The sequence below is a fragment of the Callorhinchus milii genome, unplaced genomic scaffold (genome assembly GCF_018977255.1).
Source record: "Callorhinchus milii isolate IMCB2004 unplaced genomic scaffold, IMCB_Cmil_1.0 Scaffold6, whole genome shotgun sequence".
In the NCBI taxonomy this organism is placed as follows: Eukaryota; Metazoa; Chordata; class Chondrichthyes; order Chimaeriformes; family Callorhinchidae; genus Callorhinchus; species Callorhinchus milii.
Genome location: NW_024704747.1, coordinates 18,570,106 through 18,714,284, shown reverse-complemented (window position 1 = coordinate 18,714,284; position 144,179 = coordinate 18,570,106). Strand labels below are relative to the sequence as shown.

At 41.2% G+C, this 144,179-nt stretch overlaps 4 protein-coding genes and 1 long non-coding RNA gene across 15 annotated transcripts in view; 3 read left to right on the top strand and 2 right to left on the bottom strand.

Moving 5' to 3' along the window:
• Nucleotides 1-11,528, top strand: part of tyw5 (tRNA-yW synthesizing protein 5) — a 16,301-nt gene extending 4,773 nt beyond the window's left edge. The window contains exons 2-8 of one of the 2 annotated variants that reach the window (XM_042336338.1): nucleotides 936-1,090; nucleotides 1,447-1,516; nucleotides 2,597-2,641; nucleotides 5,610-5,747; nucleotides 7,947-8,034; nucleotides 9,662-9,778; nucleotides 10,719-11,528. In XM_042336338.1, coding sequence (XP_042192272.1) covers nucleotides 936-1,090; nucleotides 1,447-1,516; nucleotides 2,597-2,641; nucleotides 5,610-5,747; nucleotides 7,947-8,034; nucleotides 9,662-9,778; nucleotides 10,719-10,975 — 870 coding nt within the window. In that variant the 3' untranslated portion in view covers nucleotides 10,976-11,528. Of the gene's footprint in view, nucleotides 1-935; nucleotides 1,091-1,433; nucleotides 1,517-2,596; nucleotides 2,642-5,609; nucleotides 5,748-7,946; nucleotides 8,035-9,661; nucleotides 9,779-10,718 lie in introns of those variants that run through there. The other variant, XM_042336339.1, reaches the window with a different exon arrangement.
• Nucleotides 11,529-26,486: 14,958 nt separating this feature from the next.
• On the bottom strand, nucleotides 26,487-29,035 carry cunh2orf69 (chromosome unknown C2orf69 homolog). Of its 2 annotated transcripts, none has more exons than XM_007900148.2 (2): nucleotides 28,852-29,035; nucleotides 26,487-27,554 (listed from the first exon to the last, which is right to left on the bottom strand). In XM_007900148.2, the coding sequence occupies exon 2, from the start codon at nucleotides 27,537-27,539 to the stop codon at nucleotides 26,748-26,750; it is 792 nt and encodes a 263-aa protein (XP_007898339.2). In that variant the 5' UTR covers nucleotides 27,540-27,554; nucleotides 28,852-29,035; the 3' UTR covers nucleotides 26,487-26,747. The 2 variants fall into 2 exon arrangements, with proteins under 2 accessions (XP_007898339.2, XP_042192292.1); XM_042336358.1 differs by lacking the exon at nucleotides 28,852-29,035 and adding an exon at nucleotides 27,843-27,867.
• A 3,072-nt stretch (nucleotides 29,036-32,107) lies between these two features.
• Nucleotides 32,108-42,106, top strand: ftcdnl1 (formiminotransferase cyclodeaminase N-terminal like 1). Of its 6 annotated transcripts, none has more exons than XM_042336568.1 (6): nucleotides 32,108-32,124; nucleotides 36,759-36,881; nucleotides 36,964-37,059; nucleotides 37,442-37,597; nucleotides 39,655-39,846; nucleotides 40,344-42,106. In XM_042336568.1, the coding sequence occupies exons 2-6, from the start codon at nucleotides 36,767-36,769 to the stop codon at nucleotides 40,790-40,792; spliced, it is 1,008 nt and encodes a 335-aa protein (XP_042192502.1). In that variant the 5' UTR covers nucleotides 32,108-32,124; nucleotides 36,759-36,766; the 3' UTR covers nucleotides 40,793-42,106. The 6 variants fall into 6 exon arrangements, with proteins under 6 accessions (XP_042192502.1, XP_007898264.1, XP_007898263.1 ...); XM_007900073.2 differs by lacking the exon at nucleotides 32,108-32,124 and adding an exon at nucleotides 33,895-33,965; XM_007900072.2 differs by lacking the exon at nucleotides 32,108-32,124 and adding an exon at nucleotides 33,895-33,990.
• Nucleotides 42,107-65,646: 23,540 nt separating this feature from the next.
• On the bottom strand, nucleotides 65,647-73,964 carry LOC103182894. The gene is made up of 3 exons (XR_006085218.1): nucleotides 73,903-73,964; nucleotides 70,790-71,226; nucleotides 65,647-66,114 (listed from the first exon to the last, which is right to left on the bottom strand). It is a non-coding gene; the product is annotated as an uncharacterized LOC103182894 (long non-coding RNA).
• satb2 (SATB homeobox 2) lies at nucleotides 70,879-140,333 on the top strand. 4 transcript variants are annotated; one of them, XM_007900071.2, is made up of 12 exons: nucleotides 70,879-70,938; nucleotides 75,604-75,834; nucleotides 80,176-80,352; nucleotides 96,062-96,188; nucleotides 96,781-96,904; nucleotides 99,494-99,596; nucleotides 102,291-102,757; nucleotides 107,442-107,654; nucleotides 108,445-108,600; nucleotides 119,951-120,148; nucleotides 132,380-132,487; nucleotides 137,804-140,333. In XM_007900071.2, the coding sequence occupies exons 2-12, from the start codon at nucleotides 75,663-75,665 to the stop codon at nucleotides 138,260-138,262; spliced, it is 2,304 nt and encodes a 767-aa protein (XP_007898262.1). In that variant the 5' UTR covers nucleotides 70,879-70,938; nucleotides 75,604-75,662; the 3' UTR covers nucleotides 138,263-140,333. The 4 variants fall into 4 exon arrangements, with proteins under 4 accessions (XP_007898262.1, XP_042192392.1, XP_042192394.1 ...); XM_042336458.1 differs by lacking the exon at nucleotides 70,879-70,938 and adding an exon at nucleotides 73,927-74,001; XM_042336460.1 differs by lacking the exon at nucleotides 70,879-70,938 and adding an exon at nucleotides 74,659-74,672.
• Nucleotides 140,334-144,179: the final 3,846 nt, after the last annotated feature.

The window sequence follows — 144,179 nt, the reverse complement described above, 5'->3', positions numbered from 1 at the left end:
CTCTAGGTACTTGTAAAATTTAAATCATGGCTGAAAACAAAAATTTTCACTAATTGAATTTTGTTAGCAACGAGGAGGGAAATAACCACTTGCAATATCCTGGGCAAAATTCCACCCCACACCTAAACCAAGTTACAGCAGGGATAATGTATTTAAAATTATAAAATAATGCTTTAGCTATCAAGCACATACATATAATAAGTCTTTAATTTGAACTGTAAACACCAAAAACATTGTGGATATCTGTTAATTTCTCTATTGTTTTGCTATTAATCTGCTATGGATTGACAATCTTCATTCACCTAGTTAAAGAAAGATTTTCTTCTTGACATCTTTAATCGCTGGGGAACAATATTGTTCAAGCTATTGATGTCATAGGTCATGTTGAAATGTGCACCTAGGAACAGAATAGTGGATGGAACAGTCACTTTTGATGAAGCATTTGTTGATTTTTCTTACTCCCTTTCATCCTGGGTGTTCCTACTGATCTAAACAGTAAGAGTGATGCAGGAAATTAGACTTATACTGATTTATTTTATTAATGGCCATCGATAATCTGAAATCTGGGATTCTTCCTTATTGTTGCAGAATTTCACAATTAACATCCTTGTACTTTTATACCATTACAGTGTTAGGCTGGATGTATCAATGGTTACTTCTACCTTTAACTGTTATATTGTTAGAATGCTTAAGGTATTTAGAAGCATAAAGAAAAGCATAATCCAAGGTTCGCTATATGTTACAATGGGAGCAATCCATAGTCCTATAATTTTGAGCTATCCTGGACAAACGAGGTACAGTACACATTTACTTACATATGGCACTTTTCGCATCAGGAGGATGTCCCAAGGCACAGGGCATTACTATATGCAGAGAAACTAGAGCATGGCAGGTTTGTTAGTATAGTATTTAAGCTTTTGTTTTGTAAACCACAGAGAAAACCAGCAGTTCTTAAAGACATTCCCCTCGGCACATGCATCTCAAAATGGACAGCGGATTACCTCAGCACACATGGAGGAAGTCAAGAGGTCAAGATCCATGCATCACCAGTGGCACAATTGGATTTTATCAATAAAAACTTTATTTACAGGTACTTACTTACAACTTTTTTTGTTTTACCTGAACTTACTGTACTTTTTGTTTTAGGTGTTCCAACTAGTTTGATGGAATTCAAACTAAACTATTAAACCTGGCAATTTTAAAATTAATTGTGTTTTCTGGGAGTTCAAACAAATTGCTATATTCTCAAATGAGGATGTCAGTTCCTTGGCTAGTTCTCATCTGCCTTACTGGAATTTTTCAAAAATAAGCAGTGAATATAAGTATTGTTAATAAATGCCATTAATATATTTGGGACATTTAGCCATTGCATTGATTTGCTGCAGTTGTTTATAGTTTTTAATTTTATACTTTATCTTGTTTCATTGAACAAGTTCTTGTTTCCAGAACTTTGCCATTTGATACGTTTGTCAAGCGTGCTGCTGAGACACAGCATACTGAGTACTTCATATCCCAGGTAATTCTGTAACTTTTTTAAGCTGTGTCCTTGAAGTGTTAGTTCACTACAATAACTCATCAGCTGCATTTATAGGTTAAATGATGTTTTACTATGGATAGATATTTGGGGAGAAAGAAGATTAAGGGATATGAAGAACCGCAGGAAAATGTGATTGAAAGATCTGCCATGATCTTGTAAAATGGAAGAACAGGCACAGTGGACTGATGGATCTGAGTTTTTTTTTGATCCCAATCACTCTGCCTCGCCCCCTCCTTAGCCTCCTTCAAGTTCCACCTCAAAACCCTCCTCTTTGACCAAGCCATCGGTCACCCCCCCCACTTCCCCTCCCCTCCCTTCTCCCTCCCTGACCCCAGCTACTTAAATTAATTAAATTAAATAAATTAATTTAATTGGGACAACCTCCCAATGTGAAAGGATCTATACAAATCCATTCATTCCCTGGCACTTCCCTACCTCTCCAACCTCCTCACTCCCCAATCCACCACCCGTGTCTCTGCTTGACTGGCACCGGCCTCCTGCTTGTCCCTCCCATCCTCTGCCTCACCATCGGAGGTCGTGTTTTAGGCCACTATGCTCCCAAACTCTGGAACACTTTCCCTCAATCCCTCCACCTTACCCCCCTCCCCTTTTTCCTCTTCGACTGTGCTTACGGCCACCTTACACACCCGGCTCAGAGTCAGTCTCTGACACTGTTAAGCGTTCTGAGATGCTTCCCTGCATGGAAGGCGCTATATAAGTGCAAGTTGTTGTTGATGTAAAATCCATTTAAACACACATTAAATGTAACAGTTATTTCGTGCTCTATTATTCTTGGAATCAAAATAAACCTGTGACTCCACTGGTTCCATATCAGTGCAAATTTATTTGACACCTATTTGTTCTGTCCATGACCACTTTTTCTAATGTTGCTTTGATAATTCAGCAGGGAGGTGCAATGGAAAGTGCAAGACTGTAAAGCAGCTTCTGCCTGAACTTTGAGATAACTTTAACTGCATGAAACTTTAATGACTCCTGTAACTCGCACAGATGCAAGCGTTGAGCACCCTTATGACTGATGTGATGATGTTGTGTACTTAGGATGAGAAATATTACCTACGGTCGCTAGGAGAAGACCCACGGAGGGTGAGTGACTGAGCAATCACACGTAAGGCACATAAGCTTTTGTATCACAATCCACATGCATAGGTTTAGCAAGGGAATTTAAGCAGAACAACTGATCAATGCTCATGTGTTGTTGACCTACATAATTTTGATTAAATCTCATTAAATGGGCTCATACTGCAGTTAGTTAAGATGCTTGCAATGATTCATATGTATTGTGCAGATCACTCACATTTCTTTGAATCGAGATTAAATGCAGCAATTAGACTGTACAATCAGGGAGGTGTTCAAAAGTCAGCAGTAATTCATCTGTAGCTCAGTGGTTAGAGCACTCGCTTTGCAAGCGAGAGACCTGAGTTCAATTCCAGGCAGGGCGAAACCTTGGGCAAGTTTCCTTACTCCACACGCCTAATAATAATCCCTCCAAAAACCCAAAACAATAATAAATTGGTCATTTTCAATCTACGACTGTTTGTGGGACATTGCTGTGCGCAATTGGCTGCCGCGTTTGCCCACAAATATACAGTCAATTCACTTTACAGTGTGTTCTGTGAAGCGCTTTGGGACGTCCTCCCGACGTGAAAAGCGCTATATCAAATGCAAGGATTATTATTATTATCTGCTTTTATTAAAAGATGCATGCTTCAAATACAGTGTAAAGAAATATAGAGTTTAGGTCTTTTATTTGTTGTTTTAAGGATAGTGTCTAAATACAAAATATTTACAGGGGCATTCATCTTTATACTCCAGTCCACTTTCCTTCATTACACAACATTTAGTCTAAAAACAATTGAAATGTATTTCAAAGACTGAATGTAATTGCTGACTTTTGAAGTAAAATGAACCTTAAGAAGAGCAAAGGTTCTAAAATATACTTAGGGAGATTGGAAAGCAGAGAATCCAAAAGCTTTAGAAGTGACTTTGTAAGTGGAGATAGTAGGTTATGGTTTTACATAACATAACATAACATAACATAACATGAAATGTGAGTACCTTTTAGAAAAATCTTTTGACCTAAAGTATCAAACACATGTCTGTTTCCATTTTCTTTTCTCAACCTGAAACAGACTAGTGTTTGAAACAGCAATTAGTTTGGCCTGCTTTAATGTTTTACAGAATGCAATAGCTAGATTTACTCCTTTTTAGGTTGGGAAGATTAGAAATGTTTCAGCTGATTTAAGGGCTGATTTTATGGTAATCTTGAGAAAGAGGAAGTAATTGTCACTGGAGAAGAGTAGCACTTTTATATGTTTCTTTTCCACCTGCCAAATAAAGTCCTTCACAAGTCCCTCATGCTTAAGATAAATGTTTTGATTGCAAGATTGTTCTTGTCAGTATAATATTATATTGGAAGCTTAACTGTTACTGTTTGACTACTTTCTTTAAATTTTATTGTGAAGCATCTCTTGTATATATCATGTACAGAGTGACTCACAGACACAAGATCTTATTGATCACCATAAAATAAAACCGCACCGTGTCATATGTGGAGAGATTTACGCTGCCCACGGGAGCATTTTGTTAACAAATAAATGCTGGTTTGTGCCACTGAAAGGATTAAAGGAGCAGTTTTTCACTGAGAACGTTTTTATGATCAACATTAAAAAGATTAAAGGAAAATTAAGTTATAACAGTTAAGGTTTATTTGGAACGGAGTGTTTCAGTAAAGACAATGCATTGGCCCTTTTATTCTGAATTTCTTTGCAAAATATAATACAACCATGCTTTTTGTTGCATAATATCTGATGAAAATTTCAGTTTTTCCTGAAAGTGTAGAAGATAAAGGGGCAATTTGTCTATCAATCCAAGTCCTCCATGAAGAATAACGACTTGCATTATGCAGCAGCATTGTATCAAAGAACACCCAAAAGTGCTCAACAAAGGGAGCAGCAAAGAGTGAGCAAGAAGTGGGAGTCCACATACAATGCACTTCCATGGACCTACCCAACCCAAACTATTTAGTCTCCAGCAAAAGGTTCTGCTAATCTTTTCACTTTCCACACCCAAAATCACAGATTATCTGTCTAAATTTATATTCTGTGTTATGATGTATCCTTCATAGTCAGGAGATTTCTCTGTTTCAGCAGATCATATTCCACACAATGCTGCATTATCTCTAAATTTCCTTATCCTTAGTTATATTCCTGATAAATCCATCTCTTCGTTTGAGTGTGAATCTGCACACAATTGACTGCTTTAATTGTTCCAAATTTCCACTGTGCAAGGGAAAAGAACATACTTCCCCATTTCATGAATTCCAGTAGATCAACAAAGTTGTTGTGACTGGAACATAGTTTTCAGAGAGAAATCAGCAATTTAGCAAAGTAATTTTATTTAATATATTTTCTCCTGTTGTTGTTATCCTTAGAGACATGTAAATGATTGACTTGGAAATTGTTTTTTATGAATGTGTCTATTTATATCTAAAATGACAACATTTCAGGTTTTCAATTCAGTCCCAGACAGATCAAATCATGTCATGAACAGAATTGAACTGTGATACAAGTTGATAATGATTTTATTAGATTTGTCAGGCTGTCACATCATCCTCAGTCACATGTATGGTTCTGTTTGTTATTTAAGACCTGCTTTGACAATCACTGGTTCAATTTTAATACACTGAAGAGCTTAGTAAAATGACGATTTTTAAATTAATTGCAGTTTGTAAAAGTGAAGAACTCTTTAAGTTCAGTATAACTCATTAAGGGCTGGATTAAACTTAGTGCACTTTAATAGTATGTACATTAATGGAACTTGTCACATTCCCTAATTGTGCTAAATGTACAGCCTCCTAAGCATCTAGTTCTATACCTACAGAATAGAAACAGCAGGAGGGGGAACACATGATGGGAAATAGCACGACTTTAACGATCACATCTTATTGTGACATTGCATTGAAAGTTGTTTTATATTAGCTGTGTTTGGTAATGTTTTATTATGAATCACAGAGAAAAAGCTGATGACCTCTTTCTTTACTAATTTAAAACAGGATATTGCTGACATCAAAAAGCAATTCCCATCTCTGGCCGAAGATATTGAAATCCCGGAATTCTTTGAGGAGAATCAGTTTTTCTCCAGTGTTTTTCGAATCACCTCACCGGGTTTGCAGCTGTGGACACATTATGATGTATGTAACATGACTACATCAGATGCCTCAATTTGCTTGAAAGTTTGAAAAGCACTCCTCCAGAACTCTATTAAAAAAAACACATATAAAAGTTGATTCTCACTGCATCAAGTTCTTAGTACAGTTAACAAATGAGTATATGAATGCAATTCTGTCAATCATTTGCTCCATAGAAAATTTCCAGAGTTTTCTCAAACTTAAGGTGAAGCTTTAGAGGTAAAATAAGCTAAAACTTCTTAGGCTTGGGCGCTGGTATGAATATGATTCCCACTCGGTCAACAGCAATGAATGACAGCACTGATAGAACAGGGTGGCATTTACTTGCTTACTTTAAGTGATGATCGGGAATAGATTTTAATTGCAGGGTGTCTGTGACTGTTGATTAAAGGAAGTATATCCAATCTAGATCAGCATTAAGTCATCACCAATGTTTAATGGCTTCTGGCTGATTGTTGGTCATGCCAACCCTACATTCATCTGGCTTGCTACACAGCCCAAAACATTCTAACAGGCAGGATATCTTTTCATAAAAAACATCATATGGTAGGGGTGGAATGGAGAAGTGTTTTGCTTTAAAAAATATCTCCTTCTTTCCTGCTCCAATTTAATGATGTGTTGCTTATGTCCAGGTGAGTTTTGGAAATTCAATTTAAATATAATTTTGGGGGATACTTATTAGATTTTGTCTTCAATGTTTTTGTAATCATAGAAACTCAATAATGCTGTTAAGATTAGGAAACCACAAATGAGAGATGAATGAATCATCATGCCCTTTGCTGCATCTATCACGTTCAGCTGATTATGTCACATAGCCACACATCTCCCTAGGGAGTTTTGTGAGTTAACACTCATCTTCCCTTATATTATTAATGAATGGTACAAGAGGTGGACTAAATTCAGTAAAAAGCAAATAAATGCCCTTTACTACATCATAAAAACAGTGACATTATTGAAGCTTTGATGTTTCAAGCAAGAGAGCAAGATGAAGGTATTGGGTATGGTTTTATCAATTGTACTGTGAGAAAAGGAAAAGCATTCATCCCATCAAATTAAATTTGAATTTTCCAGAAATTATTGCAAAACCTAGTCCTCCTCATTAATATTCCTTCTTGGTAGCTCAGGAGAAGATTATTTTTGCATTGTTTTAAAATTGTGCACAAATAAAAACGTCAACTCTTCATGTAAGCTCCAGACGTGATGGTGAAAACACAATATAATTCAATATGACTAGCTTTGATTTGCAGAGACCTTCTGATAATTTTAGCTGCAATGTCTCTGAACAAAAAAATTGATGAATCAATTATATTTAGAATTTAAAAAATTGTAATTAGCGGTTGACATATTTTCACCCATGAAATCGGATTTAAGCAAGTCTACTTAAAAGACATTAGCAATTCTAAATTTTAAGACAACGTAAAGAACTTTGATTTATATTAATTGTGTCAACCAGGCAACAACATTTGTTAACTTGTGTAGGACCATTCCTTTTCTTTGTCTATGAGCTATAACGTTTCATGGGAGCTTCTGAACATTTTTGAGTGGCAGATCTTTCACCACTCATGACCAACAAGAGAACACAACAGCAGCAATTTACATTTAAACAGCATCTTTCTTTGGGGGAGAACTGTCAAAGCACAGCTGACTGGGAGCCTGAGCTCAGGAAGAAACTGGGTTGGGGGAAGATTGCCGACAGCTTGTGATTCAAAGCATCTTTATGAAGGTCAAACATTGTTTTTGTGGTTATCACTCTTCCCCCAGCATGTCCAACTTGTTTTCAGAAAATTTGTTTTTTTTCCCATTTTTTGGGGATGTTCTCTGTGATGCTCTGTGATGTGTGGGTGCTATATAAATGCAAGTTGTTGTTGATTGCACCAGATTGCTAATTTCTGTGAAATTGCACCATTAACTTATCGATTTGACTTCATACGATGTCAATGATGTGCAATTGAAGTTTTAATAAGCAACAGTTTTCGCAGTGTTTTATTTATAAACTTCCGAGATAATTGTGCTGTTTTTAAAAAAAAGGTCATTCATCTCATAACTGTTGGTGAGGCATTTCTGTGCAAAACTTGACATCCAAGTTCACCTATAAATCCAAATAGATACTCACTATACTTCACAGAAATCTCTGAAGCGCCTTGAGATGTTTCAATATGATAAGGCTATATCAAACAATTATTTTATTATTTGTCTCCACAGGTTATGGATAACCTACTGATCCAGGTAACTGGAAGAAAACGGGTGGTGCTTTTCAGCCCTCGGGATGCACCTTACTTGTATCTAACAGGTAAAGATGATAGCAGGAGATGATGGAAGATGATGGTTGTGAAAATGGGGTATTTCCAAAAATTAGTAAGAGGGTGCGTGTCAGGCTGACACACTTCCTGATTCCTGTTCCAATACAATTTCCTTCTGTGGTGGGCTGGGGATCTGAACTGAATTCCTGTAGATTGGTGCAGTGCACCTCCGCTTGTCTGCCTAAAGACTCCTTGTGGGGAATACATTTTCAATTACACTGTAACTTACCAAATCCTATTAGAGACTGTTCTACATCTTATTCAAGTAAAAATTATTAAGCATAATTTAAATAACTTTTTGTAAAGCCACAAAGATTACTAATTGTGGAGGCATAGTGTGAGATAATTAGCTGTGTCTGTTAAGTGATCGGTGAATATTAATACAGAAGCAGGAGTTAAATTAAATCCAAGTGTTTAATGTTACTGTTGACCCATTTGCTTTCTAGGCACATGTTTTCTCAAGATTTAATTGATTTAATTATCTCTTACCTTTAAGTGACCAAAAGGGCTGAAGTAATAATAATAATAATAATAATAATAATAATAATAATCCTTGCATTTGATATAGCGCTTTTCACGTCGGGAGGACGTCCCAAAGCGCTTCACAGAACACACTGTAAAGTGAATTGACTGTATATTTGTGGGCGAACGCGGCAGCCAATTGCGCACAGCAATGTCCCACAAACAGTCGTAGATTGAAAATGACCAATTTAATTATTGTTTTTGGTTTTGGAGGGATTATTATTAGGCGTGTGGAGTAAGGAAACTTGCCCAAGGTTTCGCCCTCTGCCTGGAATTGAACTCAGGTCTCTCACTTGCAAAGCGAGTGCTCTAACCACTGAGCTACAGGACTCCACGAATCAGTCCTATATGTGCATATGATATACTAGCCATACCCGTTGCAGCTATGCTTGCAGCCAAACGATCCATATGGAATGTAGATTTCAGTATTAATATAGTTTATATTAGATTATTATACTTTATATAAGACTTTTCCGATGAAGTATAAATCATATATAATAATAATATAATATATATATAAATCATGTCTCTATGTCAATTGGTTATTACAGTATTGACTGGCAAATGCACAGACAGGCATAGATGTATCTCTCCAGAAGAGATTTCCTCTGTCGCTACTTTGTTGCAGAATATCATGCATACCTCATATTTTGGGGCTTAATTAAAACATTTTTTAAATATAGCTCATAGGAACAGGAGGAGGCCATTCAGCCTTTTGAGCCTGTTCTGCCATTTAATTAGATCATGGCTGATATTCACCTCAATTAATCCTTTCAATTCCAATTTCCCACTTTCTCCCCATATCCCTTAATACCCTGACCTACCAAACTTCAACGATAGGAGATCCCCGAAAAAATATGCCCATACACTCCCCCATGCAAGAGCTTTCCGATGAGGTATAAATCATGTCTCTACTTTAATCGATTATTGTGTTCTTGGCAGACACACAAACATTTTGTCTTTATTAGTATAGATATATACGTGAATTTGTATGTAAACACAATGTGATATGAACAGCTCATCGCTCTTGCTTTGATGGATTGTTGTAATTTATTTTTGTCTTGCATTCTGATTATTTTCTTCAACTTTGTATAGGTGATAAATCTCAAGTTCTGGACATAGACAATCCTGACCTGAGCAAGTACCCAGAATTTGCAAAAGCCCAAAGTTATGAATGTCATCTGGAACCAGGCGATGTGCTTTTCATTCCAGGTAATTGCTGGAATTTGAGGGCAACAGTAGCATTTCTTTACCAAAGTAATTTTAAGTTTTTACTTATTTGGTGAACACTAAATTCTCCACTGTGGTTCCATGCATTGATCAAATTGTACCGCACATCTTCAGCATTGAAAGGTTACAAAATTGTTTGCATCAACATAAGGCATTCAATATCTGGTAGTGAAATATTCTTTACACAATACAACAGGGGTGTGTGTGTTTTAAGGTTACAACAGCACATTGTAATGGAAGTACAAGCCGATCTATTTATTCAGTGCTTAGTGTAGTTCTCAGCACTGTGGTGCAAACATTTGTCCTTTTTTGTCAGTTCTAATCACGACTGGCATCACAGGATTTCTGGAGGGAATCTTCATCTCGAAGATTACCATGAAAGTACATTTCCAGTAACATTTTAAGCTCATAAAAGCAGCTGTAAAGGCTCAGTAGCTGCGAGATGCTCCATTGCTTTTAATAAAGCAGCAGGGGCTGCTGGGGGGTGAGATTGATTGAAAGTCACATCACATTACAGCACTGAACCTCAACCAAGAAATATCATGAATACTGCACTCCCCACCCCCACAAAAAAACAGCCTTCGCTTATCCTTCCCCCTACTTCCTGAAAAAAAAATTTGCTTTGAATTTTCTGCGTCCCAGCAAAAAGTTTTTCTATCTGCAGGCTTCCATGTTGGACACTGAATATCATTTGGGAGCCAGGTTTAATGCACAATATTGTGGTCATGTAACCAAATCAAGATTTATCAATTTATTGGTCTACCCTGGTGGACGATCAACAACTACTTGTGAAATAAATGTCTCAATTTATATTGGCTCATTCGTTTGCAATATGCAAATTGTCCTCCAAAAACACTTTGTAAAAATCATCCCAACCTATTGAAATGTGTCTTAATTGTTGTGAATGTTCTTTTCCTCGCAGCACTGTGGTTTCACAACACTGTCGCTGAAGAATTCAGTGTGGGAGTCAATGTATTTTGGAAACATCTTCCAGCAGATTGCTATGATAAAACAGACATGTATGGAAATAAGGATCCCACAGCAGCCTCAAGAGCCATACAGATTTTAGACCGAGCCCTGAAAACATTGGAAGAACTTCCTGAAGAATACAGAGACTTTTATGCACGTCGAATGGTTCTACGAATTCAGAGCAAGTCATATAGCAATAATTATGAGTAGTAACTGTATCCTTCTGTTGATCAATTCATAAATAATGATACATGTATGGTATATTTATTCAGTTTCAGAAGTAAAATGATCAATTGCATCCATTAAAATAATTTGTGATTTTCTACAAATTGACATTTTAAATGATCGTATTAACCTAGTGGCACATTAACAATAAGTTAGTATTTCAAACGCAGGAGAATGTTTAGATTTTTCTTTATAATGCTCCTTTAGCGAATTATTCCACTAATGTTGCTTTTAATCAAAGCACCATTAAAACAATTGAAGTTGGTCTTGCAGTAATCTCATATAGTGTCTTAATACTATGTCATGCACAGTCATTAGTGAAGTCTCGTGGTACACATTTCAAATGATGTATAAAATTGCCCAATTTTGTTCTGGATGTAAATGGCAGTTTTACAAATTTTATAAATGGAAAGTAATACCTAATTAAGAGAATTTTGGAATGATGAAATCTATTTGGTGCCTGTAGCTTAATAGAGGGATTTGACAATGCTGTAAAGTTCTATAAATAAGTGTTCTATAAAGAATAAAATAAAACATTGCTCGTGACCTTGATCCAGCTTTTTAATTCATTGACACACACATAACAGCGAGCATTTTATCCAAAAGACAAAAATAGTTTGAAGTGCCATTCAGCTCCGCTTATGATTTAATAAGGTTCTTACTGTTTTATTACTTTTGTTTGTAAGTTATGAGGACTGTCATGATTACATCCAGTGTATGGAATACAAGATGCAGCTTACGTGCTGTAGACTGAACCACAGGAAGAGGCTTGTGCATGATCTTGGGAATTAGTTCTGAGGACTGAATTGTGCTGGGCTGTTCTGCTGAGTTTCCCCACCATGTTGGGGTCGATGAGTTTTTGATTCAAGGTGTTTGGAGAACCACAATCTTGGCAGGGTGAGAGTGTCCCAATCACACGTGATGAAATACTACATAGAACGTGTTTCTCATATTTCCATCACCCTTTGAATGGGGCCAGATGTCCAAGTTTGTTACTCACGCATCAAGAAGCACATGACGTTTTCAGACTGGACTATTTTTCACTGTAGCTCAAACACATTGACGTGGTTGGGGTAGGGCCCTAGTTCTAGTTTCTATTTCAGTAAGTCCAAGAGCTATGAATGACTCAAAAAGCAGTGTGCTTGGTCAGGTTCAGTTGTGTATTTCCTGACCATTGTTGCCAGTACAGCTGGATCTAAGGGCTTTCCAGAAGGTGTATAGGACTGTGCCCTCTTCAGCTCTATGCTGCATCATCTCCTCCTAGGACTTGACCCCATGTGATTTCATGGTTACGTTCAATAAATGAATGGCCACCCCCGCTCCCATTATAATAGAATCATAGAATATTTTAGGACACAAAGAGGCCATTCCGCCCATCATGCCTGTACCAACTCTTTAGAAGAGCTACGTAATCAGTCCCATTCCCCCGCTCTTTCTCATATCCTTGCAATTTTTTCCTTTTCAAGTACCTATCTAATTCCCTTTGGAAAGTTGTTATTGAATCTGTTTCCACCAACCTTTCAGGCAGTGCATTGCAGATCATAAAAAAACATTGTGTAAAAAAAATGTCTCCTCATCTCCCCTCTAGTTCTTTTGCCAATTATTTTAAATTATGTCTCCTAGTTACTGACCCACCTGCCAATGAAAACAGTTTCTCCCTTTCTATTCTATCAAAACCTCTCCTAATTTTGATCAGCTCTCCCCTTAACCTTCTCTCAAAGGAAACAATTCCAGCTTCTCTTGTCTCTTCAAATAACTAAAGTCCTTCATCCCTGGTACCATTCTGTAAATCTCCTCTGCACCTTCTACAAGGCCTTGATATCCTTTCTAAGATATGGTGCCCAGAACTGGGCACAATAATCCAGCTGAGACCTAATCAGTGATTTATAAAGGTTTAGCAGAACTTCCTTGCATTTGTACGTTATGCCTCTATTTATAAAGCCAAGGATCCCACATGTTTTTTTAACAGCTCTGCCAAACTGTCCTGCCACCTTCAAAAAGGCCTGTATATGTGAAGCCCCAGGAATCTTTGCTTCTGAACCCCCTTTAAAACCATAGTATTTAGCTTATATTGCCTCTCCTCATGCATCATCTCACACTGCTCTGCATTAAATTTCATCTGCCACGTGTCTGCCCATTTCACCAGTGTGTCTAAAAAAAAGTTCATAGCTCCCCACAGCAGGCTATGAAGTGAGAGTTTTCTGACGGGGTGGGGCCAGGCAATCTGAGCCTGTGTCGCCCAATATTAGTGAGCGTGAGAGGGTGAGTTCTTGGTTATTGAGTAGCTGTAGCTTTTTGGCACCCGAGTGTTAAGTTTAAATGGTAATATATAAAGTACTGTAACGGAATAGTTCATTTGGACTGCGTGCGCTGATGATTTACAGTCAAAATCTCTTACTAGTACCACTATCTAAGTAATAATACTTGCATTTGGTATGGCACTAGTTATTGTTGGGAGGATGTCTCAAAGTGCTTCACAGGATTTACTGTGGAGTGTCTTGTGTATTTGTGGGCTCAAGTGGCAGCCAATTTGCGCACAGCAATGTGCCACAAACATCCATGAAGTGAATGACCAATTTTATTTGGAGGATTGTTGGCCAGGACACTGGGAGAAACTAGCTTCTCTTTTCAAATATTGCCATGGGATTTTTAACGACCACCTGAACAGGCAGACGGTACCTTGGTTTAACATCGCCACCGAAGGATGGTACCTCCAACATGGCAGCACACCTCCAGCAATGCATTGGAGTGTCAGCTGAGACTTGTGAGCTAAAGTCCCAATGAGGGGCTTGAACCCACAACCATCTGATCCCAAGAGGAGGAGTGCTACCACTGTGCGTTGCTGACACCTGAGTGCATTCGTGATTCATTGAGACAGTTGCTGCAATATAATTAAAAATAAATGAAGAAATTAACAGGAAATATGCAGAGCAGATGGACGAATATGGATTATGGGACAAGTAAAATATTAACGTGATTTATAGAACCAAAATAAAGGTCATAAGCGACACTTTACAGACAAAGAAATATAAAGGAGTTCACCCTAGGTATTTAAAGTGTTATTGACAAATCTGAATAAAAATCTATAGAATGGGATGGCCAAAAAAAAATAACTGTCTAAGTGATACATTCTTTACTAGCGGGCTTGACATCAATGTAGGCAATCTCCTAATAATGCAGAAACCATATGCCTGTGAACCTCTATTATATATTCCTCCTCTCTGGACATCATTGTGTTTCGATTCCCTGTATTGAGAGGTTTTCTATCACCCCGTTAATACTTGTTACGAACTGATACACCAAAATGGTTCTCGCTTGCCACTTTAAATGAGGATCTGGACTCTGAATGTCTAACGTCTGATATTCTGTACCAATATTTTTACAACATTGCAGATATCATACGCCAACGCTAGTTATCTGATGGGTTAACGTTAAGTTCACCGTCCTAACAGCACTGTGTATTTGCAGCCGGTTCCCGCCAGAATGTGCTTACGGCGCGTTTCATCCACCCTTGCGTCCATCAAACGTACACTTTTTACATTTTTTTATTTTAAAAAAAAAGGAAAGCACATCGCCACTGATCAACTGACATTTATTCCATCTAATACTTGCTGGTGGCTTCAGCCATCCGAGCACCGAAAAATGAAAGCCGATGTACAGAAGAGTTACAGAGACAAATGTAAGTTCTTAGTAAGATGTGTATTGCCATAATAACTGGATTAATATTATAATAATAATAATCCTTGCATTTGAGATAGCGCCTTATCACGTCGCTGTCAGTGGATTTACACGAGCACTGCATTAAAATAGGAACATAATACAAAGTTTTTTGTTGGGACACAACACACAACAGACACCCACAACACACAACACACACACACAACACACAGACAACACACAGCACACACACAACACATAACACACCCACAACACACACTGCACACAACACCCCCACACCCACAACACACACACACACCCACAACACACACACCCCCACAACACACACACCCCCACAACACACACACCCCCACAACACACACAGCACACAACACACCCACACCCACAACACACCCACAACACACACACACCCACAACACACACACAACACACACAGCACACAACACACCCACCCCCACAACACACACACCCCCACACAACACACAGCCCACACAACACACAGCCCACACAACACACACACCCCCACACAACACACACACCCCCACAACACACACAGCACACAACACACCCACACCCACAACACACCCACAACACACACACACCCACAACACACACACAACACACACAGCACACAACACACCCACCCCCACAACACACACACCCCCACAACACACACAGCACACAACACACCCACACCCACAACACACACAGCACACAACACACCCACACCCACAACACACCCACAACACACACACACCCCCACAACACACACCCACAAAACACACACCACACAGCACACACCCACAACACACTCACCCCCACAACACACTCACACCCACAACACACCCACAACACACTCACCCCCACAACACACTCACACCCACAACACACCCACAACACACCCACACCCACAACACACACAGCACACAACACACCCACAACACACACACACCCCCACAACACACACCCACAAAACACACACCACACAGCACACACCCACAACACACTCACACCCACAACACACCCACAACACACTCACACCCACAACACCCAACACACTCACACCCACAACAGACATAACACACCCACGACACACACTCACACGACACACAGCGACCACATCCAAGTTCTTGTGGCCGACGGGGAAGTCACTGCCCGCGAGTGGCCGCGGGCACAGCGCTGGTCGCCAAAGCGGCTATTTCACGCGCTGCCACTCGTCGGGACGGGGGGTGCGACGCAGCGTCGGGAGTTCGCGCCGCCGTCGCTCTGCGGGAGAGGCCGTCCGCGGGGTCCTCCGCCCCCCGACACCGACACTCCGCCGAGAGGCCGGAACAGCCGCCGCCGCCGCCCGAGAGGAGGGCCCGGGGACGGGGGACGGGGGGACCCCCGAATAGCAGCGGCCGAGAGGCGGCGTTCCTGCCGGAGGGCGGGGCCCGGGAGGCGGGGCCCGGGGGGGGCGCTGACCGGCACCTCCCGGCTCTTGGCGCCGACCAGAAGCGACAGGCCCGGGCCCCCCGCCCCCCCCGGGCCCCGCTTGCCCAGGGTCGGGATCCCGGCCGCGTGGTTACCGGAGCCGTACAGGAGTTCGTAAAGTTTACAGCGGCACTTTCTCTGGCGACAGCACCGCGGGAATCCCCGGGACTCCGGCACAGCGATCAGCAGCATTGCCACCACCAGCAGCAGCTTCCTGTGGGCCTGAGGGGGGGACACACACTCACTGTGACTGGGACCGCACAGGACAGCACAGGACAGCGCCCACACACACACACACACAGTACAGCGCCCACACACACACACACAGTACAGCCCCACACACACACACACAGTACAGCGTCCACACACACACACACACACACAGTACAGCGCACACACACACACACACAGTACAGCGCCCACACACACACACACAGTACAGCGTCCACACACACACACACACACACAGCGCCCACACACACACACAGTACAGCGCCCACACACACACACACAGTACAGCCCCACACACACACACACACAGTACAGCCCCACACACACACACACACACACAGTACAGCCCCACACACACACACACACACACACAGTACAGCGCCCACACCCCCCCACACACACAGTACAGCGCCCACACACACACACGCACACAGCACCCCCCCACACACATCCCCCACACACATCCCCCCCCACACACAAACACCCACACACAGCACACCCCCCCCCCCCACACACACACACCCCCACACCCCCCCCGCCCACACACACACAGCCCCCGCCCACACACACACCCCCCCCCACACACCCCCACACACACACCCCCACACACACAGCACCACACAGTACAGCGCCCACACACACAGCACCACACAGTACAGCGTCCACCCCCCCCCCCCCACCCCCACGCACACACACACCCACACAGTATAGCGCCCACACAGCACAACGCCCACACCACACCCCCCCCCCCCACACACACAGCACCCCAACCCCCCCCCCACACACACAGCACCCCAACCCCCCCCACACACACACAGCACCACACAGTACAGCGCCCACACACACACAGCACCACAGTACAGCACCCCCACACATACACCCCCCCACACACACGCAGCTACATCTGGTTTAAATTAACTACTCGTCCGGGTTGAAAGCCTCCACAAACTTCTCTGTTGAAAAGCAAACACTATATATATCTATATATATATATATATCTATATATATATACCGTGTGAATAAAAAATGTGTGTGTGAGGGCTGCACTTGTTGCAATGTTGTGCTGTTACGCTTTATACAGTGGCATTTGCAATCGAACCCGAAACTTAACTTCTGTTTGTATTTCACTAACGTTAACGTTAACGCATTTCATGTCACAGTTCGAGTGAATTGGAACAGATTGGAAATAGCAATTTCTTCCAAGAAAACAACAAACACACACACACACACACACACACACACACACACACACACACACACACACATGTGCCCAGAGAAGACACGGGCTTCCAAAAACACAGTGATGCTGAAGGTAACGGGAGATACTGCGCTCACCATCCTCTTGGCTGTCAGTGCAGATGCACAGCCGGACATCCTTCAGGTCGATTCCGGGCACTGATCTGAGCTTTTGAGACTTTGAGGTCGGAGCCTTTAACGTGCAATTAAATTAACAAGTGAGCAAAACAGTGCTGGGGGTGTGTGGGGGGGGGGGGGGGGGGGGGGGGAGAGAAAGGGGGCATCATGTGGGAGGGAGAGAGAGAGAGAGAGACGTCAAACTGATTTAATGTTTCCCTGATGTGAATCACACGTTTGGAATAAGGTTTGAATTAACCACACGCAACAAAAATCGTGTCTGTCCAACAGTTAGTTCCCCGATTCACAAACGTGAAGTTTGCACACACACGTCTGTCCTGGATCTCTTACAGAGAGTTTGCATTTGGGTGCGATTACCACTGATCTTTCCCAAAGGGATTTTGGTTTTGGTTTTGCATCTGTTTGCAAAAGCCCTTTTGTTAAAAGATAAAAGCAAACGTGTTAAGTTCACAACTAAGTTCATAAATAATACACCCTCCAAAGCAAAACAATAATAAATTGGTCATTTTCAATCCACGACTGTTTGCGGGACATTGCTGTGCTCAATCGGCTGCCGCGTTCGACCACAAATATACAGTCAATTCACTTTACAGTGTGTTCTGTGAAGCGCTTTGGGACGTCCTCCAGACGTGAAAAGCGCTGTATCAAATGCAAGGATTATTAATATTATAACTGTTCACAATAAAGCCAGTTGTTCGCTTCCTATAGACTGTATTCGCTTTAGGTGATTCATTAACATTACAAAAGGGACAATACACTTTCCAGGGGAGAAACGTAAAATAGGTCAAATGTAGCATCTTTTGAGAGCTGCGAGTGTATCATTGTCCGAAACAATGCGGTGATTATTAATGCAGTTGTGGTCTAACGATAATTTGGCAAATCTAAACTGGACAGAACCGAAATGTAACATTTAACAAGTTGACAGGTGTATTTCAATGCCATGTTGATTTTTGTAGTTCACTGTGGTATAATTCGATTTTATTGTTATTATGCAGATAATAGCATGCTGAAAGGGGGGTTATTGCTAGTCATAGACATGTTGATCACTTTCATCGATCGAATATGCATTATTAGGACGTTAGGAGTGAAATTTATCATCGATAAAGGATGAAACTCGAAAATTGTGCAATTTCGCTGTGGGTTTATCTTTCAAAACGAGGTGGATGAGTGAGATTTGCAGGTACGTCCAATATACTGTGTGTTCATCCTCTTTATAACAGTTGTTAAACACACATAAGGATTAGTTTCCATAAATATGCACAAAGGTGAGTAAATTAACGTTGCCTTGGAACTGCACTCACCCTGAGACTTGAAATGCAACAAGAGAGAATGAGCAAGCGGTCCAAAAGTGCAATGCTAATCCCAGTCAGTTCAAGAGTGTTGAATTATATGCAATTATAATTGTAAGAAACTCTGAATAGATGCAAGTTAATGATCTTTACTTGATTTGGCCAGAGGGAAGGATCATCAGTGCTCCAAAGAGACTCTGCTCTAAACCCACAGATTCCACCAGGTGGTTAGCACAGGGATAGCAGAGACAATTTTTCATTACACGATTTGCAATGAAGTTTTACTGCAACGCTTTTGCATTTAAACATGAGATGTTTTTAATACTGGTGCGAATCCGGTTTGTTTCTGCCATAATTTATGGCTTGAAAATTTTAATCTCCAATTTCCTCTTCTTTGATTCATGCTAGGATATCCTTCCACCAACTATAATAATAATAATAATAATAATAATGCTTGTATTTGATATAACATCTCATCACATTGTCCAAACATCTCAAAGCACTTCACAAGATACACTGTAAAGTGGATTGACTGTATCTTTTGGGGGTAAAATGTGGCAGCCAGTTGCACACAGCTATGTTCAACAAACAGCCATGGAGTGAGTGGCCTATTTTATTATGGAGATTGTTGGCCAGGACATAATAATAATCCTTCCATTTTGATATAGAGCTTTTCACGTCTTCTCGATGTCTCAAAGTGCTTCACAGAATAGACTGTAAAGTGAATTGACCGTATATTTGTGGGTGACATGGGAGAAATCCCTCCTCTTTTTAATAGCGCCATAGGATCTTTAACATCCACCTGAATAGGCATACAGGAGCTCAGTTTAATGTTTTATCAGAAGGGCAGAATCCAAAAATGCACCCCTCCCCCCCCCCCAGCATTGGGTTCAAGTGTCAGTTTAGGCAATGTGATTCCAAGGCCCAACATGGGGCTTGAACCCACAACCTTCTGACTCAGAGATGCTACTGAGCCAGGCTGACACACATTTGATCTATGTCTCATTTATTATACTTGCGCAGATAGAAGGCCAGTCACTACACACTACAATTGAAAAGATAATCAACATTAATTTGTGATCATTCCTTTTGTCGATACAAATAATTCTTGCACATTATCATGTCATCAAAATGACTCAAAGCACTTTACAAGTTTTTAGTTCGAGTATAATGATGGTGTATTTGTGGGCAAATGCAGCAAGGTATTTGGTGCACAGCAATGTCCCACAAACAGTCATGAAGTGAATTGATTTTGTCTAGGGGGATTGTTGGGCAGGACACAAAACAGCAACTCCCTTGTTGAAATAAGTAATAGGATAATAACAGCCACACCAGCTGCTGGATAATAATAATAATCCTTGCACACACTATTAATATTCCTCTACCCTTTCATCGCTACCCCACATCCCCAGTAAATTTAAGTGTGAAATAACTGGAGAGAAATAGTTGAGGATAAAGATCCAAAACTTGCAGTAACAAACTGCCAGCTTAGCAAAGCTCAGGAGAATCATGGAATCATACAACACAGAAGGAGGCCATTCAGCCCATCATGCCTGTGCCGTCTCTTTGAAAGAGCTACCAACCAGTCCCTCTCCCCCTCTCTTACCCCATAGCCCTGCAAATTTGCAAATCTAAGTAACCTGCTGGAAATTAACTTTTCAAAGGGTTGAGAAGGTTGTTTGTATCATCGCTCTCCAGTGCTCATCTCATCTTCACCCAACTCTACAGACAGGTAAGATTGACCCAGGGAACTTGAAACAAGCCTATTCTCTCACTGTTGTCAATTAGTTTTCTGACCCTCTAGCTGATTGAGTCCATTCTCAAAGAAACAGTGAAAATGCTGGAAATCCGCAGCAGTTAAAACAGATAATTCACATCCCATCTTTCTCTCTCAACTGCTCATTGACCTGCTGTCCACTTCCAGTGTTTTCATTTTTATTTCTTGCTCCCAGCATGAAGCAGTTTTTATTATTCCTGGCCCATTTTATCCTTGCACTGCATTAGGATGAATCGACTGCTAAAACTGGATTTGAGCAATACTGGTCTATCGGCCATTAACTAATAAGTCGACATTTCTAGAGTTCGCTTTGATCTCAGTTAGGATGAAGACTGCCTCTTTTGGACAATTGCTGGTGTGGCTGACATAGGTATGTAGGCCCCATTTGGGGACGTTCCTCCCATTCTGAATTAGTCCATTTATATGAATTTGTCTATTTATATAAAAAGGCCAATTATATAGCTAGGCTATAGAGAACTGAAGAAATTACCATAATTCAGCCCCGCAAACCATCCTGTGTCATTCTAAGTCAATAACCCTGCTACAATCAACTCAATATGATCCCTTGTGCTGATCGACTGCCATAACCAAGCTCAGTTTGAAACTTCACTTGATCTTAACGCAAAGCCAAGAAGCAATCTGATACAATAGCAGATGTTATTTCCTTTGTGAGATAATTCTCTCTGTCAGTCTCTATCTTCTCCGCCTTATTCTCGCTCTTACTCTCATAGGTTATAGGATCAGACTTAGAAATCTCTAGGAAATGGTAATAAAAAGGAGCCACATATGGCATCAATATTCCTATGCAGCAGTGCTGCATGTTATCCTCCACAGCATCAGACACAGGTAGGAGACACCAGGGTGACATGCTCTCTTGAACAAAGGCTTAGCAGATGGCATTTATTATGACCACAAGAGAAACGACAGACATTCATACAGATTCAATATATACCAAATTGGACAGAAAACAAGTTGAATGCATTAGTTGACATGTTTTATAAGTTAGAGCATCCATAATATTTATCTCTGCCATTCAGGTAACAAACTTGTTCTCCTTGTTTGAGGGGGAAGGACGGAGGTGAAGAAAGAGAAGAGAATCATCCTCTGGAGCACTCTGGGAATGCATAAGCCTGTCACTCCTCAATGTCACATGAGTTTTCCATCCCAACCACATTACCCACTTCCTCTGGCAAGCAACTCTATTTACTTTGTGGCCAAACTCCTACGTACTGTATTCCTTTTGGCATTACTCATGACTTCACTGCCAAAACCATCTGCCATGTATTCATATTACCATTTGCCAAAAATTACAATGAAAATCTATTTGATATAGAGCGTTATGATGTTGTCACAACACCTCAGAGCGCTTCACAGGATTTACTTTGAAGAGTATTGACTGCATAGTTTGTAGGTTAATGCAGCAGCCAATTTGCACACAGCAATATCTCACAAACAGCCATGAAGGGAATGAACAATTTTATTTGGGGATTGCTGGCCAGGACACCAGGAGAAAATCCTTTCTTTTTTCAAATACTGCACCTGGGATCTTTAACATCCACCAGATCGGGCAGACGAGACCTTGGTTTAATGTCTCACCCAAAAGGCGGGTCTACAGTGTGCTGCTGTAGAAGTGTGTTCATCTTACATTCTGGAAAAAACCTTCATGTATTTGAAAGGCAGTGAGCACAACACGAGTTCTTACAAGTTCCTTAGCATGGAGATGAAAATTAACTTTTACCTCCCAAGTTTTCTAAACAGAAAGTCAAAAATAAACCAAGTGTGCCGAAAGTAAGGATAATATTTTTTATAAGTAATGCCAATGAAAACATTCACTTTGTAATACTTACAAATATTTTTCCTACATGGGAGATGATTCTTCAAATAATGTTTAATTATTGTTAACACAGTAGCTGATTAAATAATACATCAATTGCACAGTAGTGAGTAATGCTGTTGTTATACTACAACATACATTTATTTGAAATAGTGTGTGGTCTCAGTTTACCATCACATTGTCAATGGAACTTCAGTTTAAGATTTAATGAAAGCTTTAACTCTAATTGTTAGACTGATTACAATAAATAATGTAATTATATGGATTTGACTGAAGAAAACTGCTCAATATTAAAGATTGAAGGTAACTGATCCAGGAGTGAAGACTAGGCGAGGAAATAAGATTGAAAAGATTAAGAGCCTCCATAAATTGATAGATAGGTGAACCAGGATGGACAGACGAATTGTTCCACGTATCATTAACCTTTCTTATTTAACGGTGACAAAGCAGCGATGTGTAGAAATTCCTGCAGAAGCTCCAGGAAGGGGAGGAGAAATCAGATTTTTATGCTTCCATTTCATGTGAATATTTTTCATGCATTTTATTTATGCTTCCAACAAAACTTCATCTGCTTTAATCTATTATTAGTCATATATTCAGGGCAGGCAAGGTCGCTTGTGGTTTATATGTAATAATGCAGGAAAATGGAATGCCAGAATGCACATCATCTCAGAATACAACCTAATAACATTTCCCATCATTCAAAGCTGGAATAAGATGTCTCTGGCTTACACTGTGAACAAATCATTTTTTATATACACATATATTTTTCTTGTTTACCTACAAAAACACAAAGTTACCACAATTTACAGTAAATCCTGAGATGTGCTTCGAGACGTATTCTTGATGTGAAAGGCACTATATCAAAAGGCAAAATTATTATTATTATATGTATGATGTAGTGGTGAGCAATCTTGCACCAAATTATATTTATAATATCCATGATTAAAACTGAGAATTGCCTTTTGTATACACGGACTTATGATTGGAGAGAGCAGAAAAGCCAGCTGAAGCCTTCAGGTTCCCTGATGGAGTGGCACATTTATCGGATCATCTCTATAAAGCAAAAAGAACGAGTGCTGCTTTAGACAACTTGTAAACCAAGTTGTGCGATGAAAATATCCTGTGTCAAAAAATGTACCATTTACCGCAATGCATTTAACCAGCATCGACTGCACACAGTACAGGCTTGAGGACCTGACGTTTCCATGGTTTTTAAAATGAAACATTAATGTGCTTTATGTCCCCAGTAATGGTTAGTGTTAAACAAACAATATTTTCACCATAAACCGCAGTTCAAGATTCCTTCAAAAAGCCCAGCAATTTCTCATTGTAAACAAGGAGATTTGATTGCAGACCCGGTCTGGTGTCATTGATCGGGATCTCTACAGCCAGCATTCGGCTTAGTCCAGTAATCCAGAACTGTACTTTTATTTTAATCCTGTTCCTATGAAGTTTCACTGTGGAAGAACAGAGTAGTTTCCCTTTACACTCCTGATCCTTCTAACTCTTCAAGAATGTAGTATTCTCAGAAAGTAATTCCACCAGTTTGCATGAACAGATGTTCCTATCTTTAATAAAAATAACAAAAATAACCATTAAAATGAATGGAAACCATGAATGAGTGTTTAGAGTATGAGCCCTGTTTCAAATGGTTGGCTGTGATAAAACTGCCTAAGAACATTAAACTGTAATAACATAACAATATTAATAATCTTTGCGTTTTATATAGTGCTTTATCACATCGTCAAGACGTCTCAAAGCACTTCTCAGAATATACTGCAAAGTGAATTGACTGTATATTTTTGTGGGCGATCGCCCAATCTTTAAGATAACATTGACAAGTGATTCAAGTAGGAGTCCGTTTGGAATGTCGACCACTTTCAGATCAAAGTTTCCTACTGGCAATGAGGTATAAACTTTGGTATTAGAACAGGATTCTTCTGTTTGCAAAGTTCAGTGACATGGTAAACCGTGCGGTTACTGCAATCGTTCAGTTAGTGTGATCATTTTCAGAATTAACAAATGTTTCCAAGTTTAAAACCGCCAGATTGCATGATTAACTCCGTACGTGAAAGCAGTTTGTGTAATCAATTCCAGACCAATTAAACAGCAAAGCCACAAAGCGGCTTTTGTTCACCGTAATGCAATTGGAACGCTGTTACCACCCAAAAAGGGCAGGCGTGATAGTAAGAAACAAATGTATAGATTTTTCCAGTAATTTAACTTACTTGCTACTACACTGCATGATATCAAGCTCGGAGTCTCGAGAAATGGCTCATTTAGTCAATGTTATTGGATAGTATCAAAACCAGTCATTTGAAACAGGGCTCATACTTTAAAGCACTCACAAATGTTACTTAACCCTCTGTTGAGTTTTTAGCAGTGGATTTCCTTGGTACTGTGTCTTTAGAAATCCACAATTATTAAGATATTGTACCTGAGAAAGCAAAAATGATTATGAAGGAGGGAATTAAAAATTATCGTCAACGCTATTGGTCCATGTATCATTGAAAGTGCATTTCAATTTACCTACTAATAAAAACAGAAGTTGCTGGGAACACTCTGCAGGTCAGGCAGCATCTCCGGAGAGATGCCACTTTCCTCTCTCCATAGATGCTGCCTGATCCGCTGAGTGTTCTTAGCGACTTCTTTTTTTATTTTGGATTTCCAGCATTTGCAGTTATTTTGCTTTTTGTAGAATTTACTCACCTGTAATCCTGTAATTGAAATACTTTTTTATTTCTACTGTGTGACCATCAGAAACCATTAGGCACTGAATTGCTTTTGTACCTCTGCACATTTATACAATCCTAAAAGAATCAGCAGATCATTCAACCCATTGTGTGCAGTGGAGTTATGTGCTCTCACCCCATTCAAAGCTCTCTCCTCATAACTTTTTACATCTGCAACAGAATCATAAACTTTTAGCACAAGGGACTTTATAATTTATTATTTTAGGATGAGTTGATGAGACGTGACCTCTTTCCCGATTAGGGATTTCAAAGGAAATGAACTGGAAGGGATAGGGAGCACATTGGCAGAGCCACTAAGTCAACCCATTTCTTTTGATACTTGAATACAATCTCCCATCAGACTTGGACCTTGGATAAGTCAAGTCTTTCAAAGATTTGTCCACCACTGAAGTGCCCAAGAATTGGCTAACAGCAGTTTTGCTCTACTAATGAGATGTTATTACCTGCAGTTTTTTTTCAAAAAAATCACTTTAAAATTCATTGTACAAACACTAAAAGTGGTTGTACCACTCAAAGTGCCATTTATAGTCATTGGATAGAGTGATAGTCAAGTGCTTCAAGATGCCGCCCAGTGTGAAGGGCGCTATATAAAGGTAAATTGTTGTTGGTTGATAGTGGTTTTCTGGTAAAATTAGTACTAGTCCCAATAGGGTATTGGATAGAGCATTTGCCTCGCAAGCGAGAGGACCTGGGTTCGATTCCCAGGTTGGCAAAACATTAGGCAAATTTCCTTACTTCACACACCTCCGCTTACCTAGAGGTAAGTAGGAACCCAGTTGTTAGTCGATTGGCGAATTGCTTTTCTGGGGATCATAATCCCTTCAAAAAAAATAATAATTTGGTCACTCAATCCACGATTGTTTGTGGGACACTGCTGTGTGCAGTTGGCTGCCGTGTTTCACCCACAAAATATACAGTCAATTCAATTTACAGTATATTCTATAAAGCACTTTGAGATGTCTCGAAGACGTGATAAGGCACTATATCGAATGCAAGGATTATTATTATCGAGATCCTCCCCTTTGCTTTTGCAGGAATTTACAGGCTGCTGCTCGATCCTATTAAGACACCCAATTCACACGACTGTATCTATTCTTGTTTTTATTACAGCAAGTGTAGCACATCACACAACGGAATGCAAAGTAACGAAGCTGCAATAACAGTACTTCAACGTACAAACAAGTTAGACTCTGGCAAAGGTGTGTTGTCAGAATGAACAGGTTCTAAAGGGGAAATCTACACAGATTCACCCAAGTCTATTTATCCACCAACTTCATGGATGTCAGGAAACTGTTTTCAGGAGTAATTCTGCCATTCCAATTGGGAAGGAACACTTAGATTCCACTCAGAACATTTTGAGGACCTGAAAGTGGTTTTTCAGAGAGGGAGGCTGATTCTCAAAGTGAAGTTGGTCTGTTACGTTTGCACCGAGCTCTCTAAGGAGCCGGACGAATTTCTCGTGTTCCTTCCCAATCCAAGCCCTCATGCTGTCCCTCACTTGGTAAGGAGTAACGTGAGTTTGCACAGGGATCCCAGTCCGAGCCAACTCCTGCAGGACCTCAGGGCTGGTAACCCACGTGTTGCTTCCCCCGGCATGGCCTCCGTCCAACCAGTACACTTGGCTGATGGTCTGAATGAAGGCTGCCAGCTCCTCGTCCTTCTGGGCTTCACTCAGCTCGTGCAGGAGCTGGTTGAGAACCACGCAGCCCTTACTGAACCCGATCAGGATTGTCCTGAGTGGTGCATCACCGCCTTTCTCACGCGCTCTCCCGGTATCCGTCCCGCTCGGTGCTGCTATCCCGTTTGGGGTCTGAGCGGAGGTGTTGGCTCCAGGCTGGGCTGGGGCTGTGGACACTCTCCGGTCGGTCCGCCCAGTACACAGGAGGCTGCGGCTCTGCTTGGAAGCATTGCTCAGCAGTGCGCGGAGGTGTCCCAAGGCACCGTAGTCCGGGCTGTGCTTGGGCGCCCCGAACAGATCGCTCTCCACAAAGTTGTCGTAGCAGCTGAACTTGTGCAGGTGCATCCGGGAAGCCTTCACAATCCAGACGTGGCTGCTGGGGAATCTCCGCAGGAGCAGGGCAGCCGTGTCCTCCAGGCTCCATTGCTGCCAGCGGGCATTCTCTGCGTGGCGGGCCATCAGCTCCCGGTAATTCTACACTCAACAGGAAATCAATAAGCAGAATGGCCAGAAATTAAAACATATTTGTAGCCCAAAGTCCATCAAATATTAGTAATAATAATAACACTTGCACTTGATAAAACTTCCACCACTATTAAGCACTCCCAAGATGCTGGCCTGCGTGAGGGATGCTATGTAAATGCAAGCTGTTGTTCTCTGAAACCCCCATATTCCTCGACAAGACACATCTGACCAAGTGGATACTCCTAACAATTCTCTCTGTGCGGAAAAAAAAAGTTTGTCTAATCCCATAGCCCCTACCTCTCTCCACCTCTCTCCCTCGCTCTCCGTCAGAAACTTGAAGATGTGATAAGGTGCTATATCAAATGCAAGGATAATTATTATTATTATTATTACTATCATCATCACAACCTTTCCTCCCCTTCCTCCCTACAGAAACCTAGCATGGTTATGGGCCTGGTGTTGGCGGTGGGGGAGGGGGTGATAATCAAAATAATCTACAATATTTTGTGAGCTTTCCTCTACCATCACTGAATCATATCATTACAACAACAACAACAAGATTGCATTTATAGAGCGCCTTTCACGTCGGGAGGACGTCCCAAGGCGCTGGATTGTTGGGTCGGGACCCGAGCAGTGGGGAACGCAATTAAGAACGCAATTAAATAATATTGTAGTGCATCGCAAACTACACATAATCCATTCGCAATTGCACACGTGGTAACATCTGGAGATTGTAAAAGTCAAAAACCTGGAGACTGCACTGCTGTCACTTAGATCCTGTGTAAAATATAACAATAACGACAACAGTACTAATAATACTAACAATAACCATAATAATACTACTACTAATAATAATAGCCACAACAATACTATTACTAACAATAAGCATAATAATACTACTACTAATAATAACCACAATAATACTATTAATAACAATAACCATAATAATACTACTAATAATAACCACAATAATACTAATAACAATAATAATAACAATAATATTACTACTAATAGTAACCATAATAATAATACTAATGATAACCATAATAACAATAATACTACTAATAACAATAATAATGAAAATAATACTAATAACAGTACTAATAACAATACTAATAACAATAATAATGAAAATAATACTAATAACAATACTAATAACAATAACAATGAAAATAGTACTAATAACAATACTAATAACAAGAGCGATAATGAAAACAATACTACCGATAATAACAGTAACAACAACAGTAATAACCACAGTAACAGAGTAACAAAGCCACACGAGGCTGATCTGCAGCGCGCGGACCTGCACATCTCCCGGGAAGTAGATGACCCGCTGTGGGCTCTCGGGCCGCCGCCGCCCTCCCCCTCCCCCTCCGCCGCCGCTCACTCCCAGCACCAGGTCGTTCTTCCTCCCGGGCTCGGAGCCCGTCACCGCGCTCAGCCCGAACACCTCAAACCCGGGCTCTCGCCACAAGCAAACGGGCGGCGCCCAACCGGGCCTGGTCATGGCGGCGGCGGCGGGCGGGCGGCGGGCGGGCGGGCGGGTTGGCGGGGCGGCTTCGCGGGTTTTTCGGGCGGTTGTCGCCAACGAGGAGCAAACGCCGCACCGACTCAAGACGTGACCCGTCCGCAAACCCAACCCGGCGCTGAGGTGGAGGGGGGGGGGGGGGGGGGCGACAGCGCCTCCCGGCGGCCGCACTGGCGCACCTCAGGCAGAAAAAATGCTCAGAGAAATGCTCCCACTGGTGTGATGTGAAAAAAAATACTGCAACACGTTCCAGATGTTGGGAAATCCGAAACAATAATAATAATAATAATAATAATAATAATAATAACAACACTCAGCAGGTCTTCCCAGCCACTGCTGTTCTGGTTGAATGCTCCCAACACCTTTGTGTTGCCACCGAAGTCCATCCAACACTAATAATAATAATAATAATAATCCTTCCATTTGCCTCCTCCAGACGTCTCAAAGCGCTTCGCGGGACGGGCCGCGAAGTGGATCGATGGATAAGAGCGCACATTGCGTCCGCGAGACGCGGCAGCCGGCCGGCGGGCAGCCGGGAAGTGAGCCGTCGAGTTTACTCCGGATTGTTCGGAACCCCCCCCCCCCCACGCTCCCTTCGCCTCACCCCCTCACCTCCTTGGAGGCATGTCTCAAGACTCTCCTCTTCGACCGTGCCTTCGGCCGCCCTTCTGCCCTCCACTCTTCTTGATCCCAACCCCAACCCACACCCCCCCCCCCACCCCCGTCCTCCCAACGTGAAAGGCGCTCTATAAATGAAATCTTGTTGTTGTTGTTGTTGTTGTTGTTGTCTAGCGCCTTGGGACGTCCTCCTGATGTGAAAGACGCTATACAAGTGTAATTTTGTATTGCATTGTTGTCCGGAAATCCGGGAGAAACTCACTTCTCTTTCAAATAGTGCCATAGGATCTTTAACATCCACGTGAACAAAGCCCACCTCCTGGTCTGATAGCCTCCTCCGAATATTGCAGAACGTTTACACGCAGCCCAATCAGTCCTCCCAATAATTATAAGAGTAAACTAAAGTGGATCGTCCCCTCTGCTAGCTGATGTGAGCAAGGAAGGCAATTGGAGTGTTGCAATCCAAGCCATTTCGCCCACAAAAATGCAGTCAATTCACTTTACAGTATATTCTGTGAAGCGCTTTGAGACGTCTAGAAGGCGTGAAAAGCACAATATCGAATGCAAGGGTTATTATTATTAAGCTGACATTCTAACGACAGCACTGAGTGAGTGCTGCATTGCTTGAGTTGTATTCCTTCGGATGAGACGTTAAGCCAAGGCTCGGGCTACCTGTTCAAGTGTGTAACACTCCAATGGCCCTTTTGCTGGTTTCCTGACTGATCTTCTGTCACCCAAATTGTGCAAAGATTAGATGAATTGGTCGTTTATCGTGTTGTTTGTGGAACATTTCTGGTGCAAATTTGGGGTCTATTATAACAGTCACTACATTCGAAAGGATATATATTCAAAATACTCATTTGTACAAAGCATTTGAAAGTTACAACATGCTGTCAATTGGAAAGTACTATTTATTATAATTAGTCTCAGTGACTCCAGCTAGAGGGAAATAAAGTGATAATAATATCATAATATTTTTGTCTCAGGTGAGGACAGGATCATGTTCAACTACAATTACCCCCATGGCTGATTAGTCAAATCGTCTGCCATTAGTCAAAAATGTAAACTCCAATGACATGAGATAGGAACTAGTGTCCACAGAACCATAACTTAGTAACATTAGACACTTCTAAAGAGGAGGAGGAAAACCGTAATGCACAGTGCAATCAGTTTTAAAATATACCTTAGTCTGAAAAAAACCCAAATTAAAGACAGAAGCTTACCATCAGGACTCTTTTGTCAAACATCAGACAAGTTCAAAGAGCTATCATTATCATTAATATTCCTTTGCTTCGCTCTGACTATTTTGGGTTCAAACCACAATGGGGTTAAAGAAGCACTTGAGAGGAGGAGCCATGTAAATGTGACAGTGTTGAAGCTATAGAATTTAAATCTTTGAAGGTTATAATTTTAATGAGGGGTACAGAATTTGTCAGAATTTAAAGAAAGCCCGCTGCTAGTAATTTAACTCACGGATTTATTTTACAGCAACCTAGTAATGTTCAAAATATTTCTGTAGCAAATGTTGCTACCGATCGAAATTACTGGAACTATGAATTTCACATCTGGAATTAAATATAGTGTCTTCTTCTCAAATGGTAAGGTATGATTGAGCAGCAATAATAAACGTTCCCGTACTGTACCATAGCATTAAACACAGACTTCTTCATTTAAGGTCTTCAGCTTGCTCCTGGGCTTTAATCCACCAGACCTAAGCATGGTCGCCATAACATTGCAAGTTGCTTCACTAACCAGACAAGGTAATTTTTACTAGACAAACTGTATCTGGCACCAGATGAATGGCAAAAAATCATCCCAATGCGCACAAATGTGAAAAGAGAAATGAATGTCCTCTCTTTAGTTCTGTGTAAGTCGAAGCCCATAAACTCCCTTTAGTCATGTTATCGTGGTTGGTTGGAATCAGCAGGGTGCGCCAATCTCCAGTTATTTGTGCAGAGCTCATTTCATGTTGCTCTGATTGATTGACCCACAGCGAGGCACTGTTGAGTCTGTGGCTGGAGGGACTGCTCTCACCAGCATTTTCTTCCTCTCACAGATCGGCCAAGACTGGAGAGACTCTCTAACCATAGGATGTCCAAATGCAAATATAAATCAGGATTGGGATTTGAGTTTGGTTCTCACAGCTAAAGAGTTCAATCCTCTACTATTGCAATTACCAAAATAACCCTAAAAACATTTTGTGTAAATTATAATTTTTTAAAAAAACACATAAATTTATTAACTGCAATGATCCTTGCTTCCCACAATAAAATGATGTTTATTCCTTAAATAAATGTGTTTCCTTCTTATCCTATGTTTTTTTTCTCCGCTTTCCATTATCTTTTACTTTCTCTCTCCACAGGCCCCCTTGAACCGAGAGACTGAGCTAGTCAGGCCTGTAGGAAATTCTATGGCAGTGAACAATGCCAGGTAATCAGGGTAATCAGATGTGAATCTGAACTGTGATCTTTTATATGTCTTCACAATGCAGTGTTATTTCATAGTGAGACTGACTGCCTAGCCAAGAACTGAGAAACCTCACTCTCAAAGCAGCAAGCAACTCACTCAGAACGACAAACAACCTCCGCACTCAAACTCTGACAATCTGGGTAAACGGAAAAGCTCTACTCCTTTGATGACAGCTCACTGAACATACCTTATACTGTAGTAATACATTACAGTAGTCAATGCAACCATTACATCTTTAAATGTACAGTAATCTATTTGTAATAATAATCTTTATGTTTGGTGTAACGCCTTTTAAGAGAATGCCCAAAGCACTTCATAGGATTTACTGTAAAGAACAGTGACTATTTTTTTGATGTGTGGGCAAACGGTTATACATATGCAACCAAGCACATTCATTGAGAAAATTGGATCATAGGCAGTCTTGAGTTAGTGTTTTAGTAATAGCTCAATCGCCATTGTAGAACTGCACATATTTCTCGTCACCACGACAATAAGTCCTAGAGGAGAGCAATGTAACTGATCCCCAATTTTAGAGGTATGAGCTATGAGAAACAACTAGACAGGCTCAACATTTTTCAACGTCTCTGAGGGAACTTTATAGAGATATATATATAGGATACTTAATGGGCCAAAGAAAATAAATTCCAAACTTTCAGTTACAACAAGGCAACAGGACAAGACGGCACAGGTTCAGGGTTATGATGGACAAGTTTATGACAAACACCCAGAAGAATTTCTTCAACAGAGTTTTAATCAACAGCTGGAATAGTTTACCAGGAAGCATCGTAGAGGCCAGGACACTGGATATTTAAGAAACGGCAGGTTGGCACAGTGGAAAGAGGGTTGGATGGGTATTCTGCAAGGATCAGCTGAAATGAGTCAAAAGGCCTTCTTCAACTGAACATTTGGTGATCCTGAGCTACTGGTGAATGTGCTAATGGTTATAACACGATCACCAGTAATAACATAATAATGATGTTTGGTCTGATTACAGCAAGAGAGATGATATGTGGTTTTATGATACGCTGTAGAACCATAGCAAACTATTTAGGATAATGTTTAAATTCCATATTTCACTAATCACAATGACAAGTTCATTTTCTTTGTTCCTGCCGCTAGTTACTTTTTTTGCAGGATAAAACAAAACAGCATTTGAACTGTACAGCTGCTGAAAATAAAAATAAATGCTTTGATTTAAATGAAATTGGTTTGTTTGATGGCTTTTCCTAACTGTGGGTTTCAGTTGGTAGCCAAAGAAAATTAGCTTGAAAAAGAGACACAGTACAACATTTACATCTGCACCTCATGGGTATTTTAAAAGAATAATTTATTTATTTATGTATGTATTTAATTATCTTGCAGTGAAACTGTAAAATTTAAAGGTTTTAACTCCTGCTTCATGTAGCTTACTTACCTAGAGGTAAGTAGGAACCCAGTTGTTAGTCGATTGGCGGATTGCTTTTCTGGGGGTCATAATCCCTTCAAAAAAAATAATAATTTGGTCACTCAATCCATGACTGTTTGTGGGACACTGCTGTGTGCAGTTGGCTGCCGTGTTTCACCCACAAAATATACAGTCAATTCACTTTACAGTATATTCTGTGAAGCGCTTTGAGACGTCTTGAAGATGTGATAAGGCACTATATCAAATGCAAGGATTATTATTATTATTATTATGAAGTGTTCATTTGTTTTACCAGATGGGGGAGCACTTTGGTACATTTTGTCCTGTTCTGTTTGCCATATCGAGCCCTGTGTTCTGTGTGATCCAAGGTCCAGAGATCATAAACATTTGAGCTCCAGTAAGTGATCGACCTCCCTGAATGTGTAGGTAACAACAACAACGTATATTTGTATAGCGCCTTTCACGTCGGGAAGGCGTCCCAAGGCGCTGGACAGACAGAATTACGGACCCGAGCTGGGGGTCGGGGTTGGGGAGGGTAGAGGGCAGGGGGGGAAGCAGGGAGATTGAAAGCACGGTCAAAAGGGGAGGGTCTTGAGATGGGTCTTGAAGGTGGCGAGGGAGGGGGTGAGACGGAGGGACTGCGAAATGGAGTTCCAGAGGGTGGGGGCAGAGTGGCGGAAGGACTGCCCGCCGATAGTAGGTCGAGCGAGGCGGGGGAGGTGAAGCAGGCCAGAGCCCGCTGAGCGGAGGGAACAAACAGGGTGGTTGGGGGTTAGGAGATCTCAGTGGTAGGGGGGAGCAAGACCATGGAGAGCTTTGAAGGTGAGGACCAAGATCTTGAACGGTATCCTCTGTGTGAGGGGAAGCCAGTGGAGTTGGGCGAGGATGGGGGTGATAGGGTCACAGATCCTGGTGTGGGAGAGGACACGGGCTGCAGAGTTCTGGATGATCTGCAGCCAATAGAGGGAGGAGTTGGGGAGGCCGACAAGCAGGGAGTTTGCATAGTCGAGCCTCGATGTAATGAAGGCATATATGAAGGTTTTGGTGGCCTGTGGTGTGAGACGGTGTCGGAGCCGGGTGACGTTGTGGAGGTGGGGGAAGGCAGAGAGGGTCATGGCGCAGATGTGGGGTAGGAAGGATAGTTGAGGGTTGAACAAGACCCCAAGGTTCCGGATTGGCTTAGCATGGTGGAGTGTGCAACCGTGGATGGTGATACTGGGGTTTTTAATCTAGCAACAACAATAACAACAAAAAACACTACCTTCAAATTAAACAAAAATGTATGTAAAGTCACTGTGTGAAGGCAGGAGTTAGAGATCAACCAGGTGTCAAGAGACACACACGAGCGCTCAGAGGTTCTGCTTTCTTTACCGTACTTTAGGAGCTGGGCTGGGCTGTGCTGGGCAATGCTGGGCTGTGCTGGGCAATGTTGGGCTGTGCTGGGCAATGCTGGGCTGTGCTGAGCAATGCTGGGCTGTGCTTGGCAATGCTGGGCTGTGCTGAGCAATGCTGGGCTGTGCTTGGCAATGCCGGGCTGTGCTGAGCAATGCTGGGCTGTGCTGGGCAATGCTGGGCTGTGCTGGGCAATGCCGGGCTTGTGCTGAGCAATGCTGGGCTGTGCTGGGCAATGCTGGGCTGTGCTGAGCAATGCTGGCTGTGCTTGGCAATGCTGGGCTGTGCTGAGCAATGCTGGGCTGTGCTTGGCAATGCTGGGTTGTGCTGAGCAATGCCGGGCTGTGCTGAGCAATGCTGGGCTGTGCTGGGCAATGCTGGGCTGTGCTGGGCAATGCCGGGCTGTGCTGGGCAATGCTGGGCTGTGCTTGGCAATGCTGGGTTGTGCTGGGCAATGCCGGGCTGTGCTGAGCAATGTGGGCTGTGCTGGGCAATGCTGGGCTGTGCTGAGCAATGCTGGGCTGTGCTGAGCAATGCTGGGCTGTGCGGGTATTGCTGTGCTGTGCTGGGCAATGCTGGGCTGTGCTGGGCTGTGCTGGGCTGTGCTGGGCAATGCTGGGCTGTGCTGGGCTGTGCTGGGCAATGAAAGACTACACTGTCTTGTGCTGCAGAATGATATATTTCTGCCTTCCGTGCACTATCTTGCTTATCTCCCCAAATCAGCAAAGAAGTTTAAATTAGTGTTTAAGCAACAGATTGTTAAAAAACAGTTGATTGTATAAGCAAGATTCTCATGTGACGGGCTATGGCAAATAGATGTGCCTGCCATGAAGCCGACCAACTCAGATTGAGCCGTTTATCAATCTCACAAGTCTTCCCTGAATCCAGACTTTCCTTTTGGCTTCAATTGAATCCAAGGAAAACTGCACCAAGCTGCCATGATGCTGGGTACTTCTTAATGACATCATCGAATTCCAGAGTTTATTAACTTGATTAACTTTTCAAGCAGGAAACCAAGAACAAAGAGTTTCACAGTCTCCTCTGATGATAATATTAAAGATGGACTGTTTCTTTCCAAAGGTCAATTGTAAATTAATCTGGAGATCCTTGTGTACTCATAACAGTAACCATCCCAAATAATAGGGCTCACATGTCATCATTTAATTCATTGTTGTGACAAAAATAGAACCTTAAAGGGACTTTGTTACCTTTTATACATTTGTAAGCAGAGTAGGGCACCCTGACTATAAAAGTGATTTCTGTATGGCTACAGTAAAACTTTTAATATGGCACAGAATGTCTACAAATAATTAAATAATTTAAAATAGAGAGCATTTACGTGCAGTTCTCTGCTTCTCTTAAATGGAGACAGATGTTTGGAGCACAGGCAGGTTCAATATGGTATAAATTCCATAAGACAAAGAAGTTGAATATAACGTGAAATGCCGGTGTTTAATGTTGTGTGAAGAGAATGTACTCACAAGATCACAGGATTAGTACAGAATGAAGAAGGTCCTTCAGCCTATCTGATCTCATCCCTCCAGAACACCCAGCCTGTATTTTTCAAAATGGGACCAGTATCCTGGCTTCAACCACCCTTCCCTACAACTTGTTGCAGTCATTAATTACCCTCTGTGGAAAGAAAAACTTCCTGATGTTTGTCTACAAATTGACCCATGCAACTGCGAGCAGATTCTCTCTTGATTAACGTTATTGCATTGGAGAGGAGGGCAGAGGTAATTAAGCATTCGAACAGGAAGCAATGTTTTTGATTTTACAAATGTGCTTTTCTCCGCAGAATAAAAGATGGCGTCCTCAAGACTGGCTCTCCGTTTGGCTGCGTGTTTGCTGAATATTTCTGAAGCCAGGAACCAATGCATTGTAGAAAAGGTGGCACAGGCAGCCGTTGGTAATAAGCAAGGTACATTTCAAACAACAAAAAAATTCTTGCATTTTTGAATTATTGAAATCATTCATGAGGTATTTTTATGTTTTGATTGCAGGTCAGATGGAAACTCAAGCAACTGTGCTTAACATTTTTTCAGATTATGATTATAACAGATCAGTCCTGACAATCGTGGCTCCCATTGAGACATTAGGTACGATTTCACTCTCAATATCTTTTGGTATTAAACTCAGCATAAGTTACAAGCCCAGGACAAGAGGCAATCAATTCATTCAGTTTGCAGGTATCAGCCTGGCTCAGTTGCTAGCGCTCTCACCTCTGAATCAGAATGCTGTGAGTTCAAGACCCTCATCGGGGCTTTAGGCTGACTCTCCAGAGCAGTGCTGGGGGTGTATTGCATTATCTGAGGTGCTGTCTTCAGATGAAACTGCGTATGAGTGTCCGCCTAGACTATATGAGTTCCAAGTCTTGACGTGGGACGTTATCAATATTTCTTTAGATTGTGCATCAGCATTTTCTGGTTTTGAATCGTGCACAATAGGATTGGCCAAGTTAAGGCTACTTTCATTTTTCAGGGTGTGCCATTGTTGCAGCGTGTACTGAAGCCTACAAGCTCATTGACATGGAAAAGCACAGTGGCATTCACCCGTGCCTTGGGGCTGTGGATCTGGTCCCCATCTACCCTCTCTCTGAATCTGTTGGCTTGGGGGAGTGCGCCAAGGTGGCTCACGGTAGGTTTCACCTTTAAGAGGTTTTCAGTAGCACTGTGAGTGAAACCTGAACTCACCTCTTGCCTAGTTCTGTCTAAGCACAAACTCTTGAAGTCGTGCTCCTGATGCAAAGCTGTGACCCTATCCTATCCTATGTATCGAGGAGCCATGCTTCTTCTAAGGTCCACACGTCCCTGGGAGAGGCAGCCAGCAGACTCGACCATTCCTCACCAGTTTACCAGTTGTACATCAGCCAATGACTATGCAGTTGAAGTGAAAATTAGCCCCTCATATGGCCTAACTCATGGGAATCCCGTAGTATAGTGGGCAGCATGCTCGCCTTGCAGGCAAGAGGACCCGGGTTCCATTCCCCGGCAGGGCGAAATCTTAGGCAAGTTTCCTTAGTCCAGTATTAAAATAATTTGCTGAATTTTCACATGTTATAGTTTTGGACAGTGTAGAGCAGGATTGGCCAAGTTAAGGCTATTTTTCTGTAGGAACCCAGTTGTTAGTCGATTGGTGGATCGCTTTCCAGAGGTAATAATACCTCGCCCTCCCAGAAAAAGTGTGGTCACTCAATCCATGACTGTTTGTGGGACACTGCAGTGCCCCCAAAATACAGTCAATCCACTTTACAATATGTTCTGTGAAGTGCTTTGAGATGTCCCAACGAAGTGATAAGGTGCTATATCAAATACAAGGATTATTGTTGTATTACATTAATATTATTCCTCACCGGCTTACCAGTTATCCATCAGCCAATGGATATACAGTAGAAGTGAAAGCAAAGCTCTCTTGTTAGCCAGCTGACTGTGCTTTGTACGTCTCTGTACAGGACCTGCTCAGGCCACTATCAGAGTGAGTGAGGAATTGTCAGCACACAGCACACATGGTCGAGCCTGCTGGCCGACTCTCTCAGGAACATTCTTTAGAAGATGTTTGGCCCCTTAATACAGTCAAAGTAAAAACAAATCCAAATAAAAATAATTAATTGGTCACTCAATCCACGACTGTCTGTGGGACACTGCTTTGCGCAACTGGCTGCCGCATTTCACCCATAAAAAATATGCAGTCAATTCACTTTACAGTATGGAGTCCTGCAGCTCAGTGGTTAGAGCACTCGCCTTGCAAGCGAGACACCTGGGTTCAATTCCAGGCAGGACGAAACCTTGGGCAAGTTTCCTTACTCCACCACCTGATAGTAATCCCCCCCAAAACAAAAACAGTAATAAATTGGTCATTTCAATCCATGACTGTTTGTGGGACACTGCTGTGCGCAATTGGCTGCCGCGTTTCGTCCACAAATATATGGTCAATTCACTTTACAGTCTATTCTGTGAAGCGCTTTGAGACATCGAGAAGACGTGAAAAGCGCTATATCAAATGCAAGGATTATTATTATTATTCTGTATAAGTGCTTTGAGAGGTCTCGAAGATGTGATAAGGCACTGTAATAAATGCAAAAATTATTATTATAAATCAGTTAACCATCTGTTGAAGTAAATCTGGTTGTGTGCTGTACTTACTGCAGATTTTAACATAAAATTCCTCCCGATGTGAAAGGTGTGTGTTTTTTAACTTGAAATAATAAGCAATTGGTTAGTTTCAGAGCATGAGGAAGACTGGAATAACCTCAGTGTGTGTACATGTAAATATGTATAAACTTTAAGATAATTTATATATAAGTAAGAATTATAAACGACTTCAGTACCAACAACAAATGAAAGCGTCTTTCATGTCGAGAGGAATTTTATAATAAAATAATAATCCTTGCATCTGATATATGGTCGTGTCAAGTTGTTGACACGTGTCAAGTTGTTGAGACGCCTCAAAGCACCTCACAGCATATACTGTAAAGTGGATCAACTGTGTATTTTGTGGGCAAAATGCCGCAGCCAGTTGTGGCACACGGAACAGATTTGCTTCAACAGAACGTTAACTGACTTAATTTTACTTTGATTGTATGGAGGAGCCATGCATCTTGTAAGGAAGGTTCCTGGGAGGGTTCAGCCAGCAGCCTCGACCATTCTCCTGCGCTGACATTTCCTCACTCATTGCCCTTCACCTCCTCAATGCAGGTGTTGCCGAGAGGTTAACCCACGCTGTACCAGAGTGCAGCATGTTTTATTTCGGATATGCCGATCAGCCTCTCAAACGGAGTCTTGTCCAGCGCAGGAAAGAGTCCGGGTGGTTCAGGAAGAGCAGCTCGAACATGGATGGAATAAAACCAGATGTAGGAACTGTGATTTCTCCAAGATACGGTTTAACAGGTTTGTGCTTTGAGCAAGGACTTTAACTTGTCGTCCCCCCACCTTCACTTTAGTGCATAATTAATGGACCTTTTGTTTAAGAGTTCAAATTGCATTGAGACTGTCCCAAGATTTCACATGTGACCTTCACGGCCTACAGACAAGAGAATGTTTTGTCCCCATCAACTTGCAACCAGGTTTGTGTCAACCTGAGTTCAAAATCCAGGTTTAGCACCTGTCATTCCTTTCACATTGACAAATAGAGTTACTTGAGACAAATGTTTGTTTCCTTGTATCTAACGTGCAAATTCATATTAATACCTTCCCCCTTCCCATTAATATTGTGCAGAAGAACCCATCAAGGTTGTCATTAGGGCACAGGACTACTTTATGTCATTAGATTGGACAACTTAACCCATTTGTCTCTAGACACAGCACTGTTGAAATAGCCATGACCATGAGAGAAGAATGACACCTGGTTCATTGCAGTTTTAAAAAGAAATCACTTGTTATTCCAGGGATTGGTGCCTCTGCTTATGTCATGAACTGTAATGTGACAATAAACACCCAGGACCTCGCAATCGGGCAGCGGATTGCCAGAGCCATCCGTGGAGCAAGCGTGGGTGGTCTTCAGGGTATCCAGGCTATGGCCTTTCCCCATGGAGGGAGGGTGGAAATAGCTTGCAATGTGGAGAGCCTTAAAGAAAAGGAGCATTCGTTGCTGGCAACACACGAGCGGGAAAGCAGGAGTCATGTTTCCTATCGGATTCAAGGGGAAAGTTATCAGTACGTATCTCCCAGTACTATCGAGAGACAGATTAAAAAGATGGCTGACAGCCAGGGAGTCACAACAGTTGGTACAGCATTAGTAGGCTTCACGCCTGAGCGCTGCAAAAGCTTGGCAGAACAGGCTATACTTCAAGGGACTGGCATGTTCTGGAAAGAACACAAGATGCGTAAAATGTGAAGGAAGCATGGGTGTGTGATTAATGTTAATAAGCAATCATGTTTAAAATAACCATGTGTCCTGAACAGCAGTATCCTAGCCACTCAGGTATGAGTGTTTTGAGTATTACCATCAAATTTCGAGAATCACTGACCTGCTTTTGACAAGCGGGTATGAAATGGAATGGATTCTCGCACGTGTACAGCAATTGATCAGGCAGGATGTCCCACAGAGTGAAAGAGAGGTTAGTTCCTCTGCCAGGCCACAGAGAGGTGTAAGAGAATAGTCCAGGGTGACTGACCCTCCACTTGGTGCTTAGTCAGGCATATTGGGAAGGAGTTTGCAAACTGTGGCTTTTGGGTATCAGTGCGCTATGCTGTTGGAGCAGTGAAGAATTCTTTTAACATTTTAAAGTAACTTGTAACTGAGACGATCATCTATCCTTGTCAAATTGTTCACCCTGGAATTTCAAACTGATGTGAAAGAAAAGTTACCGGTACCTGCGGACAAATGCTGCATTCACATTGTTTAATTGTAGGACTGTCACAGGCTAGTACAATAAGAGTGGCTGTGATTTTCAAAGCATCAATTCATCGCCTTGTTAACCTATTCTGTGGATCTGAGCACCTGTCATTGCTTTGACAGATAGAGTCACTTGGGACAAATGTTTGTTTCCTTCCAACGTGCAAATTCGTATTAATACCTTTCTCCCTTCCATTATTATTGTGCAGAAGAACTCATCAAGATTGTCATTAGGACACAGGACTACTTTATGTCATTAGATTGGACAATTAAGCCATCAGCTGTAGGTTCTAGACACAGCACTGTGCAAATTATGCATTTCTGATACCACCAGAAAAGAAGTCACGCAAGCTGCTTAATTGTTGAATAGTCAAAGTTAAGAGGTAGATATTGTAGAAAGAAATGTGGATTAATAAACACCCTTTGCCTTATTCTTCTGTTAATAACCTGTCTATTCTTCTGTTGTTCACCTTCAAATATACATTCAATATACTGTACCTTTAAATTCCTGCAAAGCATTTTGAGACATTTTAATGACACAATGAAGCACTATATTAAATGCAAGGCTTATTATTATTATTATTATTATATTCTGTTGGATAGCGGTTCTGACTTCATACTTCATTGTGACTTGCAGGGAGCAGTGAAATCTTTATTTTATTCTCCATTACTTTCCATGAAAAAAAATCACCCAATTAATTGAACGTACTTATGTTATTTGCAGACCTGGACCTTTCAGTTCAATCCTACCTGATTATTTCTGTATTTCCTGCTCTAACAATCCAAATAGAAATAAAGCAAACGAAAAATGTACTGCTGTGTTCGCTGTGTTTTTGTCTGTTTTCTTTGTTTTCCACAGAAACTGTATATGGAAAAATAAAATAATAATAATAATTCAGAGGGAGTTTGTGGTGAGCTGCTGATGCGTCAAACATTCTTCAAGGGATTTGAAGCCAAATGCTGTACATCTCAATGTGAAAATTCTATAACCCTGCTGTTTTCACATTTATTACCATTTCCTACATTAATATTTCTCCGTCAACAAAGCATTACTTTCAACTTTCTTTAACATACACTTATGTCCTGCTGCCCTTCTGCACATTGGTCCTGTCTCTATCAGTGGATGGATGCAGTTTGTTGAAAGTCACAGCAACTCTTTATAAAATCTGACTTGTATTCATGGCTCAGTCAGTGTTGCAATGAATTTTTTCATGTGGATGGACTAGTGATTAGACCGCCCTCCTCCTCACCACCACTGGCTAAATGTCAGGTTAAACCAGGAAAGATCAATACTCGGAACACACAATCAAATGGAATAATTTAGTCTGATAAACGCTCCTTCCAATTTTTTAAAGTATATTTTTTCTTTATGTATACTACTGTGCTATTTTGTAACGTTCCCTGAATACATGGTCGAAGAAATATTTTTATCTTGGCATGCTTATAATTTCGTCCTGATTTAGTATGTAAATTAATATGTGCTTGTTCTTGTTTCTACTGCAGTGTTTGCTTTCAGTTTAGTTCATAATATGTGATTGATCGTACCCAACTCCTCTCTTACTTCTGAAAATGGGGTTAGTAAAATGACTTGGAAATCAGCAGCTATATCCTGGACTACAAGGTGTAAAACTAGTGAAACATTCCCAGTTTAGGGCTGGAGGTTGATTTTAATTTTTTTTAAAAATGCCACACCCAACCATCATCCACACTGGAATATTAAGGCTCTTTTCTTGTGGATTTGAAATATAACCCACAACAGGATAGCTCTGTGCATTCATAAAATATGCTATTCATTAGCAATGATTACCAGTTATAATGTTTATACATTAGTCTGTTAGTTTGAAAACTGCTTTTTTTTGTTATTGGAACAAATTATTCTCAACAATATTTATTGGGATACCTATTTTTCTGTATATTTTTCAATTTTTGTTTCTGCGTCCTGCGTGTTCTGGTAACATAGGACTATTTCACACACACAAATGTACACAGTATACAACCCTTATTTTAAAAGAAGCTTTATTAATATTAACAATTCTTGGAATTAATATAACATCTTTTGCATCAGGAGACTGCCTTACAGAGCTTCATGAGACTTCTTGCATAAATCAAGATGTTGGGAATGGAATCACTTTATTGCTAACAACTACCAATAGATCAGGTATAACATAGTAACTAGATACCTCTCGCTATTCTGCCAAGAAATGAGACTTAACCCTAACTTTCTAAAAGCACCTCCTGCCACTAACCCGCGGTTAAGTTTCCATATTGCACACCCAGTGATTCCTTTGGACTCTTATCATGCGAGAGACTGCCAATACGAGCTAAAAAATCTGAGATTGCCTAAATTCAATTCACACAGGACACATGTACCTGGCAGAGACAAGAAACATTCGTCCCAACAATCTGAGCTGGGTTTAAACCCATATCCCACATGTGACAAAACAGTGCACTAACCCACTGTACCATCCAATTCCCCCCAGATGTAGTTGCTTTAGGCTGTCCAAATATATCATGTTTGAAAACCCCAGTCTGATGAACTTCATTAAATTTAGCATAAGATCTGGCATCTGATAACATTTTTGAGACTGCTAGGAGGAAGTATACATTACTAAGTAAACAGTTGCTACCAATGTCTTATGGGGCCCCACTCTGCTGTGCCAGGTTTTAACATTGTGACATTAGCCCAAAACTGCTTTCCCTGTCTCATCGATAGTATTAGCTCTTATGCAAGGACTAGTTTAACATTTTTACTTGCCATTCTGTAAGTTGAATTTTAGACCATATTGTTGGGCACAGGGAAGGCTTGGGATTGCAAAGTAAATGAATATGGACTAAAGAATAACCAAGGGAGTCACGACAAGAAGATACTGAGACTTTTCTCTCTTTCCATTAGAAACAATCCTACGTCAAAGATCCTAGGTGTGGGGGGTTGGGCTCAGACACTGGCTTTTGCTCTGGAGATGTGAACGTTCACTATATGCACCACAGAGAAATGATAGACTCTTTGCTGATATCACTTCGGAGCTGAGCCACAATTTCATTTCTTGTGAATGTTGGAAGACAAACTACCATTAAGTTGCCTAGAATTGGACAACTATTCTGGACAATACCTGTTTCATCAGTCTTAAGATTCAAATCATGGAAAATGCAAACAACAGCAATATAAGAAGGTAAGGTACAGCACGGTTTATAAGAGGTACGTGCTTCATCGCAGGCAATATGCTTGATTTATGAGGAAGAGGTACAATGCTTTCACTGCTTTTCTACTTAATTGTAATGCTGGAGCAAGGAATGAACGAAAGCCAGCTTCTCATTCACCTATACAATGTTTTCTGCTCTTAATGATATCACCTTGTCTACCAATGTACATTGCCAAATCAGAGGAGCCTGCAGTGAGACATACAGAAAGTGTACAGTTCATGATGAATCAACACTCATGAGTTTTGCTGTGTGTACTGTAATTCTAGAGCTGAATGATAGAATTGCAGCACACAGTGGGACCATATCTCGTTTTCCAATGCATTTCTTGAAATATTTTAAATATGACCACAAACATAAAGTACTAATCATCTTTCACTAATTCCTAGAAAAATTAATAGGCTTATACTGGAGGTAGCTTTTTGTTTGAGATTTCTTCCTTTTACATTTTAGCTAATAAGGTAATGAGATCTCCCTTCATCTTGAGCTAGTTATAAAGAAACGTACATTTGAAAAGAACCTTTTAACTTGATCCTTGAAATGATTGTCATAGCAATTACCATTATGCAATGGTTTGTTTCACATAGCTGCTGTAAACATTAATTTTCTGCGTTCGTTGCTGGAGCCCTGTTAATATCTGTCTGTTCTGCAGGCCAGCTTTCCCTATTCAGTCCTTCAATAGTCTCAGATATTGCCTAGTTTTGTTCTGTCCCACAAATACATAGTCTCACAGTTGAGGAATGTCCTCCGTGGGTCAGGCAGCTTCTTGTGGTTGATAAGCAACAGAATAGGAAACTGTAGCAAAATGTACAACCTGCACAATTTATTTCTTATTAACTTTTTTCCTTTTCTCGCCACTTCATTAACATTGATGCTGCTGCAAACAGATTCTCTGTGATATCTATTCCGTTGCTCTATTCCACATTCATTCATCTCTCAAACACCCCTGCTTCATAACACACATTCGCCTGCAAAATATACAGACAATAATTTTACAATAAATCCTGTGAAGCTCTTTGGGACGTCCTCCCAACGTGAAAGGCGCTATATCAAAAGCAATGATTATTATCACTTTATAGAAAGATCCAGTGTAGAGCACAAACCAAAGCACGTGGTGAAATATGGAACGCACCTTTTTGACAGGACATATGTGCGCCAATCCATCATGAGAGTACAAGTGTGTGCAATAAATCTAACTTGTGTTAGCTGGAACTCATTTTAAGACAGCACAAAAAAACAGCGAGCACATGTTTCTTGTTTAGTTTAAAATTCCAATGATAACGATTTAACTCTGAAACCGTTGACCAAAATTATCATTTTGTTTTCTTGGGGTGGAGAGTTGAAACTGAGAGAAATGATGCAAATATTTGGAAATATGTAATGGGAGAGGGTTAGGGAGAACAAAGCAAAGCTTGTGTCAGAAACATGCAACCATCTCTGGAATATAGCTCTTGAGAAATAAGATATACGCACTTAATGTTCCTGAATGAAAGAACTTGCATTTTTATAGAACCTTATCACATTAAAACATCTCTAAGCATTTGTCAGGTAACTGCAATCAATTGTAGTGGCTATTTATAGTCAATATAGTAGCCGTTTGTAGCAGTGAGATCTCACAAACAGCTATGACGTGAATGATGAATTAATCTGGTGCAATGCTGGTCTAGAGACAAGCCTTTCTCTTTCTGAATAGCGCCATAGGATCTTTATCATATATCAGGCAAATGGGACCTCGTGTTAATGTCCCATGCAAAAGGCAACACTTCCAACAATACAGCACTGTCCCAGCACTGCATTGGATTGTTATCTCAGATAATAAGATCAAATCCTGATGCAGGGCTTCAAACACAACCTTCTGACCCAGAGGCGAGAGTGCTACTCACTGAGCACTGAGCTTCACAATGCTACATCCTGACAGACTGAAGAGTTTATCAACAATCCCATCTTTTGACAGTGAAAACGAATATCTCATTAAATCAAGATATTTTGATCGTTTCATTAACATGGTGTTTCGTGAAACTTCTCCACTACAGAGGGAGACCACAACACAGTGGAGGATGCAGCATGGAGTGTCAATCGTTGTATATACATGTGGTTTAACATTGTGATGAAAATAGGATTTGGGTGCTTGAATGCAAACCAGGCATTATTCTGCCCAGCTGTCAAACCAACTTTGCATTTACACTGAAAAAACAGAGAGAGATTGCCCCCTCAGTCTGTGAAGGGGAACAATAATGCAATCTGACTTTTCCCGTCTGCTGCAGATGCAGTTTTACAGCTCTCTCCAGATTGAATATCTCTCTGTGTGCAAAGTGTGAAATAAAACAATGATTTCACACGGTAACTTAAAACCTTAGGGCTAAATATGCACTGAACATGTGGGCTGGTTTCTGGCATACCATCTCCAGCTGAGCAAAGCAGCTGGTGTCAGACACTGCAGGCATCTCATCCGAGCTTTGGAGACAGGGTCTGTGCCATTTACCTTCATAATCTGTACCCAGGAAGCCTCGCTTCCTGCTGAACAAGATTTAAATTTGTCAAATCTTTGTGTTGTCTTACTCTGGTGGCTTAGATAAAAGGCAATGTTTAAAATCATGAAGGTAGTATTTCAAATGGTTATGTTGGTATAATGTGTTAATAGTTACCACACTATAGGGAAATGACTAAATTTGGTGTGTTACATTAGAGTTTGTTAACTGGGTGACTGGTGTTCCTGGATGTCCTCTGACTGTCATTATGCTGATACAAGCTGACTTTGACTTTTTCGTATGATAATAGTGATGAGAAAAAATTGAGGTAAATCTGGACAGAGGTAATAACCTCTCCCTTCAGGCAAAGCATCTTACAGGAACCAGAGCACAATTGTGCAAAGTATTTTCAAAATCTGTATTTTTTTAAATTTCAACCAGTGGAATCAAGTTCAGGGTTAGATGCTTTGGCTTTGAAAGACTCAAACCTTGGGTCCAATAGACTTTAATCGTAAGGCTTGTGTAATAATAATAATATTAATAATAATAGTAATAATAATGATGATAAATAATAATAATCATTGGATTTGATATAGTAAGGATGTAACTCACAAACAACAACAATAATAATAATCTTTGCATTTGAAATAGTCCCTTATCACACCATTGAGACGTTTGATCAACAGTACTTGGACGGCCAGACAAGTCACTGAGGCTGGGATTCTGTTAATTTTGCAAATCAAACTATACGGGTAAAGTTATTCTAGCTGGACAAGCACCAGAAAGCTTGCCAGACATTGCTCACAATTGTAAGCTGTGCGGTTTTAGCTTGTTAAACACCAGCAGTACCCCATCATAACGCTGTGGCATCCCCAAGACTTGATTTTATGGAATTAGTTTAGTAGTGTGAGTCCCCCTGCGGAGAGAGAGCACTTTCCATTCCAGACACAGGGAAATGTTATACTTAGGTTGAATGCGTATGTAGAACTCTCAGTCTGTTCTGAATATGCTTAACAAGGTGATGGGTTTCCCTTTGTTGAGACACCCCCTGGCTGACCAAAAGATTAATCTCCTCCCCCCTCAGTCAAGGTGGAGAAAATAACAAATAGTTAGATATGTAATCATGTAGGAATGGTCTAAAATAAATTATTACAGGAGGCTAATATTAGCACTGAAAGGCTGAACATATGCATGGCAAAGTATTAGTGCTCAAAACCTGAATATATACGGTTGAGAGTATTTGCTGAAAGGCTGAATGTTTGTAGGAATTAGGCTTGCTGCTGAAAGGCTTTGTTAATATATTGTCAGGGTGTGAGCTGGCGATAATGACAGGAGAAAACTAAACTTTCAGGATCTTGATCCACAGAATATGTTTGACAGCCATAGGAAGTTGTAGTCAATCTAGCTGCCTTCATACTCGAAGGATGGCTGTATGGATGAACAGCTGGAAGGTGGGGAGATGTAAACTGTGAAAAAAACAAGATGTCAAACATTGCAGAACTCAACTAAGCAATCTGTTGGCATTTGCTGCACTTTATACCAACCCACGCAATAGGTTAAGTGTCCTGTGCACTGTTATGTGGAAAGCTGTCAAGCAGAAGCACTGTATGAGAATCAACTTGTCAACCAGTATTGAAGGGCGGAAAAGAAAGTGTTGCGAGTAATGTTATTGAAATTCCACCTGGGTCGAGATTGACTTTGCATTTCAGAGCGTCCAGAATTTTGCAATTTTTAAAGGCAATCTTAATTTTTAAAGCTGGTTTTCTGTAAATTCTTTTAAGAAAACTGATCTCAAAATTAAGACTGATTTCAGCAATTTGTCAAATTCTGAATGCTCTGAAATGCTAAGTCAGCAAATTAAATTTTTCCCCCACGTGTGTATGTCACATAGATTACCTATAAAATACACGGTCACTACCCATTACGGTAAATCCTATTAAGCGATTTGAGACGTTCTGCTAACGTGAAAGATATTGTATCAAATGGAATTTTAAAAAAAATATTATTACCCGTTTACTGTCCTGCTTCCCACATGATAATTTACTAATTTACTTCACTAAAGAGTTTTCTTTAAAAATATACAAAATTGCACAGTGAAACTTAAGTCAGTTTGTGTAGATGTAGTGATTAATACTCTGAATAGTGAGAACATGGTCTCCCTTTAATCATATAATCCTCCTGTGTCCAGGGCCTCTTATTCAGTTGAATGGTTTATGCAATTTACTGGATATTTCCAGTAAAGGTTTTAAAAGAAACCAGACTGATTTATGACACATCTCTCCCCCTGTGATGTTGTCTGTCTGTAAAGCACTTTGAGACACTATTTGAAAAGAGAAGGGAGTTTCTCCAGGTGTCCTGGCCAACAAATAAAATTGGTTACTCATTCCGTGGCTGTTTGTGTTGTAGGACATTGCTGTGCACAAAACTGGCAGACAAGTTTTGCCCACAAGGCACAGTCAATTCGATTTGCAGTATATCCTGTGAAGCGCTTTGAGACGTCTCAATGACATGATAAGGGGCTATATCAAATGAGAGGATTATTATTGTTTTCACTCCTCGTCTGATTTACTAGTAATCCTGCTGTTCACTTTGGTTATGCTGCTTTCATCCACGATGATCTCCTATTCCATTGAGTATTTAGAACACAAAGAGGATGATCTAACCTTAGGACAGCTTCCCTCCCTCAGCCCATGTGATTCTTTGAGCAACACATTCTGGTCAAAGCTAATGAGTTTAGCAATGACACCCAACACAAGTCACCTGTTGGTACTTGAGTAAAGGTCAAACCACTGTATGCCGCTGCCTTATCAGCTGATTACATAAGTCTGGCATGCAACTCAATAACTGCCTGTATCTGGCAAGGGAATTGTCAGCCAGAGTGATATGGGACGTGCCTGGTTAGCTATCCATGTATCCTGTAAACGCCCACATCCGTATCCTTGCCTGGTCGTTGGCAGAGGGAGTAATTCTCTTTATTGCTTGTTTGTTGCACCTGTATCTGGAAAGCCAACTGGCCTCACTCACCTTTTCAGGTGTTACCTGGGAATGGAAAGATGTGATAAGATGTTACATTGAAAGCATGTATTCAACATCTTTCCAATGACATTATTCTTGTTAACCCCTTCAAACCCAGCAAGTATTGTAGGTGCAAAGTGTGCTCCACACAGACCAAAACAGTAAAGAACAGTAGAACTTTACTGCAAATGTATTGTTCAGGAACTACTTTCCTTTTTGTTGGTTTTTTTAAATTAAAAAGCTAGTACTATTCACAACTTTTTCTGCTATTTCAGGAGAAATGAATCCCGGATTGAAACGGTGGAGCTCAAGACCTTCCCCTTCGACAATGCCATCAGTCACCCTCCTAACCCCACCCTCCCTGCCTTCCACCCCTCCTGATCTCAACCCCAGGGTGCAAATCCTTGACTGCCCAGAGCTTCGGGATGTCTTCCCAATGTGAAAGGCGCTATACAAACATAATTTGTTGTCATTGTTGGAGGTGTTTGAACAGCAGGGCATCTTCTCTGAATGACCGACATGCCTAACAGGTAGGTCTAATATAAATTGTCACTTGGGAATTCTGGCTACAGCTAACACCATCAGCTCAGTGTCTGGGAAAGCCTCTCTGCCAGATAAAGACAGATAGATGTCATGTAAGTAATCCACAGAGAGGCAATTTTGTTCCCAGCGCTCTGCTAAATGTTATACTTTAACCAGTAAATAGGAGCTGTGTGCGAATGGTACACATCAGCTAATCCAGTGATTCTCTCTGGCTCTCAGTACACAGCTAGGCTGCTGAGATCAAGATTTCGTTGGATGAAAAACCATAGGGTGAATCCTCTTTGGCACAAAGTACAAATGCACTGATGTTTGCATCATTCATTTTGCCATTGAGATGCCAAAAAAGGAGAAAGACCATTAAATGGTTACTGCTGAGCCAGTGCGTTGGCACAGGGCACTGAATAATGTATATTATAGCACCCAACACTGAGCAGGATGTGGGATTGTGCCACATAGAGAGCTCAGGAGAGATGAGTTTTAATCATTTTACACAGAGTGTGGTGGATATTGTGTCTTGAACTAACACCCCAGAGAGGCGGTGGAGGCAGATTGTGCAAACCAATTCAATAGAATATCCTGCCAAATTATACATGCAAAATACAGTCGTCACTACACTTTACAGTAAATCCTGTGAGGTGTTTTGAGAGCGTGAAAAAGGATTATTATTATTAATAATAGTGTTCTAAGGTCTCTCTCCAGGCAGTTCTAAAGACGATCAAAAGGCAGCAGAAAAGATCGAATATATGTAATTGCACTTGGGCAGTAACTGTAATGTTCCTGAACTCTCTAAAGCTTCAAAAAGTTCATTCTGAGATGAAAATGAAACTGTACATCACGAATGCTTGAGAATGTTCCATTAAAGGACAGAGGATGGCACTGTTTTACAACACTCTGTGGAGCCGTTCAACAAAAGAAAAACTTGTATTCAATTTCTATGTCCTCACTGCACAATGGCTCTATAAAACTAGAAGGAAATCAACAGTAAAGAAAAGTGGGACATCCGCCTGACGCAAAAAACATTATATCAAATGCTAGGATTATTATCTCATAAGATGTTCTTACAGTCTAAGACTAGGTGAAATTCCAGGCCTTATCTTATTACCCCTTTTGGAAAAAAAACACCTAATCTCTCCCTTAGTTTTGTCTGCTAATGTTCTTAAATTTATGCTCTTTAGTCACTGACTCACTATGGACTAAAGATACTTTCTACTAGTTATCTTAGCAGAACCCCTTGTTCTTTTGAACACAATGTATTGTGAGTGAGGCATGCATAATAACACTGCCTGAGATCAGAGGTGCTCTGCTTTGCTCTGATATCAGGCCCTCCACTGTGCATGTGTGAGCATGTATTTATGTTACATGACAATACATGTAGATGCGTGCATGTGCACAACTCAAAAACTGTAGGATGCTGAAACTCAAGATGCGCTGTCTGTATTGCTCAGTCCCACTTAAATCTGTTCAGTGATGGACATTGGATAGTCTGAGGAAAGGGGGGAGAAGAGGGCTGGTACTGGTAAGCAGACAGGATAGTTTCAGTGAACATTCTGGCATCGAGGCATCAAAATGCACATTGAATTGTGAGGCACAATGCCACTTCCAGCTGTTCTACTGGAGTTGCTATGAGGTGCTGCAGGTCCAGACAACTGCTTATTGTTTCACTGGAAACAGACTGGGATTCAGCTCCTCTGCCTTGGGTTTTACTCCAGCTGCAAATTCAGCAGGAAAATTCTTAGGAAAAAGGGGCATTCAATTCACTGAGCAGTATCTAATATAATAGAAACTGCTGTTTCTAGTTATCTAAGATTGCTTTTATATATGGTTCATATACACCAGATAGTGAGTGGCTCTCGCCTCCTGATGTGCAAGTTGCTATATAAATGAAATTTGTTGTTGTAATGTATTTTTATTTTGGAGTTAATCTTTCCCTACAAATATGCAGTTACTGCACATGATAGCAACCAACGGTGCAGCCCTTTTGGTTTCATAAATATCATATGAAATGAGGGATTATTATTATTATTGTTACTATTATGTTATTACCGTTTCAATCACTCTGAAGAAGTAGTTTCTAAAGCATTTTCAGTGATGGATTAGACAGACCAATAATACTGCCACATTACATATGAATGGATGTTACTTTTCTTCATTTGTTTGAACATCCTAAAATAGCTATTTTTGCAGGAGGTTAATATTTTGTTCACCAGGTATTTTGTCAAGCCATTTCTGAATAGTCCCAGCTGTACTGGTGATGCTAGGAACTATGTGCACTCCCTTATTCTCCTTTCTCACCTAAGTTGTAGAATTACTACATTTCGCCTTTGCAAAACTTGACAGTCCAGTCTTTAGACTATGTCCCAGAGAAAATCTTTTTCAAGAATGTGGGTGTGCCTATTGTAACGAGAAGTACGCACTGGCTAAATTCCCTATCCAACCAGTGTTCAGGCAGAGCATGCTTATGGGTAGGTCTCAAATGGACCTTTACAAAACATCTTCGAGTTACAGCAGAAGAATGAATTAAACCCACAGCACTGAGCTGTGATGGCAAACAAAACATCTCCCATTAAAACCGAAACATCTGGCCAACTTAGATAATTGTTTAGCTTACGTGCAAGTATCGGGACCATCTAGTTCTGTTTGACTCTGCACTGTGAGGAAATGCCAAGGATTTTCTCCCTTTTATTTTACCTTTTCTTCTCATTGATGCTTTTTATCGTAACATTTATTTTTCATTTATTTATCTTTTCCATTATGGATTCTTGCCTAAAAACACATATGGCAAAACCTACAGTAAATAACCATGTATGATTCATATTATGTTTGATGTTTATTCAGAAATTACACCAATACTTCATTTCTCACCTGACTGCCTTGTTTAAGGTCCCCTTATAACAATTCTTAATCATTTCCTAAGATTTTTAGTTGAACTCTGGTCTCTCAGTTTCTAAAAAACAACATGCGCACATATTAAAGAGTACACTTAGTACACTTTCAGGAATTGTTTTAAAATTTCCAAAATAAAATTCTGACCTACTTATAACAGAGAAAATATTATTTTGTTTCTGCCTAAAATGAATCAGGATAATCTGAGTTTGACTAAAAGCATTTGTTTGGTCTTTTGAAATATCTCTATCCAAGTTTCAAAGCAGTCTATAATTTTAGATGAATGACTTACCTGTTTTAATTTGTCCAACACTTTGTGATAGAATTATTTGTGATTTTGGTGCTCTTTATTCATTTTCACACTCACACAGAGAGTAATTCACTGATGTTGGCAGCTATTGTTAGGATCCACAGCCTTCAGGGTTTGAAAGCCTTATTAATAATAAGAATAAAACAAATCCTTATATTTGATATAGTGCTTTTCACATTGGGTGACATCTCAAAGCACTTCACAGGATTCACTGTAAAGTGTAGTAATTGTGTATTTTTATGTAGGTGAGCTTTATGATGGAGGTTCAGCATGTGTAATCTAGATGCCTCATTGATCCATCAACAGTTTCCAAATGTGGATTGAATTATGCATTGTGACAAGGAAACAGCACCTTTTTGACTGATGTGAAATTTTATAATATGATTTTTCTGAGCCTGAGCCTGTCATAGTTAAACCAAATGTGATTCAATCAGATGTTAACCAAATTGAAATCATAGATTACCTTCAAAGCAACTGTTGTGCATTTCTGAGAGAAAAAGAGACAAAGTGACAGAACAGAAGTGTGAATATTTTTGATGAACCGGAACTTGTTTTAAAATCCCTCCTCCTCCAATCGATTTGAAATCACTAAAACTATCTTGACAGCATGAAATGTTATTTAATGTTGGTCTCTTCATCTTACACACACAAAAACTTCAGTAGCAAAACAGGCCATTCGGGCCAACTAGTCTATGTTGGACTCTTTTTTAAAGAGCTACCAGCGTAAACAATGCTCAATTTTGCTTTTAAGGAATATCAAATTATCCCATTCAAAAGTGATATTGCTGTAAATACTATAGACATAGCAGCTGTTATATGAATGGCCTACAACCCTCATGTATATAAAAACGCCTATTCAAAATAATCTGTGGGTTTCCTCAATGAACAAGCCTGTGAGCATCAAATTGTGTTTAGCCAAACTGTTTTTAAATGCTCTAGCTGCTTTGTGTTATAAAGTCTTAATGTCCCATCCTTTGAATTGTACCATCAACCAATAAACTTGATTTTGAAGATTGAGTAGTACATTGAAAACATATTGTAAGCAGTTGAAGTGATAGTCAGAGTATACAACAAATCTTACTACTGAACAGGTCCATGCTGGAGTCACAGGCGTTAGCTTTCACAGCTCAGTTACCAAGGCTGAGGATTTTATTTTACAACAGTAATTATTTTATGACTTCAACACTGTAGTACTATTGACAAAAGAAAGTCACGAGATGGTAATTGCAGTTTTGATGGGTCCAAGACTCCAGAGACCTGCAATATACATCAGAGCTAATGCATGCCTCCTCTTCCCTACGTATCAATTCCCTTTGAGTTAATATCCCAGAAAATCTTCTCTATCCCTTTCAGTCCAAGCCATGAACTGTTAAATAAATTACACTATCATGACATACAAATATATTTCCAAAAGTGAAAAACTATTTTTTTCCTTGTAGGAACTAAAAACTTGGCAGGGTGGTGGGGAGGGGCGGGGGAGGATATTTTGTTTCATAGTTTTATTTGAAAATATCCTTGACTTCAGTACAATCTATTGTTATTTAGCAGAAGCAGTACATTTAGTATTACAGATTCCAGAGAAGTTCAGCCTTAAAAATATCGAAGCCCTGCCAGTGTGCATGAGAAGTAAGTAACTTTGAGACGTGTCTGCTTTTGCATGATATTGTTCAATCTTAAGTTAAGTTGAACCTGAACTCATTGATGATTAGTCAGTGGGGCAATAAAATAGAGAAATTCACTGTCACATCATAAATGATTGACTTCCTGTGTCAGGAAATAACAAGATGTTTTGGTTCCAATATGTTTGACCCAGGAATTAGTGTAGATCCTTGACTATATCGTGCTCATATCTAGGTTTTAGCTAAGCAGGATTAATGCTGTGTTGCTATTTCTAATATGTTTCACTGATAACACTGCTCTGTGCATGTTGAAATGAGTAGGTTAGAGAAAATAACCCAGTAAGTGACACTGGCTGCATTGTGTAACTCATCAGTTTAGTCCCCACGTGTGTGTTCCACTTGACCCTGTGCACTATTTTAATTTGTTTAAAATGTTTCGATTTTTTTATTAGTTTATTGATATTTTCAGGTATAGTTTAGTGGTTAGATTAATTAGATAGGGATTTACTCATGCAACCCACAGCCATGTATATTATTATGTACCATTAATGCATCACAAACATTTTGGTGGCACTCCTCAAAACTACTAGTCAAGGCTTTATGTATTGCGTAAGTAATATTTTGCCAGCATTCAAGTGGGGGAGCCATGCAGGGTCTCATTGAATTGGTTCTGATCCAATATGCCTGTCAAAGCCAGAAAGTCCAAAGTTATTCAAGGTATTGTTGATTGTATGGCCACCTTGTATCATTGATATGAAACTTGTCTTCAGCCCCTGAGGGCTAAAGCTTCAAGGGGTAAGATGGTCCGAGCTTGATAAATACAGTGCTGTGCAGTAACAATTTATTCAACAATAAAGAGCATGTTTAGACAGGAGTGATTTCCAAACTTTTCATATCACTGTATATTTACGTGTTCAATGTTAATGTAATTTTTACTTTGCCAATGTTTAGTCATATTAGTTAGTTTACTTTTAGTGACTAAAGGTCAACAAGTTTTGCCAATATACTGTTGTTGCCCAGTTTCCATTTTCAATTAACCCCATATGTCTGTGTGTTATACACAGCTTGTTCTAATGTTAAAATTCCTCTACAGCAATACTGCATACGTATAGGCATTGATGTATTATCCAAGTTTAGTAACATGTAATAGTTTTGTCCAGTGTAGCGTATTGTATATAATATAGTTCTACACTGAAGGTTTCCCATGGGGGGTGGAGCCATATATTAACTACTGAAACTGTACATTTTTGTTGTGGTTTTAAAATTATTCTCATAGGTTATTTTTTCAAATGAAAACTAACTAACTAATGAGACCAAGAGTGATCAGCAAAAAAAATGACACAATCGGTTGGCAGGTGTATCACTGCACCCTCCACTGCTTATTACAACAATGTGAAAAATGTGGTACAGTATGGGGTGAGATCACATCACGTTGCACAATTTCCCTCCCAACCCTACTACCCCAATCTTAAAACTGCCAAAGCCAATGAGAAACATAGAAAACTGCACCGCAGGAAGGAAAGTGAGGGCAGTCGAAGCAGGTAAATTGGTTCTATCTGGCGTTTCGCCCACAAATATATAGTCAATTCATTTTACAGTATATTCTGTGAAGCGCTTTGAGACATCTAGAAGACGTGAAAAGCGCTATATCAAATGCAAGGATCATTATTATTATGTGTCTCACCCAATAAATGTTAGCATATGCTTGTATATTTCAGATAGTCCCACTTTAAAAGGCAATAAAGTTAGTTATATAATAATTATAATAATCTTGATATAATTTGATATAGCGCTTTTCAGCTTTTCAGCAAAGTCTCAAAGTGCTTCACAGAATATATTGTAAAGTGAATTGACTGTATACTTGTGGGCAAAACGTGGCAGCCAATTACACACAGCAGTGTCCCAGAAACAGTCATGGATTGAGTGACTAAATCATTATTTTTTTTTCTTGAGGGATTATTACCGTTCGTGTGGAGTAAGGAAACTTGCCCTATCAGGAATCAAACCCAGGTCTCTCGCTTGCAAGGTGAGTGCTCTAACCACTGAGCTACAGGAGTCACTTTACAAAGTGAGCGGGAGCCTGAGCATTGGGAGGAATTTTCCAAGGTGCTGGACAGTCCAGGGTTTATAACCGAACTAGGGGAGCGAGCTGAGGGGAATGGGACTACATGGGGTGCGGGGGGGGTGCGGGAGATGACTGGGGCACCAGTCAAAGAGGAAGGTAGGCCTTGAAGAAGGAGAGAGAAGGGGCAAGTCACGTGGACCTCACAATTGTTGTTCTGCTTTTTGGAGGCATATAAGTAATTGCTGTAGAGCTGCGCCTCAAAATCATCCCGATTACAAGTGCTGTGCGCTTAATTTGCACACAACCCGCGTGCGGAATACCAGTAGTGTCAGAAATAAAGCAACTTGTCTGCAGCTTGTCACCCCGGCATGACCTGAGAGTGAGCGCTGGCACCAGCGTGGACACATTGCACCAAGGCCTGCAGCCGCTTCCACGAGTCTCTGTGACACCAGCGCAGAAGCTGCGGGTCAGTGCGACTCCGAAGCTAATGTACCATCCGAACACAGCTCAGCATCGCCCGCCTCAAGTGACTCTCTCCAGCTTCCAACTGGCCAGTCGCCTTCGCTAGCAAGGTGTAAGAAAAATAATAATAATAATTATAATTTCGCCCACAAATATACGGTCAATTCACTGCACAGTCTATTCTGTGAAGCGCTTTGAGACGTCGAGAAGACGTGAAAAGCGCTATATCAAATGCAAATTATATTATAATAATAATAATACACGACATAGAAGTGTCTCCACAAGCAATGCAATGATTATCGAATTTCCAAACAGCATGAAAATGCGCTGAAGAAAGTAAATTCGATAATGGCACAAAAGCTGGTCGAGAAAACTGATGATAAGGACCGCAGTTTAGACCCTGGTCCCCTGTGAGGACTGATGGCGACAGTGTCAGAGTCTCCAGTCACTTGGGGAACAGTCTCCAGCTTTTTGGGGTGTTTTTACTGTATTAAAAGCCACTCGTAGATTTTCTGACAATATCGTTATTTTAAGAGGTTTTATTTGCACACAGTGATGGGGTTTTTATCACCGAAATGCCTCGGTTTCCAAAGCACAGACTCACAAACACACAAAATAACCGAGAGATGGGGACACACACACACGCACTGCGCGAAGGTTTAACGAATCGAATAGCGTAAAATGCTCTGTACTGTTCACGTATTCCGGGTGGACGCGAAGTGCAAAAGTACTGCGTGTGGTTGTCGTTTCGAGAGTGTTTTCGATCGGAATTTTCTAAAGGCATTTATTTCATCGATGCGCAGAACCGACGAGGGAAACGGTGGCTGAGGATTTGGGCAAATGCTGTAAGAATTCTTCTTGTACTTTTTGGAAGAGACCAAATATTTTCCTCCTGATGTATCTCCTCCCTTCGTTGTGACCCCCGAGAGAAAATATATAATATATCAATGTATATATATATATATATATAGTTCAGGTATATGAAGCTGGAAAAGCCAACTCAAGTGACCTGAACTTTCTGCTCTCAGTGAATTGATGCAAAGAATCCATCGAAGTGGCGTCTGCTCTACCGCAGAGGCTGAAACAAAGCTGGAGGGGTTTGGTGTGGTGGTGGGGGTTGGGGAGGGGGGGGGGGGGGGGGGGGGGGCGATGGGGGGGTTGAATGCATGTGGAGGGTATTTTGAGCCACGTTATGTTTATTGCCTCGATTGATTAAGACGAACGCCCTTTGTTAGCAGAGCGATTCCTGGCGGAGAACAATTAAGACCAAATCAGCACTCATTTTGGACCGATTGCAGATGACCCCCCACCAACCCCCCACCCCCCCTCCCTCCCTCCCCCCCCCCCCCTCCCCCTACCCCCCCACTCCTCCCCCCCCCCCCCCCTCCCTCACCCCAGTCACGGCTATTGGCAATGGTGACAAAACGCAGGGACCTCACGAAGCAGAACCCCTCACCCCCTGACCCCCCCCCCCCCCCCCACCTCCACACCGCAGAGTGATGTAAAGGGATCGCCTCTTTGCGATGTCCAGGATTTATTGCAAGTGAGAGGACGCGGGAGAAGGGCGAAATATGAATTATTAATATTCTAAAACCTTAGGAAAGTTTCCTTACTCTACTTTGCCTCTGTTGACCTGGCATTATATCGATTGGCGGATCGTTTTCTGGGCGTAATAATCCCTACGAAAAACTATAACAGTAATAATTTGGTCACTCAACCCAGGACTGTATATGGGACAACCTTGCGCACAATTGGCTGCTGCAATTTGCCCACAAAAATGATGGCAAGTGTTTGAGGAGAAGGGATGTCAGCCAGAAAATCCACAGCACAAGTACTGAATTGTGTCTGAAAACTGGTTACACAATTGTGATGGTCACTCCACCCCATTTCGCGGAGACTGTGGAACTCTCTGACTCAGTCCCACCACCTTTCCTCCTCCTTGCTCATCTTCAGATCACGCCTGTATACCTTCCTCTTCGACCGCGCCTACGGTCATCTCCCCCCTCTCCCAGGCTTGGTAACAAGCTCTGCCACCGTTAAGCACTGGGAGACACTACCCTTCTTCAAGTGCGCTGTATGAATACAAGTCGAGTCCCATAGCATAGTGGTTAGTGGGCTAACCTCCCAAGCAAGAGGACCCGGGTTCGCTTCCTGGGCCGGGCAAAACATTAGTTAAGTTTCTTTACTCCACACATGTCTGTTTTCCTGGCAGTCAGTAAGGACTCAGTTGTTAGTCGATTGGCGGATTGCTTTCTGGGGGTAATAATCCCTCCCCACAAAAACAATTTGGTCACTCAATTCACGACTATTTGTACAACATTGCTGTGCGCAATTGGCTGCTGCGTCTCACCCACAAAATACACTGTCAATCCACTTTGCAGTGTATTTTGTGAAGCGCTTTGAGACGTCTCAACGATATGTTAAGGCACTATATCAAATGCAAGGATTATTATTATTAATATTACGTGTTGTGGTGGTAGTGATGGGGAGGGTGGGAATACAGATATGCCTCTGTAACTTCAATATAAACAGCGCCCGAGTCCAGATAGATTGTTAATAAATATTGTTGGAGGGATTCATTGCTGTCTGTATGTGAGTGGCTACTGATTCACTTAATCCTCGGATCCATTCACCCAGGTAAAGAGTGAAAGCAATACCGATATACTGTATTGGCTGTATTTGGTGCTTGTCTCCGAATAAACGTTGTACACATCCCATCGTGGTACCTGTATAGAGGAGTCAATGTCACTTTCTCGGTCAGATGGGGTATTAGTCTATCTGTAGATCTAAACTTCTTTTAACAATGATGGCAGCTGGTTATCGTGTTATTAACCAGAACCCATCAAAATAAACCATTAGAACCGCTGTGCCTTTTGATGTGCGAAGTTAGCAGTGGTGGGGGGTGGGGGGGGGGGTGGGGGGTGGGGGGGATGATCTCGTTGGGTTCAGTTTGGTCAACGTGAAACTCAAATGTCGTTCTCAATCTGAACTTTGGTCCATTGGCCCCGTCCGACCAAACAGGCTGTTGTTTGGCGGATCATCGTCACTTAAACCGAACGAAAACGTGCAGAAATGAAAAAGAAATGTTGCCAAAAAAAAAATAATATATATATAAGTGTTTCTCCCAACTGCAGGTTCCCACACTGCGGCTGCTGTAGATTTAATCACACCCTCACACAGATGGAAGGCATAAGGTCACTGCTTTTCGGGGAAGAGTCGCAACTTGGATGAATTCTGTTCTGTTTTGAAATCAGACAGTGTATAGAGGCAGAAATGCCTCTGCTTGACTACAGTTGTTGTCGGCTTACTTAGTAGTTTGTATTCAGTGAGCCCTGTAGCACATTGCCGGACTGACTATTAGTTCTACCCGAGATGCTCCTTCCACAGGTGATGGGTCACTTTCCACACACACACACACATACACACACTGTACTTCATTTCATTAGATCAGGATAAAGTCTACACTTACCTGCAAAGGCCCCTCATTCTCCCCCCTTCCCCATCACACACACACACACACATACACACACGCACACACATACACACATACATACACACACATACAAACATACATACATACATTACGTACATGCATGCATGCATACATACAACATTACGTACATACGAACATACATACATACATACATACATTACGTACATGCATACATACATACATACATACATACATACATTACGTACATGCATACAGAAAAGCAAAGCTCTGGGGTTTCAAAACTACGAAGATGTCAATGTTGGGTAAATATAGGCACAAAAGGTTTACACTTCAGGGGAACACCCGGCGAGTGAATAGCTAAAATAACAGAAGAGGAACTTGGGACAACGTTAAATTAGGGGGAAAGAGCAATTAACGGGATATTAGCAGCCAATCCCCCCCCCCCCCCCCCCCCCCACACACACACACCATTTCAACACATCCACTGCAGCCGCAAAGCCTTCAGGTTGGCGGTGACAGCTGCACAGCTCCAGCAGTTCGAGCTCATCGCCTGGGAGGAAATAAATACATTATGCTGTTGCACTTTTTACTTTAATTTCGATTAAAAAGTTCCGTCCAAAGGAAGGAGGACTCCTGTGTGTGTGTATGTGTGTGTGTGTGTGTATCAGAGGGAGATGGGTGAATGTTGCTGACAGATGAATTACACACTCACACAACTCCCTTATGACAGATTATACACTAGAGATCGGTTGTATGGGGGGGGGGGGGGGGGGGGGGGAAGCTTCAAAAATGCACTGTTTTGAGGGGCTTTGGATCAATCCCAGTTCCCGTACAACACCATACAAATAGAGCCAAAGGGTTACGTTTAACGTGTGCGACTTTCATCGTTTTCGTTTGAAACCGCGTTGGGACGATTCGCTTCGCCAAAAAAGGCATCGAATTGCCAATTATTTTTATTATTTCAAAACAACAGAAAACGCCAGTCGCAGCGATCCCAAGGCACCAACAAGAGAGAACACGTACGAAATAATCCGACGAGAGTTTGTAGCCTTTGAAATCTTCATTTTGGTTATCACACAAAATCAATGCAACAGAAAAAAAAAATCTAAATATTTAAAGTTATCTGTTATCAGAACGCAAGGCTCGTCCAAATAGTTTTATGGCTTTTTTTTTGTATTGCATATTATTTTTGAACATTGTAGGGTTCCTGTAACCCACGAGTTATTGACAGGTAAAGTGCAAACAGCAGCCTGTAAGGAGATAACGGAGAATGTTTTAATTTGGCCCTCGCTAATAGAGCATAAACGTTTCCATGTGCATTTCAGGGGCCTTAATGATTTATTCTGTTTTGATGCGGGTGGTTCTGTTTGATTTCATCCTTTCTGAATATTGATTTCAAACAAAGCTGTGTATTTACGACCAGCCTCCGAACAGCCATCAAACCCAACTCTCCTCCCGGAGACACCGGGACTTGTTCCAATTTATTGGATCTCTCTCCTTGTAACCCTGTGACTGAACTAATAAATACAGGAACATCTCTTTATAAATCGCCTTCCCAGGTGTAGGTATTACTTGGAAGGGAGTGTGTGTGTGTGTGTGTGGGGGGGGGGAAAGGGGAAAGTTGGGGGCACCAAAAATACAAACCATCTCAATCCAACGTGTTTAAAGGAGACTCCGCGCAACACCAAACTCCCAATAAACCAGGACCTTCCTATATAGATTGATGTTTTTACTGGCGTCCTGGCTTCTCATGTTCCAAATCAATAGACAGAAATAAGTGGTCGTATTTTATCGAGTGGGTCAACAGAGGACACAATCTACCTTGTAATAACCTATTGTAGATGGTCTATCAAACATTGCTGTTTGTGCATTTTAATCTTAACAAGCGCCCACTCGTTTGCCATCTGATTATTCGAGGTTGACTGAACGTGGAAATATTGCAGTTAAAAGCTAAAATAAAAGCGGGTTGTGGAGGGTGGTTTTTTTTCTGTCTTGTGTCAATTTTGTTTGCACAGATTCCAACGGTCAGGTCTTGAAACAAAGTAATAGTCCGGGGCAATTGAATCCGATCTATTCTCAATTATTTTATTCGGGTGATAGTTTGGGGTAGAGGGTATTACCCAACGACAGCTCTCTCCACCGCTACAATTCAACCGGTTATTTATTCCCCCCCCCAAAAAAAACTTGCAAATTGATGTAAAATATTTTTTTTGACACGTGCAGTAACTATACTTTTTTATTTTTTAAAAGAAGTAACTAATTAGAAAAAGGGCCGAAACCATCGTTAAACGAAACTTCTGCGACATTCGCAGTGGAAGTGTCAAAAGAGTCCGGAACTTTCAACTCAGGTGGGAGTGAGCTCGGATTTTGAATGGTATTGATTTTTTTTAAAAAAAAATAAAACACCTATTTTAACCCCCAAATGTTATGCCTGAAATCGGATGAACAGCCAACTGGGAAAGTGTTTCATTTTTAAAAAAAATATAGGTTTAAGCGTTAAAACTATCAAACCAGTCTCGGGGTAGAAAACAGATTACAAAGTCTTTCTGTTCAACTCAGTCTGAATTACTTTTTAATTGCAGCTTCACCCCCAGGGGCGAAAGATAAGGCAAAGTCTCCAGGAAAGGCAGCGACCATTCAAATTCTGCTCTGCTGAATTGGGAGTTGGGACCGATTTTGAATCAGTTAGAAATTATTGTGCAATTTGACCGTGTTCCCCGTGTATTGTATATGTCGAAACCTGCCACCGCTGATCATTTAAACCCTCCTGGTGTCACTCAGAGCGTGTGTCTAAGTGATGCACGTTTACATTAAAGATTAAAAGCGAACGGTTGTGTTAAAGTCTCCCCTAAAATCTCGCCGTTTAGTGGTGCGGGACCGAAGAGACCAGAGTTTAGTTTTAGAAGAATTTGAATAAAATAAAGTGCAAGGCCAAAAAAGTAAATCAGGGCAAACCGTAAGACAGTGATTTGTTGCTGGAAGCTCACAAGTCGTGATATAAAAGTCCATTGAAGTTTCTCAGTAAGCGTTGTGTAAGAATAAGTCAGCACGTTCAGTACTCAGCAAAACTACAGGGTCATGTTATGGGATATAATTAAGTCTTAAATTCAGTATAATTTGCAGGTCACAGTATATAAATACCCGCAGTAATTTTAAATGGTCGTGTGATTTATGAATAATACTAAAATTTCACCGCAGTTTGACCCAGCCCTGTTCAACTCCCCCCATTTTCTGCGTATCACCGATGAAATTTCATTTTACGAAAGCATTTTACTTCCTTGTGTTACTTCACAACAGGACGGGATATCGCTTTCTTTACATGTAAAGGTGGTTGCAAAATAAAGGATGTTTTGCGTTTAAGATAAACTCGTTTTCATTCGCTCACCGCTATACAGTATTATATCTCTCCAGTTTGAAATGTTTGGTATATACTCACACATACTCACACTCATTCATAATGAAATCCCCATCAAAGGTGACTCCTTCCTTTTCACGGGAGCCTGGGGTAGAACATATAAACTGTTCAATTGATTTCAGATCCTTTCTGTTTTATTTTCACACAAGTCAGAGGTAAACGAGGTTCCGTGTAAAGAGTGAGGATTTGGGATCCAATTATGAACACTTGTTTTTAATGTTGCCCAAAACAGTAAAGAGGGATATAATCATCCAGTTCTGAAGTACAGCTTGGTTTCTCCCACATACACAAAAAAGCCTCGCAACTCTTCAAACTCTCTCCCACCCGATTCAAGTTTACAATTCCAATAATAATAATAATATTATTATCCTTGCATTTGATGTATCATGTCGTTTAGACGTCCCAAAGCGCCACAGAATATACTGTAACGTGGATTGACTGTATATTTTATATTTTATGGATACACTTGACTGCACATATATATATTGTAGAAACAATCGCAGTCAACTGAGCTGACCAGGAAGATAGCGCCTGAGTAATAGTTTACCATATATTTATGTTCCTATGTACTGTATTCCGAAGTTCGCTATTCTGCCAGGAAAGGCTGCAGATCTATTTCTGATGGTTTAGATTGAAAGCAGGCCACGCGAGGATCACTAAAGCAATCCTTCGAAACATATCATTTGATTTACAAATAACATATTTTGCCCATGAAACGCGTATTAAGTGACGTGCAACAGTTTGGCGTTTGAAGCGCTGCCCCTTCCAGTCATGTACATTGGTGCCTTGACACTGGCCCTGGCAGGAGGAGACATCCTCAACCTTCATCCTGGGTTTTTTTTGTTGAACAATAAAGCCTCCCTCCTCGAAATATCTGAAAAAAGTATCAACGTTCAGGAAAGCGGTGGTCTTTATTTTATTTTATTTTATTTTATTTTATTACGGTATTTCTATGTGCTGCACAGAAGATCAATGTGCAATATTCAACAAGGCCAGGCTGGTCCAGCTGTTCCAGTTACAACTGGAAAAAAGACCACACATTACACAACCTTATTTAGAGAGTCGCTGTATTGGTTAAGTTGACCTGAATGCCAGACTAACACGATCGGGTGCAAAGCCTTCACTGTTCAGCGTCGATGTGAAATGAAAGGCGCCACATCAATGCAATTTGCTGTTGTTTGTTTGTTGTTTTTGTTGTTGTTGTTGTTGTTTTGCGTTGCGTCGGTAACGGAAGTGTTTCCCTTTTTTGCGCTTCATGATTTATTCCCAAATAGTTCCTGGCGTTACTACTGCTGTGTTAAAAGATGATGTGTGGACCGCCTGATCCACTGGGTGTCACTGCGCTCAGCTCAGCAGCAAATGGCCCAACACAACTGATTTTCAGTACAACTACAAAAATGACAGACAGCATCGTTAACATTACTCCCGGCACTTTGAAACACTTTACATCCCTAAATACCGGACCAATATATTTCCGACAAATTTACTACTGTTGTCCTTCGGTGCAGTGAAAAAGAGACCAGGTGATAGCGCAGCGACTCGAGGCGTTTCACGTTTGAAAAGATTAACGAGGGGCATTTGGGAGAATGCGGTGTTTATTTTTTGTTTTAAATAAAGTGCTGGCATTTAAGTTTGGGTGAATCAATAGCGTTCACTGGTTGGATTCTTTGTGAAGTGACGGGCACTTGTCTTTGCTGCACTGTAGAGTTTTTTTTTTGCTGTACAAATGGGACGAATCTCAGAAACGTTCAGCTATAAAAATATCTACCTGCAAATCTGAACCCGCAACTAACCGATTGCTTCGTCCATAAATGAATTAAAGCAGCCGAAATCCGTGTATAAATATGTAGCAAAGCAAAACAAGCGGGTTTAGTGGCACATTGTACAAAGAAAATAGTTTTTTTAAAAAGAAAAACCTTAACGCAGCTTTAGGTCATTGGGAGAGCGGCGGTGTCCTGATCTCATTGACAGTGCACATTTCTCAGGTGGTCTCTCAATTTGTTATGACAGGTATTGCTGTTACAGACACAGTCAAGGCCACCGACTGAGATGACCCCCATTCCCCTCTCCACCAAAAAAAAACCCCAAGCAAACTGCAGCTCAGACATGAATGCATCTCAGACAGAAATGCACCATACAATCCTTCAACATAACTCCCTCTGTTGTGTTTCACGAACTCTTTACGAGTTGTGTTCGGTGTCAGAACATGTTTGATTGCTGCTCACGGCAAAACGGGTGGTATTCTATCAGCGACACATATTTTACTCCACCCTAACCCGACACAAAACACGGTTTATTTGAAAACACATATCTGGAGATGCTCCAAACAAACATTGCAGGAGAAAAAAGGGCTACTTTATCTGCAGTGTAACTTCAAAACCGAGACACCACGTTCTGCAGCGGGTGTCCTTTTCATCCCAAATAGGTATCAAATAAATTGGCCCGCAGTTTGTGAGAAGTGAGATGTTTTAATATAAAAGTTAATAAATAATCTTTATGGGCCCATTTCTGCAGTTTTAAGTTCAATGCATGACTGGCTATTTAATTAAGCGTTTTATTCGATACAGTATTAACAAGATTCAACATACATTTAAAAGAACCTGTTGTTCAGGGGCTTTTAATGACTAAAACTTGTGTCATCACATTGAATGCTAAGGCCAGGGGTATTATTCACAGTATCTATTGCTCATTGGAATCATTCGTAATATTAAAACGGATGAAGATAATTTTTTTTAAATAAAATTTTATCTGAAAACCAAGTAAAAGAAACTCGCAACTATAGAACGAAAGGGGACATCTGACCAGACCCCTTTTAATTTCTAAATACTAGTCGAAGTGTAAGCGTAAACTTTGCGAGGCTTATGGAGTGTGCCTAGTGTTGACATGCAACTGTGCATAAATAATGGTAATATATATTATACATATATAGAGAGATAGGCACACGCATATACATACATTTATGCCCACCGTATATATATATATGCACAAACCCATGTGCACATATATACAGTGTGTATAAATCTATGTATGACACATTTGCAAACACTTGCATATAAACACACAATTGTGCTTCTCCATAACCCCCCCACCCCCTCCCTTCACCTTTGGAAATACAACATGTTCAGTGGGAAAAAAAAGAAAAAGACTGCCTCTGTATTAACGTAAATGAAACAAGGCGCTCGCTGTTTTTGTTTCGCTATTACCTGGCATATACTTTCTGCTGACAAACAACAAAATAAAAGGCGAGAGACAGACCCTGGTGTAAAATTTCTGACTCGGTCGTACAGAGTCAGCACACAACACACACTCACTGATACACACGTCAACTATACAGCCAGTTCTTGGTTCTAGTCGGGCGGCCAATTTCCAATCCCCTTCATCCCCTCCCCAGCAGCAAAATTGGGAAAAGTCCACCGAACTGTTAGACTTAGTTAATTTAACGGTGGCGATTTTCTCTCTCCCCCCCCCCTTTGTAACACGGTACTTTGCAAGTCACTAACACAGGAGGCAAGTTTAAGAAATCCGAAGCTGACAAACACAAAATCACAGACTGTTGTTAATCAAAACTTTTATTGTCAAAATCTAAAGAAATGAATAGCTGCAAATACCTAATGTTTAAAATCAAATGGAGGGAGCACAAGCATGAAAGACAGAGATTCCAAATAACGTGTATTTTAATGAGTACAACTTTCAAATGACTCCTGTTTTTTTTCCCCCAGGTCTTTTCTACAGGTCCGTGGAGAAGGACCACACCGAAAACACATGGTTCTCTCATCTGAAGAGTTTACTATAACTTCGATTGAATTAACACTCAATTACAAAGGCCCGAATATTTGTCGCGATCATTTACTGTTGCATTCTCTCTTCACGACAACAACCGAGACAGCACAGCAATACTGAATTCACGAAATGCGCCTTAATTTATCAAATTGGGGTTTAATGAACGATTGGATATTGGAGTTTCCACATTAGGGGCAAGAACAGTAACTTCCAACCTTATTTTAAATCTTTATTTTTAACATATATGTATATATATATATGTGTAGATGAGTTTTCATATTGCTGACCAAATGAAGTCTCCCCACACAAAAAATAAAGTGATGCATGCAAATGATATCACTGGCAGCGCAGGGAATGTGTGCTATTCCTGTTGGTGTCAGAATGAATAGAATAGGATTAGGAATGGAACCTGAATCCTGACGTTTCGGATGTTTGAAAGAAAATGTCCGAGTGTCTTGTCTTTCTGCTCAAAGAGTTGTCAAAGTAGCAGGACAGCGAAAGAAAGTCCCTGTGTTTCCCCAGTGATGACACTTTCCTTGGTCAATTTCAAGAATGCATAATAGCACGAATCGTTGCGATGTGAATGCAAATTTATTTTAAAATCGCGCGGAAAAGATAATTACACACCCACTCACACGCACACACTCTCACATACACACTCTCTCTCTCTCACACACACACACACAAGTATATATAAACAGGAGGTGACTAGCCTTCCATAATTTGTTGCAGACTTTAATGCAGGCCCATGAAGAGGTCCGAGAAGTGAATGCCGTCACTTTGATCAGTCGGCCAAACTTCTCAAAGAAAACCCTTACAATCTCTTGAGTTAAGAACGTTTCCTCATCACAATATATATATATCTATATATTTGTTTTTTTTGAAAATATCAGGTTATTAGTTTGCCAGGTATTTAGCATCATGTTGCAGCTACATTTCCTTTCGAAATAAGCCCTCCACCCACCCACCCACACACACCCACCCACCCACTCCCCAAGCAAGACACACAGCACTGTCCAAAACACGAATCCCTTCAAATCACGAACCTTTATAATACAAGGTTTATCTCTCCGCATTAACTCAAAATGGGCTCAGCCTGGTTCAGAGGGCTGAAGTAAAGTGGGAAAGTCAGTGAAGTAACAGTAACCTTATAAGAGAAGTCAGCCAGTAACCCTAACACCATCTAATTGGTATCTGGGAATCTTAAAAAATATTATTAAATAAGCCACAACGGAATCTGGGGAGGGCTCCAATACGTGGTAATTGTAAATGAGTATATAGAATTAAATGCAGCATGATATCAAAGGAGTAGGTTTAGAGACTCCCCCCTTCCTCCCTGCACACAAACACAATGTAAACCCCTCACTGCATAACATAACATCCTCATCAGCCACCGGACTATATGGAATAAATCTGTTTTATTTACACAGACATCCCTTTCGATTTGATGGGGAGGGGCTTTAGCACAGACTCATTTGTTGCAGTCATAAACCGGATCGCGTTTTAAAAGATGTCTCCCCCCCCCACCCCCCCACCCCCATCACCCCCCAAAGAAAAAGAACAGATGAAAAAGTCTGTAATGAATAGTCTGTGATGATAATAGTCTTGCAAATAAATCCTCTCCCCTCCTCCCCCTCCCTCCCACCAAGATTTAAACAATTCTCTTTATGTTAATTCATTAAATAATGAAATACTTAACGAAAGGCGTTTTTTCTGTACTAAACAATTCTAGAAACAATTGTCAGCGGATCGCAAGGTGGATTCTTCGGGTGTTTTTTTTTAAAAAAAGACACAATTTTCTATTGCAATCAGTTGTATCTGTCGTTCCGAAACTTTCAGAAACTTTTTTTGGGAGGGGTGGGGGGTGGGGTGGGGGGTTATACAATATTTTTTTTGCTCGGGATCCTCAAACTTCCGCCAACTTTAAGCTCTGTCATTAATTACCGCACAGTGAAGTCAGTCATCATATTTTATGCATTAAATAGTTAATAAATAATATCCAACAGTGGAGATAAACACTGGGATTTCCACCCCGGGCTTCACGTATAAAAAAAGATGAGTAGGAAATGCAAATCAGTGCACGGTTACACTCCAAACCAGTTCGATATCCACCGATACACTGTCAGCGGACGCCACCGCGATGACCATAAAAACTGCGGATCTATAAATAAAAGCCAATTACAATGCAATGACTATCGATCGGGGCCGTATTGAAGGCAAACACGCTTATCGTTCTGCTGATAGATATTATCAGGCGATTGATTTGCGGTGTCTGAGGGCTTACCCACTGACTGTGGAGAGAGTCTGCGGCCGGGTCCCTCGCTGAGGACTGGCTGATATTTATTTGGGAAGACTTCAATGCAATGCAAGCCTGGAACTTTTGACTTCTCCTCCTTCCTCCTTGCCTCAAAGTAGATCGCTTTCAACCAGGAGGTAATGTAGTTCTTGCGCTGTTGCTTTATGCAATGCATATATATGTATATATATATATATTTGCAAATCCCGATTGGCTCTGTTTTATTTTCGAGGTGATAAAAAAAAAAGGCATGTGAGTGGGTGCCAGGCAGAGAGAGGCAGAGAGAGAGGCAGAGGCCAAGAGCAGCAGATTCGAGTTGTGCAAGCGGCTTGTGCTTTGCTGATGTGTTGCGGTGTCGGGCAGTGGCGCCACCGTTCGGGCTGCTCTTTCCCACCTGGGTTTAAGGAGGATTTGAGTCCAGTTTGCTGAAAAGGGGGGAAAAGAAACCGCTTCGTTACCGGATCAACCCACTATAACGCGGGCGCCAAAGAGGAAAAAAAAACATAACCTCCACAGCGCAACAGGGGAGACATGCAGCAAAACGTGAAAGAGCAGCAAAACTCAGTCACTCAGTCAGTCACTCACTGTCAGTCAGTCAGTCAGTCAGTCTCAGGCTCTGATCACTTGAGGGCAAACCCAAATTGTGAGAACAATGTCTTTTGTAGCAGAAAATAAATGCAACTATTGTAATGCAATATTGAGAGATGAATCATAGTTAATGGATAACACATTTGGTGGGTTTTTTTTGTACAACCCCCACTCCCCCCCCCCCCCCCCCACCACATCCCAGACACACACACACACACACACATACATCTCTCCCTCCCTCCCCAATGCACTTCACTGACAGAGAAAGTAGGGACATTGGGGTTTACGTTAACACTGAGTGAAAACGCTGCTCATCCGAAAGCTTCCTGTACCCGCTCCAAATGGGTCTTAAAACAGAAGGAAACCTTTAGCTGCGATGACAGGGACAGTGTTAAAAAGCCATCCCGTTTAACACTTGAAGTCCCGGCAGACACTTTTCTGTCTTTCCGATGAGCCGCTAAATAATCTGGGGGGCGGAAATAAAGCGAAATCTTGCCCTTTAACAGTGAACATTACGTGTGTGGGGGGGGGGGGGGGTTAGGGGGTTGAGGAGGGAGGGAGGGGGTTATTGCCCCCCATTCGCGAAGTTGCTTTGAAGACAGTGGATGATGTGCCACCTTAAATGGGAGAGCTCTCATCTCGTCCACTGAGTCACCAGCACAGAGCAGAGAGCACTGACAATGCCACCAAGTTCATAGGTTTTTTTTTTGGGTGGGGGTGGTGGGGGGGTGTTGTTATTCGGCCATGGCAACCGTGTAAGTTTTGTGGCGTGTGACGGCAGATCGTTTTTTTTATTTGCAAAATGTCAGGCTGCAGGGACCGTGGCAAATAAAGAATCCAACAGCATAAAAAGGCTTCACTTTAATATATATATATATATATATATATATGTAATCCCCCACTAAACCGTGCGATTACTTTTATGCATTGGATTTCACGGACAGAGCATTAGCCGCGGACTCTGTAACATTTGAGAACAGAGCGACAGACCGACTATAGAGGGAGGAGGAGGAGGACGAGAGAGTGAGGATGCGATGTGAGAAGCAAATCGTCCTTATCCCTCCGACTTTCCCTCTCCAGCTCAGCCCCACTCTCTCGTCCATTCAAAATCCCTCCCCAAAACACACTGCACAGGGGCTCTTTTATTTAATATACAGTGTACGCAGAAAACTGTTTCAGACATTTAGAGTCAAAAGACAAAGAAATGGGACGACAAAAGAAATTGTTGACTTTATTAAATATTCAACACAAGCTCCTGGACACGTTCACGTTCTCGCTCATAAATTATTAAGAGCTTGAAAAGCATCTGTCTATCAAGAATGCAGTTTATTATGAACTAATTTTACATGGCATTGCATTTGTTTTATTTATACAACGCTTATTATTACTTTAAAAAAAATATTAAGCAGGAATAATTCTTTTGTTTCAGATTGTATTATTGACGCCTGGGGGAGAAACTGTATTTATTCGTACATCAATATGTACGATAATGCTCCTTTAACATGGAACTTTATATTAGCAATTAAAGTGTAACATGCGCGGCTTGAGATGAGGGAAAGTGTCGGCGCATGTATGTGTGTGTGTATATGTGTCTCTCTGTGTGTGTATTTCTGTGTGTGTGTGTGTGTGTTTCTGTGTGTGTGTGTGTATCTCTCTTGTCTGTCTGTCTGTCTGTCTGTCTGTCTGACTGTCTGTGTGTGTGTGTATGTCTCTCTGTATGTCTCTGTGTGTATGTCTCTCTGGGTATCTATGTGTATATATGTCTGTCTGTCTGTCTGTCTGTCTGTGTGTGTGTGTGTATCTATCTGTATGTGTGTTGTGTTTGTGTATCTTCTGGGTGTCTGTGTGTATGTATATGTCTCTCTGTAAGTCTCTGTGTATCTCTGTCTCTGTGTGTGTGTATGTCTCTCTGTGTATCTGTGTGTGTGTGTGTGTGTGTCGATGTGTCTGTGTGTATCTGTGTGTGTGTGTATGTCTCCCTATGTCTCTGTGTGTATATCTGTGTGTGTGTGTGTGTGTGTGTGTGTGTCTTTGCGCGCGTGTGTATGTCTCTCTATGTATCCGTGTGCATGTGTGTATGTCTCTCTGTATGTATGTGTGTGTGTGTGTGTGTGTGTGTGTGTATGTGTGTGCGTGTGCAATGTTTGCTTATTGTAATGCATCCATTCGGAGGGCTCAGTCAGCCATCTCATTATTTGATCATGTGGTGTTATTATCTGTAATAAATGCCAACCGTCTTACAGTATTCAAGCTGATTAAAAATTCTTGCGCGCAAAGGACGGGGGAAATTTTTTTCTCTCTCTCTCTCTCTCTCTCTCTGGTGGTTATTTCTTAATCAAACTGACTGCCCGGGTCCAGGCAATCGGCAGTCACTTTCCCATCCCACCCATCACCATCCCTCCCCTCCCCTCCCTCCCTCACCCTCTCTCCCTCTCTCCCTCTCTCTCTCTTCCCCCCTCACCTTGGCTTCTCACTCACTCATTCACTCACTCACTCACTCACTCACTCCTTACCTTGAGTGTAAAACTCTCCCAACAGTCGGATCAGGACAGGAAAGGAGTGGGAATATAGCGAAGGAAGGACGCCCCGGGCCGGACTGCTGATGAATCAACGTAACTAATAATTTCTCTCATTTCTGTCGCTGTCAGTCAGTCCTCACGTCTCGACCGTGGAGAGAGAGAGAGAGAGAGAGAGAGATACAGTATACAGTTCGACCAAAATCACACGGGGTGTTTTTTTTTCTCGCGGATCGCCAGTTTCCTGAAAGTTTTTTTAAGATTTGTTTTCCAAGTGATTTACTCTTTTTTTTAAAACAAAAATTTTTTTTGGTGGTGGTGGTGGGTGAGTGGGGAGTGGGGGGTGGGTGGGGAGTGGGGGTGGGGGTGGGGGGGGGGAGTAAGAGGGGTGGGAGGACAAGACTTGTGGATAAGGTGTGATCGGTTTGAAGAGAGAGGGAGAGAGAGACAGAGAGGCAGAGGGAGAGAAAGGGGGGAAAAAAAAGCCAGTTACACTTTATTTCGCCCTCCTCCTTCCCCCATCCACCCACCTCCCACCACCATCCCCCCCCCCCCCCCCCCCCAACACCCTCACCCCTCACTCCACACAGTCGGATCGGACAGGAGACCCAAATCTGATCACACACACAGTCACACACACACACACAGAGAGAGAGGATCTGAGTCCGGGACTGCAGGTCCAGCAGCTAAACTTCCAGACCTGGATCCCCAGCGCCTGACACATGGACGGAGTCCGGTTCCCGCAGGTCACAGACACATCCTAGACAGTAAGTCACAGGGCGACAGACTTTCCAACAACAGAACAACAGGCAGACAGGCTTCAACTGAGTTTTTGCAGGCAGTTACTTTTTCTCACCCGTCCCCACCCTCCACCCCCCCCCCCCCCCCCCCACCCTCCACCCCCCCCCCCCCCCCCCCCAAAAAAAAAGACTAGCAGTTGTTAAAGTTGCGACTTAAACCAACGGCGCAACACTGCGGTGTCACCTCCAGCCACTTCCATCTCACCAGAGGCGATTCTCATTGCGTTTTGATGCATTTAAACTGCGGGATTCCTCCTCGAGTGTTTGCAAAAGAAAAAAAAAAGCGTCTGCTGTCAGAGAGTTAAAAAAAAATGTCAACACAGCCGCTCGCAGCGTTGCGAGGTGACAGGTTTAAGTGAAAACTTTTAGATAATGCGTCGCAGACACTGAAACCCGCTTTGTTGCACAGCCGCCAGACAGCGAGTGATTTAAGGTTTGTTTCAAAATGACAAATTGCCTTAACTTTAACTTGTCAGGTGTATGTGTCAGTTTGCGTGGGCTTTTTTTTTTCTCTCTTAACTGCAGTCTGGTTTTTTCTTTAGATGTTAGTCTCGTAAGAACGTATAGATGTGTATAGAAGAGTCGAGACATCTCCTGAGTGTCTCTGCAACTGAATCTTTCACTTCTAACCCCCTTTTTTATTCTCTCTCTCTCTCTCTCTCTCTCTCTCTCTCCCTCAATCTCTCTCTCTCTATCTCTCTCTCACCCTCTCTCTCTCTCTCTCTCTCTCTTTCTCGACGTTTTAAGATAACTTCGAGTGTGTTCCTGCAGGTGATGTCTCCTCCAGCTCCAGATATTGGGATGTGTTAAGCTTAACACGCGGTGGTGGCGCGTTATGGACAAGACAGTGCGAGGCTTTGGCAATTGGGTTTGACTCTCTGGGTTCCTTTGGTTCCAGGTCTATGCACTTTCCACTGTGAGCTGCATTCGGGAGCCTTCACAAATTGGTGGCGGAGAATGGAGATGAGAAGCACCAGCCCCTGCCTCAGGGAGAGCCCGGAGAGGAGGAGCAGCAGCCCCGATGCCAGGGATCCAACCCCGGGGAAGATGGCCAGGCTGGAGCCGAATGACAGCCCGACAGGAGGGGGGAGAGCCCGGGTCAATGGATCCTCGGTCAAGGCATTGGGAGGTATGATCCCAGTCACTACTGCTGGTGTGGAGCTGACATCAGGGCCACCACGACTCTGGGCGTCAGGGGGTTCAGGTTGATTTAAAGTCTCCTTTGGGGGTGTAGGGTTACAGGAAGCCGAGCTCGGCCGATGTGCAGTTCATTTGGGATGCTCTTCCCAACTCCATCACCACTCTGTAGAAATATTGGCTTTGCTGGGAGGGGGAGAGGTGCAGACTCTCTGCCCCCCCCCCTCACCTCACCTCACCCCCCCCCCCCCTCCCCCTCACCCCCATCCTGTTCCAAACAGGTTCACGTCCCAGCTTTAGTGCAACGTGTAACTCGTGAGAAGCGATTCCCTGACATCAAAAACAAACTCCCTGTCATTTGCAGAGAGAGAGAGAGAGGGAGAGAGCACTATTGCAGGGTGTAAGGGATCGCTGGTTATGTCCTTATTTTGTAGGAAAAAAAGGCATGTTCCCAGGTTTCATGAGCACTCTGCCCTCAGTGACCAGTTAAAGTAATTTTAATACAGAAAAAAAAATAGCCTCTCAATTCCCAGTCGAGAATAAGTGCACTTTGTCAAATCGAGATATTTCAGGACATGATACAAATGTAATCTGTATCAGTAATTTGCATCAGTCAGCGTTGCAATGCGGATACCAGTTCCTCCTCGGTCGGTTGTGCTTTAGAAATGTTCTTAAAAATATTGTCGGATTCAAGTGGTTATTTTAAGATTCTCCCTCAGGAGCTGTAGAAACTGTGTCTTCGGGGTCTGTGCAGAGAAAGCGATCGCAAAGTGATGCAAACTAGTTCAAGTGTAAATGGAAATATAATACCACACACTCCGACTATTGCCTAAGATTTGAGTGGTTCAGTCAAATGCTTCAGGTTGTGCGTTAAGGAGAGACGAGCCGGGATTTTTTTCTTATATTTCTGCGTCTTTTTATTGTTTTAAGAGGAATAGGTGGAAACCAGGAATAGCGATTTGGAATGATGTGACTATTTAACAGGGTAATGGCTTATGTTTTCTTTGTAAAGTTATACTGTAAGCGTGGGGGCAAGGAAAAGGTACATAGGGTATTAGTTTTGCAGGTCAGTCTACTGCACTGAGCAATTGATAACATGTTACCTAAAACTCAAAAAAGTGAAATTGTTCACAAACAGGACAAAGGCCACATTTCCAAGGCTTTTAGCCCCTGAAGACAGGTTCCGCTTCGTCTTAATAGCAACAAATTGCATTGGTTAGCTCAGCAAGAACAGGTTTCATGTTATTTTTGAGAATCCCTTCCCATGCTGAGAAAGTGAGTAAACAACCAGTCTTCCATTTGGAAGAGATTGTAGTTAAGGCGATTATCTGTGAATGGGTCCTTAATGTTTTAATAATGATATAGCACTTTATCACGTCTTCGAGACGTCTGAAAACACTTCACAGAATATCGTAAAAAGTGAATTGACTGTATAATTTGTTGGCGAAACAAGTTTCACGTTATTTTTGAGAATAAGTCCCTATTAACTCAAATACTGTGTTAAGGTTAGACATTTGTCCCCACCTTGTGGTGCTAACCACAATGTCTGTCAAGTGTTGTCGACTCGATCCAGCGATGTTGACAAATTCACCTCTATAGGCTCTGACAGCAATTAAAATATGACACTGTCTGTCATTGCACCAAAGTTTGCAAAAATTAGAAAGTAATATATATATATATCAGCGGTCTTTTTAAAAATAAAAATAAAATAAATCTCAGAGAAGAAAGCTAATCCTCAAGTGATATTGTAGTAACTTATCCACGCTTGCTGAAGGCAGTGTCTGGATTCATTAGAGTAGTTGAGGCAGAGAGGACAAGGACACTGCATTATGAAGACTTTTAGGCTGAGGGACCCATGGCTAGAAATTCCACCAGGATCTAAATATACTCCTTTTAACGTAGTCTTTCAGAGTGCACAGAATTTTGAAAATTGTCGAATGCTGTTTTAACTTTTGGCATCCGTTTCTGTAGTCCTTAAAATAAATGACAGAAAACCGGCTTCAGAATTAAGGCTGTAATCGCCTGTCAGCCTGGCTCAGTTGATAGCCTCATGTTTAAACTTTAAAGTCCCGTAACCTCGGGACTTTAAACTTTGATAGTCTGATACTCCGAAGCTGGGGTGGGCTGCATTGTTGGAGGTTCTGTCCTTTAGATCAGATGTTAAATAGCAATCCCATCTGTGCCTGTTCAGGTGGACGTTAAAGATCCCATACCACTACTTGGAAAAGAGAAGGGAGTTTCTCCCAGTGTCCTGGCCAACAATCCCCTAAATAAAATTGGTCTTTCACTTCATGGATGTTTGTGGGACATTGCTGTGCGCGAAACTGGCTGCTGTGTTTGCCTTTGAGACAAAACCCCCGAAATGTAAAGCACTATATCAAATACAATGATCATTTATTTATTGATTTAAAATTTGACAAATTCTGGAAATTTTGAAATGTTATGTCAACAGAGTAAATCTAGACCTAAGTAGATCCATTCACTCCCCAAGTAGAATTTCTACCCTAGGGAGTGAATGGATCAGAGCTATAGTTCATTCAAGCTGTACAAGATAGTTGTCACCATTGTTGAAGGAATGCTCAGGTCATTTGTATTGATAATTTGCTAGGTATAGATTTTAAGAAGTATTTTAAGAGGACTTGCAAAATAAAATCATAAATATTCACGAGGAACAAAGTGCATGCAGAGTGGTGATTCAGTAATCAAACCCCATTTGTTGCAAGAACCTTGAGTCATATAAACAGCTCAAATTAAAATGTTATATTACAAAAAAAAGTTAAACTTTCAAAGATGGTGGATTAACAAAAGTCCAGTAGCAAATGGCTCTGGTAGCAAAACCTTCGTGTCAGAAACTGAGACCCAATGTTTCAGACAAGCAGGTACCTTGGTCGATGATAATTTCAGTTGTAAGTATTTTTAAATCGATCTTGTGTTAGGATTACAAGTGCAGAAGGCATTTACTATATTCTTATTAGCAATATCGTCCATCATGTGCCAGTGAGCAGGATTGAAGTTTATAAACCAAAGATGTTCATTTTAGTGAGCAATTTTATTTCATAAAGCAACCCAATGGATGGGGTGGTGGGGGGGAGTCACTCCAGAAAGTTATCAAGCTCAGGATACTCTGTAAACCTATCAGCAACTCTTGATGACTGAATGTCCTTGCTTTGTGCTGATCACGTTTGGATAGCAATGTATGTGCTGGATGATAGCACAGTCGAGTCCTGCTAGGATCGACTGTTCATTTCAGCCCATTTTTTGGAATCTGCAGTCGTGTTTCAGCTGATACTTATAAAAGATCGGGTGACATCTCCAAGACTATATAATGAACTATCAGCAACTCCAATATAAAAAATACAGTGACTGAATGTTCTTGAATGATTGAAGGAATTTGCTCAGATAATTTAACGTGGCCAACAGTGTATTAACAGTAGCGGATTTAACGTCAATAACACGGCATGCTTCAGTTGTAACTGTGCAGGCTAATTCAGCTTCTTAATCTGTCTGGTTCAATAACTCCTACAAACATATCTCTTTTTTCCTTCTTCCACCCATCCCACAAACACCCAATTCCATCTCCTCTCGCCACCACTGGCATAGCTTTATCAGCCCTCAAACAATTCTTTAAAACAAATCTGACAGGAAAATTATTGTAACTGTTAAGAATTTCCCCCAATTGTTTAACATTTTGGAAAAAGGATCTTTAAATTGTAATAGTCGTTCTTTGAAATGACAAAGAATTTGATCTTCTCCTCTGTGCACATGCAATTTCCTTCTATTTGCTTCAATTTCCTTCCACACTTCCTCTGAGAAGTACAACAACACTTCTGGGGCTCAATAATAATATCCCACAGGTAGAGGTAGAGACACTGCAAAAGTTGGTAGTTTCTGAAATCTTGTACTCATAATGCAAAAAAAAAGCAAGGATTATTATTATTTAGAGTACACCTAATGTGCTTGCTGGGCACTTTTGCCTATTTTTTCAAATTGAATTAATCTTAGCAAACATTTTTTTGGTAACATAAGAAATAAAATATAATTGTATTGATTCCCTGTTGTTTACTGCAAGCCAATTAAAGGCATGAAAACTTGAATAAACCTCTACTTCGCCATATGTATAATCTCTGTTTTCAAGTCAGAAATGCGGCCTGTTCAGTAAAACTAATGGTGTCCTGCTAGTATCAACAAACAGGTCAATGAATCAAAATGGATAGACTATCAAACGGCATTTGCAAGCGATTGGAGTTGCGATCTGATCAGACTGAAATGAATGAATTAAATGAATCCCCCACCTCTCTTATTATTCACCGTCTTTTTCCCTTAACCCATACAGGGTCAACACTGCCAGTGTTTTGTGTGGTGGAGCAGGCAGGCAACACTACAGATTGCGAGGGCAAAGAAGAGCATTCCGAATTCGTGCTCATTCGCAAAGACGTGCTCTTCAACCAGCTCACTGAGACGGCCCTTTTATCCCTCGGATACTCGCACAGTTCTGCGGCACAGGCTCAAGGTAGAAACCGATTTGTCACATTTTTCTATTATCCAACACCGTCCGGCGTGAAGAGAGCTATGCAAATGCAAGTTGTAGTTGTTGTCGTCGTTGTTGTATTAGAAAATCAGTGTATTTGTTTGGACGCTAATCCAGAATAAGAATCTTACTGCGGCAGCACAAAGTCAGATCCAGTGCAGCTCAATTTTAATCTTGTTGGTTTGCGTTGCACTCTAAGTATGCAGGGTTGGTTGTTCTCTCTGTGGCATTGCAACCTCGCAATTGTAAGATCCCGCAGAACTCATATCAATGGAACCTCAAGCGGTTTGGGAACGACACTTTGTATTGTAATCATGGCAATATTATTTTGTCTTATGGCAAGACAAAGTCATCTGTTTGTAATTTAATGTGGAATAATTCCTAATTTTGTACTTTGCGTGGAAAATAAATGCACAGTATCACAAACAACAGGATATAATGAGATCTGATTAGGACTTTCAAACTGACTTGTCTCATAACATAGTACATGTACAACAGGCACTGAATACAACGTGTCTCTTAGACGTGTGTTGAATCGTGAGATTTATAAGTGATGAGAAAACATTTGAGAAAATGTTATTTGCTGGGCTGGCTTTTTGTTCCCCAGACGTTCGTTCTGTATTAAATTAGATGTATTGTGTTATCCTGGGCATATAGGGTCATAATTAGAATTAGACGTTTCTAATTCAGTATTCTCAGCCCATAACTCTGTTTCAGTGAGAAGTTGTCCTGGTATCTGATTAATTGCACCATTGTTGTTTGTATAGCATGGCATTTATTGTGCGGAGATCTCTGTATGCAATGTAACTTTCATCTCTTCACGTTGGGTTGTTTATGTCAGAATTCTGGACTAGATAGAGAGTGTAATTTCTGCAGACTCAGGGATACAAGACTGCACTGCTCGCTACAAATTCAACTGCCACAGGTTAAAAAAAATAGGATTCAGGGGATTATTTTTCTGCTCGGTAAATGGTTTGATTTTTTCCCATTATAAAACCGCGTTGCCAAAGTTGTTAAACTTGCCAACCAATATTAAATAACCCTTAAGACTGGTTAAGACTGTGTAAAGCTTGCTAAAATAAAGGGCATCAAACCGATTAAAATGTTTAACTGTGCCTCCGTCCCATGTTGGAACATGTGATAATCATCACAGCCACAATAACATGTCTACATTGGCCCGGCAAGTCTGGTATTTCTAGTGAGGTTGAGCTTGATACATTGAATGGCCTTTTCCTGTTCACAACCTCCTCAGCAGATGACTGGATTCCCATTCAGAGGACCCAAAATGTGATCATTTCTTTAATGCCACTGAAACTCTTCTCTTTTAGTGACTGAGTTTCTCTGGCTTTGTGTTGTTTCCAGACAGATCTCTCTACCTGTTGTGAGCTGCTATGTCTCAATGGGAAGGAAGCACTGATCAGTTCCAGTAATCTATTGTTCAATCATGTGGCTGAATTGATAGTGACCTTGGCAAACTCCCAACCTTCTGAAGAACTAGGAAGCTTGGGGACAAATTAGTGACACAAGGCTCTAACTATGAATTACATGCTGTGCGAACAATGTTTTCAGATGATAATATTATATCAATATGGCAAAGGCAGCAGGACATGACAGCACATGCTCAGGATTCTGAACGTTGTGTTTTGGACAGAGATCAGGAACTATTTCTTTACACAGGGGGTAATTGATAGGTGGAATGGATTATCAGGAAAGGTAGTGGGGACCATTTAAGTCTCTCTGTTTTCCTTGTGCTCTCTCCTTTCTTTCTCCTTCCACTCATTGCCACGTCAGGATTGAGCTCACATAGTCTAAGCTAACACTCCAGTGCTGGGGGGGGGGGGGGTAGAGGGGGGTTGCTGCATTGTCAGAAGTGCATAGTTTGGATGAGATGTTAAATTGAGGTCCCATTTCCTGGTCTCCTGGCCAACAACCCCCCAAATATATTTGATCACTCACCCGATGGCTGTTTGTGGAACATTGGTGTGCGTAACTGGCTGCCGCTTTTCACCCAGAAAATACAGTCGATTCACTTTACAGTATATCCCGTGAAGCTCTTTGAGACATCTCGATGATGTGAAAGGGGCTATATCAAACGCAAGGTTAGTTTTTGTTAATTTTTCACAGATCTTAAAAGAAACCAGCAAAAGAAAACATTCAACTGATCCAACCTGTTCCACCAGGTTATTAGATTTTGTCAGTCTTTTTAATCTCAATGCCCTGCCCACATCCCTTTATGCCTCTACTACCCAAGTATCTGTCTGTCTCTCTTTCAAACTTGTCTATTGGTCTATAGTTTACTGAGGTAAAATGTTTCACATTTTCATTAAGAAATGCTTCCTGACTTCAGTTCTGATTATCTTAGTTCTGATTTTAAGGCCGTGCCCTGTTGTAATGCATGTGTTTACTAGGGGCAAGAGATGTCCTCTGTCTATCTGTCAATCTTTTTAGTTATTTTAAACATCTTAATCAAACCACCCCTTAAACTTCCTCTACTCTAAGTCATATAACCCCAGTCTAACTATCATCTCATCATAGTTAATCCCCTTCAACCCTGCTGCTAATCTAGTCAACCTTCGCTGGATACCCTCCAGAGCAAGTATATCTTTTCTAAAATTGGGTGGCCAACACTGAACATACAATAGTCCAAATGAGCTGTAACTGGCACTGTACATAACCGGAGCCATTGAATGGAACAGAACCTCTGCTAAAGAGTGCTTGCTAAACCTGTTTTGCATTCACTTACATATCATCACTTATCATCACTTACGTGTCATCACGTTATTTGTATGCAAGTCACTGTCATTCTTATTTTATCTCTCTTTCTCCGAGTAAAAAATTGTTTTTGCCGAGCACTTTTTCTTCTGAAGACAGTGAGTCCCTTTTCCAGGTTTGTTGCCTTTGTCAGGAGAGTTTCAGCAGTTCAGTCTTACAGCGTTCACTGGAGAGTTCATCTTCTTCGGAGTCCCGTAGTGTAGTGGTTTGCGCGCTCGCCTCGCAAGTGAGAGGACCCAGGTTTGATTCCTGGGCAGGACGAACCCTTAGGCAAGTTTCCTTACTCCACATGCACCTGGTTACCAAGGAGTAAGTAGGAACCCGGTTGTAAGTCGATTGGCAGATCCTTTCCGGGGGTCATACTCCCTCCAAAAAATAAATAAAATAAATAAATTTGGTCACTCAATCCACAACTGTCTGTGGGACACTGCTGTGCGCAATTGACTGCGGCATTTCAGTATATTCCACTTTACAGTATATTCTGCAAAGCACTTTGAAATGTCTCGACAACATGATAAAGCTCTGTATCAAATGTAAAGATTCTTCGTCTTCACAATCTCACTACCAGGGAGTGCAAAGGCAACATTTTGGCAGCGCTACAAATGATATACCGCGTGCTCTAAAATCTTAACTCTGGTTAATCGGAAGAAGTGTGATCAGAAGAAAATCAAATTTGGGCCCTCTCTGGAGAACACATGTTAATGTTTATTTTCACCTCAATATAATCTTTTAACTTCAATGATAAATAGCATTAGATATGCGGGCAGGCTGTTCCCTAAGCAAATCAGGGTGGCTGGGTACCAGCTTTCCTGTCTTAAACTGTGGTGCTGCCAGGATTGTTTCTGTATATAAATCAGCACCAGCTCTATTCATTGAACAGAGACTTCTGAGAATACTGCGTGTTCCTGGACATCTCCTGGTTTTGAGATGTAACGCTGTTACTGCAATGTAAGGTATTGGTCTTGATGGGGGTCAGATCTGAGGCACTTTTTAATAGGATTTCTCAGCAAGGAACCCGAGACACATAATGGGGACGCTTTGCAGTCATATGTCACACTGACACACTGGTAGCACTCTTGCCTCTGAGTCAGAAGGTTGTGGGTTCAAGCCCATGACGGGATTCGGAATCACACCATCTAAGATGACAGTACAATGCAGCACTGGGGGTTGTTGCATTGTCGGAGGTGTCGTACTTCGGATGAGATGTTAAGACTGAGGTCCTGACTACCTGTTCAGGTGGATGTTAAAGATCCCATGGCACTATTTGAAAAGAGAAGGAAGTTTCTCCCAGTGTCCTGGCCAACAAATCCTTCAAATAAAAGTCACTCACTCCACAGCTGTTTGTGCGCAAATTGGTTGCCACGTTTGCCCACAAAATACACAGTCAATCCACTTTACAGTATATCCTATGAAGCACTTTGAGACATCTCGACGATGTAATAAGGCGTTATCTCAAATGCAAGGATTATTATTATTATATCAACCTCCCCACTTCCCGGGATCTTTGTTCCAATACTCCAATACTTCCTGAGCTGAGTTCCTGCAGGTTGATAGGAATCCTGTTAAGAAATACTGCAAATTCGACCCAGACAGAGTAGAGTACACAGGCAGTTGTGATGAGGTACAGGACCCAGAGAAGTGTGATGAGGCGTAATAGGGTTGTACAGTAGCTGGCTGCTGTATGAATGAGACACATCAAAGTTATCTGTCCCAGTGCACTTACATTATGCATATGCACCAAAACGCCAGTTACTGGACAAGTTGGGGAGATTGACACTGGCTGTCCAGAATTGTAAGGGTAGTTACAATTACAATGCCTATTCTTGCATTTACCCACTTTTATCGCTTTCAAGCCTGGTCTGGCTAGGTCTGAATTATGCTTACCTGGAGTCCAGTAAGTCCAGGGATTTGCCATATTTGCATTTGATGCAGCACTTAATCACATTGTTGAAATTTCGCAAGGTGCTTGACAGGATTTTACTGGAAAGCGCAGACAAATGCGACGGCCAATTGCGCACAACAATGTCTCACAAATAAGCCAAGAAGTGAATGACCAATTTTATCTGGGGAATTGCAGGCCAGAACACTGAGATCAATTCCCTTCTCTTTTCAAATAGGGTAATGGGATCTTTTAATGTCCACTTGAGCAGGCAAAACAGACCCAAGTTTACCATCTCATCTGAAGGACAACACCTCTAACTGTGCTGAGCTCCCCCACCACTGCACTGGAGTGTAACATTCAACTCAGTCGTGCAGACACTGCTTGAGAAAGAGTGTGGTATGGATACTCTCAGTGCTTGAGTGAAAGGACAAAAATAGGAGTTGTGAATACACTTAGGCCACATGCCTGTTTATTGTAAACCTGGGCAAGAAATGAAAATTGTGAACATGATTTATTTATTTTTCCCCAACTATTATTTGGACTTACAATTGACATGTTGACTGGGATTTCTAACTTACATAGTCTAAAACAGCATCCAGCATGGGTACAAGACATAACATCACAACCCCATCTCCTTAATATTATACACGTGTACGTTGGGGAAACTTAAACTAATTATGGCCAGTGATTTCCAAATAAAATGGGGAATTTGTGTCTGTCTTTCGAAAAAGTCCACTATTTTATGCATGAATGCAATGACATTTTAACTGGGATGCGTTTTAGCTTTCACTGTGGTTTGCCAAACAGCTGTTTTTAGTAATGGTAATACCTTAAATGCTTGCAAATATTCTTTTAGATTTTAATTTTTTTATTACAAGTTGCACAATGCACAACAGTCTGTGGGCTACCCTGATCGCCAAGGCTGGCATTGAATTTTTGTGCCAAGCAATATTATGCTGTTGCCTTGTGGGTTTTGGTGAACGGGTTTTGATCCAGCGTTAGGAAAACGTGTTCTGAAATTCTCCAGCCTTTGCGAGCCTGCCCCTAGAATAGTGTGGAATGGGACGACAGTGGGATCCCACTCCCACCCGCTCCCCACCATACGCTGGGTTTATGCAAACAAAGTACATCCGGTGAAAATGGTATAATCGCAATGAAGTCGTACAATGACACAGGCACAATTTTCAGGTGCAATTTGTTTATTTTTTTCTTTATTAATGAATTAATCCTTGCATTTGATAGAGCGCCTTTCAAAACAGGTTGGATGTCTCAAAGTGCTTCACAGGATTCACTGTTCAGTAATTATGAATATCACAACTCTTGCATTTTAATCCCACTTTAATATTCATTTTAATATGACTCTGTATTTTGTACAGTTTACAATATGGGTCACTCAGCAGTTATAAATGCCTGATCAGCCTAAAAACAAATTACTGTCTGAAAGGAAGGCATGGGTCTTGAGACTGATTGTTTCAAAATTGCTGGTGGAAGTGTTATTGATGTGATTGTTGCATTGACAATCTAACTTTTATGCACTTATTGGCTTTCACCGCGAGACTACGGGTTATCAGGTAGTTCATGGCAAAGGTGACAGCACAAGGCCAGCTTTTAAACATCGGCTTAGAGTGTGTGAAGGAAGCAGGTATCAATACTGCCATCGGTAAAGTACTACTCCCGAAAACTTTTAAGAACTTAAAGGAAAAGGGCCAATTGTTCCTCACTTGTTGCAACATCATCAGGATCAGCAAAAACACTTAGATGGCACCTTTCACATGGGATAAATGCCCCGAACCGCTTAATATATGTGACGGGGAGCACCGAGCTAGAGGAAACTAGGGGAAATTAACGACGTTGATCAAAATCTCAGTAGGAGAGATACGTTTCAAAAAGGCCTTTGAAGGTAAGGAGATTGTGGTAGAGTGTCGTACTATCAGTCAGGACTTCAGTTTTCCTGCCCCCACCTCTGGAACTCCATCCCCAAATTCCTCCGCCTCGCCCCCTTCAAGGACTGTGTCAAGGCTTTCCTTTTTGATCATGCTTTCGGCCATCCTACTCTCCACCCCTCTTGATTCCAACCCCCCCAGCTCATGTGCAAACCCTTAATTGTCCAGCGTCTTGGGATGTCCTTCTGATGTGAAAGGCACTAAATAAATGTAATTTTGTTGTTTTAATTATGAATATCACAACTCCAACATTCAACTCTCACTCATTGCTACATGAGAACAAGCACATTGTCATGAGAGCTCTGCAATCTCTGAGATGCCTGTGCCAACATCCTACAGTGACTCAGGAGTGAGAAGGGGACATTCTCTGTAGAGTCCTCTACTGTATTGCCTTGCAAGTGAGAGGTCCTGGGGTTGATGCCCAGCAGAGCGAAACATTAAGCAACTTTCCTTACTCCACACACCTCTGTTTACCTAGCAGAAGTAGGAGCCCATTTCTTAGTCGATTGGCACTTCGCTTTTCCGGGGTTACTAATCCCTTCAAAAAAAATAATAAAAATAATAATTTGGTCACTCAAACCTTGACTACTTGTGCGCAATTGGCTGCTGTGTTTCGCGCACAAAATATAGTCAATTAACTTTACAGTATATTCTGTGAAGTTCTTTGAGACATCTCAAAGATGTGATTAGGCACTATATCAAATGCAAGGTTTATTATTAATATTATCATTCTCAAATCCGGACTTTCAGTGAAACGTTTCGCTCTCCTCTTTCCCCTCCCCATTTCTCAAAGGAACAACCATTCCTTCTCAGGGAGTGACCAGACCACAAACCCACTTTTATGAATGGATAATTGTCAGGGGGCATTAGCTGATTTTTAAAAAAAAATAATTTTACTGCTTGAAAATTTCTTTGAATGGACTTAAATTAAAAATAAAATAATTAAATTTTACAGTTGTTAAGAAAATAAGCTTCCTCTGCTCAGTTTATTTACTGTGGAGTCCATCTGACCTTATGTACATATTATAAGAATATTATTTTTCACTTCAGTGCAGTATCACTGTGAAGAAAGAAGCACTCTGTTACTGAAGATGACTCGTGGAGTCCTGTAGCTCAGTGGTTAGAGCACTCGCTTTGCAAGTGAGAGACCTGAGTTCAATTCCAGGCAGAGGGCGAAACCTTGGGCAAGTTTCCTTACTCCACACGCCTAATAATAATCCCTCCAAAAACTAAAAACAATAATTAAATTGGTCATTTTCAATCTACAACTGTTTGTGGGACATTGCTGTGCGCAATTGGCTGCCGCGTTCGCCCACAAATATACAGTCAATTCACTTTACAGTGTGTTCTGTGAAGCGCTTTGGGACGTCCTCCCGACGTGAAAAGCGCTATATCAAATGCAAGGATTATTATTATTATTATTATTATAATAAACATATGACTCATTGGTGCGCAAACATTGGAAGCAATTGTAATTGGCTGCTTTGAGACTTTGGTGGCTCAAATTGCCTGTCTACAAAAACAGTCACTACACTCGATTGCAATAATATTCTTTACGCATGATATAGCGCCTATTCATGGCATGAAAACATCCTATAGTGCTTCACGGGGTTTTACTATAAAGTAGTTATTTGCAAGCAGATGCAGCAGCCAATTTGCACACAGCCAGAAAGTGAATGACCATTTTTATCTGGGGGATTGTTGGCCAGAACACTGGAGAAATTCAGCTTCTCTTTTCAAGTTATGCCATGAGATCTTTTGCGTCTACCTGGACATGCAGATGGGACTTTGGTTTCTTATTTGAATGATGACACCTCTAACAATGCAGTGCTCTCCCAGTACTGCATTAAAGTATTAGCCTAAACTGTGAGTTCAAAGTCCCAACTTGGGGCTTGAACTCATATCCTTCTGACTCATAGGCATGAGTGCTATCAAATGAGTTAGGCTGACACCTTGCACAGTAATGACGTGTGAAGTGCTTTGCAATGTTTCAACGGTATAAAAACACAAGTTCTTTTTTTCCTAATTTAAAAGCTCCGATATTTAATATTTTAGTCATTTATTAAGAGAGATAAAATGGATGCTGAGTTGTAACTCTGTTATAAAAAACACTAAACTTCTTCCAAAAATTAAAAGCGGGATTAAACTGGCAATGAGGTCTTAATGGAAATGTTGGTACCCTCTAACACTTGGATCTGACCACCACACGCAATGGTGGTAGAACATTGTGTTCTGCAATGAGGGATAAAGTATTCAATGCAGTAAATGTCTCTATGAGGATAACAATCATAAGCAGTAGTGCCTCTACTGTTTACAGAACAAAGTACTGTACAATAAAAAAAGTAGAGGTCAACATTACAGAAACGGACTACGACTGACAAACAGAACTCTTGGGAGGAATATAAGTAAACAATAATGCATCATATGACCCAGTTCAAAGAATGTTCCTGTATAATTCCTACATTAATACAAAGATTCTTACTGATGTCCTCAAGTGGACGTTCGCTTTGTAATCCTGCTGAAATAAGACAATAATGGTTTAATTTAATCTTCATGACCATTTTAACATAATTATATCATTACCTTAACTTCGTTTGTTGGATCCCACAAAGCCAAGTAAAAAAAATCTATAAGAACCTCAGTTGTCCCATTACTATTTGCTTAAAAGTACTTTGAAGTTCCCAGAGGGATTTGGACCAGGATTATACGATGGGTTGTTTTTACTGAGGTGTAAATCTGCAGGTTTGCTGAGTCCTGTGCAATAAGCAAACATATCCAGCCTGCAGCACAATTATAGTGCTCTCTGCAAAATAATTGCAATTGATAGTGAATCGTTTTTCCATTTAATCAGGGCTTGCTTCACAGCTCGTGCTATTTACTTTCTTCCCTGTTGTCTGTTGTTGTTCAACTTTCTCTTGTTCACCTGACCCATCGCCTGACTCAACGTAAGAACATTATTTTTCACTCCGCAGTTGTATTACATTGCAAAACAAAATCGTAAGTTACCCTGTGTAGCACTTCATTTTTTTCCTTTGATATTTTTCTCAATGGTCTGTTGGAGATTGCAGTAAACGGCCCGGGTTAAAATGGAGATTTCATCTGCTGCAGGGTAGTCTTCATCTTCACCTTCAATGGGAAATGCCGAACAGGAAAACGCTCAATATGACCTGTGAACCCAAAGCTTTGCATAAGCATGCATTATACAGTGACAATAAGGGAAATCGGCCTACAAATACACAGTTACTACACTTTACCAAAGCTCTTGTGAAGTCCTTTGAGACAATTCGACAATTCGACACTTTGTTAAAGCACTAAGTCAAATGCTAAATTTAGTTAGAATCCCTGTCACCCCCTCGGCTCCCAGCCCCAACTTGGGTATTGTTAAGCACCTTGGGATATTGTCCTGACATAAAAGGCACTATATATTATTATTATAAATGTAAATATTTATTTCCAAATGGCCTTCTTCTGATTGTTGGCCAGGACACTGGGAGAAACTCCCTCTCTTTTCAAAACATCCCATGGGATCTTTAATGTCCACCTGGACAGGCAGACAAGATCTTAAAGTCTCATCCGAAGGACGTCACCTCCGACAATGCAACAATCCCTAGCACTGCATTGGAGTGTCAGCTCAGACGATGTGATTCCAAGTCGTGATATGGCGCTTTGGAGGGACGAGGTTAATGTGAAACAAAAGGGAAAGGTCCAGAGCTCATGAAATGGAACTCAGGCCATATTGGATGTGTCTGTTTACCACTGAGCCAGGCTGACATGCTCAACAAAACCATGGAAATGACTGGAAGAGAGAGACGGAGAGTGAGACAGCTAGACGGTTAGAGAGGGATTAATTTTGTAGCTGGTAAGGAAACTCAACAAGAATAAGTTGGGTACAAGTCTGTATCTCGAGACCATAGTTGATTATGGCATCTGCATTGTGTTGATTGCTGATATCCAACATTGCCACACAGCAGCAATCAGTGGGGCAGGGAAGAGTGCCACACACACATCAATCATCCAGCTTATCTATAAATAACATATACAATTACACACACTCAACTGCATTTGCAATAATGAATTATTTGGTTATTCAAATGGTCAGATGTTTAAAAAATGTATCACAGCCTATAAACATTTTAACTAGCTGGAGAGGCTCCTCAGGAAGTACCTCTTTTAACCCTTGAAGGCTGGATCTGGTCAGGTTGTTGGTTTATACAACTCATCGGCAAGAAAGGCTTCTCTGAGGAGTATTGGGTTACATTGTGCCACAGAGAATGACTGAGGATTGTTTAGACAGGACATTACTCCAGTTTAGGCAGTTGTCCCTGATTACTGGCTGTGTTTTGCTGGCAGGCTGAAGGACGTTTAAAGGATAGAAGCAGTTTTAAGCTTAGGCAAAGCGAAGCGTTGAGTTTCTGTTTGGTGCAGAAGCTTTTTTCGCTTTGGAGGGGCGAGGGTAGTGTGAAACAAAAGGGAAAGTTTTAGCGCTCGTGAAATAGAAATCAGGCGATATTGGATGTGTCTGTTTTCCTATATGTAAATGACACAAGAGAACAGAAGAGAACGTAGGATTCGACCCAGGAAGAAAGACACAGGGTTGAAAATATAATGTTCACCACCTGGCTTGCAAATAGTGATCCTCAATAGTAACAGAAAGCTCCCTGCGCTGACTAGTGGGAGCTCTGCTCCAACTCCCCAGGAACTCCACCCCACTTGGGTGTCGGAAGTGATTTCCCATGGTTCAGCGTAATGAGCTTGTGGTTACCGTAAGAAGTCACCGTTTGCAATTCGAGGTCGCCGATATCCAATTTTCAACCCCATAATAATAATAATATTAATACTTGCAATCCATATCACTTTATTGTTTCAAAATATCTCAATATTACTTCACGTGGGTGCTGAGTACTCCCCCGCGTGGAGGGTGCTATATGAGTGCAAGTTGTTGTTCTTGTGGTTGTGTTGTGAGTTAACTTTGAAATGTCGTGATTTTATTTATGTCAGTAAACACACCAGCTAATCTCTGCCAGCGAAATCCCACAAACAGTAGTGAGATGAATGATCAGATGTTTTAATAATAATCTTTGCCATTTGATATAGCATCTTTCACATCGGGAAAATAACTCAAAGCGCTTCAGAAGCTTCACAGGAAGATTGTGAGTTGAAGCCTTATGTCAGGAATCACATAGTTTAAGATGACACTGTGTTGTATTGTTAGAGGTGCTATCCTTTGGATGAGGTGTTAAATTGAGGTCCAGTCTACCTGTTCAGGTGGATGTTAAAGATCCCATGGCACTATTCGAAAAGAGAAGGGAATTTCTCCCGGTGTCCTGGCCAACAAATCCCAGAAATAAATCGGTCACTCGCTCCATGGCTGTCTGTGGGACATTACTGTGCACAACTGACTGTCGTGTTTCTCCCACACAAAAAAACTGTCAGTCCACTTTACAGTATATCCTGTAAAGCGCTTTAAGATATCTCGACGACGTAATCAGGCGCTATGTCAAATGCAAGGATTATTATTACTATGAACTGTAAAGTATTTGGTTTGGATACTCTTAAGCATGGCGGTGGGTTTCCACATGTGTCAGACACCCGGCTGACCAAAACAATAGTGTAGATATTTTGTAGGCAAATGTTTTGAGGAATTATAAATGTGAGAGAAACACCAATAAAGTTCCCAGCTCTTCCCCAAACTAGTGCGTGAACATCTTATTCAGAGGACCTCCAATAATGCAGCACTCCCTCAATGCTGCACTGGATTGTCAACATAGATTAGCTCAAGTCCTGATGTGGGGCTTGAACCCATAACCTTTTGACCTACAAACACATGTTCCAGTAACTAAATCAAACAGGCGCAACGCTGAACAAGCCTGCCAAGTGACTGAACCACACAAGCAGTTTGAGAGAGAGAGAAATGACAGAAGAGAATAAAAAGAGAAACCTTTTACTTTAACTTTCTGAAAAATTATGCGTTAAAATTGTGACATGACCAGACTTTAAATGAAGCAAGCAGCATCGGTGTCAATCTCTTCCTGGGAGCATCGCACTTTCCAATCCTAGGTTTTAATTCTTGCCAGTGAGGAGGTGACTGCTTGAGTTTATGTAACGTTTTACCTGTTTACCTGGCACCGATAGCAACTCTGGGTCAAACAGCTTTTAACGACAAGGGGATCAAAAAGAGAATTTAGGAGAAACTACTTTATGCAGAGGATAGTGAGATTGTGGAACTTGCTGTCAGAAGCGGTGTAGATGCATTGAAGAGGAAGCCTGACCTTCACATGAGGGAGAGGGGAATCGAAGGGTATGGGAGCGAGTAAAGGAATGGGTGAAGACTTGTGCGGAGCATGAAATGATTGGGCTGAGTGGCCTGTTTCTGTGCTGTAGTCTATGTAAATCTTTCTAAATTAATCCAAATCTGGACAAGGAGCAGAATAAGGAAATCAGGGCTAGCAGTGTACAATTCATGCCCTGTCTCCTGATAATCCCCCCACCCCACTCACACTTTTTCTAAAATGTTAGTGGAGATGAAGTCTATTAAAAGTGCCATATAGCAATTTACATTGTTGCAATACAGTCCCCGATTTAGATGTCGGCTGGACTTTCAAACCACTTCATTTCCACCACAAGCGATGGCATCTTCTTGGCCTGAAGTCTGTGTGCAATTGGCTGCCACATTTCGCCCACAAAATATGCAGTCAATTCACTTTACAGTATATTCTGTGAAGCACTTTGAGACGTCCAGAAGACGTGATAAGGCACTATATCAAATGCAAGGATTGTTATTATTATAACACATTCTCGGCCAGATTGGGAGGCATGGGTCAGTCCAGGCTGACACTCTAGTGCCACACTAGGGGAGCACTGCATTATTGGAAGCGACGTCTTTCAGATGTGAAGTTAAACTGAGGTCTTGTAGACCAAAGAATGGTGCTGTCACCAGCAGGTCAGCTCCATAAGGTACACAGAGCCAGTTGTTTTCTCTGTTTATACTGCAGTGATTTTTTGATGGGTATTTTTGAGGGGAAGGGAAGCATGAAAAACATAGATAATAATATTTCCATTTGAAATAGTTGTCGAGATGTCGTCGAGATGTCTTAAAGCCCTTCACGGGATTTCTCGCTGTAAAGTGTAGTGAATGTGTATTTGTAGGCAAAGTTACCCATTTAGGGGATTGTTGGGAGAGGAGGAGAAATGTATTCTGACACAGAATTACATAATAATAATAATAATCTTTGCATGTGATATAGCGCCATATCACATCTTCAAGACGTCTCAAAGCGCTTCACAGAACACACTGTAAAATGAATTGATTGTATATTTTGTGGGTGAAACACAGCAGCCAATTGCACACAGCAGAGTCCCACAAACAGTCGTGGATTGAAGTGACCAATTTATTATATTTTGAAGGAATTACTACCCCCGGAAATGTGATATGCCACTCAACTAACAACCAGGTTCCTACTTACTGCTAGGTAAACAGAAGCGTGTTGAGTAAGGAACTTTGCAAAACATTTCACCTTGCTGGGAATCGAACCCAGGTCTCTCACTTGCGAGGCGAGTGCTCTAATACGCTCTAATATGTAATATAATATACATGTATAGCATTGGCATTTTTAGACTAAGACTTGCCATTGAAGTTGCTGAAGGGTGAAAGTGTACAGCCTTTCCATGGTCTTTTGCCACTTTGAGCTGCTACCAAGTCTTCTGTTTATTTCCATTCACTTCCCCAACTTATTTTCATCGTGTCCTGGTTTAATACGTATAAATTAGCTCAGCACATTGGTAAGTGAAATGCAACCGCATAGGCAATAGTGGGGGGCGACAGGCTGCAGTGTGAATCCAGATTGAATCCAGAACAGGCCTTGTTTCTTTAAAGTGGGAATAAAGTGGGAAGGAAGATTTGTGAGTGTCGGTGCCTGAAGTCGCTTAGTAACTAGACATGAATGGGGACGGGGTTATCCTTACCGTGTGGTTTAGTTTCTATCTCTAATTAGCCTACAAATACATCCACTATACCTTACAGAAACTTTGTGGCGTACTTTGGGACATTTTTGATGCTCTCGGCACTGTATCAATATATCAAGATTTTTTTCATTATTATTGTTGAACCCTACCACTACAGTGTTCTGTGGATTTATTTGTGTAAATGAAAGTGATGGAAACCAGGACTATTCACTGAATCAAATCTTCAGAAAGTTGCATTCACTCAAAAAGACCTTAATTCACCAAATGCTGTTGAGTGAATGAGCTGCTGGACGCTGATAGTGTAGAGCTCTGGGTGGTCCAACTGGTGGCCCGTGGGCCGCATCCGGCCCGCAAACCATTCACAACTTCATTGGCCACTTAGCAAAGTGATCCCGCAGCCTCAAGCCAATCAGGAGACAGTAACCGGGGGCTCAGGCTCTGCCTGACAACGGGACTGGCCAATCGGGATAAAATATTGCTCAGGACCTTTCTCAAATCTGCCCTCAGCAGTCAAACGGTTGGGACACCCTGGTGTAGACCCACACTTGGTCGCTTTCAATCAGGTAAGTCTGGGAATTTCCACATATTTACACTGTACAGTCAATAAAGAGAAAAGACACAGTTGGTGATCAAGCTAACATTTATAGGCTTGCTCTGTAAGGGATTGAAAGAGCAAACGCAGTCAACACCAATGTCACCTTGAGCATTCTTCTGCAACGTATTTCGCTTAGTCTGATACACAATGAAATTGAAATCTTGAATCGAAAGCAGTTTACTATTTTCTTGATTTGGTGGCTTGCTCACAGACACTGATCCTACAAGCTATGCACAGCATGGTGGAGAATATATCTACTCGTTGTAAACGAGATTCACTTCAATAGTGTCACAAGGGCATAGAGCGTTAGCAATGCAGCAATTTGGTGTTGAATGCGTTCAGTTAAGGGAATAATGAATGCCCCCCCAAAATACTGGATGTATTGGTTTTCTGTTTTTTGATGTATTTGTACATCAGGTATGACAGAAAATGAAATTAATAACAAAAGAGGGTGCACCAAGTGCATTCCATTTTCTGAGGAGGCAGAAGGAAGAAGTCTTGCAGTTGACTGGAACCTTGTTTTAACTTTTATCGCAGGGCTGATCAAGGTCGGGAAATGGAGTCCTCTACCCCTGAACTATCTCACCGAGGCACCAGATGCAACAGTGGCTGACATGTTACAAGATGTCTTTCATGTTGTGACACTGAAAATTCAATTACAAAGGTGAGTATTCTCAAACTTATGTCATTATTGCCTGCCAAAACCTGGTGCCTGGTGTTCCTCCTATACAGTATTTGGGGCTGATTACTTCAATACATTTCTAATAAAAATAATAATAATAATAATCTTACATTTGGTATAGTACCTTTCATCTCACTTCAGGAAAACGTCTCAAAGCACTCTACAGGGTATACTGTAAAGTGTAATGTGTGTGTTTTATGGGCCGCAAGCAGCAGCCAATTTGCACGCAGTAATGTCCCACAAACAGCCATGAAGTGAATTACCAATTTTATTGCGGGATTGTTGGCCATGGTACTGGGGGGGAGGAGGGAAGGAGAGGGGCAGGTTGTTGTTTGCGAACTTGAAAACAGAGTTTTTAAATGGACCAAAATTAAAATAGCCAAGATAAAATGATAAAATGAGAGGGTTAAAAAAATATTGAAGGGATTTGGCAGCTTGTGGCGACTCCGTGCTTCAGGCTAGATTTGTAAGTTGTAACAGACTGTGGAAGAAATGTTTGCTTTGCATTCCTAGGGCAATAGCTTGGTGTGGGTAAGGATTCTTTTTTTTAATCCTTTCTGTTTGCATTTCACAGTTGTGCAAAGTTTGAGGACCTTCCAGCAGAACAGTGGAGCCATGCCACTGTTCGAAATGCACTGAAGGAATTGCTCAAAGAGATGAACCAAAGCACCCTAGCGAAGGAATGCCCTCTCTCTCAGGTCAGAATTAATTCTCATCCCAACGCTAATAATACACTCAAACCCAGAAGTTGCTCTTCATTATTTACTTCTTGCCTTAGTTAGACCCTGGAAATGTTACAATAATCTTGCATTCGATACAGCGTTCAAACAGGGGACAATGTTGGAAGTTCTGGATAAGCAGAAGAGCTGGATGTGGATGCATTCTGAATTAAGTTGGAAATGCCATTTGTAAATTCGACTTAATATTTGTATCCAAAATTCATCAGTGGAACTTTTATTGTTGGAAAGATATCACAACAATAATGTCTTGGTCTAACCAGCTGGCACAATACTCATCGTTGGAATCAAATGGGCCCAGCAGTCTTTAAAGACGGTTAAGATTCTGAGAATTCAGGAACGAAGAAATCAGATTTTCTTTAATACCTTTAGCACTGAGCTTACTTTTCAGCTTGAAGAATAAATGAACTGCTGCCAGTTTAATATTTAACTGAACCCCAGTTCCTTTTTGCAGTGCTCTCTCTTCCTGAACCGGACGTTATGGATATTTAATATTCATTTTTCAACAGCCACCATATCCAACTAACATGTTATTATAGCTTACGTTGTGGACTCACGTCAAAGTGACCATGGCTTGGGGCTGCCCTGAAGCCCAATGACACTACTGTAAACCAAATTGATTCCTAGTAATGTTAATCCTTTTTATTGTCACATTGTTGAAACATGACCTCTGCAGTCGTTTGCTCCAGCAAGACCACACCATTTCCCTCTGGTTGTGTTGAAAGCAGTGTGCGATAAGTACTCTCTCTGCACTGACTTCACCAAATATAAAACTGGGAGTTACAAAGAAAAGAAAATGCCCCCAAAGTGAGGAGCACCATTAAGGGATTATGTTAAAACACAACAATACTTTGAAGGGGGCACTGCTGTAATCTATGTCAAAACACACTGGGTGAATGAACAGAAACCGTAACATTCCTCGAACCATTCAGTAAACTGTGAAACTAATCACAGGTCAGAAATGGTACTTAAATAGGCCTCATTACATACCTCATTTGTCAAGCTGCGATATAGGGTTTACTAATACTGCTGTAGGGCTTTGGTAACATTTTACTTCATTTTGCTTGTGGCTTTCCAACAAGTTAACAATTGGAGAGAGGAAGTCAAGCCATTAGCATTGGGGCGATTACTCCGAATGTGCAATCCACCCCTGTGGACTGCATTTAACACAATTTTTTCACGCAGCTGATAAGTGCCTGGCTTTTGTTTCGCTCTGGAGCAGCTTATAAAGAGAGCATTTCTTTTATTTAGCCTTCGGTTTCTCAGTATGATGCTTCGCCTTTGGATGGGATATTAAACCAAGGTCCAGTCTGTTGAATCCTCCTGGTAACAAAGTGTGTGTCAACTGACCGTTGGGAATCCCATTCTGACCCAATCTCTTCCCAGGCATGTCAGAGTGGAGGTTCCTGGGGTCGACTAGATGCATATCCAGTTACCAGTGTGTTTTCATATTTAGAGATCCATTTACAAACTTCCACATGAGATTATCACAAACAATGAGACCAAAAGAAAGCATTTTATGGGAGAGTTAGTCAGCTGTCAGCCCGAGGCAGATGTCAATCTGAATTTAGTCAATCTTCAAAAGAAGATTGAACAGCACTCAGAAGATTATCTATGTCCGGCCACCATGTATCCTGGTTGAGCGCACAGGAGAAGGGGGTAGTTGTAGGAAGTGGGGAGGGAGGAAAACACAGTTCAGTTTTACAATCCATTGATACATTATCAGAAAAAAGAAACATCACCTGATGCAGAGAACTCACTGGACCTTGCAGGCAGGCTATGAATCTTGATGGGGATGTTTGTTAAGAATGTTTATTGAAGAAGGTGATGAGTTATACAGTATGAGTGGAACTGTAAAAATTGCAGTAATTCAGAACTGTGAATGAATTTATGGCCTGCGTATAAAGAAATGGTAATAATAAGTAATAATATTATAATGATATTATATAATGATATTATGATATTATTATTATACGGACGTATGTGATAATGTAAAACACACATAGTTCCTGTAATCATTGGTGCAACCAGGAATGTTAATAAGCCTATTTAAAAATGACTTGATCATGTACCTGGTGAACAAAATATCAACTTCCTGCAAAAAGTAGCCATTTTAGGAAGCTCAAATATATTAAGAAAAGTAATATCTATTCATATGTAAAGTGACAGTGTTATTGGTTGGCTGACCCTGCACTGAAAACCGTTAAGAATATGCCTCTACAGAGTGATTTTAAACTGCAATAACATAATAATATTCATTGTATTGAATATGAACAATCTTCTGACTCAGAGGCAGGAGTACTACTGACGTGAGCCAAGCTGAAAGAAACTCCAAATGAAACAAAAATAAAACAATAAATACTTGGTGATCTATAAATCTCCAGTCTTTTCCCAAATGTCACCAAAAGGAAATTGATCGGGTGCTGGTGGCTGCTGGGAGACTGACCTGCTCAGTGCTCAGGTGTCGGAGGTTTCTGCTCTCAGCTTTGCTAATTGATTTATGCAGAGCGATTTGTCACTAATTTGTTCCTCGACCCCTTTCTGCACCAGAGCATGATCTCCTCCATCGTCAACAGCACTTACTATGCCAACGTGTCCTCTGCCAAATGCCAAGAGTTCGGACGGTGGTACAAAAAGTACAAAAAGATTAAAGGTAATGGGAGTTGATCATCGTGTCGAGCTCAGTATGATTGCTCTCGTACTTTGAGATGTGTTGTGCGGTTGCTCTGGGGTCCGATGGACAGTTAAGGTCAAAGTAAAATCGGTTGTGCACTGCTGACTGTAAAAGCCTGCTTTGCAGTTTCCTCTCGTACCAAAATCATCTTGATAAGTATTTACAATTATGCACAGCCCCCTGTGAGTCGCACCAGCCACTAACACAGTCTCTTCCCAGCCCCCGGAGAGTCCAGTTCAGTTCAATATTTAAACAATAAAGGACATGGGTATCGTGCTGTCAAATAAAGACCGGCTGGGTGATTGACAGACGAGACCTTTGTTCTTACCCATTAAATGATGGCGGCTGCTGCTTAATTTGGCAAATGCCACAGACACAGGGGCTGCTGTCATTGCTGTTCCTCTGCACTCTAGACATTTTTAGGCTTCGGTTGTTTTATTTAAAAAAAAGTTTTTAAGAAACAGCCCTTCCCTCATCACTCTCCCCCACTCCCCCCCACACACACACACCCACACACAAACAGTCTTTGGTTGAATGCAGCATGATGTCATCTAGGTAACCTCATTCAGTCTCAGACTGTTCCCATTGACAAGATTGAACACACTTGCATCAAACAGATGTACATTGCTCCTAAACAGTGCTGCTGTGTGGTGTAACACAATTCTAATTGCTGTACATCATTATCCAGTGCAGCAGAGTTTCAGGTTTCAGAGTAACCCTGAGGTCATATAACACTATCTAGTCTATTTGGCATCAGAGCAAGCCTCCATTTTATGATATAGTGTACACAGACTCTCCTCCCACCCCCCCCCCCCCCCCCACACACAAACACAGTGAACCAAATTCTTTGTATATCCCTCGCCAGTCAGGATTTCATTCTGGAAGCCTGGCGATCATTCCTGTTGCTGATGTTGATCCACATAAATATTGCTGCAGAGTACAGCTGCCTCCTTGCGTCTGTGCCAGGTCAATAGGAAGTCATCCTAATTCAGTCCTTGCTCAATTTTATTTTTAAAAATGGATCTCTTCGAGGGAAGTCCCAAAAAAATGCCGGGACCACCAGGATTCAGTATCCAGGCAAAATGTTCACCTTTGGAGTTACTGTCTCCTGTAATGAGGGAGTTGAATCAGTTTCAGCTCAATGACAATGGGCTTTAGTCCACACAGCGCAGTCCTGATCCTAAGGCAGCATGAATCTGGCAAATTCGCTCAGAGAGAACATATGGATCGAAGAAAATGGGAAACAGAGAAGCCTCGCTAGTGCAACACAGAGGCTGGGTTTAAGCTTTGCTTTACAACTGATCCACTGTTGTAGCTTCCCTGAACCCAACAAGGCCACACTGAGATCAGGGGCAGAGTGGGAAATAGTTTGCTCTCTCTGTCTCTAGCTCTCTCTAACTCAGTCACCCTTCAACTTGATACGTCACAGAGAAATACTGAAAGGATTTGTAACCATTCCACACCTCACCCATTGCAAAATGATTATGTTGAGAAAGATTAGATAAAAGCTTTCCCCTCTCTCTATGCTTTCTCAATATAACCATCATTATAAAGAATGACACTCCCCCAACAACCTGCTCCCAGGCACCTCTACCCTGGGCTGCTTTGTGAGAAGTTGCTCATAAGAGGGAGAGAGCTGAGCTCAGCAGCCTTCCTCCCTGTGACATATTAATAAATAACTTTAGTAGCATCACATAATATAAATACAGAGCAAATCAGCGGCTCAAACTTTCAGTGAACCGTGACTCTCAAAGTGTCAAGAGTCATGGCTGCACATTTATTTTCACACACCACACTACCTCGTCCATCCGCACAGGGAAAGCATGCACATTCACCAACAGGGCTAAAAACATGCATTTTTCTATGAAACAGGACCTGTGAGTTGTGAAGGCAAAGCGGGCAATTTGAAATGATTTAAGATCTAACGGTCTAACGGGAAGACGAGGGCATTGAACATTTTAAAGTGAATGTCTGTATTTATGGATCAGACCAGCAGAGGCCCAATATTTTTCACCACAATCTTTTTTGCCTTAAAATCTAAGATTGGGGAGAATTGTGGAGAACTTTCAATTCAGTCTAAATTTGGAAGGCACTTTTTTTTTAAAACAAAGAACCAGCTTCCATATGAAGAATTTCCCACCATCTTAAAAATGTTAAGATTAAGCATTTTTAAGATCGTTTATACGCAGCGTTTACTTAATTTAACTAAACAGGGTGTCGGCAAAGTGGAAGAAAGGAGAGCTCAGGCACACAAAGGTTTCATTTCTGAAATGCATCCACCAACAAGAAATCTCTTTCGGACTCTCTTTAATGCAGCACATAACTTACCATTGTGTTACAGCTAATGACATTCAGTGCAGGGGCATAGCTTTTCCTGAAGTGGTTTAGGCTAGTGCTGCCACACAAACAAGGCTGTGGATGCTGGAGCCATTCAAATTTTCAAGACTAATGTGGATACATGTTTGTCAGGTCAGGGTAACAAGGGATACGGGGCAAAGGCGGTTATTTGGAGAGGAGGTACACACGTCAGCCTTGATTTAATAGAATGGCAGAACAGGCTCGAGAGGCTAAATGGCCTACTTCTGTTCCTATGTGTTCACAATTTGAGTGTACAATTTCACTGCTGAAAATACAAGTAGTCACTACAATTGAACTGTCTCACTTCGCTTTCAGTTGAACGGGATAACATGGCCGAGTACTGCATCCTGGGTCAGAGTCCACCTCACCTCTCCAACATCAATCAACTGGCGAACTTCAGGAAAATGAGCCAGCAGTCTCCTCACAGCCAGATACACCACAGCACTCCCATTAGAGGCCACGTGCAAACGCTCCAGCCCATCATGAGTCCCAACCTGTTGTCCCCACAGCTGAGCCCTCAGCTAGTAAGACAGCAGCTTGCCATGGCCCACCTGATAAACCAGCAAATCGCCGTGAGCAGACTGCTGGCTCACCAGCACCCACAGTCCATCAACCAGCAGTTCCTGAATCATCCGCCCATCCCCCGGACGAGCAAGTCTATGGAGCCTTCCAGCTCATCTGTGGAGGTCTCTCCAGAGATCTACCAGCAAGTCAGGGATGAGTTGAAGAGAGCCAGCGTATCTCAAGCTGTGTTTGCACGAGTTGCCTTCAACCGCACACAGGTATTTATCCCTCTCCTTGCTCGTTGTTGTGATTTTGGGGGAGAAACGATGGAATAGGGATGTAAAAATGGCAACAAGTACAACATTTACACAGAACAGCAAAGAGAGCATTGAACCACTGGATGGTGTTGGTGGGGGGGAGTGAAATGATCAGGTAAAGTAAGCGGACTCTCTTTGCTACATCTGTCATGGGAAGAACTAGATGTGTCAAAGAAGATTGAATCAACTTTGAGCTCAATGCCCTGCATTGTTGGATGTGTCATCCTCCAGATGAGATGGTATGCCAGGGTCCCGTCTGCTTGTTCAGGTGGACGTTAAAGATCCCATGGGCACTATTTGCAAAGAGAAGGGAGTTTCTGCTGGTGTCCTGATCGATACTCTCACACCCCCCCACCCCCAACACCAGATAAAGTCGGTCACTCATTTGATGGCCCTTTGTGGGACATTGCTGCTCGCAAATTGGCTGCCACATTTGCCTAAAAGAAATGCAGTCCCGACACTTCACAGTAAATCCTATGAAGCTTCTTCGAGTCATCCTGCCGGAGAGAAAGGCATAAAATCAAATTGTAAGGATTTTTACTTTATGAAATGTATTGAAGAGCTCTTTCCCTTCCCACTGCAGTGCCACTTAGAGTAGGTTTTAGCTGTTCTAAAGGACTTGCTGGATTGTTACTAATTATGGGTCTTATGAATAATAATCATAATCATAATAATAATAATAGAGGAATAGAATGGCTGATAATAGCAGTATTCAGCACATTCCCTAGCCCCGAAAACATAATGCTGTTGACCCCGCAATTTGAAACCTGTTTGTCAGTCACAAATGGTCTTGCTTCAATGCATGTCTTGCGGAAACCAGCCTCATTGTCTCAAATTTCAATTAATGCCATTATTTCTCCTTGTTGTCTTTTGTTTAATAGAATTTAAAAATATCTAAGAGTAATTCTATTTACTTATGGGTCTCATATCTGTATCAGATTGTGGAATGATTCAATCTGAATCGATGAAATTACAAATTGTCTGTTCGAAACGTGACTGCAATTCTGCCTTAAACAATTCAGCTGCTTAATCTGTACATCTCCATGTACATCAGGACAACAACAACTTATATTTATATAGTGAGAAACATGTAGGATAAGGTCTTGGATCACTTTGCAATGACACAGTCAGAACCTGAACAGGGGCAGGGAGCAAACTGCGAGCTTGGACAAAGGGGAGGAGAGGGGGCAAGAGGTGGAGGGGGAGCGAGCAGAGGAATGGGGTGAGCAGAGGAGTGGGGTAGAAAAGGATCAGTGAGAGAGGGAGGTGCTAGTGAGTTCAGGGATTTATAGGCAAAGGTGAAGACCATGAAATCGATCTGGTGGTAGACAGGGAGACAGTGGGGTCTGATGGGCACTCAGGCGATGGATTCGTAGAGTTAATGCAGATGAGGGTGCGAGCAGCAGAGTTTGGGCTAAATTTGAGTCACTTCACATCACCAGCAACAACAACTTGCATTTATATAATGCCTTTCACGCGGAGTAGTGTTTTAGAGCATGGTGGAGCTTGACGCTGAGCCTGGAAAGGTGGGTGGTGAAGGTGACCGTAGGCATGGTCAAAGAGAAAGGTCTTTAGGTGTGACAACAAAACACACTGAAATAAAATACATCCCTGTATTTAAATAAAATCGAAAGAGATGCTTAACTTAAAATTCTGCAACTATAAATTTTTATGGTTTTAAGCCTTAACCTTGTGCCTATAGTTTGTGGAGATGCACAATACAACTAACCAAATCCACGTTCTCGTTCCTTTATCTACTTCGATCTGCAGTTAATTATACAATGAGACCTTTTCATTGTAATTTAAGCAGTCAGCTATTCAAGAGTTACCTTCTAATTTACTTTCTAATTGCATCTCGTTGCTAATCACTTGACTCCATTAAAAATTGGATGCTCGGTTATTCCTTTGTCCCTTTGGGCTGTTCAGTACCTTTCGTTTATCTCACAAACTCTTGTTTAAACAAAAACAACTTAATAATAATAATCCTTGCATTTGATATAGCACCTTATCATGTCGGAAGGACATCTCAAAGCATTTCATAGGATTTACTGTGAAATGGAGTGACTGTGGTTGTAGGCAAACAAGGCAGCACAATTGCACACAGCAGTGTCTCACAAACAGCCATGGAGTGACTAATTTTATTTGGGGGATTGTTGGCCAGGACACTGGTAGAAACTCCTTTCTCTTTTCGAGTAGCCATGGCATCTTTAACGTCTACCTGAACAGGCAGTTGGGCCTCAGTTTAACGTCTCATCCAAATGATGGCTCCAACAATGAAGCACATCCCCAATGCCTTATTGGAGTGTCAACTTAGACTATGTGAGTTCAAGTCCCGACGTGGGATTTGAACCCCCAACCTTCTGACTCAGAGGCAGTGAGCCAGGCTGACTGACTGGGGGAAGTTTGACAGCCTGGCACTTCGAGGGAGGTTCATAAGCGGATACAATCCAGCAGCCCATTCGCCAAAGGACATAGCGGCTGGATCTGTTAAGCGGGAGCTGAACTGGTTCTGAGGTGACATGCCTGGCAATAGAATGTTGGAATTGAGCTAGTTTTCTATGGCAGTCCCAGTAGTCCAGTTCGTGAGCCAGTATGTCAGGGCACTGCTGATGATAGCCCAGCCAGCCTGGCTCATGGGCAGGACTTGGAAGGGCAGCCCAAACATCCCATTCAGCTCCTGTTAACCCTAAAGCCAAAGCTCCTGTTAAACCAGAAGCAAAAGGTAAGGTGGCCCTAGCTGGACAAGCAGCGGGAAAGCTTGCCAGACAGCAGTGTCACAGCAAGTTAATGGCACCAGCTTTGTTGTTGATGGTGATTCACGCTCTGTATACTGGGTGCCACTAACCTACATAAGTCAGATTGAAATTGCAACAGGTTACATGAGCCCCATAGTGCCAACTGACCGACTCTTAAACCCGTTCAGAGGTTTATGTACAGGACAGAAATGCTCGTCACTTGGCAGAGAATTCAGAGGATGTTTTGGAAGCCGTGTATTTACTGATGCAATCATGCCTGTTTGTAGACAGCTCTGAACTGTGCACCTGGCTTTTTTAAACTAAATTACGCCTCATTAAATTACAATTAAATGGAATCATGATAAAAAGTCATTTGAGTTGTTTTGCATATTGAAATCCTAATGTATTCCAGGTGAATAGAGGGATGAATACGTTTTTAAACAAATTAATATATTTAAAATTATCTTAATTTAACGTTCTATTGTACACAAAGCCAATCGGAGTCACTTCTGACTACATATACATATATATATTCACGAGGCAATTCATTTTCAAATGAGTTATTTAAACCTGGCTTGTTCTGAAATTTTAACCCTTTATGCTACACATTTCCTTTGCATACAAATCATGGCTGTTTTCAGGCAAGGTTTTCTGCATACAGGATATATTCTTAACCCTATTCATCCACTAAACTCCTCAAATCCTCAAAAAGAAACCCTCGTAACATGTGTTTCCGAGGAGGAGGCATGTGTGAAGTTAGGACATTAAACAACAGGGCTTTTGGATTATGCCTAAAGGCTTCAGCCAAAGCCTTTGGTTTTGGGCTGGTCGTGATCATCAGCTGGAGGTTTGAAGTACGCTGACTATAAAGCTCATAATATCTTGAAAAGTATTAAAATTAAAATTATTTATGAGCTAATGTGTGTCAGCTTGACTCAGTGGTAGCACACTCACCTCCAAGTCAGAATGTTGTGAGTTCAAATCTAACGTCGAGACATGAACTCACATGGTGTAAACTGACACTCCAATGCACTGCTGGGGGTTTGCTGCATTGTCAGAGGTGCCATCATTCGGATGAGACATTAAATCGAGGTCCCAGTGGACGTTAAAGAACCCATGGCACTATTCATGAGAAGAGGAGTTCTCCTGGTGCCCTGGTCAACAATCAACCCAAATAAAATGGGTCACTCACTCCATGGTTGGGTGCAAATAGCTGATGCATTTTGCCCACAAAATACCCTATCATTCAGTATATACATATATTTACAGTATATTCTGTGAAGTGTTTTGGGATGTCTCAACGATGTGATAAGGCGCTATATCAAATGCAAGGATTATTATTAGTATTATTGTTAATTAGTTGTTATTCACTGATGGCTCCTGAATGTCAGATCCCCAGCCTGAATTATAATTCAAAATTTGTTGTAGTTTGGTGCACCCAGAGTTGTAGTATGGTGCTTTCTCTTAGACTGGTTTTAACGATGAAAGGTTTGAAGCTGATTGATGAGTTTATTTTGCTACTGTTGCACTGACATCCATGCCGAAACAGACAGAAGGCCTTTTAAAGCATGAGCACTCTATGACTGCACTCTTAGTCTCCTTCCAAAACTTTTTGCACACAAAATACATGTCAATCCACGTTACAATTTATTCTGTGAGACATCTCAACGATGTGATAAGGAGCTATACCAAATGCAAGGATTATTATTATTATTATTACTTGAGGCCAGAAAGTAATCTGCCTCCTAAGCTCCCACAGGTCTCCGAAACAATGGCAAAGACTGCGTGGCTGGAACCACTGAAGTACATCAGGTGCTTGTGAAATCTTGGAGGGTTGTCGGGCACAATAGGGCAAGGCAGGGCATTCGACTTACTTTTTTTTACTGATTACGGCTGCCTTCTAAAACCAGGGCTTGCTATCAGAGATCCTCCGCAAAGAGGAAGATCCTCGAACAGCTTCCCAGTCCCTTCTTGTAAATCTAAGAGCCATGCAGAACTTCCTGAACCTTCCAGAGGCTGAACGTGACCGCATCTACCAGGAGGAGAGAGAACGCAGCATGAACCAAACCATCTCCATGGTCTCTCCTTCAGCAGCCAGCACAGCGTCACCTCGAGCCTCCCAGGTACTTAAGCTTGTCCTCCACCAACCTCTCTCTGTCTCTCTCTCTCTCGCTCCCTTTCTCCATTTATGCAGGAAGCTAAAAGCCGACTTGCGCACCTTTGGAAAAGAAAGCGAACACAATAGGACACAGAAATGTAAATAGGCATCGAGGAAATTAAACCATCAAATCAGCTGCATTTCTTTCAGTGTTTCTATGAAATTCAAATTTTTTTTCATTTGCTGTGATTTCCTATGTGAAATTATCAGCAGCCACGACTGGCATAATAATGATAATGACGGTACATGGTACATAGTGGATTGACATATGTAATGCATTAATAAAGGATGAGCCAGACTTTTGGGAGCACATTAAATTGAGTAATAATTTATTATTTAGGGGTCTCTACCCATTTACTCATTTTTTCTAGGAGATTTGGTTCCTCCACAGAGGCAGACTGTTTTTAGAGGAATAAAAAAAATCTTCATGTATAAGTCTATAAGTCTTGAACCTCCTCCTCCCACCCCCCATGAAATGTTTATTATTACTGGGCATGATTTGCGCAGTCTACCTTTGTGGTTTGGTAAACAGCATGAAAAGTGCTTTACTGTGTTTTCATGTCCTATAGGAATGCTCTGTTCCTGAACAGCAATTATTTCCAATCACAATTAACCTGATTAGAATAATGGACAGGAAGTGTCCTCCATAGCTAATGCAGTTTGGCATCAGCTGACTGAAATCCGCTGCTGATTTTTTGCACAGATGGCTGGCTGAGAGCAGTTTTTTTTCTAATATTTCGTTGGTCTCTTGGTAGGCCAAGACCTTGGCGTCAACGTCAGACCTTCCTGTTAAGGTGGAGAGCACCAACCTCAACATCACGTCGGCCGTTTATGACGAGATCCAGCAAGAGATGAAGCGGGCCAAAGTGTCCCAAGCGCTGTTTGCTAAAGTGGCCGCAAACAAAAGTCAGGTGAGAGATCAAACGCTTTTAACCTTTGACATGTCCCTTCCACACCAACTGCCACTTCTTACACTAAATTCATTACCAATGTCAATGTTCTTCACTTTAAGGATTTGTTAGTTAGACCTGAAAGGCTATTGAAGGTTACCATGCAAAGTAGTCACTCGCCAACATCCCCTTTTGTTCCACACTTTTCCATCAATGTAACAGCCCAGTTCAAAGCCCAAGGGCTTCCTGTATAACTTGTTAAACCACATCACTGACAGTCACCTTTCACTGCATTATATACTGCGCATTGTGTAATTACCACAGCTCCAGGCTAACGGATTGTCTATTCAGGATCCAATCTGGGTCAGGTTGTTTCAGTGGGAATGGAGTTTAATCTATGCCAGTATTTCATGCTCCTACCTCTCTGTTTCTTCATTTGCTCCCAGTTTTGCCCCCCCCGATGTGGCATACACTAATTCTCAAACATCCTTGGAGCAAAGAGAGTGCCAGACATCAGCAGGGCCTACCTTCACAAACCAGATTCGTTGACTTAACTGCAACTTCTGCTTTGCCAATATGCGACTGCAAAATTCATAGCCGACAAATAAGGATTCCCAATTCGGCAAAGACCAGGCCAGCAAAATTACCGCAACAAATGTGGTTTGCAAATATAGGAAGTTATGCGCCAGTGACTGTATGGACACTGCTGATAGTACATGACAGACCCAAAGCTCACCCAGTAGAAGTAACAAGATATTTTATTCAAAATCTATGTCAGGCACCCTGGTACTATCGCATTCCTATAACCCAATGCCATGTTCAGATAGCCATTCCAAACACTTTGAGCTTCAGGTTTGTGGTTCACGGTGAGGGATGAACTCTTCAATAAGGTTAATCATCTGTAGTTAATCTCAGTTTCTACTGTTCTCCTAAAACTCTCCTCCACTGACAGTGTAATTAATGGGTCAAAATCTCCAAGTTAAATCCAAAGGAGTATCAGTGAAAGAAAGTTTGGAATTGGGTTTATATTGAAAAACAATACAATTCTTTTCTGGCTAAAATATAATTTGTGAGATTCTGTCTCCCTCACTCGGTGTTCTCTACGAGCCCAGAATATGGTGGAGTTAGTTCAAAACTGACAAACCTGTGCAACACATAGCCTTGTAGTGCCAGCAGGACTGACATTAAGAAGGGATACAGTTAAATGGAACGCAAAATGAAGGTGCCTGATGGGGTACTACAGAAGCCCAGCGTTCTAGCAAATGCATCATGTAGGTTGACTCGACACTGTGCTGCTAATTCTCCAAAGCACGTGACGTTTGTTTTATTAGTTTTCCATAAACTGTTAAAAGGTTTTTATATTTTAATAGAAAGTTATTGGATTCAGGGATCGAGGCTTTGTGCGTTGGCTGCACTGCAGATTGCAAACCATAAGGGAGTAGGAGCTCGGCTCAGAGCTATACTGCACAGATGAAGAGCACCAAACGGGCCTCAGGAGGTAGAAGGCAGCTAGAGGCCCCGATCTTTCAGAAACTGCTCAATTAGGACAAAATTAAATTACTGTCTAAAGTATGGCATTTCACGAGCCAGAAAGCGAACTAGCCCCATTGTCTGATCTAGCTGATAGTTATGAAAGAAGCATGCCTTCATTACACTGGGTAATTGAGGGACATTTGTTTATCAAATGATATGTCAATGAGGGAAACCTTTCACCCACTGCCTGACATTATTATCGCTGTCTGTCCGTCCTTTCATCCGTTTCGTTGACCAAACCCACACACAGAGCACAGAGGCCGGAGTCTTAATTATTTGGTAAAACCAGGACACAGGCAGTTGTTTGTAAAAAGATTTGGATCTTTTTTACCACCTCAGGTACCACATCGTATTCAGCGATAAACCACCATCAGATAGGGTTCTCTAAAACAAGCTCAAGGTCTTCACTGTGAGAGAGGTGCAATGCTTACAGATGGGAGGGCTGCACCATGGAGCACAGGGGGCAAAAGATCCTGAGGCAAAACAGTATACAGGAAAAGGTCACCAAACTTAATGGTTTATTTTGCTATAATGGTTACAATAAAGAGTGATATATATTATGTGTATATATTATGCATGAGTGTTCATATGTATTGTGTATATATAATGTATATACATACATATATATTATATATATGAAAACTAGTATTTTAAACGGATATATATGGCTGGTGTCTGGTATTCTCTGCATTTCAGTAACTGTACGTTTGGTCATTCACAAAATTGGTCACTCACTTCATTGCTGCCTGCAGGTTGTTGCTGTGCTCAAATTGGCTGCCATGTTCGCCTACATACACAGTCACTACACAGTAAATCCTGTGAAGCGCTTTGCGACATCTCGACGATGTAATTTGGCTCTTTGTCAAATGCAAGCATTATTATTTATTCCGTGGGTGTAAGTGATCATTTTGCACCTCTTAGCAAAATATCGCACTCAGACGACACTCAGGGTTAGGTGTGAAATGCCATTATTCTGTTGCACATGCAACACCTTGAAGCATCTCATAGAATAGTGCTGAGCACGAACACCCAATAGCGGAAGCATGCACTGGAGACTTGCACCTCCAGACAGTGCTTGTGTGCTGGCACTCAAGCGCTATTGGCTTCTCCCGTTCGTGAGAGAGACAGACGTAACGTTGCAGCTCATATGCAAACGTCGCCCTCACGACGTGACTTGGTCAGCAATGCCTCCGCTTTTTGAAGCATTTTTTTGAAAAAAACGAGAGATATTTTCAAAATGAGAAATAAAGCGGATCAGTAAATTAATACAGGTGATTGTAACAGCAGCTGGATACACAGAGCACAATATGCCCGCATCTGTGCTCCTGTCACAGATATCAGGCGGTCTGCAGGGAAGGCTATGTTGTTGAAATGTAGATCCTTTAATCTGATCAGTCATGCAAATACTTCAGGGGAAAACAGGATTAATAATCCTCTAATTACCATGAATCCACTTCACCTTGAATATTAGGCTGCCCAAAAAGATACCATTAGGCTTCCCACCAGGGAATTTCCCAACTCTCATGATGTCATTCAATCTGAATCCTGGCCCGTGCCTTTTTTTTAAAAAAAAGCCAGAAATTAATTTTGTTTACACACGCCTGCACACATGGCCACACTCGTACATAATCTGTCTCCTAATAGATCCAAGGTCAGGACCTAGCTTGTTGGGGACAAATTGAATACTTTCTTATTTAAAGGCCGCTGACAGTAGACACACAGCGCATAATGAGACCAGCGACATTCTATTAAAGGATTGTAATGAGTACAGATTTACACTCAGTTCATCGCAAATTTAGCAGCGAACGGTAAATTAAATGTCCCAATTTTTTTATTTTCAAAGTGTCAGCTCAAGACTGCTATTTAATTTGCTTCTTTACCCGTTCCCTTTCCCTGCCTTCACCCACCCACCCACCCACCCAGGAGTCCTTCTTCACTTTGTTGGTAAGGGCAGCTGAGCCCCGCAATGTATGTGAAGCTTCAGGCAGCACTCAGCATGCCCTTTGCCTCGTGGGCATGTGTCTGGCATCAGCAGCTCCTTGAAGAAACTTCTAAAGTTAGCAAATCACATTTGCACTTACTGTTGATCTGTTCTTGAAACTACCCACTTAGATTGCAGACCACTGGAGAACATGAAGTAAAATTTAAGATATGAATGATTAATGCACTCAGTTACTTATGCTAAATCACACGCTGGGGGTGGCGGTGGTGGTGGTGAGTTTGGGGGGGTGGTGGAGAGAACAAAGTACTGTGGCTGTTCTTGATTTAGATTGTTTGCAGTTATTGTTTCTTTGCCTGTTCCTTTCCTACTTTGATAAGAGCGAGGTGCAGGTTTGTGTGAATCTGGCCTCTACATGTAAAAACAAGGCAGTGTTGTGTTACAGATTAGTTTATAAATCCCCAGTGGCTTCACAGTTCAGTGCCTACAGCTGCTGCAGATGGAACGAGGTTTTGTCTCGTCGACGCGCTGCAGCCGGCAGTTTGAAGGAGAAAATGGAATGATCAGGTTATTAACATGTAGGCTGTGTGGATGAGGCTGCACAATGAGAACAGCTGGTGTTGCTGTCCTGGCTGCTGCAGTGGAGATAATCAAATCTCTGTATTTCTGCTGAGGAAAAAAGGAAGAACAAGTCAGACAAAAAAAAAGGGGGGCTGCTGACACCACGATTTAGCAATGATATTCCATAAGTTGCATTTCTCTGTTTTACAGCTATGACCAAAAGGCACCCCCATTTATGCACACGGCACATTCTCTTCTAGTAATCCTTGCATTTGATATAGCGCCTTATCATGTCATTGAGACGTCTCAAAGCGCTTAACGGAATATACTGTAAAGTGAGTTGACTGGATATTTTGTGGGCAAAACACAGCAGCCAATTGCGCACAGCAGTCTGCCACGAACAGTCACGGATTAACTGACTCTTCCCACACAAACTGACACGAGGAAATATTAAAACAGCCTCTGTTTCTTTCCCCTGTCCCTAAGCTGAGTCAATGCCGGGTGACATGGTGTCTATTCTGGTCTTTTTTGTTGCAAAAAAAAGTTGGTAAATGCATGTAACAAAGTCTGTGCCACCGTGCTGCTCTTTAGCTTGCCTGTTCCCTAAGATGATACCCGGGAGTAATTTTTCTACACTACAGCATCTGCGTTTGACTGAAGTTATCTCACTGTCCCTTAACTGATGGCCATGCGTCAAAGTGATCTGGGGAGAGGCTGACAGACATTTGATCAAGAAGACACTGAGTTTAGCTTCCAGCCTCGTGCTGACTGACTTGCTCATGTTTGACAATGAGTTTTACAAGTTCGTGGCAGGGATACTGGAAGGAGGGAGGGAGGGAGGGAAGGAGGGAGAGAGCGAGCAAGCGAGGAACAGGGCCACTAATCCTGAAACTGCTGAAAGTTGGGGAAAGTAAAATTTTAATGCACCCTACTAGTTGTATGGAAGTGAACCTCCTGTTGGTCAGACATGGAATGGCATTGAAGACAGCAAGGGAATCAATGGTTGTGACCATTCCTCTCTCTTCCAAAGAAACAGGATGAATTGGAAGGTGCAGTGTACAACTGACAGCATCTTTGTGGGCGAACGCGGCAGCCAATTTGTACACGGCAATGTCCCACAGACACCCATGATGTGAATGATTAGGTTTATCTGGAGAGTTGTTGACCCTGATTGTGCTAGGTTGTAAAGGTTTACAGATGTTTGTAATCTCGGCTCTCCCTCGACACATTGAGGGAAATTTCTAATCTAAATGCACACGACATGTTTCAAAAGCATTCCATCGGAAGACAATTTGCTTCTTTTCAATATTTGACCCAAAGCACAATACAAAATCAAAGCAGCATATCCACACACCATTTGCACTAAATTGTGAAAAGTTGCCTGAAACTTCTATTGGAGATGACTTTGATTTACCTCAGAAACCGTACATCACTCCCCTGGTGTGTGTTATGTGTACATATGTGTGTGAGTGTGTGTGGGGAGGGGATGGCGGGAATTGCTTAAATCCCAGAAATGTTTAGAAAAGTTGATGTATTGCAGAAATCCCTGCACCTGTGTAAGAAACCTGCAACAATAGTGTCCTGTAACCCTCGCAATGTTAAATCACTGGACAGGAACTGAGCAATAGCTCATGCAAAGAGAGACCGTCTGTTTGGAAGAAACCATTTGAGAAGGATGGGGAGCTCCCCAAATTGCCAATGACAATAAATATTTCAATGGCATGCTGTCAATCTAGTTTTTTTTCCATTTAAATTATTCAATATATTTAACTGGGGTTGAAAAGCTAAACTAGTTCCCCTTCTCACATCCCTCCTGTTCACATGACTGATTTGTTTATTGTGTTCTGTTGTGAGCCAGAAGGAAAATATACTTTTCTCCATAGTTCTAGTTTGGATGCCGTATCCTTGTTAGAGGTAGGATGAGAATTTATCTCAGTTGGTTAATTTTCCTGTCTTGAGGGTTTGACCCTGTTGGTTAGTATCCTTGTCTTAGAAGTAGGATGAACGTTTAACCCTGTTGGTTACAGTATCCTCGTTTTGGCAGACAGCAAGCTATTTATCCAGTTAACAGCAGTTTTAAGTAATCTTCTCTGAATATCAGGAGAATGCTGGGTTCCAGCTCCAGGGTCAGTACTGAAAAAAAGAGCTTTAATTTCTATAGTGCCTTTTCATAGCATTGAAACATGTCAATGTGTTTCACAAGCAATTCACATCCATGCATTTATATCCATTGCATTTGATATAGCACCTTGCTACTTCGTCAAAACATCTCAAAATATTCATGGGATCTTATTGGAAGAGTGCAGTGATTGTATTTCTGTAGGTGAATGTGGCAGCCAATTTCTGTATAATAATGTCCCACAAACAGCCATGAATTTAAATAATTATTTAATTGATTTAATTTAATCCAATTTCATCTAGATAATTGTTCACTAGGAGTTTGGGAGAAACTCCCTTTTCTTTTCGCACAATATGCATCTGAAGAGGCAGACAGGACCTTGGTTTAATATCTTGTCCGAAAGATGACATCTCCTTCAATGCAGCACTTTTTAGAACTGCACTGGAGTATCAGCCTAGATCGTGAACTCAAATCCCAATTGGTCAAATATAGTGACTGTGTAGGCAAAGTCTAAGATAACGGAGATGATCCTATACTTTTCAGAATCTTTGAATCAGATCAGATTCACAAAGTATACTGGACACAAATAGGAAAAGCATTTTGCTTTGTAAGCACAGAACAAAACGTTTTGCAAGCATTAAATGAACAGTCTGTGTTAGACGACAGTAACGTGTTCGCTGTGGAATCATGCAGCTAACACCTTGTTAAGTTTAAAAGCACAAGAAAGGAATTTGACTTTGTGCTTAAAAGCAAAATCTGAGTGGCATTGTAAAGTTACATTAAATGGTCTCAAATCAGTTTATAACTATATAAAAATATGTAGTTGTAAAATATATATAGTCAAAAATCCATAAATACAATAGTAAAAATAGGAATGCTAAAATGTTTTTCCTCAAAAAGATGGCAACAAAAGGGTTACATTTCGACAGTCTCCAAGATTATGGTTATTATACAAAGCATCTGAATCCTTTTTAATATCTCAAGTCAAATTTACTTCCAGGGTGAATGTCTACCCATCGCCTACTACTACCATGTTCATTACGGTGTGTACAAGATCTCAGACGTATATGTGGGTGCACTTTGTAAGACAATAGCAAGCTCTTTTCTTGGTTGTTTTTGATGCCTAGGACACTGTGTGGGAGGTCATTTACTTGTGTAACAAAGGGATCAGCCAATGACGTTCTAGTAAATATTTATAAACCACAAAATTTTCTTCCTGTTTTCAGTGATTTGTGTTTCAGTCTAGCTCAGTTGGTAGCACTCTCGCCTCTGAGTTAGAGGTTGTGGGCTCAAGATCCACATCGAGCCTCAGAACTCATGTGCTCTGGGTTGATGCTCCAATGCAATGCTGGGGAGTGTGCTTCATTGTTGGAGATGCCGTCCTTCGGATGAGACTTTAAACCGAGGTCCGGTCTGCTTATTCAGGTGGATGGCACTGTTTGAAATAGGAAGGGAGTTTCTCCTCGTGTCCTGGCCAACAATCCCCCAAGTTAAATTGGTCACTCACTCCATGGTTGTTTGTGGGACATTGCTGTGCGCAAATTGACTGCCCCTTTCGCCCACAAACATGTAGCCACTACACTTTACAATATGTTCTGCAAAATGCTTTGAGATGTTCCCCCAACATGAACAGGCACTATAATGAATGTAAAGGTTAGTTATTCCTGTTTCAGATTTCTCATCTTAAGGCAACGTTAAAGCAGAATTTATTTTAGATAATATATCAATGTGTTAAATTAATTCTGAATTTGGCAGTAAATTGGGTATATTTTTAATGATTTCTTTTTTCTTAGTGGTTATTAAAATTACATTTCCTCTTTGGGCTGGGGAGGTAAACACCATCTGAATGAATTTGGGATGTTTTCCCTAATTGAGTTGAGGAAATTGATTCCTTGATCTAACAGTATACAGTATTCACTGTGTCTCTAATGCAATATGTTTTTATTATGATGGGCACTGTTGCTGCAGGTCTGGAAGAATCCAATAGCCCTGATATCTACAAAAAAAGTACTGCAGTGTAACTCCCATTATTTTTGGTACTCAGATTCTTTCCAATGAGAATGTCATCATTATTTAAAATCATGCCAATTAATTTGTAAAGACATATCCTCTGGAATTCCATCCTAGAGCCTCGCCCTTTTTATTCTACGTAAACCTCCTTCTTACCAGCTTGTCAGTTTAGCTCAATTGGTAGCACTCCTGCCTGGGAATCAGAAGGTTGAGGGTTCAAGCTTGTGTTCATCTGGCTCATGATGTTGTACAGTTGCATGGATGTCAGCAGGCAATCCAGGAACATGCCCAAGTGACCATTCTTTACCTGTGACCCTAAGCTGGGAGTGTCAGCAGGAAATGCAACCATGCTTGCTTACTCATTGACAAACACATGGACCTTATAGCAAAGGTTAATGGATGGAGAAGCTTAGCAGAGAAATAAGCCAGGCTTATATTCTCCTCCCTCACTAGCCCACAGATACGTAAGCCAGTAGCAGTGGCCTCACCCCTGCCCTGGTTGAGGTCACAGAAGTCAGCTCAGACCGGGAACTGAACCAGGGAACTTACTGCTATAGGTTGCTCAATGCTGCAGCAAACAGTGAAGTGACCACGCTGAGCCATCAGGGAAGGTTACTTTCTCATTTTAGTTGTGGAAAAGTTCAGCCCTCTGAATGTTGGACCAATGATTGTCACTGAAGTACTAAAAAATAGCACAACAGTAACTTATTCCAGAGCCATCACTTTGCAAGTACAATTGCACTCACAAAGTGTCTTCTTGTGGGAAATTGAAAATCGGTCTCAAATTCTAATAATTTCTCGGTCTCCTGGAATAGTACCATACATAATATTGTTAAGAGTCTGCACTGTATATTTAACAATAATTGGGGGTTCCTAAGTAAAACTTAGTGTCATTAGTTGCCAGTGAGTAAGCAAACGTTTTGGTTAAAGGCACTTTAAACACTATCTCAGTCTAAAAATAGGCAAACCAACAGGGGAGGAGGTTTATAAAACCAGCTAGCAGAGCAGTGAAATAAAAAGGTTGACCTTTGTAAGGCTGAATCTTCGTTGGCAATGTATGTGTGCCCAATGTAGAGTAATTTACAAATTCCCACCACTGTAATTTTTTTCTGGCAAATAGAACATCAAAACACCTTTGAATCAGAAGCTTGTGGGTTCAAGCCACCGACTGAGATGTGGAATCACACAGTCTAAGCTGATACTAGTGCAGTGTTGGAGATACTGGCGGAGGTCCGATCGTTAGGATGAGACATTAAACCAAGGTCCCGTCCGCCTGTTCAGATGGATGTTAAAGATCCCATGACACTATTTGAAAAGAGAAAGGAGTCTCTTATTGGAACAACAATCCCACAAATAAGATTGGTCACTCAGTATATGGTTGTTTCTTTGCTGCCGCGTTTTGCCCACAAAGTACACAGTCAATCCACTTTACATCCAGACAACTGAATGATAGGATACGTGACAAATGCAAGAATTATTATAGTATCTTTCACATTGGGAGGATGTCTAAACGTGCTTCACAGGATTTAAAAGTGTAGTGACTGCGTATTTTGTGGGCTTACGTGGGAGCCAATTTGGGCACAGCAATGTCCCACAAACTGCCATGAAGTAAATGATCTATTTTATTTGGGGGATTTGTTGGCCAGGACACTGGGAGAAACTGCTTTCACTTTTCCAAAAGGCCATGGGATCTTTAACATCCACCTGAACAGGCAGGCAGACAGGACCTCGGTTTAACATCTCACCTGAGGAATGGCACCTCCAACAATGCAGCACTCCCCAGCAATGTATTTGAGGGTGGGCCCAAAATATATTAATTCAAAGTCTCAATGTGGGGCTTGAACCCTGAACAACAATCTTAGAATTAGAGTTAAGAGTTAGACTTAGAGTTAAGAGCGCTACCAACCAAGTCGTGCTGACATACAATGGTTAGTTACGTGAAGACAATTGAAAAGTTGAGACATTTTCCTTTGGGGCAACAAGGTTAGGGGAAGAATACGATAGAGGTTTTCAACTATTTCCACTGTTGGTGAGTCAAAGAAGTTGATATATATTGAAAATCGTCACAAAAAGAAAAAAGGGGAAAGTTATTTAAAAAATTATAATTTTACTCAGAGAGGGTTGTTAAGATGTGGAATGTTTTACCACAAATGGCTATGGAAGTTGAGTCCATGCTAGAATTTAAAAGTGAATTGGATAAATACTAGAAGAAAAATAATATTAAAGGGTTCAGGGGCAAGGGAATATGATTAGAGTAGAGCGCTCCAGTGGGGGAGCTCGCACCAGGGAGGACATGATGGGCCAAATAGCTTTCTCCTTCTGCTCATTTCTTCTCTGATTCTATGAACCTTTTTTAAGAATGTTTACGCCGTATAAATTGAGATGATGGAGAATCGAATTGAGAGTCACTGGTACAAACCTTGAGACTGTAAAAACTGTCTTTTACTTAAAAAAATGTTTGCGTGATAATTTGTTGTTTTTTTTTGTCAATTGTAGACCGCACACACCAAACTACGTGACCTGTTTCAGATAAAGGGGCTTTGTCATCTTGCAAATGTATCATGCAAGACAGAAACTGCATGGCATCAGCTCTTAGTACTGTAATAATTGCACCCTTGAAATTATTCAGAAATATAGTTATTATGAAAATTACAGCAGACTCAATGGTCACTGCCATGCTGGAAACCTTCCAACTGAGCCTGTGCACTGGTCTGTCTCAAAGATGTGTGGTGAGAGCGATGCAGTTTCTTTCACAAAGTACTGTATGTTCCTTGCTTCTTGTCTGGAGTCTCTGAACACCGTTTCGTTGCGATGGAACTAATAAAAAGCTATTGAAATTTTAATATTAACGTGGCATTCTATCAATATTAAACTATTGAAAATCATTCATCTCTGTTAGTCTGAATGTGCAATAAACTGAAATCAGGCCATCTAAATGGATTCATCTTCATTAAGCGAAAGACCACTTTTCAGGCTGATGATGGATGTGTCCACATGGATTTTATACAGGAGTGTTAGGAATTTCCAAATGACTTGTTGCTGTAACTATTATAATAATTCCTGGAAAAAGAGTGCATCCAAACACCAAGAAATGCCTTGTTTATATTATCGTGCAGGCAGATTAAAGAGATCCCTTACATTCAGGATAACGCAGAGCTTTGCCGGGCCGCCTGCCCGCTGTTTGTTTAATCTTTATCTTCTTCGCACAGGGATGGCTGTGTGAGCTGCTCCGTTGGAAAGAAAACCCATCACCAGAGAACAGGACCTTGTGGGAAAATCTGTGCACTATCATGCGCTTCCTAAACATAGCCCAGGTTGATCGGGACGCCATTTACGAAGAGGAATCTCGACACCATCATAACGAACGACTGCAACACGTCCTTCAGTTATCTCCAGAACCTATTCAGGTGGGACAAAGTTTTTTTTTAATCATATTATTTCAATCTCCCATAAACCCTCTATTTTGCCTGTATTAGAGGTTGAGGAGAGTAAGTTAGATGCTTCGCCTTCAATAATTCAAAGCACTGATGGGCCTCGTAAATTCTAATGCAAATTGTTTAGAACATTACAAAATCACAAGAGAGGTTCATATGAAGAAGGGTCTTTGGTCCACTGGATTTCATCCTCCCAGGAGACCCACCCTCCGATTACAACATCAAACAGTTTTTTCTAAATGATTCTAACTTCCTGCCCTCAACCACCCTTCCTGGTGTCATAAACCCATCACCATGCTTAAGAGTATCCAAACCAAACTGAGAATTCCATGCATCCCACCTAACATGGAAATTCCAACGATGTTGATTAGACTGGAATGTGCACTCTCTCCCTGGAGGAACGCATCACGCTTACCTAATCCCAAAAAGTATTAGGTGCAGGCTGGTAAGACCCAAGGTTTGGGGACTGCGGAGTGTGTGTGTTGGGGCACCGCTGGAGTCTAACCAGCTCAAACCGCGTAGCTTACCATTGAGAGCACTACCTGACAAGCTATGCAATTGTTAATTAGCCTCTGGATAAAAAAAATACTTCCTGGTATCAGACCTAAAATTGCTCTTTGCAATCCTATCCATATATCCTCTCTTTCAGCTATTTGGTTGCATCCGAAACTATTGTTCTGGATTTCCTTCCTTAATCCCATTTCAAGTCACCTCTATGAGGTCCCTTCACAGCCCTAGTTTGTCTAATCGTAGCTAACACTGGGATCAGCCTCTTTGCTCTCGTCTGTATAACATCTAGGGCCTGATCAGTCCCCTTATTCGGGAATCACTTCCACAGACACTCTCAATACCCTGAGACTATTGAAATTAGTTCTTTTGAAAGATTGTTTGAAAACAAAACAGTACAAAGAATCAACTGCCTGGGACAGGCTGACTTTCACATGAACGCTAATGTCCCCAGTTCATTCCAATGGAAGGAGGCAGCAGAGTTCAAAGCCCCGTGTGGCCTCATCATTCAGCTGTTAAAATACAGTAGATTGCTTTTTTGAAAAAAAAGGGAAAAAATTCATGGTTTCGAGTTTCGAGACCTCAATCAAACAGTAGATGAATCTTGTGGTAATGTCTAAAATCGTTCCCCAAACTCTACCATGTAATAACCCATTATGATTATCATGCCAAGTGTTTCTCCTTAATCATGACCCTGAAAATAGGGATGAGTGAGCTGGTATGTCAGAAACTGAGCTGAACTTCGGGTCTCATTGAGATTTAGTGATCTCCAGGAATTTCTCTCCTGTACTGAAGTTACACAAGTAACAAAAGACCTTTGTTGTCAAATGGTATCATGGGAGATAAAGAGGAAGCATCAAAGAGGCTGCAAATCTAAATCGAGTATTAGTGCATTAATTGAGCAAAATGTTGAGCATTGGCCAGAGAAAGCCATTCAAGAACATCTGAACTGCCTGAAGTTAAGTCTGGGCCAAAGCAGATTGAAACTTTGGATGTATGCTGTCGGACATTTGGAGCTTCCATTATGGGAAGGCTGGCGCATTGGACTGCAGAACCTTGGATCTTGAATTCTTTGCGGTATGAGAGTTCGCCTCTGATCCATTTATGATAGCAAGATAACTGAATTATAAATAGGGATGGGAGAATTCAATTTTTAATTTTTCTAATTTTCCTCAGACAATATCAAATATTATTTTTGACTTAATTTTCTCCCAATTTTTTTTCCCTCGTTCGATGACAATCTTTGCGCTCGCTGAACACAAATCAGAGACAAATCAACAATTGTAATAATGATTCACCACAATTGTTGCCTGTATGATCCGGACACCGGCTGGTGAGACTTTCACTAAAGGTGCACATTTGTAAGCTCTGCTTCCTCCCCCTTGCTCACCTTTCCCCTCCCACCCCCCACCACCAAACCCCTCCCCAACCCCACTACCACATGCTTTTCTGTAAAGCACCAGATATGATCAAATTCAGTTTTTTTTCTCAACGTTTTGCCTTCCGGCATCATACAAGTACCAATTGTTAATCAATAAAATATTATTTGCATCAGATTGTAGAACATCATAAAAATCCAGGCAAGTTTAAGAGTATAAGTATAAGAGATAGTGTCAGGTCTGTTTTACACATTGGAGATTAGGGACTTTGAATACCAACCCTTTATCTTTACATTAGGATGGGTTGCATTGCTGAGTTGTGCACTGATGTGTTCATGGCAATGTTAGTGATAGAGCTTTGGCAAGAGGGACATCATGTCCCAGCTCCCACTTTGCGTTTGACTGCTGATTAGATCTCCGTTGAGTCACCAAACCTCGAGTCTGTTCACTCATACTTTCCATTAAATGCTGCATTCAATTAATTTGAAGTGGGTTACAAGACAATAAAAGAGCCATTTTACATTCAAGTTCAAGCAAAATACATTTCTGTGATATAATGTTTCTGATCAATGAAGTATAATACTTTAACATGTAAACTCTCTATTAGCATTTTCAAACTGGTCACCCAGGAAACCTCAGTATTGAAGTAACATAGTAATGATTTCAGGCAGGGGTCAGCTGCAATTTACCCCATGTGTATTGTACAGTTTTGCACCTTTGAAATCATTCAGAAAGGGACAAGACTGTAGTCTCTAATGTGTTTTTTGGGCTCCAACTGTCCACATTGATCACAGCAATGTCTTATCCTTTTATTCAGATAGAGTACCACCATCCAGTCTTACCAACAGTCACCTTGTTCTAACATATCCTTTGTATCTCTATATAACTTTAGTTTCAAGCACTCCGGGACACTCCCCTGTGTGATGGGCGCTATATAAATTCAAGTGGTTACAAGTTATTATTGTATCCTCATAATCCTCTTGCTTTCGTTATTTTTGCTTCCCTGCATTCAAATGGACATTTTGGCGGTGCTTGTACCACCAGAAATGTTTCTTTGGTTTAAATCACAGCAAATTATAAAGTAAGAAGTCACTTCATACAGTAAGAGCGTGGAACTCACAGTCCGAAGTTTCGGTTGAAGCTTAAATGCAGATATGTAGGAGAATGGAATAGAGGAGTGTAGGAGAGGTAAATAGGAGTAGTGAGGGCTCTTGTGAAATATAAACAATGGCACAGGCTAATTGGGCCAAATGGTCTGTCTCTGTGCTTTAGCGCTCTAGATAACTCTATGTAACTTTAGTTTCTAGGAGAATCGCAGATATGTGGCACAGGCATGAGCTAATAGGCTATAGCCTGTGAAATGCATGTATTTCCTGGCCTCCAGCAATTCTTAACTTGGTGAGCTCCTGATCCCAGGCAAAGCTGCCTGACAGAGCAGGGAATGTGGCAGCTCCTGTGCAACCACTGCAGGGCACTAGAAGCAACAAAGCGCCTAATGCCATGGGAGATCAGAGCAGAAAAACCCTGAAAACTGAGTGGGTGGGGATCAACTCAAAGGCAAAGCAGTTCACGAATTATAAAACGTTTTCTGATTAAAACAAAATGAAAGCTCCTCGAGATCAAGTTAACAATAATTCTCACAACCCAAATATCCGACACATTTTGTGGATGTTGTAAATACTTTTAGACCATAAAAACAAAGATCATATCAGTTGTAATGTGAATAAAATTCAGCATATTTTTACAGGAAACTTATTGCCCTATGCTGCCACATTTATGGTGTGATTGTGGATGTATAAACAGATTGTTCTTTTTCTTATGGGCACAAGTTTTTTTATAAATTGGGCTCAAATTATTGCCAAGATGAAATAGCCAAATTATTAAGAGCTGCATGCAGTCTTCTCGTGTGATTATTATAAATATTGCAATTTACTGGTGGAAAATGCCATCTGTTTCTATTTTAAAGGAGAATTCTGTGAACCTGTCCTTGACTTTTAGTGTTCAAAAGACTTTAAACTGCTTATTGACACTTCAATGCTGCTTAGACATTAAGGCTATGTGCTAAATTCTCTCCGGATTTTGACTGGGTCTGAAATGGGACAAAGTTGAAACAATGTATTCTGGTAAAAGTGATAGAAAAGCATTTCAACCCATATTTGCATTTGATGGCTACAGAATAAAAACTCGCTACACTGGAGAGCTTTGAGACGTCCTTCCGACATGAAAGGCACTGGATCAAATGCAAGGATTGTTGTTACACGAGTGAGTTTGCAAATTCAGCTATAACATCTAATCGAACAATTGGACTAAAAGTTCCTCCCAGGATAATCTCATCACATAGCAGTAGATGACAGAATAGCAATGGCAGATGCCTGCTGGCAGATTGTGTAAAAAGCACAGGAATGATGCACTAATAATAATTATAATAATCCTTGCATTTGGTATAGCACTTTTATCACATCAGAAGGATGTCTCAAAGTGCTTCACAGAATCTACTGTGAAGTGGAGTGACTGTGTAATTTTAGGCAAACGTGGCAGCACAATTGCGCACAGCAATGTTCCACAAACAGCTGTGAAACAAATGCCCAATTTTATTGGGACCATGGTGTCCTGGCAGATGACCTCAGTTTAACATTTCATCTGAAAGGGTAAGGCACAGTAAGGCTCAAGAAATGTAGGGGAAATGTCAGGGAAATAAAAATCCTTACCTCTCTTTTCTCCCCCCAAAATAATGTCTAATGTAAAATCAGGTCTCTGCCTTTTGCATTCATTGTTTGCATTCAGGTAAATGAAGCTTCAGAGGTCAAGGATTCCTTTTGCAAAATATGCCCGCAAATATTGAGCCATTTCTCTACTTTTGTTGAGATGAGAAAATCTCTTAATTTACACAAAAACTTTATTTTGTTCAAAAAGCCACATGTTAACAATCCATTGGAATAAAAATATAAACAACCAAGTGATTAAAGTCATGCTTCATGGAGGGTTGTCAGATATAAAGTAAAGTGTATTTACAAGGCATAAAACAATTGAGATCACAGTTTATCAATGGGTTTCTGTCCTCAATTAATGTTAGGTTGGATCGTTATTGCAAGAAGTAATCCAATGGACATTGCTTGCAGATACAAAATGCAGGGTTACAGTGTTTCTTCTCTTAAATTATTGCACCAACATGCACTTAATCTTGTTGTTGTTATTTAACTAACAGAAATGCAACTTTGGACGTCTCAGTATTTTGCTCTTTTACTTTAATGCTGGTTGCAACTCGGTTCCTTGCAAAGCAGCCCAGAATCAGCTTCTGTTTCTCTTTAGGAAGATCAGGGTTAATGGATCAGGAACAAAAAGGGGAAAGAAAGGATGAGCAGGTTTCATGGGGTCACAAGCCCAGATCCAGACCAGTGAACTACTGCTATATTAATGTGATGTATAGAGAGGGAATGAAGAAACAAGAAGAGTTTCAAAAGTTCTTCTGGCAGTTTTCTCCATTAGAACAGAAAATGCTGAACACTTTGCCAAGGATCCCTTAAGTTGGGAGCAATTTGTTCCATTGACAATAATTGATTTCAGGGAATACTTTATTGCTGAGTGCTAGTTGTACATCATTAATAGAATCACTTTGCAAGTTAAAGTGCATGCTAGATTCGAAGGTAGTTTCTTTTTGCAATGTGGATTCAATGTTTGTGAAGTCCACTTCATCTTAACGCAAAGCTTCCACCTGCCTCCTTTAAACTGGCTGCACGTATATTATGAGGATCCATTTGACTGGCATTAATGTTTCCATAGGAAACCGACTTCTCCATCTTTCTTATTTGAATGTATAATTTGCTACAATAAATAACATTATGTGTAATAGCATAACTGATTTCACTTGGCTGCACTGCAAATGCTGCACCATTAATAGTTTAAACCTTTAAAACTAGAATTTCTATTCGCTAAATAAACTTGGCTTGTTTAAAATTCCTCTATGTGCAGTGATTTAATGCAATCCTATTTGACAGCGTTTTAATTAAAGTGCCCTTTGCTGTTGAATTAACTTAAACTTTTGGAGTCATTTTACAATCTGTTCAGAAACTGTTCTAATGGAGCCAAAGGCTGCTTTCCTGACAAATTTATCTGCTCTTCGTTTTGTAAACTGTTTATTAGATTAAGGCAAGATATGGGTTTTTTGTGTGGAGTTTATGAGGAAATGCCATGATCTTGGAATAGCTCCCCATTACAGATTTTTAACCCATTGCCTGCTGAAATGTCAATGCAAGGGGAAATTGCGTGATGGTGTTAAATCCCGTTGTTATATGAGACAGTCAAGGCAACAACAACACAACAACAACAAAATTACATTTATATAGCGTCTTCCACTTTCTTAAATTAAACATCCTAAAGAAAATCAAAACTTAAAAAACCGTGCCCTCCACTGGATGAGAGATGGAATTTGTGGGGAAAAAAAGGACCCAAATTGTGCAGGGCATTGTTTCCAAGATAAATTATGAAATCAACAACAACAACTTCCATTTATATAGCGCCCTTCACACAGGGTAGCGCCCCAGAGCGCTTGAACCAAAATTTACACACTTTGAAACAAATGCAAGCGCCACATGAATGTGTCTCAAGTCCTGACGAAAGCATAAGGTTTTGTCAATTTGCTGGCTGAGAATATTTTACAAGGCTGCTGTGAATAATAGGCTTAGTGAGAAATGCTTTCTCGTAAAGTCAGCCCCAGTGTGGCAAGGGTTAATGCTGGAAAAATAATCTATTTTTTCCATCTAAAAGATAGCTTGTTTTAAACCCTGCCAGAGATCTATATGGTACTGTTTATCTAAACAGATATCAAATGAATGCGCTTTGACTATGTTAATATTTGCATTTTGTTGCATTTAATCGCAGTGATCTTGGCCAAATAAATTTGCATTTCAAGCTAGACACTAAACATCTACTGGCACTTTGCTATGTTCAGCCTTTGGAACAGGATGGACCCAAGCTCTCATTATGCCAAAGCAGTCAATATCCTTTTCATAACACACCCTTGTTAGTAATTGCTGGTTTCTCTCTATAGATAAAAATTGCCATTTGTTTTTTTCATTTCTCAAGTACATTTGACCAGTGCGTCTTTGTTGTCTGCACCTCAGATACTTGATCGCCAGACAGCCAATCCAAATATTATGGAGGGTTATTATGTTTACTATAAAAAGAAGCAAATAAATAGTCTAGCTGCAATAGTTATACTTAATTATGAATATCTGAGCATTTTTGGTTGTGTCTGCATATTTTAAAGACGTAAGACTGCCCATTAATTGTTTCCTCTTTTGTTTCCTTTGTTCCCTTGATGTCGTTTCAATATTTGGTGAGAATGACTGCCTATAAAAGCAAGAATATTTGTGCTTTATTGTGCCTGTTTTACACAGCCCCACTTTCCTGTCTTAAGTCCTGTCATTAAGCAGACTGGTGGGATTTTTGGGAGCAACATTCAGAAAACCCGCTGAGCACGGCTTTATCAGAGAAAACCTTCCTTTTTTTTTGATAACCGGGTCCAATAGACAGTGGCACAGTTCCACCAGCCTCTGAATGGAGCCTTTTGTAAGAGTTCACTACAATCATTTAATTGCCGTAAACCAGAGAGAGAGAGCCCAGCGGTGTTATAGACCGAATTGAAGGCAAACTTAACATGACTTTGCATTGTCATGAAACACTCAGCAGCAGAGCCTGTAAAGATTTACAGTGGAAACAAACTGACACCACCTTGGAATGATGAGGAGACCGACCCCACTAATGTACGTCTCCAATTCATTTTGAAATTTTATCTGCATTCCGATTTCTGGAATTCAGCACCATTTCCACACTCCCCCCAACACCCCCCTCCACCCCCCCACCCTCCCCTTTGTGAGTATTAAGTGTTCTACAACAACAACTTGCACTTAATATAACGCCCCTCATGCAGGATAGCGTCCCAGAGCGCTTGAGCTTGGAGTTCTACCTGGAGTGAATGAAACATAGGGTGCTTTGTAATAAGCTCAAGGTCCCCTATTCCAGCACAAAATCTGCACGGTCACACACTGTTAATATAGTTGGGTAAATTGTGGCGCTGGTGTGAATTTTAAGCAGCTTATTAGAATGTACCAGCTACTGCTGTTAAAGCCAAACTCTTACCTTATTTAATAAATGACACATTTCAATAGTTTATTTACAAACTGCATCTCGTGCCAAGCTTTGTGAACTATATGTCACCACGTTGTGAAAAAAAATCCATCTTGTAGCATTTTCACTCCCATGTAGGATGGGGAGAGGAGCTTTTGCACTGCACCTCACCCTGGGCTAAGACATGAGTTGGTTATTGGTGCTATGAAACTCTCTGCGGAACCATAGCTTTCGACAGATTATAAATATTGCTTTTATTTACCATGGGCTGTACTGGAAGATTTATGTAGCACACCTATACTGAGTGCATGCAGGTCATTCCAGCCAATTTACAGTGCAGGGAGGAGGGAGGATGATCAGCCACTGGTTTGTAGGAAAATATAACACGTAGATATGGGTCAGGCTTCTGCAACCACACGCACGAGAGTGAATTGCAGTGACCCTCCCAGCAATTTCCCCTTCTCTCCCCACATGCAAATGGCTCATTTCTCCTGGGCACCTTTGTCTGATGATCTGTCTAAGATTAGATCACTGTGGATGCAAACATGTGCCCTGCCACTTCTTGGCTCAGTGCGTTGGAGCAATAACATGTCTCAGTCACTGTAAATGCAGGGAGGTACCTGTTTCCAATGGAAAGACTTCAGAATAGTCTGGATTTACGTCTAAGACATGACATACTGGGGGAGTGTAGTTTACGTTTACTACAGCTCCATTCTACACTACAGATATCTGTTGATTATATTCTTGTCTCTGAGTCAGAAGACTGTGAAGTCGAGCCCCACAACCTGACTCTAAGATGACACTACAATACTGTTCTAGGGGAGCCCTGTATTGATGGAAGTACCGTCGCTTTGGCTAAGATGTTAAATCAATTCCCCGTCTGCCTGTTCAGGTGTATGTTAATAATCCCACGTCACTATTTGGAAACAGAAGGAAGGTTCTCTAATTGTCCTGACAAATAATCCCCCAGATAAAATTGGTCATTTTTTTCATGGCTGTTTGTGGGACTCTGCTGTTGGCAAAATTAGCTGCCAAGTTTCGCCTACAAAACACTGCATTTTACAGTAAATCCTGTGAAGTGTTTTCGGACAGCTTCCTGACATGAAAGATGCTATATAAGATTTAAAGATCATTGTTGTAAATAAGTGTACTATTGGATCTTAGTGGAATCCACTTCAATTTAATAGATAAACAAGGGACTGCCCTCTGAAAACTCAGATTCCGATAGAACACTCGATAATTCCTGTTAAAAGCATTCAACAAAAATATTAGCCAAGACGTCTTACAAATAAGCTATCTGATTACTTGGTTGTGGAGGGTGAGACATGAGTTGTGGATTAGCCCTGAGCAAACCCATCCAGAGAACAACCGACTGTGCGGTGCTTCCCTTGGAGGCTTGGTGGACGAGGGCAGCATTTGTGAGTCGCTCTCCATTCTGTCCGAGACGTTGTGCTCGTTTTGACTCGTGCAGTCATGGTGCTGTTCTTACACCTATTCAAACGACTCTGGACGCACTCGACTGTTCCTCAGAGTGAGCCTCCCAAATCTGAATAATAGACAGCAATCTTTTAAAATTCTTTCAAAGTGATAAATCTTTTACTAACTATTATTCAGAAATTTAATGTTAAGTATGAAACCCCCTCCGGCTCCACTCTGCGCTGTGAGTAAAATGCTGACCTTCCTCTCCCCTGCTTGGTGTTCAATCCCGTCCCTATAAAGTGCTTTGAGATGTTACCCTGAGATGTGAAGGACGCTACATAAATGTAAGTGTTGAAGTTGCTGGTGATCTAAACATTAGACTTTCACATGTTTTTGTTTGTGTTTGACAGCGCTGAGGTTTAACAAGTCAGCCAAATTTGATGTTGGTAACAATGTTTAAAATGTCAAGGCAAAACTTTTCATGAAGATTTTAATAAGGGAACCATTGGTTTGAAAAGGGTTTGCAGACAGTTTCAGGCATTTTCTTTGTAGAAGAAAAAAAACTGCCATCAAATACTGACAACATGAATCCTACTAAAGTCGGCAGCTTAAACTTGCTGCACAATGAAACACGGTGAAAGCTCATTCAGAAGACACAATGAGCAGCTGAAAGATGGAAGTGATGCAGTCAGTGGCACTGATTACACTCCCCGTCCTTTTCAACAGGGAGCTGTATTAGCATGTTCTGGCTGAGGGGGAGTTAACCTGATGCTTTTTCAGAGAATGTATTTTAAGAGCTTGCATTTCCTTGCATTTGCTATAGCGCCTTATCATGTCTTCGAGACATTTCTAAGCTTTTCACAGAATGTACTGTAAAATGAATCGACTGTATGTTTTGTGGGCGAAACACGGCAGCCAATTGCGCGCAGCAGTGACCCAAGAACAGTCGTGAGCTTGTGTAGAAAGTACAAACTTTGAAGCCTCATTTTTATTCTGTGTGTAAAAATGTTTATCAACGCATTTTTATTAACCATTTATTTTTGCACCCTCCAAGTGCAAACAGTTGGGGGTTCGGATGGGGAAAGGGCTTCACATTAGACAAGGGCTTCAACACGTTCACCTACAATATACACAGTCACTACAGTTTATTTTAAATCCTGCGAAGCGCTTTAAGGTGTCCTTGTAACGTGAAAAGCTCTGTATCAAATGTAAAGATGCTTATTATTGGGTTATTATATATGATGGTTGGTACTTTTCTTTTTAAAAACAAAGTCGCTCTTAACGCTTTGATGACCAGCATGTCTCGGAACATCTCGCAAAATACATGCTTAACATTTCCCCTTTGATTTTGACAGTAATGGTCTATGTGTTCTGTAGCTTCTCTAATTAGTTTGCAATGTTCCACATATCTTGGTGTGCGCACAATATGGCTTTAAGACTTTTTGGAAGTGGGGAGGAAGGGGGGTTGAGGGGAGGCAGTCTGCTTTTCACTCGGTTTGTTCATTCCAGACATCGCAGCCCCATTTATGTTCTGTGGTCCTTTGAATATCGCTAGACTTTTAATTTAACAAAAAACATTTAATAAAATGTAATCTGGGAGCACTTACGCCCTTAACAATGTTCGTTTCTGTTCAGTTTCACATGGTTAAAAATAATTCTGGATCAACCAAGGCAGGAATTCTTTTCTGTATTCTGGCTAAATGGTTGCCTCGATTCATGCCTGGAACACAGAGTTATTTTCCTGGGTTTTTACTATGAAGCAAATTCTTATTAGTCTTTCGTTCTTTGTTTCTCCTTCCTTTCGTCTACGCCACACAACAAACCCAGCCAAGGTGGGTGGATGTCTGTGGCAGTCAATAGAAAACTTAGTCCATCCAGACACTCACAGTGACTGTGTCTAACCAGCCAATGACAGATACATGAGAGAGACTCATAGTGACTGTCTCTAACCAGCCAAGGACAGATACATTTAAGGAATTATCATTGTGATTTGGTCAAAGTTAACATTTACATAAAAAAATTCACCTCCAAACTATACCTACAATGAAAGTGAGAAAGATGATAACTTATTTACTGTGTTTGGTTTCGAGCATTTAACTCCTAACATCAAGGCCATGGGCCAGGCCTAACACTAACCTGGCTTCTCAGATCTCCGTTGGACCACTTCACAGATACCATGTGAAAGTGAGAGGCTACAATCTCAGCCAAGTAATCTGCATAATGGCAGATAATAAGTGTATCAAGGTGCAGTTTTGGAGACGGCTTCACTGTCTGCATTGAAGCTCAATGTGTGTTGAGGAGTGACTTGTGGAAGATGATATGGTAATAACAAGGGAGGAGGGGGGCAGAAACTGAGCATATCTAACATTGATACTATCATTGAGTGAGCCAAGAGATTTTCACCCTTATTGGTCATTGCTGATGGACTCAGGTGGTTTAATAAAGAGCTTCTTTTCTTTCTATTGGAATCAATGTATGTTTGAACAGTGCAAACCTTGTCAATCAGTCATCTCTCTCTGTACACAGTGAAAGACAGCAATCAGTTCATGAGGCTGTTGAAAGTCCTGGTAATGGATCAGGTAAGGGTCTCACTGTGCACAGGTTTGGTTCAGTTAAAGCTTAGGTTAGTCTCACTTCTACCACCGCTACAGATGGAGTTTTTCTCTGTTCTGTTCTGAATTAGGCCGTATAGCAGGTTGAGTGGCCTTACTGAAGCAGGATATGTGACCCTGAACCGGGGGGAGAAACTGACTTTATCTGTCTTGCCCCGCAGCAAACCCAGCTCCGATCAGTTGAACACGGAGTGGCGTTGGCATCAGCAGTCATAAGGGAGTCCATGGCTCGTTCACCCACCCTCCCGGCTGAAGGAGTATGCTTGAAGGTGAGCTGTCTTCAATTGAACTGGGGCAGGGTGGCTGGTCATGGGACATCGGGAGAGTGATAACAATTTCATGTGGCTTTAAAAAAAGTACTGAATGCATCCATCACCTGGAACCAGAGCGCAGGAAATAAATATTCAGCATTCAGTTTTATTCAAAGTAGAATGAGAATAGGAATACAGCTGTGCTACCTGCTGTCTCTGTCCCATATGGAGCCAGGCGACCATGACATACCCCCTAGCTGCCTTCCTTTGCAAAGCCTGACTGCAAATTAACAAAATGTTATATTGGTGCAAAGCTGCTTATGTGCAGCTTTGGTGAAACCCTACCATTTCACCCAACTCAAAGTCTGGATCATTCCCATTGTCAGCTCAGGCATAACCGTTGCCTCTTCACCACCCGCATGCGCTAACATTTTGTTATTTCATGGTCTCCCCTTTGCACAAGAAGGGGAAATAATCCCTTCAAAAAAATAATCATAATTTGGTCACTCAATCCACGAAGAGTTTGTGGGACGCTGCTGTGAGTAATTCCCTGCTGCGTTTTGCCCACAAAATATACTGCCAATTTACTTTACAGTATATTCTGTGAAGTGCTTTGAGGCGCCTCAATGATGTGATAAAGTGCTATATCAAATGCAAGGATTATTATTATAGTTCCAGTGTGAGAACGAACTGTGACCTCTTCTCCATCTTCTACTCAGCATCCAGAACTCCCTCAGACACAGATCTGAGAGCAGAGCCCCTTGGCACTTAGCCACCGCAATGGGCTGCTTCATTTTCCGCCAGCGACTGATTTGCACCTTATATAAGATTTGCTTCATTTGCCCCATTAAATTGGTTGCCACATTTGCCTGTAAATACATAATCACTGCACTTTACAATAATATCCTGTGAAGCCTTTTGAGATGTCTCAATGACATGAAAAGATGCTTAACAAATCCAAGGATTATTATTATTATTATTATTGAAACAGTACACAGTACCATAGTAGTTACAATCACCAGTGAAACATACGTCTCAAAGACGTGATATGGTGCTATATCAAATGCAAGGATTATTATTATTTATTATTAAACTCATAAGAACAGCAGGGTTAAGGGGGTCCCATGACAATTGGGCCATCCTGAATTGAGTAATTTCTATTTTTACCAGATTCATTTTTATATAAATGCAATTGAGTCCTTTAGACTTTAATTAAGGCCATGATGAGTGTTGGATTGTCTGAACTGTGTGACTGGTTCACAGGGGAAGTCATACTGCACCAATCATAAACCACGACTGATCAGACCACACACATGGCAAGAAGTTTAGTATATGGGAATCATATTGAAAACAGTTTAGGGTTTGTGTCCCCCCCCTCCCACCCACTCCGCTCCCTCCCACTGAAGTAACTGTTGTTACCGAATCTTAATGGAATTTAATGTTGACAATTGCTGCAGAGCCTCTCTATCCTACCTGTGAAACAGAACTGAAACCCACCCATTAATCATTCCGCCTTTCACAAACAAGAAGCAACGAACAGGGAGAAGAGCCCGAACATAATGCCAGGACATATTACAACTTTCCTAAGCGTAATCATTAATATCTTTCTAACTTCCCTGCAGGCATGCACTGTTATATTTCACACATGGCTCCCAGCTGCTTCCAATTGTGGTGTTCAGTGCAGTCTCCTTTATCTTATCTTTTTTAATCAATACATTTCTAAAACGTAACTTTGTGAGAATGCATTTCATTCCATCAGACGCGCTGGGAAGTCCGCAATTCATCAGCCACCCCTGGTTTTGACATGTCCCTTTTTTTTAATATATATAAATAATTTTGTAATCATTCCCACACCCGTGCCTTTGGAGCACTAATAAACAACACAAAGAACATCGCCCACAGTTTAGCAATGGAGCTTCAGAAACAAAGAACATGCTTCAGGCTGATACTGGGGACAATTTTTTTTCCCCGAGTTCATTCATAGGACTCCTTTTCTGGAGCATTTGTACAAACTTAAGTAACTCTGCAGGCATTTCTTTTTTTAAAAAAATGTCCTTTATTCTGCTAACGTCCATACTTTGTTGTTGATTGCTTGAAGATGGAGCAGGCATCTTGTCACCTTTTAATCACTCACTTCACTGGTCTCAGGGCCCGGCTTTGACATATTTTATTGGGAATCTTCCAGGAAACTCGGCTGCAATCATATTAGTACATTTTTCCAATCGGATTCCAATATACTTAAAACCCTGGTTCCTTAAAGATATTTTATTTGAGGTGAAGTATAGCCTGGGTACTCTAGACTGATTTAGAATGGAAGCAATTGAATAATACAGTTGTATTAAATGAAACAAACATTTTATTTACGGTTGGGCTGTTGGGTAGGGCAAGGGAAACTCTGATCTTCTGGATCGACCGGTTCTGTCTGTTTTCAGTATCACCCACCATGACCCTGAAAAGAATACTAATATCACAGTGGAAAGCACCGCTCAAAAGCCTGGGGTGTGTTAAAGGCTGGATTATTAATCCACATTTGCTAAAATTAACTTTTAAAGTATTTTGTGTAAAAATATACAAAATAACAGCAACAAAATTACATTTGTATAGCGCCTTTCACGTCGGGAGGAGGTCCCAAGGCATTGAAAGGGTAAAGACTTTATCCAAACTTGCTCAATGGTCTCTTATTCGTAAGTAGGAGTAAATGTAGTGATAATTGTCCCAGGCAGAACTCTCCAATCTAGATTAAATGTACTGGGCGATTCCATCCCTGGGATCCTCCACTGCCCAATAACATTTCCAGACTTAGCAAAAAGTCCATCACGTATACATGTGTATCAGCCTGGCGCAGTGGTTGCACTCTCACCAGTGACTCAGAAGGTTGTGGGTTCAAGACCATTGGGACTTGGAATCAAATAGGCTAAACTGACTCTCCAGTGCAGTGAACAGCATTATCAGAGGTGCCGTCCTTTGGATAGGATGTTAAACCAAGATCCTGTCTGGCTGTTCAGGTGAACGTTAAAGATCCCATGGCACTATTTGAAAAGAGGAGGGAGTTTTTTCCAGTGTCCTGGCCAACAATCTCCCAAATAAAATGGGTCACTCACTCCATGGCTGTTTGTGGGACATTGCTGTGCACTACTGGCTGCTGTATTTCCCACACAAAATACACAGTCACTGCATTTTAGAGTATTTCCTGTGAGGCGCTTTGAGACATCTAGACGATGTGATAAGGCGCTGTATCAAATGCAAATACAAGGATAATTATTGACATTATCAATGATTAGATGGGGCCCAGGTTCGATGTAGTAGTTGTGACTGCCATAAACCAGCCCATTTGTGATCCATGCAAAGCGACTAATTGTAATTTAATAGCAAAGATGACATAGAGCAAATTGTGATTAAAACCTAACTTTTGAGTATATTTAATGGTAATTTTACTTATTTAGAAAAAATCTATTTTGACTGTATGTATGTTCTTGCAAAAGTAAACTGAACTGTTTATACTAAAATATTTTAAAAATAGCTTGCTGTAAACAGTACATGCACAATAGATTGTTTCAGTAATAGTTTCTGGCTAATGTTGTTATAACCTTGAATTGAAACACTGAAGAGCCATCATGTGGGAGATGCTGGTTTTCACCCTTGCCTTATAATTGGTAGCAGCAGGGAATAGACTTCAGTGGGAGAAAGAACAGGGACAGATTACAGTTAAATCACCAGCCCCAGCCTGGACAATATAGGTGAAATAGCTTAATGTTACTAAAATAAATTGGAAGTCAAAGAAGAATCAATCATTCAATGTATCGGTTAGTTTTCTGCTGCATTTTAACAGGCAATGGCCCCAATAGCATCTAAAGTCACTTAACTGTAAAATTTGATGAAAGCTCCTTCATACCAAGAAACAACTTGAGACTCATTGAGCTCTGACATTGTCTCCCAGTTACACAGCGCGGAGGTGGGGGCGGTTGGGGGGTGGGAAGCGCAAATAAATATCCCACAAACCCCTAAGCGCCCCCCCCCACCCCCATCTTGACTAATGAGATGACTGTGTTCAATGTTAGATGTTTTCTGAGATGGTTGTCACATTGTGAAAGAGACGTCTCAGTGACAAGCTTATTGAAGTATTCAAGTCCTGAAAGGGTATACACAAACTGAACACAAACACAATACCTTCAACATGTTCCAACGATCCTGGACAAGGTGACACGCTGAAGCTTGGGAGAGCAATGGCAGACAGACAGTTCAGAAAATAATACTTAGCTTTGGTTTAGCACCTTTCACGTCGGGAAGACATCTCAAAGAACTTCACATGATATACTGTAAAGTGAAGCAATTGTGTGTTTTGTGAATATGTGGAATAGACAACTACCGAGGCGATGGAGACAGGTTGTGTCAGTAAATCCAAGAGGGAATTAGATAGCTATTTGCAGGAAGAAATTGATTGAGGGGTATCAGATATAGGGCAATGTAGGATTGTTTGTTATGTTTTGTTTGGTTTGATTCAAGGGATCCGAGATGTTATTCTACATGAAGGGCACAGTTGTATTTTATTTTACTTTGGAACCAGACAGATGGGACGTCAGTGAACATTTCCGGTCCTGTGCATTCCTGTGCGCTATGTCTCATGCCTGCCCATGTGTACAACTCCCCACACTGTAATTAGCTACCGAAATAACCCACAGTGTAAAAGCAGCATGGAGCGGATAGTTGCACTTAAACGTGTAGGAGCAATGCCAGTCTGGAGAAGAATAAGTACTCCTTAAGAAGAATAGAAAGCGTGCCGCAATCCTCTAGGCAAAACCAGTTATAATTCTGAACTGTCAAAGGGGACGCCCTTGTTAATGGGCACTGTGTGTGCAGCCTTACTTGAATAATAGAGGCAGATACGGGGAGAGGAGGAGGATTGGATTTGATGGCTAAGCAAAGACAATTTGGGTATCTCAAAGGAAACGGAACTTTCCTGAGAGGCAACTACGTGGCATTACATTCATCTGCGGAAACCTGATTAAATATCGAAGAAAAGCTCAAACACGGAGGAGTTCTCAAGCAGTTTGGGTTCATGATATTTGACAGCTCTGTTGCACATGATATTGCCCATATTATATTATTACTGTATTGAAGTATTGATTTATTACATGTTCTATTGTGTCAAAGAACCTGCAGGGGATTGTTTTTGCAATTAAAATAAAGTATATTCAAACCGAACGCATAACAAATAAAAGAGAGTGGGGGGGTGGGTGGGGGGGGGATGGCTGTGCACAGATGAAGTTCTATTAGAAAAGAATTAACAGCGAGAATTGGGTCGGAAAGTAATTTTGTGTTTATTCAATAATTTAGGTTCTGCACAGACAGCAATCGCAGCCTACAAAGGAGAGTTCACCCCCACGAGAGGACATAGCCACTCAGCCACAAGCTGCTGAAGATAACTGTGCCAAAAAGTCCAGGTCACGTACTAAGATCTCAGTGGAGGCACTGGGTATCCTTCAGAGCTTTATCCACGACGTAGGCCTCTATCCCGATCAAGAAGCCATTCAGACCCTTTCGGCCCAGCTGGATTTGCCCAAGCATACCATCATCAAATTTTTTCAGAACCAACGTTATCACGTTAAGCACCACGGCAAGTTAAAAGAGCATTTGGGAACTACGGTAGATGTATCGGATTACAAAGAGGAGGAGCTGCTGACTGAATCGGAGGAAAACGACAGTGAGGAGGGCTCCGAGATGTACGCCATGGAAGTGGGAGAGGAAACTCCCAACAAAACCAAAGCCAAACCTCCCGAGATAGACCAGAAATAACACGAAACACACCAGCGATCGGATACCTGAGTCAAAGGGTATTCTCAATTCTATGTACAGTGTTGTGTTCTACATTAAGTACGTATGGAGTACAGCAGTATTGAATTTGCAGGTCTAATCTAATGTTGCCTTGACAAAGAAATCCTGAAATGACTTTGTTCTCACAGACTGAGAAGGATCCCCTCAGAGTTTGCCCCCACAACTCATCCTGCACTAAGAGTTAAATAAAGGAACATGGGGATGGGGGAGGGGAGGGGGTGCATTTAAAAAGGAGCTTTTATCAGAATTTACTCGACACAGACGATTTATAAAGTTGTGAAACAGACTGTACACTGAAATGTATCACGAAGACTCACGGTTTATGTCCTCAAACCCTGTTCACAATGAGTTGTTTTGGCGGATGATAAGCTGCCTGGTCAGAGGATGTGGCAAAGCTAAAACTGCTTTTCAAATCCCTATTTATTTTCTGAGTTCACCTCTAATTTTTGACTTACGGCATACCTGCCCCGGTCGTTGTAAAGATGTACGTTGCAAAAAAACAAGGATATAAAAAACGATGCATTTTGCAAAATAAGATGAAACCACTGCCAAATGCACCCACGCACACACACACACACACACCCAAGTCAAACACCATGTGGGAGAATGTGAATAGGTTTGCGTGGTTCAGTGATGGATGGTTCAGTCACCTGTGGTTTCCCATTTGTACCAGGATTCAAAGTCAGGAGTTGCAGGTAAGACACACTGTACTGATCTATGGTTACCGTTCAGCCCATGGTCCTCTAGTGGAGTGAGATTAAATGTGTGCTCCAACAGTGACCAAATTGACCCCACAACCGAGCAGGGAAAAGGTAATAGGAAACTGGAGAGTGAGTAACATTTCATAAGCATGAAATTCAGTTGCACACAGTAATAAAAGCTGAGGTAGTTAGTGTATTTTGTTATATATAATAAGTACTGGCACTTGAAAGATCCTTTGCAGGTCTCTGTAAGATCAGTGCGTGATCTTGTATGAATTAATTCCCAGTTTAGGAAATTAAGTGTAGTAAAAGCCACAAAAAAGCTGTAATGTTTTCATTAAAGCATCTTTGTCTCCATCACATTTAGTCTTCCTTCCACACATTGTTTCCCTCGACGTCCCAACGAGTAAGCTGATGGGAGTTGGTCGTGCTGTCGGATGTTGGTTACCACATCATATCCCCACTGCTAACATCTGCCAAATAACTCGAAATCAAACAGGAGGTGACAGATGTTTTAGCATCTCAGCAGCACTATCAGCGCGCTATGGTATCCAGCAAGGACAAGGCCATATTGAATACTGTGGAAGCCTGGTGCTTTACCTCAGGACTGCCCCTTACACTTGATCTTAAGTAGAAATGAATTCATTTTATTCAGGGATGAACAGATGTTAATGGAGATAGACTAGGACATTAGATGAAGCTGCTCTCACACAGATCTTTTATCTGCGATGGACACATTCTTAAAACCTCCCCTGTAACAACCCTCTTTTCCCCTCTCCCCTTCTTCTTGTGACTTCCCAAACACATACTTTCTGCTAAGTTTGTACAAACTGTTCAGTTAATAAGGACACGATAAATGNTTTTTTTCGGTGGTTTTGTAATATTTTAACCAAAACATGTACTAGACATTGTCAATGCTAAGTCTTGCCTATTCAGTTTTATTTCACTGCTATGTCTGCAGTGATTTTAAGTGAATCTATGGGCATTTTAGCCTGTGGTCTTGCCAGAGATTTGAAAAGTACAATGCATATATGTCTATTTATTCATTATCTGTCATATATTATCTATTTGGGGAAAAAATCTTTCTTTCATAGTGCCTCTTGAGAAAGCACAAATTTCTGCCTTTGGTAACATGAAGAATAATTGTGTTTTTTGGATTATTGACAATGTGAATATAAAATTAACATATTGTAAATGTTCTTTTTCATGTGAATCAACCCTCTATCTGCATTATCACAAAGTGATAATTATTTTTAAGTTATGTGCATTGTTAAGACATTAGATCTTTTGTTGTTAAAATAAAAAGCATTCAATAAATATATCTAAATTTGTCAAGTAGCTTGCAGTATATCAGTGTCTCTTTTGCACTCTTTTACGGTACTCTACAATTCCTGTAGCATAGTGTTTAGAGAGCTCGCCTCGTAGGCATGAGGACCAGGGTTCCATTCCTGAGTGTGGTGAAATGTTAGGCAACTTTCCTTACTCCACACGCCTCTGGTTATTTAGCAGTAAGTAGGAACTCAGTTGTTAGTCAATTGGCAGATCGCTTTCTGAGGATAATAATCCCTCAAAAACAACTCCTGTTCAAGTCGATGTTAAAGATCCCATGGCGCTATTTGAAAAGAGAAAAGAGTTTCTCCCGGCATCGTGGCCAACAATCCCTCAAATAAAATTGGTCACTCAATACACAATTGTTTGTGAGTCACTGCTGTACACAATTGGCTCCCGGGTTTCACCTACAAAATACACAGTTAATTCACTTTACAATATATTCTGTGAAGCACTTTGAGATGTCTCAGTAATGTCATAAGATGCTATATCAAATGCAAGGATTATTATTATTATTTTACATTTTCCCAGTAAACCATTAAGCAAGGTTTAAAAAAGTATTCACCCATTATATTTGTGCTTTTTTTCCCCTTTCTATTTCCTTGGTAAATATTTTCTGTTTATAATTAAAAACCACAAATTAATGCAAGTTAGGAAACGTTTGGAGGCCATATGTCCATGGTTGGTGGACATAATAAAAGGCATTATTGTATCGCTAGCTCAAACATCCAAGCAGCATCGTATAAATATCATGGCTCTTGATGATGGTTCTTGTGTGGCACTTTGTCTGGCCTAAAGCCACACACACACAAAAAAAAGAAAAGGGGACAGTAAGAGATGAACAAGCTAAAAAGCACATAAAGACGTCACGCACCATTGCAAATATTCTCCCCGTGTGGAAAACAATCCTAAAACATGAAATTATTATCCCATTTACAGAGAGGACAAGACGCTTTTTTTAAAGAGAACAATAGGAAAACATTATTTTATGCAACAGTGAAGAGCCTGTAAGACATCAATTTCTACCATATGTGACACAGTGTAAACTGCAGATTGTTGACTCCTCTACAAAAGTTGCTAAGCTCCAACATTACACATGGATAAGGCTCTTGAAAAAGGTGCGAAGTTCCTAACAAGCAGTATGTGTTCATCCTTCCAGTCTACTCTTGACATATCTGGATTTGTAGAATGTCTGGTTTCTATTATACTTTACAAAAAGAATTAGCTCTTTCTAGACTCAAGCTTGTGGTAACGCAAAGCTTTTATTAGATTTACTGTAATTGGACTTTTCCACAAACTATAATCCATGGCATTTAAAGTAACATCAGAAGTATTGAACAAAGAGTTTGTTTTTTTTATTTCGAAGAAATACTTGCTTGCAGTGTTTCTGTGCAATTGTGTCGAAGTGCCACTAGACTGATTTGGAAACTGATGTGGACACAGGTTACCTCTGAGTTAGAAGGTTGTGGGTACAAGTCCCACGTTGGGATTTTGAACTCATAAAGTCCAGGGTGACACTCCAATTCAGTGTTGAGGGGCTTCAACATTGTCGGAGGTCCTGTCCTTCAGATGAAATGTTAAACCGAGGTCCCATGTGCCTTCTCAAGTAGATGTTAATGATACCATGACACTGTTCAGAAAGACAAGAGAGTTTCTCCCGGCATCAATCCCCAGATAAAATGGGTCATTCACTTCATGGCTGTTTGTGGGACATTGCTGTGTAGAAATTGGCTGCAGCTTTCCCCAACACAAAACACGTAGTAACCGACCGCACCTTACAGGAAATCCTGTTTGAGCTTTGAGATATCGTCCCAACGTGAAAGGAACTATATTTAATGCAAGGATTATTAATACAAGGATTGAGACAAAATGGTTTCTTGTGCCATTCACAACTAGCTCCCGTTCTACTAGAGTAAAACAAATTATGTATTTACAGAGTAGTCAAAAGCGAGGAGAATCTCAAGGTGTTTTTAAAATACTATACCTCGCAAACAAAATGTCAGTACTCTTCTGACTTGCGAGGGCGGAAACTGGCACTGTGAAAACAGTATAGGACACAGAGCCTTCGGTCTGTGAACATTCTGATAAAAGCTGCTATGTTGCCAACCTGTCCTTTTGGCTTCAAAGCAGAGACTTGCAGTGAAACTATCCCCCACATGGTCTGAAAATGAAGCCCAAACTGTTACACCGTAAATATTCAATTTGCCTTTTATTTTATAGAATCTCATAACCCAGTCCTTTGCAGCTGCAGCTCATATTTGTAGACTGCAGAGAAAATGCAGAACTGTGCTATTTCAGCCCACTTCTCTGACTACATAAGTTCTGCACCTTACAACAAAGGGAAATGCAACATGAACAGTACATATGCAAGGAACTTGCTCCAGTCTCATTGTAAATAAACCAAATGATATTCAGAGGGGCTGTGACATGCAAGTGACAAGGCCATATCCCAAATGTGGTTTGTTTTTACAGAAACAGAAGAAAAAATCTCACAAAATTTCCAAAGTGAAGGGAAGGCAGCAAATATGTTGAACATATCACCATCTCTTCCAGGATTACGATGACCTACATCTTTGATCAGAGACCGCAGCCAGCGGCTTATACATCCCAACAGCTGAAAATATGCAAACCACTTCAAATGCCCTTCTGGGTGCCCTTGGGGTGTTGTGCATAAGAAGTCAACTTTTGTTATGTAGCAAGATCATTCACATTGTGCAGTTACTTCTCACATGGGCCTTGAGCAATCCATGAGAATGTGTGTGCTCTTTTCAGCCTGACATCTGCCAAGGCAGCAAAAGGCTTACACCATTTTCCAATATGATTGGGTTCAGAGATATAACTAATCTGCTGTTCTATAAAAGAGTTTAGGTACAGAAGATCATTTGGCCCTTTGAACTCTCCCCATTACAAATCTCATGGCAACGCATGCCTCTATCTCCTCTACATCCTATTTCTCTGTTTTCTCACCATATCCTTCAATATTTCCACTTCTCCATCTCTCTCTTGAATGCCTCAACTGATTTCTCAATCCATGGCTTTCTAGGGTACCTCTATCAATCACAAACCTTAGCAAAGACCACAGTGCAACAAATCCCTTGGAGTCGCCAAAATCAGTTCACAGCGATGTCACAACATTGGTTCCAACATTGTTTCACTAGTTTATTAAGGAAGATTTCAATAGACTTCCTGAATGTCCTCATGACCATTTGTGGTGAGGAGCATTATTGGATCCATGTATTGTTTGGATGAGGGGAGAGGGTCAATGGCCAGATAACATTTGATCCAGATGGTGTTGTCCTCCACTGTGGTGTATCCTTAGACTGCCACAACCGAGTCTGAGATTGCCAAGACTCTAAGATTGCCAGGACCTAGACATTCAGACTGACGAGACCCAGACACAGAGACTGCTGAGACCAAGACACAGAGACTGCCACCCTCTATGTGACTAAGATGTGAATGAAGAGTTGCCAGGCAGAATTTACAAGAGAGTTGTTTGTTAATGAGCTAGAAATAGCACATTTACAACTTTTGAGAAAAAGGTCAGAGCAGAAACAGAACGTGTAAGAGGTTGTAACTTTTTGAAGACATTTTTCAACCGCAAACCGCCTTTTTCTCAGGACGTCTGGGTTAAGCTGATGGAAGAGCTCAGTAAATATGAAAATGAACATCAGAAACAATATATGGAAAAGAAGGAATAAGGAACTTACATGGGAATGTAAAGGGCTGCAGAAGGTCAATGGGTGTAGCTGCTTTAATTCAAAGTGAAAAAGCAATTTCCAATGCTTTGCTCATTCTGATGAATTCCTAATTGGTTCCTTGTATTCCCAGACTTTCAAAATAATATAACA

Coding starts and splice junctions, on each gene's coding strand:
- cunh2orf69 (XM_007900148.2), bottom strand. CDS start 27,539: ATGGCCCGCCACGCAGAGAATGCCCGCTGGCAGCAATGGAGCCTGGAG.
- ftcdnl1 (XM_042336568.1), top strand. CDS start 36,767: ATGGCGTCCTCAAGACTGGCTCTCCGTTTGGCTGCGTGTTTGCTGAAT. Junction 37,060..37,441: donor GGCTCCCATTGAGACATTAG/GTACGATTTCAC, acceptor TTCATTTTTCAG/GGTGTGCCATTGTTGCAGCG. Junction 37,598..39,654: donor GTGCGCCAAGGTGGCTCACG/GTAGGTTTCACC, acceptor TCCTCAATGCAG/GTGTTGCCGAGAGGTTAACC.
- satb2 (XM_042336458.1), top strand. Junction 99,597..102,290: donor AAAGTACAAAAAGATTAAAG/GTAATGGGAGTT, acceptor CTTCGCTTTCAG/TTGAACGGGATAACATGGCC. Junction 132,488..137,803: donor CTGAAGGAGTATGCTTGAAG/GTGAGCTGTCTT, acceptor TCAATAATTTAG/GTTCTGCACAGACAGCAATC.